At 37.8% G+C, this 144179-nt stretch overlaps 1 protein-coding gene across 2 annotated transcripts; it reads right to left on the reverse strand.

Annotated features, from left to right (window-relative positions):
* Positions 1–10014: 10014 nt before the first annotated feature.
* Positions 10015–104534, reverse strand: UBE3A (ubiquitin protein ligase E3A). 2 transcript variants are annotated; one of them, XM_068990894.1, is made up of 13 exons: positions 104482–104534; positions 73728–73791; positions 71253–71372; positions 67945–67989; positions 40654–40958; positions 32877–34123; positions 24872–25016; positions 22182–22387; positions 21437–21601; positions 19900–20055; positions 19731–19804; positions 12895–13038; positions 10015–11911 (listed from the first exon to the last, which is right to left on the reverse strand). In XM_068990894.1, the coding sequence occupies exons 3-13, from the start codon at positions 71270–71272 to the stop codon at positions 11791–11793; spliced, it is 2628 nt and encodes an 875-aa protein (XP_068846995.1). In that variant the 5' UTR covers positions 71273–71372; positions 73728–73791; positions 104482–104534; the 3' UTR covers positions 10015–11790. The 2 variants fall into 2 exon arrangements, with proteins under 2 accessions (XP_068846995.1, XP_068846996.1); XM_068990895.1 differs by lacking the exons at positions 71253–71372; positions 73728–73791; positions 104482–104534 and adding an exon at positions 69494–69575.
* Between the last annotated feature and the right edge of the window lie 39645 nt (positions 104535–144179).

Raw genomic sequence — 144179 nt, forward strand, 5'->3', positions numbered from 1 at the left:
GTCCTGCAGCCCTTCACGCGGAGACACCGAGACGCACGCAGAGCAAGGGCAAGGGGGCCGCGTCCAGGAGCAGTATCTAGGGGGCACATGCTGCTGGGAAACTTTCTGCCAGTAATGAGTGAAAGACAATGATTTGCGGAAAGTTAGCAAATCTGTTTCTTCGGTAGCTTGGGGAGGGAAAGGGAATAGGAACCTTGGTCTGGCTTTTGACCTTCTTCAATAAAATCAAACCAGTGTAAACTAGTCGACTTGAAAACTAGGAGAGATCTCTCTCTCTCTCACTCTTCCTTGGCGCCCCGTTCCCCAGGAGGCAGGCCCTACTGGGAGACTCCCTACATTTAGTGAACCAAAAAATGTTGAAACAAGAAAGAGGACTGAAGGTGTGATAAGAACACCAAGTGGGAGACAAGAGGTTCTGTTTTCTAGCTTCATGAATTCATATGAATGCAATGATCAGAGTAATCTTGGGCAAAATGCTTCACAGCTTGAGACCTTAGTTTCCTCATCTATAAAATGAGGGTTGGAGAAGATGATCTTTCAGGTCATATTTACCCCTATACCTCTACAATACAATTCTTTTAACTTGTCACAAAAGCAGATGTTGGATGGCTGCCCTTGAGCAAAACAAAACATCTTCAGTCTTTTGTCCTTCCAGTGGTCAGTCCAGTGGTTGGTTAACATTTCAAACTTCTCTGAGGTAATATAAGGAAGTTAAATTCTTCATTATCAATTAGATGGTCATGAGGCAAATGTATAGAGAAGTGGCACTTTTACATTTAAATGAATAATGGTAAATATTTTTAAAACATTTTTTCTCTGTATTTCATAGTTCATATTCTTTAAATATTTTCTCTGTATTTCATAAGTAGTTAAATCCCATTATGACAGCAACCTAAGTGGAATTCATGTTGTACAGCATATGGCTAAATAATTGCAGGCTTAATGTCTCTGAAATCAGATCTGCAGTGATCTGCACTGTCCCAAATGATTGCAACCACTTCATGTGGATTCAATATGAATTTTACTAATTTCCTCTATTGGTTACTGGCATAGAAATACTGAAAGCACATAGGTGGTTGTGGTGATGGGAAAAAAAAAAAGCCACCCTTATATGAATTATGAGATTATAAGTGTAATTTTAGAGTGGGGGCGGGGATGAGGTCCTACAGTGGAGAGAAAGAGGTTCTCTTAAAACTAAAGGTGCTTAGGAAAACGTGATTGTTTACTCACCACTTCTTAGGGATACATGGCAAACTGGTTTCCCTCAACTGTTTTCCAAAACTAGTTCCATTCATAAGAGCAGTATAAGGTGGTACTGTTGCTGAACAGTGGGAAGGTGTGAGGAGTATATGAATGTCAGAAAAGCTCTTCACATGCAGGAACAACTGTTATACTACTTTTACTGGTAGCTTCTGTGGAGATTTGGAAGTCCAATTGATAAATCAGGCTCTTTGGTTTTATAAGCATAATTTCATTCATACATTCATTTGAAAAATATGTTCTGAACACCAGGGTGAGTAAAACAGATATATTTCTACTCTCATGGAATAGAATTTAAGGAATGAGTTAGGCAATAATGAAGTAAGCAAAACAATACCCTGTGAAAAGCGTTTTGGAAGTATGATTATTCTGGAGACTACAGTTTAAATTCGAAAAATACTTCAATCCTATTAAAAATACATATTTAAGGCAAATGGTATTTTCTTTGGGTTTGGGTACAAGATGCAAGCACATAGGGACAATTCTGAAATGCATTTTTAGGTAATGGGCTAACTTCCACCTGACAGTCCCAAGAATACACTTGTAGTTATGATGAGCTGGGATTCTCCTGCTCAGTCTCAGCTGGAAGCATTTGAGGTTATTTCCTGCCCTTGGTGATTATTTCCAGGGCAAGGCTGCCTTTTCAGTTGTCTCAGGAAACAGATCTGATTGCACTTACTGTGAACTTCTTGATTCACTGGTAAGGGGACCAAACCCAGCAGTGCTAGGCAGATTTGCAAGTTAACACCTCAATAGTTTTGAAATACTTTCACTCAGCTGATATATCTTCCTGAGATGACAGTAAATAAACACACACACAATGTGGGCCTTTAAAAACTGTGGTAAGAATTAAGGTGGGGGAGGGTGTCAGCAAGGTGCAAAGGATAGCAGGGAAGAGGATGGGAAGGAGTTTCTGAGACACCGTGGCTTGTTGTGCAGCTTAATGAACTTTGTTCACATTCCGCTCTTGGTACTAGGGGCACAGCCATGAGTAAGACAAAGTTCCTGCCCTCATCAGGCTTGGTTTCTAGTGAAGCACAGATAAAAATGAGCAAATTAGGGAATTGCTTTTCATTCTTCTTTACTTAATGCTGAAATGCTAACGTTTTCCAGGGACTCTGTCCATGTTTTTTCTTCCTCCCTTTATTACCTTTCCCTGGTGACCACCTCCATCTATGCTGAAAAACCATACATTTAAATCTCCTTTGTAGGCTTTTCTTTAAATTTGTATTTTTTTAACTGCCTCTGTACAATTCCACTTGTATATTTCTTAGACACTTCAACTGAAACATGCCCAAAATCTGTTTCCCTGTAGATCCCACACCACCACACCACCAACCCAAGTCATGCAAGTCAGAAATGTGGGTTGACTCCTCTCTCTCCCTGGAATCAGTCACCCAGTCCCAGTCCCAAACATGTCTTAGAACGTCCCCTCCCTTCTATCCTCAGGCTTATATATCTGAGGATATTATAACTAGAATTATGGCAATCATCTCCTAACTGGGCTTCCCTGGTGGCTCAGACAGTAAAGAAGCCACCTCCAGTGTTCTTGCCTGGAGAATCTCATGGACAGAGGAGCCTGGTGGGCTACAGTTCATGGTGTCACAACGAGTCAGATATGACTGAATGACTTGGCAAAATCTCCTAAGTACAAAGATTGCATGACACTTATGTTTCTCCAATTCCATGTTATAAGATACCAAAAAAATGTAAAATGAATTATCTTTGTATTTCAATATGTGCAAAACAAAGTTCAAAGTTCTTGGTACGGTCTACAAGGCCTTTCATGCTCTGACCTGCCTTCCATTCCAATCCAATCTTGATCCCTTTGAATCTGACACTCAGGCATACTGAACACCGTCTTGTCTGCCTATCAACTAATCTTTCACCTCCTATTTGGACAATTTTTGGATCTGAATTCTCTGTCCAAATTGTATTTTTATGTACTTCTATAACCCTTAGTGGTTTCTATGTATATCTGGTCCACTAGATTCAGCCTCCCCATAAAAAGACTACTTGATTGAACAAAGTGGCTGTGAAACCAACCTGAAACCTCCAGCAAACCTGCAGCATGATTAGCATTCAATTGGTATGTTCAGTTCAGTTTAGTTGCTCAGTCATGTCCGACTCTTTGTGACCCCATGGACCACAGCACGCCAGGCCTCCCTGTCCATCACCAACTCCCGGAGTTTACCCAAACTCTCGTCCATCGAGTTGGTGATGCCATCCAACCATCTCATCCTCTCTCGTCCCCTTCTCCTCCTGCCCTCAATCTTCTGCAGCATCAGGGTCTTTTCCAATCAGTCAGTTCTTTGCATCATGTGGCCAAAGTATTGGAGTTTCAGCCTCAACATCAGTCCTTCCAATGAACACTCAGGACTGCTTAGCATTCAGTTTTCAATTGGTATTGAATTAGCATTCAATTTGTATTGAATTCTATTTACCTGGTAAATGTTAGTAAACAGAAAATCTTCACACTTCAGTTGGAATAGGACTAGAAGCAGGTTTGAGATCTCCCTTGGAGATCTTTCCATAGCACCATCCAAAGAGTACCTAAGTCCTTCCTACAGATCTACTAATTTAGTAATGAGATTTACTAAATAATAAGGCACGTGTGACAAGAAGGAAGCGAGTAAGGGTGATGGTGCAGCTGAACACAACTTTTTCTTTTTGCTGGTCTGCTCTGGCTCTGGATTTGTTTTTCCAGGAATGAAACCTCAGGTATGTAGTTTTTCTGGTCACTTTCAGGTAATAAGCAAAGCATCTATTTTCTGGGTATTAGTGAAACATCAAAAAGGCCACTCTCTCTCCTAACTGAAAATACAACTCTTGCTCAGAGCTGCTTCTGGGTGGGAGGCCTGAAGATAGGCTCTTCATCACGTTACCTTCTTTCTCAGCAAAAGCTGTTTCTGGCCCTTTTGGAAGGGAGGAAATCTAAAGAAAAACATCCTGCCTCATCCAGCTGGTGCAACTGTCATAAGATATTGAGCCTTCAGAGAGGTGGGAGTTAATGGCTTTCCTTCATGAAGTAAACTCCTCAGGGAACCCCAGATGAGAGCCTCTGGCTTGGCTGGTCCCTTCCAGTTTCTCCTCTTCTCACAGCTTCCGTCTGAGGGTATTCAGATATTGGGTGTCTGGCTCCAGAACAGGAAGCCCACTTGTGCAGGGTCAGATGGCCCATGACCTATCTCTTACAGTGACCACATGTGACCTACGGGAAATATACATTTCAGCCTCATCACTGGTAGATGCGCCCTTTATTCAGCAATATTCTAAACAATTCTAGCAAACCAAACTCAGTAGCATATTAAAAGGTTTGTGTACCATGAACCTGTAGAACCACCTCAGGAATGGAGGGTTGGTAGAGCATACCAAAATCCATCGATATAGCCCTACTAATAGAATAAAGGACAAAAACTCACAACCATCTCCATAGAAGCAGATTAAGATCCTACATTGCAGGTGAATTCTTTACCAGCTGAGTCACCAGGGAAGCCCAAGAATACTGGAGTGGGTAGCCTATCCCTTCTTCAGGGGATCTTCCTGACCTAGGAATTGGACCAGGGTCTCCTGCATTGAAGACGGATTCTTTACCAACTGAGCCCCAATAGAAGCAGAAGCATCTGACAAAATCCAATATCCTTTCCTGATAAAAACACTCAGACTAGGAATAGAAGGAAATTTTCCTCAACCTGAAGCATCTATGAAGAACTTACTGTTAGCATGACACTCAACGGTGAAAAATTAAATGCCTTCCTTATAAATCAGTACTAAGATAAAAATGTATGTTCTTGCCGCTTGTATTCAATATTGTGCTAGAGGTGCACTTAGGAAAGAAAAAAAGTATCCAGAACAAAAGGGAAAAAGTAAAACTTTCTATTTGCAGATGTGTGATCTTGTATATAGAAAATACAAAAGAATCAAAAGTTAAACACATTTAGTTAGGAAAAGCCACATAAGATCAATATAAAAAAACTTTTCATTGCATTTTTTTTCCATTGCATTTCTATATGCTAGCAATGAATGATCCAAAAATGAAATTAAGAAAACAATTATGTTTATAATAGCATCAAAAAAAGAATAAAATACTTGGGAAAATATTTAACCAAAGAAATCAAGACTTGTACACTGAAATCTAAAATAACAATAAAAAAATTAAAGTCCTGAATAAATCCAAAGACATCCACGTTCATCACTTGGAAAACTCTATATTGTCAAATTAGTGATATTCTCCAAATTGATTTATAGATTCAACACAATGCCTGTCAAAATTCTAGATGCCTATTTTGAAGAAAATGATAAGCTGACTCTAATATTCACACAGAACTGCAAGGGACCCTCAATAGCCAAAATGACCTTGAAAAAGAACAAAGTTGGAAGACTCAACATCCCTAATTCAAAAGTTGTATTTCAAAGGACACCATCTATAAAGTGAAAATACTATCCAAAGAATGGAATAAACTATTTGCAAATGACTTATCTGGTAACAGATTTGTATCAGAATAAGGAACTGAATAATAAGGACAAATAACTCAATCAAAATATAGGGAAAGTTTCTGGATAAATGTCTCTAAAGATGGCCAAATGGCCAAAAGCACATGAAAAGATATTCAACATCATTAGTCATTAGGAAAATGCAAATCAAAACCATGAGATACTACTTCACTCCCAATAGGAAGGCTAGACTCAAAATGTTGGCCAGGATGTGGAGAAATTAGAATTCACAAGATGCTTGCAAGAAAGTGCAACCACTTCAGAAAACAGTTGGCAGTTCCTTGAAAAGCCTGGGCATATGACCCAGGAATTCACTATGTACATTACCAAAAGAAATGAAAGCTTATGTACACATAAAAACTTGTACACAGTGTTCATGGTAGTAGTATTTATAATAGAAAATGAAAACAATACAACCATCTATCAAATGAATAAAAATATGGTAATTGATATACTGAAATATTATTCATAAAATGAAGTATTGATACATGCTACAACACAGATGCACCTTGTATGTGATTCTATTTATATGGATTGTCCAAAATAGGGAAATCTACAGACGAGTAAGGAGATTAGCGGTTAGGTCTTGGAAGGTGGGGAAAGATAATCACTTCTAATGGATACAAGCGTTTTTCTTTTTTTGCAGTTGTGAAGATGCCCTGGAATTATATAATGTGACACACAATTTTGTGGCTATTCTAAAAGCCACTAATTGTACACTTTAAAGGACTGAATTTCATTACATGAATTATCCTAATAAAAAAAAAATCAAAGAAAGCATCCCTCCAGCATTTTTAGATAGATGAGGGGCAAATCCTGCATAAGAAATCATTACAAACATCTTCAACCTCTCAATGAATTCCTTCTTCTGTCTTGCAACAGGTAGCACCTGTGTCTCAACTCCACTGAGTCTTGATAACCATCAGTGACATACACAGGCTTGGATATGCTAATCCAAGCCAAAGGATGGGCAGGGCCAGACAAAACTGAGACCATCACCCAACTCTGAAGGCTGTGCCCTGTCACCGTGCACTGCTCACTGACACATGCCCATTGCATTTTCTGTGGTTTTCTGAAGACTGAAAGATAGCCAGGATAATCACTCCTGTCCTATGGTCCTGTTCAGCTGAATCTAAGAATCCCAACTTAAGGGTTGATTTGTAGCAGTAATTACAAGGTTCTGGCAAACCAGGCATTCATCATGGTGAGTGCTTCATTCACTACAGAAAACACAGCATTCAGGAAAATCCCATGGACGGAGGAGCCTAGTAGGCAGCAGTCCATAGGGTCGCTAAGAGTCAGACATGACTAAGCGACTTCACTTTCACTTTTCACTTTCATGCATTGGAGAAGGAAATGGCAACCTACTCCAGTGTTCTTGCCTGGAGAATCCCAGGGACGGGGGAGCCTGGCGGGCTGCTGTCTCGGGTCACACAGTCGGACACGACTGAAGTGACTTTTAGCAGCAGCTCCTTGACACGTGAGGGTTTGGCATCAGCAGGATGACTTAAGACACCTGCTCCCGTCTCCAGGAGAGGAGTGTAGCCAGAGGCTGACCACGCAGAGGTTACAGATTGCCAGAGCACATCCCAAAAAGGACTGGGGAAGTCACACAGAAATCTTGCTTCCAAGGACTTGGTCCGTTTCATCCTTTCCCTTTTAGTAATTTTCTTTTCACAGGCTGAAATGACAGAACCAGTTACTCACTTCCTCCAGGAACAAGTTCTTTAGCCACTAAATACTCAAATATTTTAAAATAAACCGTTTTGGGGGTAGGATAAGGAGACAGGAGTACAGAGGCTATCTTTGGTGAAAACAGATGCTTCATTGAATGGCAAGCTGTCATTTTCAATCATTCAGCTGGTGACTGAGGTACTGGAAAAAATAGCGCTCGTCCTTTCAACAGTTATTATGCAACTACTATAGGGACAGGAACAAAGATAAACAATCTTCCCCATGAACCTGCCCACATGCCACGTAATGGTTATGGGAAAAAACCAAAAATCCCAGTGACTCCTCACTGCTCAATGTGCGTGTACTACCATGAAGTTGCTATTAGGTTACAGAGACATTTTGAAGGTTGATGAATTCATGGGTGAGGGGCTTTTTTTAAAGTTTTGGCCTTTAAGGTTACTTGAGAAATATGAAATGATTAAGCACAGCATGATGATGTGGGTCAGGATGCAGGGAAAGATGCCTGTAACTGATGGTAGAATTGGAAAAGTAGGTGGGACTGAGCCTACGGAGGGCTGCGGATACCATGCTTGCAGATTCCCTCAAAGGGGAACAAGCTTTGAAGCAAAGGATATTTAAATTAACAAAACTGTGTTCTAGAAGAATGAAAAAGATTGGCAAATACTGCCAAGGTGAGTTAGGGGATCAGAGGCCAAAAGGAAGTATGACAGAGAGGGGAAAACAATTGATACAAGCTGTGACAATTGAAAGGTGAGGGATTCTGAAGACTGGGTCGAAAGGGATGTTTTTAAGGAACAAACAATAAATGATAGGTAGAGACAAAAGCTCCATTTTGAAGTGTATTGATTTTAAGATATCAGAAGGATATTCTGGGGGTGGAGTCTGAGCAGAAGACACAGATTTGGAGAACCACCTTTTTGAGTGGTTGAGGTTTACCAGACAGAACTGGGCAAGTACAGGTCAGAATTTTAGAATTACAGTAGTATCCACCCTACCGAAAAAGGAACAGGGTAGCAGCTGAACCAAGTTCAGGGTGCTGCCAAGGTTAGAATTCTCACTGGCAACAGAGAAGGCTCTAAGAATCTTTCAGGAGAGCTATTTTAGTGGCATAGCAAAAGTTTTAAGCAGCATTTCTCACAGGCACATCTGCACCAAAATCATCCTGCAATTGGTTAACAAATGCCAACTATTGGATATGAACAGTAAAGAAGTAAAAGACTGAGACTCTGCACTTCTCTAGACTCCCCCAGAAAATTCTCCATACACTAACACTGTGGGTAAAAGAAGAAAAGAGAAAGTAGAAGTTGCATTTTGAATCCTCTATTGGCTCAGGGAAGAGGCAGGAGTTTAAGAGATGGTCCTTAGACGCTGGCGGAAGGTCAAAAAAAGATACCTGAGATAAACCGGTTAAGGGGATCATGACTACAGATGGAGTAGCCTTAGGAACACTGGCGTTTCCCCAGTGGCTCAGAGGTTAAAGCGTCTGCCTGGAATGGGGAGACCAGGGTTAGATCCCTGGGTCGGGAAGATCCCCTGGAGAAGGAAATGGCAACCAACTCCAGTACTCTTGCCTGGAGAATCCCATGGAGGGAGGAGCCTGGTAGGCTACTAGTCCATGGGGTCGCAAAGAGTCGGACACGACTGAGCGACTTCACTTTCACTTAGAAAGACTACCCTTCCTGAGTCTGCATGAAAGTCTTGAGAAAAGCCCTTGAAAGGGCCTGAAATCCCAGCACAGTCATGCTCTTACAGTGAGCGATGGTGCCAGGTTACACTCATCCTTCCTTTCTAGTAAGACGGATGTGTACCGACAGGGAAATGAATACCATCAGCAAGTTTCGTTTGAAGTTTGACTTCACGTATCTCCCTCCTTAGTTAGTATGTATCCCAAAGTAAAGCTACAGAAATTGTCGTTGGATTTTATCACACAATTAAGCAGAGCCCAGTAAAGTTGTATAGGGTAGGAAATCCAATTCACTGGCCAAAGCTACCAGGCTCCATAAAAGTTTGGTCACAGTCCCTGCCTTTACTGTATGCTTGAGATATTCTGTAACAATGATATGTAGGAGAAACTGTGTATTTCAACTGGAACACCAATTAGTTTTCAGTTTTTTATTTCCTCCAGAGTTTCCTGGTCATCTGGGAGAAAAGAGTACTTTATAACACGACATCTGGGATAGAGGGAGTAACCACTATAGTCAAAATTTCTATTTGTTCCCTCTTAAGATACTGTTCAGGGAACATTTTGTAGACAGTAGGGGAAAGGAGGCAATGAGAAAAGAAGTGGTAAAATGCCCAGGACAAACAGATACTGAGCAAGTGAGAGCAAGTAGTCTGGACAACCAATGAACTTTTCTCTTAGAATATTTTCAAGGGCAGGTTTATTTTTAACTGTTTGTTAGAAGTCTACTTGATCTGAATTCTATACCTGATGATCTGTACTCAATGACCATTCAAAAACTTCACACAGATGTGATTACAATTGGATAACTTCAATACTGTAGTGATAATAAAACTTGAGAACTGAAGAACACAAATTTCTTCACGAATTTATTATACAAAAAGCCCCCAGAGTATTTGATTTCTCGTATTCTCACTTTCATTATACACAAGAAGCACAGGAATGAGAGGCCTTCTAAGGTGACTGTAGTAGCATGAGGGTCCCTTGAATCAAGGTAGTGTACATATTTTTAACAGTGTTCTCAAGGCTGGCCCAGAAAAACCCCATGTTACCTTATCACAATATGGAAAGTAATGTTTTCTTTTCCCACTAAATTATGGTGAAAAATGTCACTGTTTTATTTAGCATTATGGTACATAACAGTTAAGTCTCAATTACTAAAAAAACTAAAATAATTCTGAAAGACATCCTCTTTCCCCTTCCAATGATTGAAAGCTGTATTTTTCCTGCCAATTTCAAACAAATCATCAAACTAATCTGTCATGGTCAGTTAAAACAATCGAGGTACAAGCTCAGCACATGAGCTGTAACTTGTAGTAAAATGATATATCAATATGTCTCTCCTCAGTTAAAAATACATAATCCTTTTATTTTATATCGCAATAAAAGAAATAAACATCACAGACACAGAAGACTAGAAAGGGGAAACTACTTACTTCTGAAGGTCTAGTAATTTAAATCTACCTGTACTTTTCCACAGTATGTGAAAGTAGTATTTAACACTTTTTGAAATAAACTTTAATCTTTGGGGACAGACGATGTAAATAGGACTTAAAAGACAGTTCCATTCATTTCCAAGTCTCTGCTTACTGTATGATTAAGTAAAACAAGGCACAATAGCCATTCTTTCCACTATGTTCCAACACTGATCATGTGCCTTGATAAAATGGCTGACTGGATAAGATGATGGCGACAAGAAGGGAAGACTTTGGATTGTCTAAAATGTGGTTAATAAGCAAAGAATAAAAAATTTAAGTGCACTTTCACATGCTTTACGCTTATAATAAACAACAAACTTATCTTTCTTGCAAAGGGTTTGACTATCATTTCTTTTGGCCAAATGCACTTTTCCCCAATAAACTTAAAACAACAACAACAACAAATCCCTGTCCTTCCATATACTAAGAAGGAGGATTAGCTACTGAAACAGTTCATTGCAAGACACATGAAGACAACATACTGTGGCATGAGTTGTTTTTAATTTGTTGTGCTGTTACTAAAGTAAAGTTCTGAGGGCTGCAGTTAAACATTCCAAGTTCTCCCTTCCATCTTTATTGATTTTAAGATTTTTTGCACAGAAGACTCTTTGGGGACTAGAACAGCAGCAATTGCATCACACTGTTTTCAAGACTTCCAAGTTTCAAAAGCAAATTGTTTAAAAAAAAAAAAAAATACAGCTCCTGATTTGAGTTAGATACAGGGACCAAAAAAAATAGCACATACTTGAAGGTTACATGGTCTACAAATGGTGGCAATATTTTCCTTGGGAGGGTAGTTTGTTGGTATATATTTTTAAATATGCAAAAAGGCTCAACCTCAAGCAGTAATAAACACAAGCAAAAGTGATTTAACCCTTAAAATAAATATTCAGAAAAACCTCTCTGTACATACAAGTGAAAGAATAAGTAACACTTTCACGCAAAAAAAAATAATAATAATAATAAAGGATTTGCTCATATAAGTAGCTGAAATCTGCTGTTCCAGCCCATATATCCCCAATAAAGAAGGGAGGCACAGACATCGGTGACTACTGTGGTTCACTATTTAACAGCCTTTTTGTACTGGGACACTATCACCACCAATTTTATCCCTCTTGTTATATTTATTAAAATTTTAAATTTCTTTTTCTTTTCTTTTTCTTTCCATTTTTTGTTTTTTTTTTACAGCATGCCAAATCCTTTGGCATAAGTGATGGCCTTCAACAATCTCTCTTTAAGTTTTTCTTTGCTTGAATATTCCGGAAGTAAAAGGACATTAAAGCAAGTATGAGATGTAGGTAACCTATATAGAGAGAAAGGGGAAAAATAGGAAAATAAGTCATGGGAAATACACTCAGTACTAAATGATCCTACTTTAGATGGTATATACATTGAGATGGTTTGCAAAGCACACTACACATTAATGCAAGGCATAAACTTTGATTTTGCCATACAGCTACCAAACAGCAGTTTGTCTTTACCTCATAAATTACTCAGTGCTAATAATGATGATGGTTGACGATAACATATTCCATCCACAAAGTTATTACCACATACCAGATACTGTTTTAATAGGTTCTTAATCCAGAGAGCTCATTTAACTAAACTTTCTCACAGTAAACCTACAGATGGTCAGTTTCCCCACTGTAGAGTTGAAATCACTAAGTAGTAACATTAAGTGGAGACAATATTCAAATCTCAGTTCTAAAATTTCAGTCTGGGCTCTTTAGTGCTTACTTGAAATATTCCTGGATGACTATGTAATTGATTTGATAATAAATAAATTTACATTAATATCAAATCATGTAGAACACTAAAAGAAATGTTTCTATACATTTAAATTATTAAATATACTACTGCTCATATATGGCCACTACACACCAAATGTTAACTCACACAACAGAGGAAACACGACTAATGTAAGGACACTGAAATTGGTGGTACTAGCATCATCTAGGGCTGAACAATCTTGTGAACTTCAACTTGACTGTTCTAAATACATGACTTAATATGGCTTTCAACTAAAAAATTCTCAACCGAAAACTTTAAGAATCATACCAATTTATAAAATTTCAAATCAAGTGAACTCTGTAATTTTTAACCTGCCCAGTGTGTAAAGATTTTCTTGAACATTAGCAGCAAAGCACTGGCTAAACTAACATTTTATGTGACTTGGAAATTTCTATTAAAAACTGCAAATGTGCTCAGAAGCTTCTGGATAGATCACACATGTGTAATAATATGGAAGCCAAGGTTTTCAGTATATAGTCACAATTTAATAATTACCTTTCTGTGTCTGGACCATTTTTGGCTATTATCATCTTCAATTTTCCTAGTCCGCCCACAGGTGCCCTGTCTGTGCCTGTTGTAAACTGCAAGAAGAGTCTTTTCTGCTCATCTGTAAATGAATGAACAATTTCCCAGAACTCCCTAATGAGAAAAGATAAAAATACCGATTTAGTTTGGCATTCATTATTGCTAGCACTAATTTAAATCTGTGATTTTCATTAAAACCATAATAGGAGATAACCTGGAGGTCAGTATCAAGAGCCTGAAGGTTCTTTTCTGGGGATCTAGGACTTCCACTCATGCAAATTTAAGAAAACTATTTTCAAAAATATAAAAGCTTTTGTTCATTGCTACATTATCCGCAACAGTAAAAACTGACAACAACAAAAGGAAACAATTACATAAACTGTAAATATAGTCAGTAACAAACAAAAGGCAAAACCAAAGTCCTGTGAACTGAAGATGACAGCTATGTCCCTGTCTACTCATGCCTTACGTAATAACTTCAAGGGGAGGTCAGACACAGAGTAGGGACAAAAGAAAACACAAATACCCTCATACCTAAAATACTAACACAGAAGGACACAGTGTTTATATAAACGAGGATACTTTTATCAATAGTATGTGTGCTGTGGAAGGGGAGTTGGGAGTTATTCTGATATATGTATCTATGCAATTATACTGAAAATAATTTAATCCCTGGCATTCCTAAAACCTATGTGATAGAAGTCATATTATAATGATGCTTGTTAAATTTACTCTAAAAACAAAATGCAAGTTCATTAAAAGCAATCTTGAAAAAGAGCAACTGAAATCTATACTTTCAATAATAAAGTATCCATAAATTTAACATATACAGTTTCAGGTGTACATATGCATATATCCATCTTTTCTCAGATTCTTTTCTCATGATACTATGAAATACTGAGTGGAGTTCTCTGTGTCATATGGTAGGTCCCTGTTGATTCTCTTTAATATACAGTTGGTGTATGTTAATCCCAAACTCCTAAATTATCCCTTCCCCACCTTTCCTCCCTGGTAACCATTAAGTTTGTTTCAGTTGGTATGTTTCTGTTTTGTAAATAAGTTCATTTGTATCATTTATTTTTTAGATTCCATATATAAATGATATATGATGTATCTTTCTCTGATTTGCTTCACTTGGTGTGATCATCTCCAGGTCCATCCATGTTGCTGCTAATGACATTATTTCATCCTTTCTATGGCTGAGTAATATTCTTTTGTATTGTATCTTCTTTATCCATTTCCTCTCTCAATGGACATAAAGGTTGCTTCTATTTCTTGGCTATTGTAAATACTGCTGCAAAGAACACTGTGGTGCACACATCCTTTTGAATTACGGTTATCTCTGGATATATGCCTAGGAGTGTGACTGCTGGATCATATGGTAGCTCTACTTTTAGTTTTTTAAGGAACCTCCATGCTGTCCTCCAAAGGGACTATAACTGTTTACATTCCTATTAATAGTGTAGGAGGGTTCCTTTTTCTCCACATACTCTCCTAGCATTTATCTTTTGTAGATTTTTTGATGACTGCCATTCTAATCTGTATGATGTGATACCTTATTGTAGTTCCGACTTGCACTTCTCTAATAATTAGTGATGTTGACCATTTGTCATGTGATTTTTGCCCATCTGTATGTCTTCTCTGGAAAAATGTCTATTCAGGTTCTGTCCATTTTCTGATTAGACTGTTTGCTTTTTTGGTATTGAGCTGCATGAGCTGTGTGGATATTCTGGAGATTAAACCTTTATTAGTCTTTTCTATTTGCAAATATTGTCTCCCATTATGTGGGGTGTATTTTTGTTTTGCTTATGGTTTCCTTTGCTGAGGAAAGGGTTTTTTTAGGTTTAATTAGGTCTCATTTGCTTCTTTTTGGCTTTATTTTCATTATCTCAAAAAGATACTGCTGAAAGTTATGTCAAAGAGTGTTCTGCTTATGGTTTCCTCTCAGATTTTTATAGTACATAGCTTAAGTCTTTAATCCACTTTGAGTTTATTTTTGTGTATAGTTAGAGAATATTTTAACTTCATTCTTTTACCTGTAGCCGTCCCATTCTCCCAGTACCACTTATTGAAGAGATCGTCTTTTCTGCATTACACTCCTGCCCCCTGACACAGATTAACCGCCTGCAGGCGTCTGTCTCTGGGCTTTCTGCTTCATTGACCTGTATTTCTGTTTCTGTCCCAATACCAACTGTTTTGATTACTAAAGCTTTAGAGTATAGTCTGAGATCAGGAAGCCTGATTCCTTCAGCTGCAGTTTTGTTTCTCAGGACTGCTTTGGCTATTCAGGGTCTCTGTGTTTCCATACAAAGTTAAAAATTTTTGTTCTAGTTCTGTGAAAAATGCCACTAGTAATCTGATAGGTAGGACTGCATTGAATCTGTAGATTACCTTGGGTAGTATAGTTATTTTGACAACACTGAATCTTTCAGTCTAAGAGTGTAGTATTCCTACCTGTTTGTGTCATCTTCAATTTCTTTCATCAGGATCTTACAGTTTTTAGAATACAGGTGCCTCCTTAGGTAGGTTTAGTACTAGGCATGTTACTCTTTCTGATGCAACAGTAAAAGCGATTATTTCATTAATCTGTCTTTCTTGTCTTTGTTTATATATAAAAATGAAAAAGATTTTTGTATATTAATTTTGTATCCTGCAACTCTACCAAATTCACTGATGAACTCTAGTAGTTTTTGGAGGAATGCATTTTAATATTTTTTAATAATTTGAAAGTGCTTTCCAGAATCTGACAGAAAATGTCACACTTCCTACACACAGTTACAATTCTAGTTTTTGATACCCTAGTATTCCAGTATACAATTTCTCTTACCAAAATGTTGGTATTTCTGTTGGTGCAATGCCATTATTTCTAACATAGATTAGCAGCTTTATTAGAACCCTTGGCTCTCTTCAAAGTCTTGCCATTTCTCTTCCCTGACATTCTAATATCCTCCCCATCCTTTAGTTCTTAAGAACCTCCCGCCCATCTAGAGAAAACAAAAAATACAACAGGAAACTGAACATGGATCATACAAGCACATCTTTCCGTCAGGAAGGAAACAAACCATACCACAGTTTTAGGCTATTCCTTTTTGGGTGGCTGGCAAGGAAACGCCAAGTATGCAGTAACCCAGAGCCCTCTGTCAGGGCAAAAAAATCTCCTCACTCCTCAGGAGTGTTCTAAAGCCTAAATGAATCAGCCACATCTGAAGAGGCAGACCAACAGGTGCCCTTAAATAGAGGAGGCAGATCCTAAAGGCAGTAGCAGACCAGCAGTGGTCGTCGAGACAAATTCAGCTGTTCCTTTGGTTCTTTCTAAAAAATTAGAACTTAAAACATTAGGGTTACTATCAGTTTTTATAATGAAAATACTGAGCAAAATTCTCTTCCTATTAAGTGTCATGTTCTACATTAAAACTGTTTATATACACCTGAGCCCACACCAGCAGAGTCCAGGAAGAGCTATGGGAAAAGTGGGGTATGCACAACATGGGCTGAGGGTCACCCCAAAAGGGCAGGTAAGAGCACTGGCAACAGGACAGCATCTTGGACCAAAAATGGCAATCTCACAAAGACTTCATGCCTGACGGGGGCAGGAGGCACCCTGGGAGACTGAAGTATCCCTTGAAATTAGCCTCTGGCTGTAAAGGGATGAAAGCGGCTGACAAAAAAATGGCCCGAGTTAAATATTCTGCTAAATATTGCCAAATTCTCCACAGAAATTGTGACATTTTCTATGTCACAATGCCATTTCTCAACTAACATGCAAACAGCTGAACTGAAGAACACACTGGGTTGGGAAAATTGTAGGACATGAGATATGCATGTATATTACTGGTGGGAGTGCAAAATGTCACAATTTCTGTGGAGAATTTGGCAATACTTGGCAAGATTACATACATATCTACCATTTAGTTCAACAATCCCACTTTTAGCAGCAATTCCCAATTTGATGATGTTTGATGTTATGTATGGAATACTCCGTTAGTGAAATCATCCACTGTGACTTCTAACAGCAAAGAGCTGGAAGTAACTACTGAGTCTATCTACACAACACGACAGTATTGACCCATACATTTTTTACTACTAAAGTAAAAGATGTAAATAGGACCCAGGGTCTCCTAATAAAACAGCCAAAATATCCAGCATACAATCCAAAACCACTTGTCAAGCCAAGAAGTATGAAAATTACATGAAAGAAATAAAATCAACCAATGTCAAACAATGGGATAAATAACATACTGCAACTGACAAGGATTTTAATGAGATCATAAAAATTATTCTGTAAGCAATTATAAGTTCTAGTGTTTCAAAACTGAAATATCAGAAACTAAGTCTTAGCAAAATATTTAAGTTACAATTTAAAAAAGAGCCAAATGCAAACTACAGAACTGAAAAACACAGTAAGAGAAAACTATTAGATGGATTCAATAGTAGAGTCAAGATGACCGAGGATCAAAACCTGAGCAAGTGAGAAAACAGACTGAACGGACTAAGAGCCTTAGGTACACACGGGACAGTGACAAATGACTGAACACTGGTGTCAGCAGAGGTGGAGAAAGAAAGGAAAAACAGAGTGTGACTGAGAAAGCATTTCAAGAAATAATGGCAAAGAACACTCCAAGAAAGACAGAAGCACACAGATTTAAGAAGATAAGAAACTTCAAACGGTATATACAAAACTGTTCAGAAATAACGTGGAAATCACCCTGACAAAGGAAAACGAAAAGAATTAGTCATTAGCAGATCTGCCTTTGAATACTAACTACAGGAAGTGATAAAAGATGGATTCTGAGGCAGACGGAACAGAAAAAGCAGAAACGAAGGGACATGCAACAGACTATGATTCTCCTCATGAATTTTATAAATCAGATTTGATGACTGATGCACAAATTACAACATCACTAATACTCAGGACAATTCTACTTAAATGTGGGGAAAGTAAGAGACTCAAATGGAAACAAGGTTTCCATACCTCACTGGAAGAAATGCTGATACAAATACAAACAGCAACCATGAAGAACACTATACTAAGCAACACACACAAAAGCAGAAAACCAAAATCAAGAAGAAATCCTTAAAAATGTTCAAGCAACTAAGTAACTCACAGAAGGCAAAAAGACAACAAGGAACCATGAGGAACAAAGAAACAGAAAACAAATAAAATAGAAGACTTGAGTCCTACCATATCAATAATTACCCTCAATACAAATGGTCTAAATACAACAATTAAAGGCAAAGACTGACAGAGTGAAAAAACATGACTCAGCTCTTTGTAGGAAACTCATTTCAAATTCAGAACATCGATAGGTTGAAAGAAAAAAGGAAAAGATGTATCATGCGAACAAAGAGCAAAGCAAAACAAATCAGGAATGGTATACAAGACATAAAGAGAGACCTTATATAATGGTGGAGGGATAGGGAAGGGGAGCCAAATTAGGAGCATGGGATTAACTACAAACAACTACATGTAAACTAGATAAGCAACAAGGATTTACTGTACTGCACAAGGAATTATACCCAATCTTATAACAACATATAATGAAATATAATCTGCAAAAAAACAACATGCTGTATACCTGAAACTAACACAGTATTGCAAATCAACTATAATTCAATTAAAAACATTTAAAAAACATTCACATATGATGTTAAGATAATATATCAAGTAGGAATTATGAATAACATAACACCTTAACTTAAAAAGCAATTTCTCCATAAAGAGCAGCACAAGATACCTTCAGCTATTCTCAGAGAAACATTAAGACACCACAAAGTCATAACTATCTGTGATCAATACTATCACTAACAGAGATAGTCCTGTGATAATACTCACAAGTGAGGCTACCCTTTGTTGTTGTTATCCATGCTATTTCAACTCTTTTATGGGTCACCTTTGAACTTCAAGTAAATAGCAGAACAGTAATTGCAAAAAGTAAATAACTTCACCACTGCCACTAGGAATGACCAAAGGTATGCCCAACAGAAGAAACATCAATAACCTCACACAAACCAAAGTGAAGAATAAAACAAAGGAAAATAATAGAAGATAAAATATTCATTTCTCGATACAAGCGATACTCTTTACAGACTTCCTATACTTGATTCTTAAGAGTGATAACCTTCAGAGACAACCTCCAGAAATGCTTCCCCACCGCACTCTACCAGTGACAGCCAAAGGGGCATTTGTCTCTTTTTACCCCATCTCAGCAGGAGAGGAAGAAGCCTGTGTCTCTCGGGACTGGACAGTAGCAAAGAGAAGCAGACGGTACATAGCAAGAGCAACTCCTTGAGAACAGTTAAGACTAGGAATCTCTCCTTGCTGTGAGAATTTGGAGCCAAAGTCTTCAAAATAAAATAAAAATTCTAGTATGTACCTTGCTATGTAATAAGGATTAAGTCAAAGAATATACCATTTCACACAAAAGGTGCCTCATATAGGGTAGGTAGGTAACATTCCCCAGAGTTCAAAAGAAAGGAGAAATATTCAGAAGAGGTAGTTCTATTTTCATCATCATCTAACTGGCACTAAGCACACTGTAACCAGAATTACTAGGAATATTAGATACTTTATACCCCCAGTGCAGAAGAAAACATGCCACTTACATAAAACATTATTCAGGAAATTAATCACAAGATTAACAATAGGAATTGGTGATTATATTACAAATATACTTTTAATTTTATACATTGAGAATTTGTGAGTTTGCTTATTTGGGAAATAAAACCTGGAGGCAAAAGTCTAAAGCATAAAACCTACACCCCTTCGGTGAATTTTAATTCTTCCTTTTAAGAATTAAGAACCTCACCTAATCACAACAGAGTCCCTGGTATAGCCACCGTCATATTCTGTAGTTTCTTCTAGTGCTTGGAAATCTAGATTCTGCAAATTCAAGAAAACACGTCTTAACATCTACACCACACCATTACAAACAAAAGATCAACAGAAGATTTTTCTGGAAACCCTTGCTTTCTTACCCGGCTTCCACATATAAGCAATTCAATTTCCTCTGGTCTGAATAAGTACTTTAAAGGAGATTCATTGGTCACCATATGAAAACCTCTCCGAAAAGCCTTGAACTGTTTTTCTACTGATTTATTGAGAATGTAGTCAGAATACAGATTGACAAATTCCTGCAGAAAACATTAACCACAAGAAGGTCTTATGATGCGTAATACAACAAAATACAAGCTACTGGACTGCATGATATTTTTATTTTCCCAAAGAAAACACAATCAAGAATATTTTAAAAAATATTTTACGCACACAAAGGAAAATACCTTTAACGATTTCACAGCTCTCTATGATAGACAAAGTGTTAGTTACTCAGTCATGTTCAATTCTGTGATCCCATGGACTGTATCTGGCCAGGCTCCTCTGTCCATGGGATTCTCCAGCAGGAATACTGAAGTGGGTCACCATTCCCTTCTCCAGGGGATCTTCCTGACCCAGAAACTGAACCTAGGTCTCCCGCAATGCAGGCAGACTCTTTACACTCTGAGCCACCAAAGAGGCCACATACATATAAGTTTCAACTTCGATATTAAACAAAACTGAATATAATAGCTGGGCCTTGATACAATTTTAAAGTTCTCTCAATTAGGTTATGCAAACGCAAAAACATTTAAACCATTTATACATCAATTTATAAAAGCTGACATTTTTAACAGAGTGCAATGTACTGGAAATGAGCAAATAAGGAAGTCTTTCATGTTTCCTATTCTAGAATATTTGGGAAGCTGCCTACCATTATCTGTTTCAACAAAAATATCAGTGTTTCACTTGGTAAGCAAGCTATTGTACCAAATACAAAAAGGAAGATAAACTCTGTATCCCAACTTAATTAATATATTTTATCAAAAATTGTATTAATATAAACATTGTTTTTAAAGATTTTATATATATAATTCCCATTTCCAGATGCATACTTTTCTAGTCAACAGAAAACACAAAACTGATTTCTTTTAAATATTTATTCTTTAGTACTTTTCAGATGTTTATTTAAGGCACATGAAGCAATTATTTACCATTTGGTTATAAGGACCTTCCTTGTTTCCTACCCCTCTACAGCTTAATATGAGAGACAGCCTTCTTCCTGCTTTACCCACAGCCACCCACATCCGTGCACTGTCGCCCACTCAGGGCCTCTCTCTCTAGGAGTTCAGTGCCCAACCACGTGCTCTCATACCAGCCTTTAGTCAAGGTTTAAAAAACTGTGGCTATTTCATTTAATGAAAAAGAACTTAGTTACTTGATTTCTTTGTAGAGCTGACATTAGAAACTTCCTTAAAAACTACAAGTGTACGTGCTTTCCCTGGAGGAGGGTATGGCAACCCACTCCACGATTCTTGCTTGGAGAATCCCATGGACAGAGGAGCCTGGTGGGCTGCAGTCCATAGGGTCTCACAGAGTGGGACACAACTGAAGCAGTGCACGCACAAATGCACACATATATGCTTTAAAATTCTGTTATTAAAGAGCCAAAGACAAGGAGGACATAAAAACATTTATTACCTTTCTGTTTTCATTGGTAATTGGAATTTTATCACCATTTTCCTTTAGATCATACATCATCGGATTACCAAAAAGATCTGTCTGAGATATCTGGAAAGTGATCATCATATCATCTTCCACATTCCCTTCATACTCCAGTAAGTCTTTTAAACTCTGATACAGAACCTACCAATCAGAAAAGGAAAAATTAAGGTTACCACAGAACTATAAAATACAACAATCTGCATCACTCTTCTTGGGAAAAGATTCAAAAAACAAACTGACAGTAAGAATTAAAGCACAAACAATACCCCTCTTCTAGTAGTTTCTATGCAGACATAAAGACAGACAGTCAGTCAGTGGTTAACGCCTCCCTCTGCTGAGAAACCCCACACCAGCTACTTAGCTATGGGTCTCACACTGTGCTCTACCGAGACCCTTAGAGGCATCTCAAGGGTAAGGGGGGCTAGCTGCAGCCACCAGAGCCCCTGACTCAACCCAGCAATCTCATGATTCCATTAAAAAAAAAAAAATTAGAAACACTTCTCTACACAATCAACCTTGTAAAGCTGACTTGCTTGTAACAAGTTCTCCTTCAAGTTTTTAAGTGTTTATGGCATTTCAGATAGATAATAAAACAAGTTTATCTTACTAGGTATAAATATTAACAAAGATTTCAAACCGAAGCTTTAAAAATTTTATATAAATTAAATTCTGTATTTGCTTTTAAATAAAATCTAAAAGAATAAAAAATGACAAAACTTACAGGATGAGAGTCTCCCAAGTCAAGAAAAGTTCCTTTTTTCCCCATTAGCTTCCTGTAGACAACCATGGGAAAATGTACATCCAGTATACAGTTATTGTAAATAGCCAAACCCAGTACTATGCCAATCAGAGTGAACTGACCCTCAGTTTCAAAAGAGGATGGATTAAACCAAAACAACTTTGTAGATTCATCATATGTGAACATACCTGTAAGAAATGATTTTTTAAAATGCATTACTTTCATATTTTATTAGACAGATGAACAAATAATTATACATATAAAATACAAAAATAAATATAAAATAATTACACATGTAAACTTGTTGGCATTAGGGCTTTTTTCTGTTATATCAGGACTTACGAAAACAAAGTTCCAGTACATATGAATGCTACAAATTGTATAGCATATATTTAAAGTAATAAGCCATTCTGGTGGCATTTTCTAAGTTAGGAAAACTGTTCATTAAATTCAAGTTCTCTAATCTTCTATTGACACAAATCAGAAGTTAACCTGCATTCATATTTTTACCACTGAATGGTTGAAAAATGCAAAAGAAAAAAAGAATCATATTTTGAAAATGTTTCACTTATTAAAACATATTTAATCCACATGTACTGCTTTACAAAACAATTTTGAATTTCATTAAGAAAAAGTCTTTTTCCTCCAAACTGCATAATGGTTCCATGAAGCTTTTCAAGCACCTTTTAAACAAAGATACCAAGTACTTAAACTCAGGCAAACTTGATAAACTTAAGATTATGTCCAAAACCAAAGCCATTTAATATACACATTAACTGTGAGCCAAAAAGTAGAACAAAACTAATTTGTAGTCTTCTTTTAATTTCACATGGTCTTCACTATTTATATCACTCATTTAAAAATAGTAATCTAAATAGCCATTACCATGGTAGACTTATCTCTTTCCTTGTAAAGAAATATCTAAGATAAATGTAAAATGATATTTTAATTGACTTAACAATTTCATTTTACTATAAAATGTTTTTCAGTTGCTACTGTGAAACTAAATGAAAATATTTCGAGAATTAGATCTAGGAAAGAGAGGGAAGTTCCAACAGAATAAACTTTAAAAATCAACATTTTTTAAAGAAATCAACCAGTTTTTAAGTTTTTTAAACAGTTTTAAAAATGTTTCATAATTTTCACATTTAGTTGAATTTAAATATAAAGGGAAATTTAAAGGGTCCCCTTGATCCTAAGAACATGAATTTAAGACATTTTTCTAATGCAACTTAATGTTCACAAAATAAAATTTTATAAATTACCTAATTTATACTTGAATCTCAGTTTATATCCAACTTTTTTTTACAGGCTGAAATTACAAATCTAGTGAAGTGCTAAAAACTTCATTTAATTATAAATATGGTATTAACTGGATCAGAACAGTTAAGAAAAGCTCCATAAATGGTGGCTCTTCTAAAATATTCCTTTTTGGTATTTCTATTGTCATCATTTTAACTGATTTACTATCAAGCAGAATTGTTTAATGTATGTTTTTTCTTAAAAGTATTTCTGTATACAATGTAAATATACTTTATAACTAATGTTTAACATTTTTAGATACATAAAGACCTAGAGCTAAAGTTCACCAAAGATAGAAAATTAATTTAAAAGCTTCATATCTCAAAAACACCATGGTTTTTAATGAAGCTTATAAATTAATTTTCTATCTCAAAAACAGCACAGATTTACACATCTAAGTTTACTTTGAGCAAATTATATATAAATGACATAGTCTTCAGATTATTAAAAAACATTAGCTAAAATACTAAGTCTTACCTTAGCTATGTTTATGTCATGAAGTCAAAATGTCTACTTCCATTTATAAGCAGACTAACAACAAATATAGAAAAGTCAATTCAGTGTACACACTGAGAATCAACAGGAAATGATGTGCATTATTCTATGCCACGTTCTTCACAATTATGATGGTACCTTTAGAGGACTTCTTTTCCTCTAATTGTCATGCATTCGATTTTAAAAGTAAGCAACCCCAGTAACCAAGGTTTATACTGTAGAAATTAAATCAGATCAGAATTATCCAAATTATTTTGTCTATCAGTGAAACCCAAATTCATTTTCAGACTGACATACTATAGATCAATCTCTCCCAAATCATGTTCAATGAAAACTCTTCTGGAAAGCAAAAGCTACTAGATGTGGGATGGAAAAAGGGTTCTGGAGTTCCGTGTGGGAAAATATTATAATATTAAACCCAAGAAATGCTGTAGGAAATAAACCAAATTAATCTGTCAATCAGTACACCCAAATTTTGAGCACGATACACTTGTGAGACATTCTAAGTCTTCAGACCATTATTCTATAAAACTCTTGTCTCAGAAATGCTATGGGTGATGAGTATTTTAGACTGCAAAAGAGCAAAACATTTCTTCAACTGTTCTAATGTATCATTCTAAAATGTCTTCAATTTCTTTAAGAGATAATTTCCTATATTAAAATATGTTACTAAGTAATCTAAATAAGAACTTGAATGAATGAGTGATGCAGGATCAATCCCAAAAGCCCACAAATTCAGTCATTATCTGTGATTCTAGTTACTTCATACCAAAATCTTCTGTTGCTCTTCATAACTGAGAATATTTGTAAACCTAGTAAATAAATTCTTAATTCAAAAAGATATGACACCATGATCACATCACTAAAATATTTACCAATATCTGGATTGAAGATTTCCTCCACAACCAGCTGAAAAAATTCTTTGGAAACACCTCCCTCATCAACTCCTTGTTCTCCTTCAAATTCCACATACAACTGTTTCTTCAAGTCTGCAGGATTTTCCATAGCGATCATCTCTAGCTAGTGAGTGGAAAAAGTGGAAAGAAGATGAAAGCCAGCATTAGGATGAAAACAAAATAAACTGTAGGGGCAGGAGCAAATAAAAGATAATGCTTTTGATATATTTTAAATGGAAACAGGAAGTAAACTGGTGAAAAGCCAGTAAGGCAAAGATTTAGTCTCACAGATAATGGAAAAATAGCATACAAAAGAAACTGGCATAGAATTCTAAAAGGGTTACTTTTTAACTAGTGATTTGATATGAAATTAGAATTAGATTTCCTGTTAATTATGTATATAACACACCTGGGTTGTAAGATTAGGAAATGGGGAAAGAAGTCAAGATAGCAAAAATGCCTCAAATTATTTCAGGAGAAACAAAGGCGTGTAGAAGTTGACTTCAAAACTGTTGACTTTTAATTCTTTATTAGAATAGAAACTCAAGAATTAAGTCTATCTATTAAATCATAAATAAAATAATTTCAATCAAGAAAAATACATTTAGGGAAGCAGTTTATGGTCTCTTAATAATACTTTAGTATAAATTACCATTTTAATGGGTTAGAAACATTTTATATTCACTTTTTTCAAAGCAGATGAGGCATATTTTTGCTGATATCCTTACTCTTAACTTCTTACTAACAGTTATCAAATCCTAGTTTCAACATTTCTTCAACTATAAATCTTTACCAAATGCCTTTTGTATCTATCAAATAATAGTGATTGCTCTCAGTTATTATGAAGTTAATCATAAAATCAACACCATATTCTAATGTGAAACATTTACACTGCAATTTGTCTTATGTATCTGTAATTTACTAACAGCATGCCTGACTCATCATCCATCTTATTTGCCAAAGTGATTTTAAATTTGTCAAAACAGAATAAGGGTATTCAGATTTTTGCAACTATTACAACAAGATTCTTTAAAATGGTTTTGAGCAATGCAAACATCATCAGAGTAAGTATACTATAGCCAGTCCTAAAGTAATTAGTTTAGATAACATCACTATTTGGGACATTCTAATGTATCTATAAAAAATAAAATCTCATAAATTCAAGATTCAGGTCAGTTGCCCTAGGTCAATGTTTTTCAAGCTGCCTACTGCAATTCATTAGTGGGTAGCTCAATCCATTCAATGCAAACCAAATAAGTGAAAAAAATCAGAATGCATTACACAGTACTGGCATCTACTATTCTGTGAAACTTCTGTTTCAATTATACATACAGGCAAATATGCACAGGAGTGAAACGTATCTTAGGGGTTGCAATCAAAAACATCTGATCAAAGGCCAAAACGATCTCCTGGAAATCTTCAACTGCAGGATTCTGATTCTGTGAACTCAGAATCTTTAAGGAATATCTATCCTGTACAACAGTGGTTTTTAACACTTGCAAAATCATTTTTATGCCAAGTTGCATTAAGATAATTTTTGAGACAGTGTTGTTGTGGAAAGATTAAGTTAAATACTCTGTATTCGTCCCAACTGTCACTTAATGTTAAGTTTTAACCTTTAAACTTTCGCAAAGAACTCAGCCAAGCTTGTTTCCTCATCTGCAAAGAAAAAAAATAACAGGCTAGTACTATTCCTACTGCAAAGCTGTGAAGGCTTAATAAGAAACAATGCATGAGAAAGAGTTCTAGAGTGGGTGATATTTTTAAGATAATGTACATGTTGTTAACTTTAAAAACAATTTTACTCTTTTAACAAAAGATTCTCAACTTCATTTTATAGCCGTAGTCTCAAATTTTGAAAATAACTTAGGGGAAAAAAATAGCTCCAGTTGGAAATCTGTTTCAAGTCACTGGCTATAAAGAATTCCAAGGACTAAGTTAGAATTATCATTTTAGCTTAAATGTGGATTACCCACCAGGCCAATATTCCATACTGCCATGAAATCCACTGCTCATCTCCACCTGCCTACGTTATAGAAATCTCTATCAACGTTTATGTACACCTTTAATACAAAGACAAACGGGCTTCTATCAATTATAAGGTATTTCAACGTGGAAAAATATAATTACCTGTTATTTAATTATGTGTCCTCTGTCTCTTCCTCACTAGCATTTGTGACTGAGAGGTCACTCCATAATCAATGTGATTGATACTTGAGGTCCCTATTTTCCAGTCTTAGCTCTACCCAAGACACTTCATATAGACAAGTGAAGCAAATTAAACTTCACTCTTAATAACATATTACACGTCTCTCCATTTCCACCAATCATCACTCTCCATCCCCCAACCTGAATGCCAAAAGAATTTAATGCAATATGTTGTATTATTATGGTAATTTTAAAGTAAGGTCACTTTATCTGTTTCAGTTTTATTTGTAAAAATAAGCATACAAATATACTAATATGTAAGTAAATGTATATGAAACACTTATATGAATTCCCTGTAAAATTATTACTTGTATTTTATTAGTTCTCAGATTTTTTTTCAGGCTTGGCTGAAAACTTAACAACTCAGCCATTAAAGAACAAAACTATTACGGCTTTAACAACAAAATGACATAGAGCACTTAATATGTCAGCACGCTTTACATGTATCAACTTAACTTAATTTTCACAAGAACCTTATCAGGTTGCTAATGTTATTAACCCCATTTTACAGGTGCATAACCAGAAAAAATCAGATTCATAAACTTGCTCGTTAGTCAGTAAGTGGTAGAACAGAGATTCTAGTTGAGGCAGCAAGCTCTTTACTGTGCTCTATTCCTCCTCAATGATTAGCAACAACCTTTTTAAAAATATTGAGTGATTTTCTCTCCCTTATGCACTTCTGTATTTCTCTTTAAGTATATATCACAATAAATACATATTATGAATTGATATATTCAAATGCAAATATTCCTAAAAAGAAGGATTTGAAAAATAGATGGCAACTGAATTTAGTGGGTGAAAATTTCCTATTATTATTTAGATTATCAGATATCTAACGTGGGCCTGTAAAATATGGTATCATTTATGACACGAAGTCTATCTTTTACAAAAACTATGTTTGATTGTGGTAACAAACACAAAGCATAAAATTCAGCAATAACTATTTTGACAAAGGTCATTATTAAGGGACTGCATTTATGTTTATTTCTCTTAAAATAAGCACTTCTAGTTCATTATTCAATTACAAAAGACTTAAGAACTAAATGGCAAAGGTAAATTACTTAATGTAGAAGACACATACCATTTAAAATTGAGTTTTTTAAATCAAATGCTATCTTGAAGTAGGATATCTGGAAATTGGAAGAATATGTCAATGAACATTCTGAGAAGGAGAATTTATATGCATCCTTCATTTATTTTTATATACAGGTGTTCTTGTTGTTGTCTAGTTACTAAGTTGTGTCCAACTCTTTTGCAACCCCATGAACTGTAGCCCACCTGGCTCCTCTGTCCATGGGATTTCCCAAGCAAGAATATTAGAGTGGGTAGCCATTTCCTTTTCTAGAAGATCTTCCTGACTCAGGGATCAAACCTGTGTCTCTTGTATTAGATTCTTTACCACATCAAATTATTGACTGGAGTAAGATTTTTAGATTATACAGACACATTTAGTTTTTTCATTTCTCTATAAATTATAGAGATGAAGTTGCTTTATCTTAACTATAAATGTTTGGGTAAGAGCCAAATATATAATCACATCTCCCTGAGACCAGGAATCGTTAGTTCTACTTATAATTCTGCCATTAATTTCTGTAAGTCAGAATCTGAGTCTCATTTTCCTCACGTGTAAACTCTAAGGAGTCTGATAAGTTTCACTGCTTTAAACTATTGTTTGGTGCTGAGAATCTACGTAGATCTACTTCATTCTCTTGTTCTACTTAAAGGACATAAACCAAGCATAAAGTTCTTCAACTAGAATCAATCTTAAGAAACTAGAATGGTCACTGCACTAAGCACAATACAGTGAATGTAGAAGATATACTCAAGCATACCAAAGGGCCACAGATTAATCTTACTCCTAAAGAACTACCTAAAAGTACATCAGTTGACAAGTAAAGAATCAAGTTTTGTTTCAATAACTAAGGGTTTCTAACAAGGAAAATGCTGGGGACTAGATTAGATAGTACCAGCAAAGTCAAAAGAAAAAAAAAACAAAAAAAATGGGTGAGTGATTTTTAGAAGAGATTGAGCATGATCTCTTGGCAGTCCAGTCATTTGTCCTCATCAACTTTCATCTTTTTTGGACTCTCCTATCCAATTCTATATCTCCTGTTCAGATGTGAGGCGCACAAAGAGGTAAATAACCTCATCACATTGGAAATGTTCTCATTCAGATTGAAAGCTGACTTCTGAGCCTATCTGTCACTGTACTGGGACTTCCCTGGTGGCCCAGTGGTAAAGAATCTGCCTGCAATGCAGGAGACGCTGAGTTCGATCATGGGTTAGGAAGATGCCCTGGAGAAGAAAATGATAACCCACTCCATTCTTGTCTGGGAAATCCCAGGGACTGTGAAGCCTGGCGGGGTACAGTCCATGGGGTCCCAGAAGAGTTAGACATGACTTGGCAACTAAGCAACATCAACACTGTACTCTTTCCTAAGGAACAAAAAACAGTGAAAGTAAGTTCCAGGAAGAAATATTCCACTAATTTAAGGGTGTAGGGGTAGCTCTTAAAGAATCCTGATATCTATTTGTGGAAAGACAACTGATACATTATATTTCATTGATTCTTAAAATCTGCTTTTCTGTTTTTACACTTTTATTTATCTGAAATCAGGATATAACATAAAACTGACAGCATCTCAAAACTAAACTGGCATTTCTTTTTAATGGTAATAACAAGTGTGCCCTACAACCAGTGAATGATATGTTAAGTTTGATAAAAATACTGTAAACACTAATAATACTCTTATTGTCATCGAAAACATTCCTCCAAAAACTCCAGTTAGGGAACAATCTGCTACTCTGCTTTGAATTACATAGCACATGAAACCACTGAATACTATTTTTCTTTTAAAATAAAAAGTCTGTAATCAGTAAGTGAAGTTACTAACTCTCCATTCAAGTTAGTCAGTCTTACAATTAATAAGATTCAACAGAAAACATACTCAAGAGTGCCATATATGTATAATTTCCAGGACTCATTTATAAACTAATGAGTAGACAGGTTTTAAGGCTTCTTTTAGCTCTTAAAAGACTAAGACTCTATAACCTTAATTATTTAATTACTAATATTGAACCCACCACAAAGTTTCTCATCTCTTCTTTCCCTGGCCGTACTCTGTAGTTCAAAATTAGCAGGTTGTAAGAAAGTGGTTGGGCTTCCAAGGTGGTAAAGTGTCTCCTACCAATGCAGGAGACATAAGAGACACAGGTTCAATTCCTGGGTCAGGAGGATCCCCTGTAGGGCATGGCAGCCCACTCCAGTATTCTAGCCTGGAGAGTCCCATGGACAGAGGAGCTTGGTGGGCTATAGTCCATAGGGTCACAAAGAGTCAGACACAACTGAAGCAACTTAGCATACATGCACACAAGACAGTGGTCAATAGGTTTATTTTGCTTATCAAATTGTGATATAAAAAGATGAGGCTTAAAAAAGGCAAAGTAGATCTTTGGGGAACGAGATGTTGAAAATCCATCAGTATTTTCTACAGTGTACCCTGAGAGGATCACCTTACGCTACTTGTTACATCACCTGCTATGAATGTTCCCTCAACATTTGCAGATTATCAACTTGACTTCCATGATCTATTTTGATGCTTTAAAAAAAAAAAAATCTTTTCACACTGTTACAAAAGATGGACAGAAGGGAGGGAGAGAAGTGAAGAGTGGAAGACAATAAGACTAAATCTGTTTAATGTGTGCCCCTAAGCTCCTCAGCAATCATGATTCATCTTTACATCTCTACTGCTTAGCAAAGTGCCTCACATAAAGGGTTTCTGAAGTGGTAATATTCAAGTACAGATGCTACCCAGTGAACACTAATTAGCTTTGATATAATAAGCCAAACATATGGGGGAAAAAAAATTTGCTAGCATAATTTAAAAGCTCACAGTTAACTTTACCCTAACACTTGCTCAAAGGAAGTCCTTATAAACCAAAACGGTTATTTGCTCAATATTCTGGAGGTTAATTTTTTAAATAGAATAAAATAATTATACAATAAGCATCTAAACTTTTGTAGGTTCTTCATCTTGCTTTACTGGCTTATCGAGGGAATGGGACAGGGGCAGAGGGAGAGAGTAAGGCTCTCAGAAATCTCAGAGGAGAAGGCAGTTAGCAAGGGAGAAAATTTTTTGAAACTCTGAATTGAGTCTTACAGAGTTAATTTCATTGCTTTTAAAGGTCAGGTATAGCTTTTGCTGGAAACAGATGAAAGGATCCCAAACTCCAAAAAGACAAAGGTAAAACATGTAGTTTCAGGATTTGCTCTTCTGTTCTAACAATGGAAATTCACAGAAAGACCTCAACATGCTTTCTATAAAACATCATCGCTTCCTTATACAATATCCTATCATTCTGCTAAACTATAGAAAATAAGTTACTAGTTGCCTGAAGATCAGCTATTAAGTGTAGCACATTATTAGTTATTCATGCAGCTCAAAACCACTAAAACAAAACGAAAAGGGCACCAGAAAGCAGCAATGGTAATCACTTCAAGCAGCCATGGCCCCTTCTTGTCTCTGGTGAAAAACTGCCTGAGTTTCTTAAATAATGTAGAATCTTCAACACTACAAATATATTTCGTATTAAAACACACACACACACAAACAGTAACAGAGAAGTACAGAATCCCACACCTTTTAAATTTCCAAGATGTCCAACAACTTTCCCCAATGATTTAGTTTTATAAATTCTCAGTTTTAGACAAATCTAATTCTAAAACTAAAGTACATTTTGAAATAAGTATCATTACTTTCTAGTTATCTGTTCCATGGGCTCTTTTCCTTTATAAGTATATAAGACTGACTATATCTTCATTTTAGTTGCCATTAAATTTTAGTTGAGGTTGATGAAATACAACTAGCAATACCAGGTTTACCTAATATTATAAATACAACACCACTCTGTGATCAAGAACCCTCTGACAAAAGTAAATGTTGGTACATGTGATTGGCAACTGGATTCTGTCTTCTAGTCAGGCTTATATTCTTAAATGAGGACAGTAAATTTTTACTTTCTGTGGAGGTAAAGAATGAACCAAAAGCAACGTTATCTGAAAGAGGGTACATGTATTCTCAGCATTCTCCTAGTTTAATCTCTCTAGACTGGAATGATTATACAGGTACCATTAATTATAAGATTCCTGGAATAGTTGTTTTCCCACAGGTTCCAACCGACTCTAAGGCCCTGCATAGTCTGTATGTATGCTGAAGTGGGAGGAAACCCACAGCCCAGCAGTGCTTTACAGAAACACTGAGGGTGACCCAGCGGGACGCTCACTAGCAGCGTGCTCCAGGCTGGGTCACTTCATCTACCTCACAAACTGTACATGATGGAGTTTTTAGACACCACTTCTATTTTATGGTGTGGTATTATCCTACCACTTCTCCCCATTAAGACTTAACATTCACACTTCTTATCGGCTATCTCCCAAGTCCCCTTGTTCTGTGCTCTAAAACATCCACTTCTCTTCTGAATGAAAAAACTTCGGGGGTTAGTTGTCAAATTTAGAAAATTTATTCTTTTCAAAGAGAGAGTTAACCATGATACAAGACAATCAATATTTTGTGGAACATTTATAAACTTGGACGGGGCAACAACGTAAGTATAGTACTTACAATAAAAAAGTCAATGCGTTCCTATATAGTATCATATACATTCACCCACCTCCCCAAAAAGTCACTTATAAAATGAATTCACTCAACTGTATTACAGCATGCCCATCATTAGGTACTGGATCTAGAACTAATTTTTAAACAGTAGCCCAACTTACCCGGACAAGTGCATCATCTATGATATGGTCACGTCTGACTTTGAGTCTCAAATATGGATTCAACTGCTGTCCTTGAACTAAGCTGTAGAGAACAGTAATTCTTCGTTCACTGTACATGCGAATTCTATTGTCATAATATAATCCCAAATTCTTTGTGACAGCATTCAGTATAAAGGGACATGTCATAAAAGAGAACTTGTTCTCGGTTTCTACTTTGAAAAAAGTATAATCTTTATCCATTTCTAGAACATCATTCAGTGGTTCATTAATAAACTCTTCAAAAGGGATAAGTGGTTTTCGACAATCCAGAGTTTTAACAGCAAGTTCAGTTTCCAGTGGGTCCACTCGAGGACCTTTCTTGTTCCTTCTTTCTTCTCCCAGTAACTCCTGCAGTGTCAATTCACTGGACTCAGGAAGGGGCTCTTCATCATCTTCTTCATTATGGTTTGTGTCTACCTCCCCTCCTACTACATTTGCATAGTAAACCATTTTCAAGCACTTGGAAGCAGCAACAATAGCATCATCGTCGTTCACTAGATTTCGATTGTTAAAGTCAGTGCTTATGACTTTGTATGTAATAAGCTGCTGAAATGTTTCCATCATTCTCCGAATCTGGTCTGCACTGTATTTAGACCACAGTCTGACCAGTTTTCCTTGGGCTGCAAGGGGTAGCTTACTCATTGCTTTGCAAAACAGAGGCAAAGCCATTTCCAGATATTCAGGACTGTGGAGATTTCTATTCTCCATGACAATAATGAATAAATTCAGATAATTAGGATCTCGGGAGTATACATTGTGATACGTCAAGTCACATTCCACATTAGGTGACAAATACACAAGTGCGTTGAGAAAAGCAGTTTCTATTTTTTCATTAGAGAGCAATCTGGTGTAGACCCTTCTAATAGCCTCAATATCCACAGACACATCATCAGGGCCTAACTTTTGTAAGTTGTTATCTCCTTGTGAGCTATCACTTATCCTTGAGGAAGATGCTTCTGAATCCTCCTCCATAGCTGCTGCAGAACATGCAGCCTTTTCCTTTTCATCTTCATCTTTATCTTCGTCCTTTCCTTGAAGAGATTTCAGTTCTTCCTTGGTATGTTGCTTGACTTTCCGAAAGCTTTGTACCAATGCTTCAGCACTAGAAAAAACTCTTCCAATAACACGAATTAAAGGGGAATAATCCTCTCTCTCTCTACATAATTCAAGAATTTCATACACCATCTCTTCGGTTAGGTAACTCACATCTAGAAAATCAGGAGAAGAGAGAACATTTATTTTCATAACATACACGCACATTTGCTTTAATAAATTCCAGTGAAAAACAAAATAGCCAAATATTTTACACTAAATACCACTTGTGATTTACAACTATTTTTAAAAAGTATCTTTGTTTCAACAAACAAAACATGCTTATCTTTTTTCCCCAATGTACTAGTAATAGCAGTACAACCTTACTCATTCTTTCATATTCTATATACATTCTTATACACAGCTTTTAATGAGCTCAAACTCTTTTCACAATGATGCACCATTAACTGTAAATATGAATCAAGGATATCATGTGCTGATTCATCACATTTCTCACTGTAGACCAGAAACAACAGCTATTTCTGAGAGGTTTCTCATTTCACTACTGTTTTCAAAAGACTAGGACTGAGGCAATGTTTTCAGAAAGGTTTCTTCAGAATCTTCTTTTGGAAACATCCCAGGCCTAAAACCAAACCAGTTCCTTTCTGAGTCTTCCTTTATAGTTGTTTTTTTTTTTTTTCAGGGTGATCATTCTGTGGGTGACGGAGAAGAATTAATATATCACTAACCATACACTCTGAAGTTGACAGATACTGCCATATGCAGCCAAGTAATAGGCTGGAATAAATCTTACACAGGAACAGGAAATAGTTACATAGTAATTAAAAAATAGAGTGGGAAGAAGACAACTTACAAACAGACAAGAGAAACACCACTGCTGCTGCTGCTAAGTTGCTTCAGCCGTGTCCGACTCTGTGCGACCCCATGGATAGCAAGCAGCCCACCAGGCTCCTCCATCCACAGGATTCTCTAGGCAAGAACACTGGAGTGGGTTGCCATTTCCTTCTCCAAAACATACCACTAGTAGTCACCAAAATTTACTTCCTCTCCTTTCTGGGTACAGAGTTGGACACATTCTCCTTCTTTCCCAGCTTTCTGAGATAAGTGCTACTTTCAAGCCAAGGTTTTTCTCCTTCTGGCTAATGGGATGACACTCCTAAGATGGTTCTGAAAATCATGTTGAGGATAACAGTTGCCAATAAAGCTCCATCTTTGAATGACTGCGTGAATTAGAACTCTCTGCCAATCCAGGATATTATGATTGGTGGACAAGCTAGAAATAAATTTCCACTGTTTGTAATAAGACAGCATTCTTTCTGGAGTCTACTTAATATTGCAGTCTAGCTGATCCTTACAAGCCACCTTTCATTTCCCCCACCTTGACTTCAGAGTCTTTAAAATACAAGTAATGATTATCTCCCCTAAACTGATGTTACCACTGTTTCTTCAGCTTGTAATATTTAAATGCATAGGAGTTCATTAAGATTTTCTATTATATCCATTCTTCCCTATCAAGAAATAATATCCTAAGGCAAAAATGACAGGAGGTCATGAATGGCCAGACTGAATTCAACTTACTACACATTTTCACAGTTACAATAATGCTAACAAGGTGAAATGCTAATGAAATCACAAAAGAAATAAAAAAGAAGAGAACACTTCAAGGATTTTTTGAGATAAAAATATCTGGAGCAATGGATTGTTACAGACATGAAAAAGTTTGTTGCAGTTTGCTGGAATTCATTTTACTTCCCTCTCATATCTGTCTTTAAATAATGTAGCTTAGGCCTACTTATCAGCTTTTGCTATCAGACTTTTTTGTTATCTGCCATTATCCTCTTTCAGAAAAAACAGACAACCCTATGACTCTCGTTATCTTTAATGACAAAATTTAAATCTGTATGTATATTCCCTTGAGAGGAACAGAGTCAATATGCAAGGTTATGGAATGCATGAGTACCTAAGAGGAGTGCCACTGCATGAGATACGTTAGAAAAAGAAAATCTCCATGTGTTCCTTCTCTCACACTTTTCTTACTCAAGAAAAAAATACAAGCCCACACACAAAAATGAATCTTAACACACTATTTTCTAAAACTCCGAGTTCTCATCTTACTCAAATGTTGGTTTATTTTGTGCAACTTAATCAGGGCTTTTATAGTGTTTGACCTTTTCAAAGAAGGTACTGAGTGACTGAAGTGGAAAACAATGTAAAACATTCAAACTCAAAAAGTAGCAAACCCCAATGCTTGGGAACATCATACAATAAGCAATGTGTTGACTTAACACCTCATAAAACTCCCATGAAATTCAACTAAGAAAAAAAAAAACAATTTTAAAATTAAAATTAACTATAATGCACTCATTCCATAATCGATTATCAACTAAGGAAAAAAAATGAGAAAAATCCATCCTATTATCTGAAATAAGCCTATATAATTACAAATTTTCACTACCAAAGCTGAGAAATATACCTCAGTAACAGCACGTTTTCTGTTATGACCTGCATGAATATCAAACAGTGTGTGCTCAGTCATGTCTGACTCTTTGTGATCCCATGGGCTGTAGGCCATCAGCCTCTGTCCATGAAATTTTCCAGGCAAGAAAACTGGAGTGGTTTGCTACTGCCTACTCCAGAAATTCTCCCTGACCCAGGGATTGAACCCACATCTCCTGCACTGGCAGGCAGATTCTTTACTACTGTGCCACTGGGAAAGCCCCAAGGTATAAAAGAAAATGTTTTAATAGTCAATAATTTACTGCATATTATAAGTACTTCAATAAAATAAAACTTAAATAAGAACAAATTATGGGGTACAATAATAAATGTATTTTAAACGAAAGTACAATAAGCAAAAATGTTTCAATGCTATAGTCAACTACATTAAATAAAAAGGAGTGAGTGAAAATAGCCTTTACAACAGTAGAAAACCAAATTTCACTTTACAAATCAATAGCAAAGAGAAGAATAAATACTCTGGGAAAAGATAATCAAAAAATCTGAAAGTTCCATGTATCTGTGTGTGTGTACTCTGATCCTTAATTATTATCAAACATGTCTGGCATTACTCAAAGTACTCAAATGTTTGACAGGTAAGATCAACCAATTACTAAAAGGATATGAAATATTTAATGACCAAACACAATATCTCATTCTAAACTAACAGAAGAAGGTCTATGTTTAATGCTGGCTAATACCCCAAGACTTTTGTGTCTTGAGACATATCAATTTAGTTTGCATGGCTATATTAACTTACATTTTCTACTGTAATTACCTCTTAACTCCAAAAGAAGGACTAAAATCACTTCATATCTGAAATGTGATCCTCTGAAGCTGCTCTCTTCCCTCCAGCTCTCTAATACATCCGGGCAGATACTTTATGTTGGCTAACTCCAAATTCATTCACCAATCTTTATCATGACATGGCATTATGAAAGAAACTGCAAAAACTAAACACTAGTATTCCAATCCTCACTTGCACTTGGGGGACCGATTTATGAAACACGTATGCAGACCTCAGTGGAAGTCTATCAGTAGACTTCTGAGGGTTTGCTTTCCTGATAAATGAAGCAAACATGACTAATTCATATTTTGAGTAGAAAAAAAATCATTTATTTTTTATTAGTAGATAAAATTAACTAGTATCACCATTTCAAATTATGAAAACAAAGATTATAGAGGTATCTGCACATCATAAAACTGTTCTTTAACAAATTGAAAAACCAATGTGCTGTGCTCAGTCGTGTCCAACTCTTTGGGACCCATGGACAGTAGCCCATCAGGCTCCTCCGTCCATGAAACGTTCCAGGCAAGAATACTGGAATAGATTGCCATTTCCTACTCCAGGGGATCTTCTGACCCAGGGATCCAACCTATGTCTCAAGTCTTCTGCATTGGCAGGCAGATACTCTACCATTGCACCACCTGGGAACATTTCAAGACCATTTTTCATATTGGCTAGTAAAAATTATCAAACTGTGGAAGAAATAAAAATGACGCACTCCAAATAGTTTTCGTAATTTTGAATAAATTATTCAGATATGTTTATAGGAAAGAGAACAAGTGATATATTTTGTCTATTAACTTTAAGAAGATATATTGGTAAAACAATGTTATTGACAAAAATCTTAATATATCCCTTTAATCAAAAGAATGACAGCTTTGTCATCAAACACACAGAGCATAATTTTAGTGATGTAATTATCGTCATTATAACAAATGGACCCTTGTACTGTCCAACAAATAAAATTTCTTAATATGATTCCTACCTCTACTTTTATATTTGCTTTAGAGTAAAAGACATTTTAAAATGCAAATAATTCGTGAATGAACAGCCTCCAAATGCTGAACCACCAAAATACAACATTTTATCACACCACAAATCTAATCTTCGGTCCTTGATATCAGACTGGCAACACAGTTCTTTTACGGCCACAATCCTTTAAGAAAAAATCCTTAGGTTTGTTCTATTAAAAACACATAGGCATCTTCTAAACTTCAGTAATCTCTTCCTGGAAAGTGCGAAACTGCTAACTGGAGTGTATTTCCCATTATTTTAATGGGAAAAAAATTACAACAGATTCTTTTAAGATAATGCAAAAAAATCCTAATTTCTTAATATGCAACCAATCCATGGTAAGTAGCTATTATAAATAACTACCCAGTGAAGACATAGGACACTGTGCTTCCTAATCATCAAATCATAAAGTTGTTAACACATGCCGTAAACATGGCTTATGTTATGGACAGCAACGTTCTATACCCACACACCCTTTTGGTAACATGTCATGCCCTTCAGAACATCTTCAAGTGTTTCTGACATTCTACTAATTCTACATAAAAAGTACCAATATTTTATCCACATAGCGTTTTGCTTAAAATGTTAAGCTGAATCTTTCAGACATAAGTATAAATTAGCTAAAAAGACACTGCATTTTGAGATATAAACATTCTAACATTTGGGTATCCATAAAATGAGGCATTCTACTGAGAAAACAATAATTGAGACATTTTTGTATGATATACCTATATATTTTATGATATATGTATATGTGAATAATACTCTTAACATATACCATTTTATACTTAAATTCTCATGCAAAATCAGAGTTTAGGGCAGACTATTCAATATCCAAAACTGAAACTAGAGCCAGCAAATATAATTAGCACTCAAAAGTACTAATGGCGTTGATACATTCATGATTCCTAGTGGAAACATACAACAGTGAATACAGATGCTACCAGAAAAAGGGGGCGGGAAGAAGAGTGTTGCAGACTGGAAGAACAAACTGCTAAATTATACAGATTTGAGCTTAAACAGTACACGAAGACTGGGAATAACCACTCAGTAAGTACCTCTAATCCAGAAAAAGCACACAGCCAGAAAGAAGACGGGTACATCCATCCTGTATTATAACCCCCAATGGCTTGCTGCATTCAACTGTGACAGCACACCCTACGTTCACAGTAACTGTTGTTCTCGTGATACACACTTACTGGGAAAATGCACATAATGTGCTGGTGGTTCAGTCGCTCAGTCGTGTCTGACTCTTGCAACCCCACAGACTGTAACCCGCCAGGCTGCTCTGTCCATGGGATTCTCCAGGCAAGAATACTGGAGTGGGTAGCCATTTCCTTCTCCAGGGGATCTTCCCCACCCAGGAATCAAATCCGGGTCTCCTGCATTGCAGGCAGATTCTTTACTGACTGAGCTATGTGGGAAGCCCTACTTTTACATTATACATATTAATAACATTCCCTTATTTATCTAGGGTGTGTGCTAATTCATAGAATTAGAAATATTCACACAATAAAGTTGTATAAAGTTATAAGAATTACTTTATTGTGGAAACAGAGGCTATAACACAACATTTCACTAATTAATTTAAACTTGATTCAAATGACGGACGGTACTAAAAATTTTATAAAGATTTAACTTATATAAATCTTAAACAAAAAGCTTTCTCTTTAAAACAGAATTACCTCTGGGCAGGGCTGTCATTCATTCAGAAATTCAATTAGCTTGTTTCTAATACTGATTTGCCTTCACTGGGAGAAAGAAAGCTTGGGTGATTAAAAGAAAAAAAAATTTGACAGTTTCGGAATACAGGATTATTTAGACAGCCAAGTAAGGCTTGGATAGAGTCTACCATTGTTAGGTAATGATTCTTGGCAGTATGAGTGTGCTAAATGCCTGGGAGAAGGTGAGCATGATATGGAAAGAATAGATCAGAAGGAAAACCAGTATTCTTCAGGTAACTGTTACAACATTTGCTGTGTCTTCAGAAATAGAAGCTCCTCTTTTGCTCTGTCTGCTATATAGTGCTCAGGTTCCAAAATAAATTCCAGATACTTAAGCCAGCTAGTCTAAGCTAACTGAGTTCATGGCCAGTCTGTGTGAGTAACTACTATGTAATACGTTTTTCCTAGTGGAAAACATTTAATATTTCGAATCAATCCATTAAGAAAGGAACTTTTGGAAATATAATCTGCTTCTAATTAGAGACCATAAGAATAGTGAAAGAGTTAAATCAATTATTATTTAGGTCTGCCCTTTTCCACATAAAAATCAATTCCACTATAAACATGTCCTAAGCAAATGACAACAGTTAACACCTCACACATTTTGAAAATCTCTAATTTGGTTTTCAGTCAAAAATTCTCAATTAAAAATAGAACAGCTTACCTTTAAAATCATCTCTTGCTCCTTGCCCGTCCTTCTTGTTCATTTTTATGTCAGAGCAGTTGTTAGAGGCACCTTTAGAGTTTTCAAGGTAAGCTGAGCTTGCTCCTTTCTTGGAGGGATGAGGATCACAGAGTTTTGCATTAATCTTATAAAGCTCGAGGGCTTTAATAGCTGCTGCATTGTTATCCATACGACGAAAAGTTGGACAGGAAGCACAAAACTCATTCGTGCAGGCCTCATTTCCACAGCCCTCAGTTAACTGGTGGTAGTAGCGTTCTATTAGATGTTTTGCAGCTGCTCGCTTCCTGTACCAGACATTCAAACAATGAGCACAGAGATTAGTACAGCTCTCAGGTACAAAGCTCAACAGATCGTCAGCAAGGCGAAAGTTAGTCAGGCACTGAAGTAATAACCTGCACATTAAGATGGAGTATAGAGAATGGAGATGCACTACTCACACAAAACCTTTATCCAGAGAAATATTTGATAGCTATTTCTTAAGACTTATGAATATCAATGCTTGTCAAAATACTGTTTTCATAGACTGTGCTTTCCTTTGGCTTGGTGAGTGGGGCTTGTTTGATGTGTTTTAATTGTTTAACACAACAGCTGAAAAGTTTTGTGGGTAAGAGTTTTAGTATGTTATCACTTTAAAATTAACACTAAGAAAATGAAGAGTCTAAAGTACCATTCCAGCTTTCTTTTATATAATCCCCATTTTGTTTCAACATCTGTAAATACTTGATTGATAGGTAACACAGAACTTCTATGTGGAACAAAAAAGACTCCCCCCTTTCACTATATGGAGAATTTAAAAAGATATTTATAAATAAAATATTCCAAGCTTGTTATTATATTGCAAGAAAGTGGCTCAAAACATACTACCCTGAACCCAAAAGGTGTCATTAAACCTTACCATAGTACCATTAATACCTCATTAATACCATGCCATGGGAATATCAAATATTTTAAATTCTCTTTAGAGCAAAATCTTATATCCCTCTTACGTTGTGAGCTTAATGTATGTGAATGAATGTTTCATTACTGCTGTTCCAGAAGACCTAGCAAGGTCAGTGAAAGTGAAAGTGTTAGTCCCTTAGTCATGTCTGACTCGTTGCAACTCATAGACTCGTTGCAGGCTGACTCACTGTAGACTGCAGAACCGACTCATTGGAAAAGACCCTGGTGCTTGGAAAGACTGAAGGCAGGAGAAGGGGATGACAGAGGATGAGATGGTTGGATGGCATCACCAACTTGACAGACGTGAGTTTGAGCAGCTCCGGGAACTGGTGATGGACAGGGAGGCCTGGCATGCTGCAGTCCATGGAGTCACCAAACATTGAACCCGACTGAGCAACTGAACTGAACTAACTGAACTGAGACTGTAGCCCACCAGACTCCTCTGTCCATGGAATTCTCCAGGCAAGAAAACTGGAATGGGTTGCCATTTCCTTCTCCAGGGGATATTTCCAATCTAGGGATTTAACCTGGGTCTCCTGTATTACAGGCAAACTTTACCATTTGAGCCACCCAGGGAAGCCCAGCAAGAATACTGAAGAAGGGGTTATTCGTCAAGTAAGAAGCTGGACTAGATTTCTATCTTTACAGTTTATTCAAATCTTAAGATCTATATACTTCTACTACTAGTGATGTGATAAGATGACCATAACTTTGAGTAGTCTACTGATTAAAAAAACCCATAATTTATAGCTATTCCTTTTGGTTCCAAATACACATGTAGGAATAAAAACATCAAATAATCATAACTAGAAAAAATAATTTACCTAATTTAATTCTTAAGATGTTCTTACAATTATCTCACAAACATGTAGGACTAAATGGCAAACAGTATTAAGAGTTTACATCTTGTTAATCGTGAGATACATCTTGTTAATCATGAGAAACGGAACAACTCACAAGAAGACAATTAAGGGACACATTAGTAAGTTCAATTTTGTCTCAAAAGTAGGACTTTGTCTCTAAACTATCAAGGTAAGTGACAAACAGTAATAAACACATTCAATTCATTCTGCCGCTCTGTTTTTCAGATGTTCCATGCAAATTTACCACTCACTACATGCAAATAGAGGAAAAAAGAAAAACCCACAAAATGCTCTTAAAAACTGCATGAACATGACTTGAGATATCTTATTATATGCAGTTATAAATAATTCCACTCCTGAAAATTAAAATATATTATTCCAAATATATCACTGTGCCAAGTATTAAAATGACAACATGTAAAGAGATATAAAGGATCTAAAAGATTTATGCCACACACTGCTGCTTCTTCAAAAATGCAATAGCTTTCCCTAGTGAGAAGATAAATAAATATGAATTGTATTTCTGGCGGAAAATTATTAACATGCATCAAAAGTCTTAAAAATGAATACGATGATCAACCATATGAACCAAAGATCCCATTTTTGGTGAAATAGGGCAGTTTTGCAAAATACGATGTTTCTATAAAGCCTGGGAAAAAACTGACATGCCATAAAAACAGGAGATTACTAAAAGGAACTGATAACCATCCACACAATGGAACAAATAAAAATTATCAAGATCTGAATTTAGCATAGACCATTAGTTGATCTTTTAATTGTAAAAGTCAGTTACAAAGTACTGTCATAATTAGCCTTTTTTATTTCAAAGTGTTAATAGCCATTTCTCTGAATGTGATTGGATGGGTTTTTAAAATTATTCTATCATATTGCTTGTAAGTTATTTTTTCTGTAACAGTACTTTATTAAAATTAATGAATATGAAAGAGGACATGTTAGTGGTTTTAAAACTTCATATATGTGATTTGAATGGCTTCCAGGTTTACTAAATTATCAATATGATTTTTAAAAGATTAGTTTCAAAGTTCAAAATACCAAAAATATTTTAGCTATTTTTAATATGAATGTTGGGTTTTGTTCTTTAAAAAAAAAAAGTCATATACATAATGCTTTTGAATGCAATGCATAAACAAGTGTGAACACCAAAAACAGAACAAGACTGAGAAATCAGAAAACTGGCTCTAAGTCTCAAAGTAACTGTACTATCGGGCCTCAGTTTCCAATCTTTAAGGCTCCTTTCAGTTCTAAATCTGTAACAGGGAGGTGAGCAAAGTACTAGCATTTATGGAATAGCTGGTAACATACTGGACATACTGCTAGGCACCATAACACAGGTTATCTCATCTGAGTTCCATGACTCTGAGGATTATTGTCAGTCTACAGCCAACAAGGGACACAGAGTCAAACCATGTATCCAAGGTCACACAAAGGTAACTGCAGAACAACTCGGATAAAAACAGGAGTCCAAGAGGCCTTCCAGCTTCAGAGTCTAAGTCGACTATGCTGTCTTACAGAAGGTGATACATTTCAATTCCAATTCTTACTAAAAAACTTTTATGGAAAAAAATATCCCATAAATAGTATGTAACTGAAAAAAGTAAAATGCATTCTGAAAAACCATAATTTGAATCTCATATTTATGGAATATCTGGCATCACACAAGAATACAAGCTTCTTGAGGAACAGGTAGCACTCTATTCAGCAAAGTAAACATATCTATTTTTTGAAGACCTAATAGGCATTTTACAGATACTCTCATGCCGGGAGCCAGTGTGAGGTATCCCGCCCGTGACAAGGTCATGAGGAAGGAAGCTGACATACGCAAGGCGTGCTCAGACTTCAGGGACCCCTCTGGAAATTCCTAAGCATGTACCCCAACAAAAATCTGCCGGCTTTTGTGCTCTGCTTTTCCACTTTTCTGATATTCTCTGGAAAAAAGTCAATTCAGGGTTTTAGTCTTCTGCATTTGAAAGGGATGTTTCAGTTAAACCCCTTTGATAGCTCTCTAGCCTGCCTAACAGGTTCCCCAGACCTCTTACAGCTTGTGAATTGCTTACAGCCCCCCAACCGCGGGAGGCACGAAGCTTAAAAGCATCTTAAAGATACAGAGCCTTTTCTAAAGAGTTAAAAATTATATTGGTGGAGGGTTTTCACTGTTGACTCAAGGATTGCTGCCAGACCTCCATATTCTTTATCTTTTAGGCACCTGGAAGGACTTTAATGTAAGCAGGATGTAGAAAAAGATACATAGTAGTTTTGATGTTAGCAACACTAGACTTTTGAGTTAATTGCTTCTCTTTTGCTGTAAATCACTGTACTCCCTCTACTTGTTATAAGTTGCTGTATCCTTGCTGTGTAAGAATGTAACTATTTAGTGCTTTCTGAGAGTGGCACCAGACCTTGGGAAGATCAACACAAATAAGTCTTGTGGTTGACAAACCCTTATCAGAAAAAAGGCTGTAAAATGTTAATTGGCCCTTTTGGCTGGAAGATGATGTAAATTACCTAAGACTTGTGTATACAATTAGGTATGCAGAGAGAAAAGCCTGGTTTTGATAAGAGTCTGGACTGCTAACGCTGCATAACTTTGTGTTACCCACTGATCTCCATGTTTTATCAAAAGTATAAAAGGCCTTCTGAACAATAAAGGATGGGACCAGTTTCTCGGACCAGCTTCTCGGACTAGTCTCGGCCTGGTTTCTTGGGAATCTGGCTCCCCCCGTGTCTCTCTCTCTCTCTTTTTCTCTCCCTTTCCCTCCCTCTGCTCTTTACTTTAATTCCAGGCTGAATTTCCATCTGGGGCTCGGAGGCTCGCCAGGTCTACTTATTTGCCCTGGTTGTTAAGACCCGCGCGAAAGGGAGCTTAAGGCGAGGCACCCTTAGATATTCAAGCGGGCGCCGGTGGCCCAACGTAGATGGTGCAAATTCCTTGTCTGGAATTTTATTGGTCTTCGGTCTGCGTAAACCAAGCTATTCAGCCCTCTTCCTCCACTTAATCTCCTTCCTGCACTATAGTTTCTTAATCTAATCTTATATTAATAAATAAACAAGTCTTTCCACGCCAACGCCGTCCACCCTTCGAATTCCCTGGATCCACCGGGGCTGGACCCCGGCACTCTCACTTTGGAAGATGGTAAACCCTGTAAGTTAAAAGCTCACACTCAGGCCAGAATGTCCAAGTTCACATGCTGGCTCTGCTACTTAGTAACTATGTGACCCTGAATACGTTTACTTAAATCTCCTGTGTCTCAGTTTCCTCATCTTAAAAACGATGGTATATAGGATTATTATGGCTGTGAGAGAACTAAATGAGTTACTATATATATAAAAAGTCCTTAGAACACTGCACAGCACACAGTTTAAGCACGTGTTAGCCACCGTTCTTGTTATAATTGTTACTACCATCCTAAAAGTCTACATTATGCTCAGAGGAGTTACATAACTAACCACACATCTTATAAGAGATCTGAACCCAGGTTTGACTCCAAACCTTGGGCCTTTAATACCATTAAGAATAGATTTAAGAGTAGACCCCTCTATTTGATTCACTTCTACCCCAAGACTTAGAAACAGCAGCTAGACTGATGAGACAAGACTGGAAGGCCAAGCCAGAATCTCCATGTTATCAGTCGGATCAACCATACCAAATATTTTTCTTCTTCCCTCACTTCACAGACACCTGGAATTACCTGTACACAATTCTGTATCCCCATCTAATTAAGAGCATATTAAAAGGTCTAGACATTGGGAAATGTGTATGTTAATAATGACATTTTGGTAAATAACCTGTACAAGATTAATCCCTGTACACTAAGAGTTACCAATTCAAAGATTATGGACCAATCTGTTACCTGTTTTTTTAAAAGCTTTGTAGGCTAAGAATTGTTCTTAAATTTTAAATGGTTGAGAAAGTCAGTTTAGAAAAGTAGTATATCTTGCGACATGTAAAAATTACATGAAATTCAAATTTTAGCATCCACAGTCTTACTTAGAACATAACCATGCTCATTCATTTACATGCTGCCTACTGCTGTTTTCACACTAAAGCAGCACAGTTGAGTAGTTTTCAGAGATTGTACAGTCTAGCCTGCAGAGCCTAAAATAAATACCACCAGGCCGTGACAGAAACAATTTCCCAACTCTTAATTTAGACACTGTGCCCTCCAGTGATGCTTCCATCCAATCACGTGGCCTCCTCACTCTTTTCAATCAGCAAATCAGTGCAATAAAATGTGTAACTCCCTCAAATGTGAAGAAAGAAGGGAAGGAGGAAAGGAAAGGTAAAGAAGGGACAAGGAGAGACAAAGAGGAGGAAGAAAATGAGAAAACAGGAAAGATATGAAGAAGGTCTTTTCCCTACTGGTTCCTTCAGTGACATATTATGGGTCATTCAAAACTATCCCAAGATGGGTTCTGGCTTACTTTCCATAATTTCCTTACATCTTACTTTTATTCTACGCGAAAAACAAACCAAGTACTTTATAACATACTGACTGTTTATAAAAGGTACTTTTTCTTATCAAATCCTGTGAAACCATCTAGTGAGAGTGCTCTCAATGATCGTGACTCTTGACATTACTTACACATTTAAAACGAACAGTACTTTCCACTGACTTATTTTATTTCCATGAATCATTAAGACATGGAGTAAATCATATGTTCTATGGAATAAATCATATGTGGAGGGCAAGTTACTCTAGAAAACTTGGCAGAAATCTTTTTAAGAATGGTTTCACCTTCAGGGAAAGGGATGTCAGTGACTTTGAAATGTATGGGGATAAAAAAGATGGATTGATGAATAAAAGAAGGGTAGATATGTGACAAAGCAATGTAAATAATAAAAGCAGAATCTAGATGACAAATGAGATGAAAAAATCTAGTAGAGGTGATGGAATTCCAGCTGAGTTACTGCAAATCCTAAAAGATGACGCTGTGAAAGTGCTGCACTCAACATGCCAGCAAATTTGAAAAACTCAGCAGTGGCCACGGGACTGGAAAAGGTCAGTTTCCATTCCAAATTGCAAAGAAAGGCAAAACCAAAGAATGTTCAAACTACCACACAACTGCACTCATCTCACATGCTAGCAAAGCAGTGCTCAAAATGCTCCAAGCAAGGCTTCAACAGTACATAAACCAAGAACTTGCAGATGTTCAAGCTGGATTTAGAAAAGGCAGAGGAACCAGAGATCCAATTGCCAGCATCTGTTGGATCACAGAAAAAGCAACAGAGTTTCAGAAAAACATCTACTTCTGCTTCACTGACTATGCTAAAGCCTTTGACTATGTGGATCACAGCAAACTGTGGAAAATTCTTCAAGAGATGGGAACAGCAGATCACCTTACCTGCCTCCTGAGAAACCTGTATGCACGTCAAGAACCAGACAGGGAACAACAGATTGGTTACAAACAGGCAAAGAAGTACATCAAGACTGTATATTGTTACCATGTTTAACTTATATGCAGAGTACATCATGTGAAATGCTGGGCTGGAGGAAGCACAAGCTGGAAGCAAGATTGCAGGAAGAAATATCAATAACCTCAGATAAGCAGATGACACCACCCTTATGGAAGAAAGCAAAGAGGAACTAAAGAGCCTCTTGATGAAAGTGAAAGAGGAGAGTGAAAAAGTTGGCTTAAAGTTCAACATTCCAAACACTAAGATCATGGCATCTGGTCCCATCACTTCATGGCAAATAGATGGGGAAACAGTGGAAACAGTGGCTTTATTTTTCTGGGCTCCAAAATCACTGTAGATGATGACTGCAGCCATGAAATTAAAAGACTCTTGCTCCTTGGAAGGAAAGCTATAACCAACCTAGACAGCATATTAAAAAGCAAAGATATTACTTTGCCAACAAAGGTCCATATGGTCAAAGCTATGGTTTTTCCAGTAGTCATGTATGGATGTGAGAGTTGGACTATAAAGAAACCTGAGCACCAAAGAATTGATGCTTTTGAACTGTGGTGTTGGAGAAAGGACTGCAAGGAGATCCAACCAGTCAATCCTAAAGGAAATCAGTCTTGAATATTCATTGCAAAGACTGATGCTGAAGCTCCAATACTTTGGCCACCTGATGTGAAGAACTGACTCACTGGAAAAGACCCTGATGCTGGGAAAGACTGAAGGCAGGAGGAGAAGGGGATGACACAGGATGAGATGGTTGGATGGCATCACTGACTCAATGGACATGAATTTTAACAACCTCTGGGAAATGGTAAAGGACAGGGAAACCTGGCGTGCTGCAGTTCATGGGGTTGCAAAGAGTCAGCCATGGCGGAGCAACAAAAAGATGATAGGCACATGGCATCAACTTATCTGCTTGTTTGTAAATTTTTAAAATAAATCATGTGGGGAAAATACTGTTGTCATATTGCAACTTTTTTAGAGAACAGATCAAGTAAATGGCAGAGGGAAGGAAAAGGAAAACCATCATCATCAATGACACAAATACCACATTTGCTGACTCAGTTTCTGCAACAGTCCAGTACTTATCAGAAACAAAAAAAACTCAAAAAAACCCTGTTATAATAAGAGTTATACTCTGATCACATTAGGTACCACAACTTAATTTGTCTATTAAGGAAACAAATACGAGAAAAGTATGCTAATGTTCCTGTACCAACAGCAAATCACTGAAGTCAGAACCACTGAAACAACTGTCAGCAATATAGCATGGAAGTTGAAAATGATCTTAAACTGAACTTAATAGGAAGCTGGAAAATAAACAATAAATACAAGAACAAAGAAGATGAAATAAACAGCAACTATCAGAGGACGTCCCTGAGTGGTTAAGACTCCACACTCCCAATGCAGGGGGCATGTATTTGATCCCTGGTTGTGGAACTAAGATTCAGCATGCTGCATGGTGTGACCGGAAAAAAAAAAAAAAAAAAAAGCAACTGTCAGAAAGTGAAGATGTATCAGTGAACAATGAGCAAACAAGACTGGAATTAAAATTAAAAAGAATGATAGAATTTAAAAGAATCAGAAACTGTGACTGCAATGTAAAAACTACTGGTGGACAAAGTATAGAATAATGAAAGGAGATAAAAAAGGCAAAGATCAAAAGAACATGTGAATGTTAAGTATAAGGACTTTAACTGAAAATAAAGTCAAATGATGATGTGAGGAATCAAGATGTCAGAGATAAAACACAAAGGGCCCAAGACTTGTATCATCAGTCTATAAAGCTAATAACCACTGTTTACTAGCCTCAGAGTAAGCAGAACACCTTTGTTTCTTTTAGGATGTTACCTCTGTAAATGTGCCATCCCCTTTCCCAAAGTTTTACTTAACATAAAAAAATTTTAAGAATTACCAATGTTATCCTAGATATTAGTAGGCCTTATAGAAACAGATCCAATGAAAAAACATCTTTGACACAGCTATGATCAGATTTAAGGTAGTGTCTGTTACAATGGACCAAAATGAATTATTAAATTATCTGAACTGTGAACTCATTATTACCATGATCCAAACAATGAACCATTAACTGCAGAATACGATATAGTTTCCACCAAAAAGTTTTTACTTAAATTGCTACATTTTACTTTAGAAATATGTTTAACAATAACTCCTGAGTATTCTTTTACTGAGGTTTATAATCTCACTGCCTAAACAGTTTCTTACACAGTATACACAGAAACTGTAGAAAAAACTTATATAAAATTACTCATCTTAAAAAACCTTTTGGTTTTTTAAACAGCGTGACATTTTAGAGTGAAGTATAATAAACAAACAATAAAATATATCCATCCATCTCCCTCCAATTAAGATCTGAAAGGGAAAAGAATACAAAGCACATGTTGGCATTACTGTAGAGCAACTACTAATTCTCTGTGATGATCATGAAATATGGTCTTTGATTTCTGTTTCTGATTCAAAGACAATCAAGACAAAACTTGTCCCATGACTAATTATACACTTGAATGTCTACCATGCATCAGGCAATATGCTGTAATTTCTGTGATAAAGATCTGGCTGGCTGACTATTTTGCAATTCTAGATAGCTGGATCACCTATAAAATAATCTTTTTGTTAGGGAGCTCAGAAAAACTTGGAGTTATTTAAAAACTTAATAGATTTAATATACACTGCTGAGAAAACACCTAAGAGTTCTTTCAGTTAGGGTGAAAAAATTAAGACAGATCTTTTAATTTATACTAAAGATTATTTAATATATATCAAAGTTAGTTTTGTATAGATGATAAATGAACCCACAGGTATATTCCTCCATTAACTGAACTGTACAATGACTAAATTATTTGAGAAAAGATAAAAAACTAACCAGCTAACCAGAACTGAGTCAGCAGGATAGAGAAAAAGGAAGCACCAGACAGATTAGTAGTTTGTCGCTCAGTCGTGTCCGACTTTTTGCCACCCCATGGGCCCACCAGGCTCCTCCCTTCATGGGATTCTCCAGGCAAGAGTACTGGAGTGGGTTGCCATTTCCTTCTCCAGACAGATTCTTCCACAGAAACTCTGACTTAAATGTGATGCCAAAACTTTTTTGAGAGCTCCAAAACCTGCAGAAAGCTGCAGGTACCCCCAGCAAACTCAAAGACTAAACCAGTCAGAAATGTGTAAGAAAAGTTATTCCATATCAACTGCCTCAACCTCTCCCCAAGTAGCACAGTTCACAATAGTGATGAAAAGCCTAATTTGCAGCATCACCCTTGATAAGGGGAAAAAAAAGAGACAGAGAGAAGAATTACGTCCAACATTCCAGTTTTTCAAGGGGCTGCACAAGGGACTAGTTTCTGTCTAGCCTAACTCAGAGAACAGGACCCAGAATACACTGGATGCCAAGGGAAGACAAAAGGCAGGTCTCTGGCTTGCTGTAGACCCAGAGAACTGTAAGTGAGACAGAAAGACACAAGAGAAGGCAAAAGACTATACACTCTTGAAAAAAACAACCAATAATAAACCCTTTCAATTGGGAAATTACAAGGACAAATCCAGAGAAGATGCACCCCCTGAAAGATTTTAGAGGTACCAAGATTCTCTAGCTACGCTGAACGATGTGATCCTCCCCTCTATAAAGCCAGTCCATGAAGAATGGAAGAGAAAGTGTTTTCCAAATGCAAAATCCACAACAAGAAGACACATAAAAAACAGAATCACAATCCAGTCAAATGAACAAAATAAAGTTCTAGAAAATGACCTTAAACAAATAAGGGTTCTACAAATTAAAATGACAAAAAAAAAAAAACCACCAGTATAATTGCCATAAGGAAACAAAGTACAACAGAACATAAATAAACAACTGGATGAAATCATGAGGCATGAACAAAATGAGAACATCAACAAAAAGAGACAAAAAAGGAACCAAACAAAAATTCTAGAGCTGAAGTATACAACAACTGAATTGAAAAATTCACAAGAGGGGATCAATGTCAGATTTGATCAAGCAGAAGTTAAAAAAAAAAAAAAAAAATCAATGAACTTGATGGGTGAGTCTTTGAAATTCTTGAGTCAGAATGGAAAAAAGCAAAAAAAAAAAAGAAGAAGAAGAAAAGTGAAGAAAGTCAAAGGGACTTCCAGGATGAAATATCATCAAGCTGACCAACATATGCACTGGGGAATACCAGCTAGAGAAGATAGAATGAAGCAAGCTAAATGAAAAATTAATAGCCAAATGTCTCCCAAATCTGAGGAAGAAAACGGACATCTAATTTTAAGAGGCTCAAAGGACTCCAATTAGGATGAAGAGTCAGACACAACTGAGCGATTTCACTTTCACGCACTGGAGAAGGAAATGGCAACCCACTCCAGTGTTCTTGCCTAGAGAATCCCAGGGACAGGGGAGCCTGGTGGGTGACCATCTATGCGGTCGCACAGAGTCGGGCACGACTGAAGCAACTTAGCGGCAGCAGCAAAGAGACACATAGTAAGATGCAAAAGAGAGAATCCTGAAAGCAGCCAAACAGAAACAACTGGTCACACACAAGGAAGCTATCATAAGACTATAAATAGACTTATCAGCAGAAATCTTGCAGGCCAGAAAAGAGTAGGATGACATTCACAGTGCTGGAAATAAGTAACTTCCAACCAAACGCAATATTATTTGGCAAAACTGACTTTAAATGCAAAGGAGATATAAAGACCTCCTAGCATTAAAAAAAAGCTGAGCTAGTTCATCACCATTAAACCTGCCTTACAAGAAATGCAAAAGGATACACAACAAAACAGCATCTGAAAATATAAAGCCTTCTGGTAAAGGTAAATTTATAGACAAACATAGAATCCTGTAATACTGCAATGGTGATGAGTATATCACTTTATATTCAGGTAGAGTTTCAACAGAGCAACATTTTAAAAAAACCAACTCAACTATAAGGACTTTTCTGGCGGTCCAATGGTTAGGAAACCACCTGACAAGACAGAGGACGCAGGTTCAACCCTGGTTAGGAAACTAAGATTCCAGCTGTTGCCAAGCAACTAAGTTCTTGTGCTGCAACTACTAAGCCCACGCATCACAACTAGAGAGTCCATGAACCACAAGAAAAGATCTGATACGATGCAACAAACATTCTGAGTGCTGCAGCTAGCACTTGACACAGTCAAATAAATTAAGTATTTTTTAAAAACTCTGCTATATGTTAATGGATATGAAACACAAAAAGGTGCAATTTATGTCATAACAAAAGGAGAAACCTGTAAAGTTTTTGTATGCAACTGAAATAATTATTTGTTTAAAATACATCACTAGTATTGTAAGATTTTATGTAATCACCATGGTGAACACCATGGTGAACACAATGGTAAACACCAGCTTCCCCAGTGACTCAGTTATAAAGAAGCTGCCTGTAATAGCAGCCACAGGAAACACAGGTTCAATCCCTGGGTTGGGAAGATCCCCTGGAGAAAGGAATGGCTACCCACTCCAGTATTCTTGCCTGGAGAATTCCATGCAGAGGAGCCTGGTGGGCTACAGTCCACAGGGTCACAAAGAGTCAGACACGACCAAAATGACTTAGCACATAAACACAAAGAAAATACTTATAAAAGATGCACAAAGAAAGGAATCAAAGCATGTCACTATAAGAAAAGAAAAAAAGAACACAAAGGAAGACATCTCACAGGAAAAAAGGGAAAAAAATAATTATAAGATATACAAAAAACAATTAGCAAGATGGCAATAGTAAATCCTTTCCCATCAGCACTTACTTTAAATATTAATGGATTAAACTCCTAATCAAAAGATACAGAATGGCTAAATGGGATAATGAATTTAAAAAAAAGAAAAACCCAACCATGGGGAAGAGAGTAAATGAGCCAAGACGGCATGTTCAGGCTCTCTTGCCCCAGGTTTTGTAAACAGTGAACATGTTCAGGCTCTCTTGCCCCAGGTTTTGTAAACAGTGAGCATGCAGCAGCTGAGATCACTGATCACACTATGCATGTGTGTCATGAGGCACTGCTTGGTCACTGGCTACTCTGTGCTGTTGGCACTTGTGAGCTCCACCCAGAAAGCGGCGGCATTACTGCTGCATCATGGCTGTGCCCGTGAGGCCAGCCATGAGGGGAGAGAGTACAGCAGTTCTGCTGCTATGGCTGCTGTGCCAGGCAGAAGAGAATAAAGAATAAATGGGTCTGCAATTCCCACGGCTCCTTGAGTTTTCTTCCCGCTTCCCCACTTGTGCCTTGTCTACCATGGGTTCAATGAGCAGTGTGCGGTGAGATACAGTGGGACAACTGGCGTCAAGAGCAGGATCAGCAAGACACTAACTAAATGCTGTATACAAAAGAGTTCCTTTACAGATACAAGGACATACATACACAAGTTGAAAGTGAAATAAAGAAAAAAACATACTATGCAAGTGATAACTGAAAGAAGGCAGATAATATATGAGAAAATAAAGACCTATAAAAAATGATCAATTCACCAGAAAGATACAACTAAAAATATATGTGCAGAGCACTGAAATAAATTAAGGAAACATTGACCGATGGAAGGAAGAAACAGACAGTAACAATTATGGTACAACATTTTAGTACCTCACTTCCCATAGTATATGTATCTACCTGACAAAATCATTTGGGAGACAAAGGACTTGAACACTATAATAGAACAAATGGACCTAACAATCGAATAAAAAACGTTGCACAAAACAACAGCAGAACCTACATTTCCTCAACTGCACATGAGACGTTTTCCAGGGAAGAGAACATGCCACGCCACAAAACAATCTTAGCAAAATTTCAGAAGATGGTGATCATACTGTGTCCTTCCCAACTGCAACAGAATGAAATAAAAAAATCACAATTAAAAGGAAAACTTGAAACTAGCCACTATGAAAATTAAAAAACATAGTCTGAACAACCAATGGGTCAAAGAAGAAATCAGGAAAAAAAAAAAAATTACAGAATTCCTTGAAAGACAACTATGAAATACAGCATACCACAATGTATGGGATGCAGAGGAAGCATGGGAAGTTCACAGAGGTAAACACCCACATTAAAAACGAGAAAAGACCTCAAATCAAAAACTTAATTTTAGACCTCAGGTAACCAAAAAAACAAACTAATTCAAAGTTAAAAGGAAGGAAACAATAAAGATTACAAAGATATGAAATAGAGCACAGACAAAGAGAAAAACTAACCAATGACAGTTGTTTGGGGGGGATTTCAAGAAAATCATCAAATCATTTGTTAAACCAAGAAAAAACTCAAATTTTCAAAATCAGAAATAAAAGAAGATAAATTATAATGATGCCACAAAAATAGAAAACATCATAAGAGACCACTAACAACAAGATACACCAATGAGCTGAATAACCTTAAAAAAATAAGTATATATTTCTACAAAAGTCCAGGACAAGAAAGTTTCACTGGAGAATTCTACCAAAGATTTAAAGAAGAATTAACACCAATCCTTCTCAAACTCGTCCCCAAAAATGGAGAGAAGGATACCCTTCCAAATTTACCTATGAGGCCAGCATAATCCTGATGCCAGAACGAGAGACATGTAAGACAAGAAAAATACACACCAATAACCCTGATGAATATGGATGCAAAAGTCAATAAATTACTAGGAAGTAAAATCTGACAACACTTTCAAGTTATACAACACCACCAAGTGGGATTTCTCGAATGTTAAGATGTTTCATCATATGAAAATCAGTCAATGTCATATACCAAACTGCCCAAATGAAGGACAACAATAACATGATCATCTCAACTGATACAGAAAAAGCATTTGACAAACACCCTATCATAACAAAAAGTCAAACTAGACACAAAAGGAATTACCTCAACATAATAAAGGCCATATTAAAAGTCCACAGTCAGTATCATGCCCAATGGTGAAAAACTGACAGCTTTCCCTCTAAGATCACGCACAAGGCAAAGACGCCTACGCTCATCATTTGTTTTCAACACAGGATTCCTGGCAATCCTAGTCAGTGCATTCAGGTAAGTAAAATCAGTGAAAGCATCCAAATAGGAAAGAAGAAACAAAATTATCTCTGCCCAAAGGAAACCATAAAGATCACACACACACACAGACACACAAACTGTTAGAATAAATGAATTTGGTAAAGTTGCAGGATGCAAAAATCAGTTTTGTTTCTATGAACTAACAATGATCAACTTGAAAAGGAAATTAAGAGAACATTCCCCTCCATATCAGCATCAAAAATAAAATTCTTATGGACAGACTTACTGAAGGAGGCAAAAGACTAGTACACTGAAAATGACAACACACTGCTGCAAGAAACTAGAGACACAAATATCCCGTGATCATCGGCCACAACACTGTGAGTGCTGTTCAAAGGTCCATACTACCTAAAGAAATCTAAAGATTCAGTTCAATTCCTATCAAAATATCAATGATAGTTTCTCAGAAATGGGAAAAAACAATCCTAAAATTCATATGGAAGCTCAAAGTAGGCCAAAGAGCAAAAATAATCTTGAGAAAGAAAACAATGCCAGAGGCTCCCAATTCCTGATTTCAAAACATCTTTACGAAGCTACAGCAACCACAACAGCATGGTTCTGGTATAAAGACAAGACATACAAACCAATGGAACCTAACAGAGAATCCAGAAATAAACCCTTAAAACGTAACAGTCAAATGATCTTCAACAAAGGTACCAAAGGTATGCACTGTGGAAAGAATAGTCTCTTCAAGTGGTGCTGGGAAAACTGAATATCCCCACACAAAGAATGAAGCTGGACCCTTAGTTTATACCATATAATATACAAGTTAACTCAAAATGGATTAACCTAAATATACAAGCTGAAACTACAAAACTCCTAAAAGAAAACATAAGGGAATAGTTAAAGGACATGAGATTTGGACCATGAATTCTTTGATATGACACCAAAGGTATAGGCAACAAAAGCAACAATAGCCAAATGGGGCTATATCAAACTTAAAATTGTGTATAAAATTTATGTAACCTTGCTAAGAAATGTAGGTCTTTTGGAATTTACTAACTATGGGCTTTCAGGACACTATTTCCTGACTTCCTTTCTCTCTGGCTGTTCTTCAGATACTTCCCTTCCTAATCTAGAAATGCTTCCCTGGTGGTACAGAGGTTAAAGCGTCTGCCTGCAATGTGGGAGACCTGGGTTCAATCCCTGGGTCAGGAAGATCCCCTGGAGAAGGAAACGGCAACCCACTCCAGTATTCTTGCCTGGAGAATCCCATGGACAGAGAAGCTTGGTGGGCTACAGTCCACGGGTCGCAAAGAGTCGGACACGACTGAGCGACTTCACTTTCACTATACTCCCCAGGGACAAGCCATTAGACATTTTCTCTTTTCTATTTCTCTTTGGAGACTTTCATCTTTCAAGGTTTTAGCAATACCTGATGACTTCGAAATGTCTTCTTCAGTATATTTCAAACTCTGCCTGAGAAAACAGAACTTCTATTTCAGGTCTTATGGCTATTTTTTATGAGCTCTTTCTTCAGGCAACTGTTTAAAGGGTAGGGGGTGGGGGGGAACCCAGGAGATTTTTAACATCACAGGGACTCAGGAGGTATGGCAATATAAAAAGAGGCAATTTAGCCAAGATGAATTGCAAAGGATGACTGTGGAACAGATGACAAAGAGGGTGGGAAGACTGTTTCAGATAAGAGAGAAATGAGTGAGTGAAGGCAGAAGAGCCTGAGAACATGGTCTTAAGACCACAGGATGCAGTTCAATAGCATAAAGTTCAAGGAAGGACTCAAGGACTAAGCAAAGGCAGGGAGAGGCCAGATTATGGGAGAATTTTTAAGATATGATAAGGAATTCAGATTTTAGCCAGCAGAGGAATAATCTGACAAAAGTCAGTAACTTTCCTCCCATAAAGATACATATATACTTCATCTGGCAAGAAGTTCCAAAATATTCACACACTTTTCATAAACCACTAGATAAGAACATCTGCAGCAGGAGTCATTAAAGGGCTTTAAGTAAGTCAATGACTAAGTCAAATCTGTCTTTATGATAATTCCATGTTTTAAACTGGGACCAAAATTGGCAAAATTGGAGGCAGGCAATCTAGTTGGGTAATGACTACTATTAGAGACCAGACAAAGAGTGAAGAAGTAGCAGAAAAGAAAAGGAAACTGATGCAAGAAACATTTAAAAGAGGTATACATAGAGATAATGAATAGAAAAAGCTGAATACCTAGGTTTTCTGGGATGGGTACCTGAGTAGAAGGTACTGTTACGAGCTGAAATAACAAAAACAATAAAAATTCATTAATATAGTGAGTGGTTTTGCATGTTATGGCCTTTAATCCTCACAAAGTATTCTAGGAGGACTGTAAACTATTCCCACTAACACTTCTTAAAATCTTTTAAGGACATGTACAATATAATAAATAAAACGCAAATTTGCACTGATGCTAAAAACTGCTTCGCTGGAGTACTTCAACAAAATAGCAGGGCTGTGCTCACTCTGCCTTCTGAGAAGACTCAGTCAGAGGCATTCATCCCTACCATGAACCAGAAGCATATCTCCTTCTATTTAAAGATTCAGCTTAGTATCATTTCAGGATCATGACTGCTGTTCCCACAGTAACCTGTACCTATTTTCAGTACACTTTATAATGTGCCTATTAATTACATGGTAAGCTCCCTGAGACACATGATCTGACCATTTATCTACAATTACGTTCTCAGAACCTAGCAAATTTCAGAACCTCAGTGAGGATTCTTCATTTTCTCTCCTGATACTGACTAGAAAGCAGTGTCAATTAACTATTTTTTTCTAGTACTTAACCATAAAGGGAAGCAGGTATCAGGATATCTCCCAGTTCCTTAGGCATATCAGACGCACACAAAGGTGCATATAAAGGCTCAATCTGGAGAGCAAGAACACGGTGTCAGAACCCAGGAGGGAATCCTGGAAACAGAAGAGCCACTTTTATTTTGTATCTTTTACTTCAGAATGTATTTTAAGACATTATTTAATCCAAAAATGTTTTTATACACATATATTTAATTTGGAGTTGTATATAAATATTTTCTTCCACTCCACTGACAAAAGAGCATCTAAGCTACATCTCAACTTCTGATTTCTGGTTCCACAAGCTAGAAAGTAATTACTTCAATCCAGTAACAAATAAAAAGATGAAGAGACAAAAGGACTCCATAACTCTTCCTGGATTCCTAAATGAGGGAAGAACATAGCACCAAGGCAAATATAGGGAGTCACAGTTTACTAAAGCAGAGGTCCACAAGCAGGAACCTGTGACAGGACAGGAAAACCTTAACTGTAACTGACAAATTCCTAGAGGCTCGGCCTTAAGAAAATCTGGAGTTAAAAACTCCGTAGAGGGAGGGGCCAGTCATAGGGGAGCCCCCAGAATTTTTATGAGAATTATCCCACGGAGCTTGAGCAGGTTCTCAGAGCCAGTACTGACAAAACTCCTCTCATGCTTCTAGCAGGTGGGCAGAGAAAGGAACCATTTTGAGATATACCAGTGGAGATCCAACCAGTCCATTCTAAACAAGATCGGTCCTGGGTGTTCTTTGGAAGGAATGATGCTAAAGCTGAAACTCCAGTACTTTGGCCACCTCATGCGAAGAGTTAACTCATTGGAAGACTCTGATGCTGGGAGGGATTGGGTGCAGGAGGAGAAGGGGACAACGGAGGATGAGATGGCTGGATGGTATCACTGACTCGATGGACAAGAGTTTGAGTGAACTCCGGGAGTTGGTGATAGACAGGGAGGCCTGGCGTGCTGCAATTCATGGGGTCACAAAGAGTCAGACACAGCTGAGCAACTGAACTGAACTGAACTGAATCAGCCTCTTTTCTTATCAAGGCCTGTCCTCAGGCAAAAATACTTTACCCTGATGGGATATTATCAAATGCTTCCTTTCCGCTTATATCTTACTATCACAATACTGACGGCCTATTACAGCAATTCCTTTTACTTGGGAAATCATGTCCAGCTATCAAGAAAAAATTACAAAGCGTACTAAAAGGCAAAAAACACTATTTGCAACCACAGAGCAAGCGTTAAGAATTAGAAATGGCAGAGATGTTGGAATTATCATACCAGGAATTTAAACCAACTAGTTAATATATAATTTACTAAGCTTTAATGAATAAAGCAGGGCTTCTCTGGTGTCTCAGACAGTAAAAAATCTGCCTGCAATGCAGAATACCCAGCTTCAAGCCCTGAGTGGGGAAGATCCCCTGGAGAAGGAACAGCAATCCACTCCAGTGTTCTTACCTGGAGAATTTCACAGACAGGAGCCTGGCAGGCTACAATTCATGGGAGTCACAAAGAATCTGACCCAACTGACTGAGTGACTAACACACAAATTGGATTATCACAGGACTGCTGGCTTGGTAATTCACCATATCAATAGACTAAAAAGGAAAAACCATATGATCTTTTCAATGAATAAGGTAGACACATGTAAATGTAAGCAGAGATGGATATCCTAAGAAATAACCAAAACAAACAAACCTAGAGATCAAAAACACTGTAACAGAATTTTTAAATGTCTTTTGAGGGCTTAATAGTAGACTGGAAACAACTAAGAAAAGAATCTCTGAACTTAGCACAGAATCTTCGAAAACTGAAAAGCAAGGAGAACAAAGACTAACTGTGGGACACTATAAAAAGTATAACACACACATAATGGGAATACTAGAAAAAGAAGAAAGGACCATCAGAAATATCTGAAACAATCACTAAGAAATGTCTCTAAATTAGTATCAGACACCAAGCTACAGATCCAGGAAGCTCAAAAAACACCAACCAGGAAAAATTCCCACTCTAAAACCCTACACTTAGGGATATCATTTTCAAACTACAGATAATCAAAGATAAAGAAAAAAAATCTGAAAGAAGACAGAGGAGGAAAAGTCCTTACCTACAAAATATCAAAAATAGGAATTACATCTGACTTCTCCTCAGAAACCATGAGAGTGAAATGAAATATATTAAGTACTAAGGGGGATGGGGGGAATGGAGAAAGAAAAAAATACCAACCTAGAATTCTATACCCTGTGAAATTCTTCTTCAGGAGTGAGGCAGAAATAAAGACTCGGACAAATAAAACTTGAGGGGATTTGTTGTCAGCACACTTGCCTTCCAAGAATGTTAGAAGAAATTCTCTTAAAGAGAAGGAAAATGATACAAACTGGAACCTCAAATTTACATAAAGGATGAGTACTGATAAAGAAATATGTGAAAAGTATACAGATTGTGACCTCAAATTTACATAAAGAAGGACAAGCACTGATAAATAAATAAGTGAAAATAAAAGAAAACCTTTTATTTTTCTTAATCTTAACTAATCTAAGACATACAAGTTGTTTAAAATAATATCAACTATGTACTTGGTTTATGAATACTTATGTATATGTACATATGTGTGTGTGTATCTACTCAGGTATGTGTATATGTTGTTGTTGTTTAGTCACGAAGTTGTATCTGACCCTTTTGCAACCCCATGGACTGAAGTCTGCCAGGATCCTCTGTCCATGGGATTTCCCAGGCAAGAATACTGGAAGGTGTTGCCACTTCCTTCTCTAGGGCATCTTCCTGACTAAGGGATCGAACCTATGTCTTCTGCACTGAAAGGTGGATTCTTCACCACTGACTGTCAGAGTGGATCAAAAAACAAGACCCAATTATACATTATCTGTACTTTATATATAAAGACACATATAAATTAAATCAGAAAAATATATATCATGCTATTAATAATCAAAAGAAAGCAGGAGTAGCTATATTAATTTCAGCCAGAGTAGACTCCAAAGAAAAGTTATCAGGGTCACACCTCCTTGAATAAATAATGATGGAAATGAAAACAAAAATAAACAAATGGAACCTAATTAAAAGTTTTGGCACAGCAAAGGAAACCACAAACAAGATGAAAAGACAACCTTCAGAACAGGAGAAAATAACTGCAAATGAAATAACTGACAAAGGATTAATCTCCAAAATATACAAGCAGTTCATGTAGCTCAACAGCAGAAAAACAAATAACCCAAATCAAAAAATGCACAGAAGATCTAAATAGACACTTTTCCAATGAAGGTGAACAGACGGCCAATAAACACATGAAAAAATGCTCAACATCACTCATTAGTTAAGAGTAATGCACCTCACAGCGGTCAGAATGGCCATCTTCAAACAATCAACGCTGGAGAGGCTGTGGAGAAAAGGGAACCCTCTTGCACAATTAGCAGGAATTTAAATTGATACAGCTACTATGAAGAATAGGATTTCTTAATAAACTAGGAATAAAACTACCATGATTCAGCAATCCCACTACTGCACATATACCCTGAGAAAATCATAATTAAAAAAGATACATGTACGCCAATGTTCATTCCAACAGTATTTATAATAGGTAGCACATGGAAGAAATCTAGATTTCCATCAACAGATGAATGGATAAAGAAGTTGTGGTACACATACAATAGATTACTACTCAAATATAAAAAGGAATGAATTTCCGTCAGTTATAGTGAAGTGGATGAACCTAGAACCTGTTATACAGAGTGAAGTCATTAAGAGAAAGTCAATTATATATTAGGTCATTAAGAGAAAAACAAATATGTATTAAAGCATATATATGAAAATCTAGAAACATGTTATTAATGAACCTATTTGCAGGGCAGGAATGGAGATGCAGATCTGTGGACACAGCAAGGGGGAGAGGGTAGGACAAACTGAGAGAGTGGCACTGAAACATATATATTGTCATATGCCCAAGGGAGCTAGTGGCAAGCTGCTGCCTAACACAGTGAGCTCAACTCCGAGCTGCTCTATGACAACTCAGCGAGGTGGGATGGGGTGGGGCTGGGGAGGTTCAAGAGGGAGGGGACTCATACATACTTAGGGCTGATTCACCTTGTATGGCAGAAACCAATACAATAATGTAAAGCAATTATCTTACAATTAAAAATAAAACAAAGTAAGTTATCAGGGCTAAAAGGGGGTATTACACAAGGAGTAATGGGTCAGTTTTCCAAGATAATATCGCAATCCTTGTGTATGCACCAAACAACAGAGCATCAAATAACTTCAGGCAAAAAGTAATAGAACTACAAAGAAAACTAGAGCAATCCACTACTACAGTCAGAGACTTCAATACCTCTCTATCAGGAATGGGCAGATGGAGCAGGCAGAAAATCATTAAGGGCACAGTTGAACTCAAGAGCACCATCAATCAACTGGATACAACTGACATCTCTTGACTATTTCATCCAACAACAACAGATTACACATTCTTCTCAAACTCACATGGAACAGACCACATTCTGGGCCAAAAAACACACCATAACACATTTAAAGAACATTAGACTTCCATGCTGGTATTAAATGAGCCAGACAACAAAGAAATCAGTCAAATGACATTAAATCCCATGAAGATAAATACAGCATGGGAGAAGGAATAGGGAAAACAGGACATGACCATTCTTTGAAGAAAGTTGGTCAAGGAAGGTCTCTCTGATAAGAATCATTAGAGAGCTCTAAAGCAAATGAGAAAGGAAGCCATGTGGTTATCAGAGAGAAGGATCATAGGAAACAGGCACACATCTTAAGAACACCAAATCATTAAGGGCAAGAGCATAAAGCAAGTGAAGATAAAATTGGGCAAAAGAAAATACAAAGATCACAAAAGTGAAAGGAAGCACATACAGCCTTGTAGATCCTTGGACTTTACTCTGAGAAAGAGACCTCTGAAAGGTTCTGAGCATAAGTAACAGGGTTTAATAACTTCAATCTCTGATCCAATAACAATTAGCTATTTCCATTTACATTGTGGTTGGTGTACTATGTGCTGAGTTGCTCAGTGGTGTCCGACTCTTTGTGACTCCACGGACTGTGGCCTGCCAGGCTCCTCCATCCATGGGGATTCTCCAGACAAGAATACTGGAGTGGGTTGTCATGCCCTCTTCCAGGGGATCCTCCCAACTCAGGTCTCCTGTATTACAGGCAGATTCTTTACTGTCTGAGCCACCAGGGAGGCCCAAGAATACTGGAGTGAGTAGCCAATCCCTTTTCCAGGGGAACTTCCTGACTCAGGAAATCAAACCAGGGTCTCCTGCATTGCAGGTGGATACTTTACCAGGTGAGCTACCAGGGAAGCTCTATGAAGTTCTTACCTATAGATAATAGATAATAATGGCCTGAGGACTAAGACCTTGGGCATGCCAACATTTAGAAAAAAAATAGCATTTCCAAATACTGAACCATAAATCACTTGATACACCTACCCTTGGTTCCCTTTACAGTCTTAATTATATGCCTAAAAACATAGCCGAAGTGTTAAGAGTTAAGGTTGCAGAGTAACTACCAAAGACAAGAAGTTACTAGAATTGCTTTGAAATCATTAAGATAATTAAAGAGTCTAAATTAGTATGTGAAAAAAGACTACTACATGGTATGCAGATTTTAAACAAAATCCAAGTATATTATATAATTGAATAAAAAGATCTGGGTTATTGTGTCAGTTCTATTTTGAGGCTAAACTATAAATTAGCATGCAGCTGTTAAAAACTATGTTTTTCTGTGCTCTAGAAAATGGGTGACAGGAATTTCTAAAAACAAGCATATTCTTTAATTTTATATAGTTATTTACAATGTACTCTAGGTGTTCCCTAAAGGATATCAAATGCAAATATATCTCAAAGTGGTAAAAAGAACCATGCTTTAATAAATATAAGATGTTGCCATTAATAAAACACACTAGTTAATTCTTAGATAAAAACAAGACTCCTTCATCACCTATTTTGTAAATCAAGACACATAAGCTTAAGGTAGAAGAAATCTTAGTAAACTACTGCCTAGTTATGGTTTCTACAGTTGTAGAAATTTGAGAAACTGGCAGACATGAAAACTTAGAGCTAAAGTCTCACAATTATGGCCAGAAGCTTAGAAATCTTTGGTAGATGTAATTTGTAGTTACTCCACCTTACAATGGGCAACAGCATGACACCTTGCTAAACTCAACCAGAACTTAACACCGGAGTCTCACCTGGAACCTCACGATAAACATCCTACCGCACCTCACATTCTTGCCATACTACAAAACACAAGCCTCATCTTTCCTTTTCATTCTTTACTCTTGATGCATCCATCCAACCTCTTCCATCAAGATTGCCAGAAACACATTCATGGTATCTTCACTTGCTTTACATGTTTTCTCAATCTCTTAGCTTTCACTGAAACCTAACTTGCCCCCAAATGCACTTCTTATAATTCTTTTAAGTGAGGTTTCCACAGACAACTCAAATCCCTAAATGTACCGTTATCCTTCTTATACACTGTATTAAAAATAATGCTCATCCCCCGTTTAAAAAAAAAAAACACACACAAACATAACTTATACTTAGAAACTTTCTGGTAAATCGCACCCATATACTAAAGCCTCTATTTTGCCCCAGTTATATCACTGGCATTGTGACCTCAATGCCTGTATGCATGATCTATCCCAACCCTTGAGCCCCCAAAATACTTGACTTTCTTAACTTGAGGGTCCCTCATCTCCTCTCAGTTTCACCCAATCACTACCTTAGGCTCTGATCATCATCATCTATGCTTGCAAGAGTTTCACTTAAACTGAAACTATCTTTTTGACCCATCATGCGTTTTGTAACCAACCCAACATCTTCATCTGGCACCACAACCTTTCAAACAGTGGCCATCACGATAACATGTAAATTCAACTACTCCAATGTTAACACTCTACATACATGCCACTCCCATCTGCTCTAATAGCCAATGGTGAAATACCATGCATCTTCTTCTGGATATTACAGAAAAGTCACCAAACTGCAAGTATGGATAAGTTAATCTTAGCTGGGTACTCTGTTAGCATGAGACTCTCAACATCTGGTCCACTTCACCCATTTTCCCCAAGAACTTTCCAAGTTTTCAGTCTTTTCAAACCCCCTAACCAAACTCCACAAAAACTACTTTAAAATGTTTCTTAAAAAGTTACATGGTTAAAAAACTATAAAGAGATATACCCATGCTCTCATTAGGATGGCTTACAGTGAAGGGAAAAAAAAAAGACAAGTAATTACAAATGTTGAGAATATATGGAATTATAACCTTTGTGCATTATGTGGTCAAAATGTTAACGTGATACAGCCACTCTAGAAAACAGTATGAATGTTCCTTGTGCAAAAAACTAAAAATAGGACTATCGTATGATCCAGCAATCTGACTTCTGGGCATATACCCAAAGAAATAAAAGCAGGGTCTCGAAGAGGTATTCATACATTGCAGCATTATTCACAGTAGCTAAAACAAAAGCAACCGGTGTCCATCAGCAGATAAATGGATAAATGAAATGTTACATACATACAACAGATTATTCAGTTCCTAGAAGGGAAGAAAATTCTGACATACTATAACATGGATGAACCTTGATATCATGCTATGTAAGTAAAATAAGCCAATCACAAAAAGACAAATACTGTGGGCACTCAAGAGTATATGAGGTATTGTTGTCCATACCAAAGAAAGTAGAATGGTGATTGCCAGGGTCTGGGGAGAAGAGTGAACGGGGAGTGATTTTTTTTAACTGACAACAGTTTCAGTTTTGCAAGATGAAAAGAGTTACAGAGATGATGGTAGCAATCACTGCACAACAATATAGGTGTAACTAATTACCACTAAATTGGACATTTTGTAATGTGTATTTTACTACACAAAAAAATTTTAAGTTACATGGACACATATGTTTGAAAAATACATTTTATAATTCCTTCTTGGAGATGCACAATGTATATCATTCTAAAGGATTTTTCACAATTTTCAGGAAAGAAATCTGCTGTTTAAGTCTGTATGTCCCAAGCTTAATCAACAATGAAACCACTTCTTCCAGAAGCACACAGTGGTGTAGCTGACCTAATTTACTAAGAAAATTGACAGTTTAGGTACAATGGCTTTGACTTCCTCATTCCTACCTACCAATACATTTAATATCACATATTCATCCTTAACCTCCCTCTTCTAGATTCATAAGGGTCTTTGCTCTTATTCAAGAGAAATCCCTATACCTATATTTTTTCATTCCAACCATTACTACCTTAAAGCCCTGCTTCAATAATCACCATCTCTAGTTATTTTAAACTTATATTCTCACAACTAATCACTGAAGTCTTACCTACTTCATTTTTCTAAATACTTTTCTTTAAACCAGAAAACTTTATCTTTAATTCCTAATATACTACTGCCCTTATTTAGGTTTTCATTGACTAAAACTTGGTCATCCTACCATATGATTTCTCTTCAATCCTGTTTCCTTGCCAGCAAAGTTACTAAAAATATATATATTTAACAAGGTCACCCTACTTAGCAAATTCTTTACTAACTCCCAAATACCTATGAGAGACAGGTCAAGGCGGTTCACACAGCATGCAAGCACCTAGTCCTTTTTATCCAGTCTCATCTCCTTTAATTTCCCACCTTTCAGTTAGTCTATAATCTAAAACTCCTCAACTGCCTACCGTTTCCTATGTTTACTATGCGGCTTTGTTAAGTGCTCATGCTTCTGCCTAGAATGTGCTGGCTAACTCCCAGTCTCACTTCAAGACTTAACTTAGCCTTCCCTGATCACCCCTGTTTTCTGCCATGTGGATTAGGTCCCTATTGCATCAAGGTTCCTGAGTACACTGGTACTTCTTTATGTTCATGTTCTATCCTGGGATCCTTCTACCACCATGAATGAAATGATGTGCTTCTAGGTCTTTCACACTGAACAGACTAAAACTTCTAGGGGAGCAAAAATATGTAAGAATCCAGGGGTATGCAATTATCTGTCTAGAAGTAGAAATCAATATGTTACCAAGATTTAGAGGTATTTATTTGGTAGGGAAAATGAGACATGTGTATTCCTATCTTCCAATTTACTTTCTAAAGTATTACTCTCTTTAACTGGAAATTGTTTTCAAAAAATGTGATACCATTTAAAGCAATCTAGAGCAACTCAGACACCACAACCTCAACCAAGTTACACTTACATTCGGCTAGCTTCAATGTCGTCAGATTGAGGTTCTCCTGATGATCTGTAAAATGCAATTGAGAAAAGTTAAGCAAAATATTCCATATTTCTAAAAAAGGAGCAAACATTTTATTTTGGAAGACAAATTTGAAACCAAGATTTAATGGGTTAACAATTTTAAAAGTTCAACATGAGAAAAAAGTGGTCAGATCAGATTGCCATACAACACATTTATCGTAAGGGCTAGACTAATAAAAACTCAGTTCATTTTTTTAAGGAAAGGAAATTAAACACTATTTAGGTACCAATATACAAACCAATGTAACAAATCATAATTATTTACAAAGTCAAATATTTATAATAAAAACATACAACTCTGAAACCGTCTATAGCCAAGTATCAGTTATTCACAATACCAAAGGTATTCACTGGTATTCGTGGTCCCAAACTTTAGATAAAGTATCAGCAAACTACTGCCTGGGATGACAAACTAAGGCCTGGGTCAGCCGCCTATTTTTGTGAACTTGCTCTGGCACAGAGGCATGCTCATTTATTTACATACTGTCTATGGCTGCTTTTATACTACAAGAGCAGAGCTGAGAAACAGAGACACGTGGCCCACAAAGCCTAAAATACTTATTACCTGGCCCTTAAAAAAAAAAAAGTGTGCCAATCTCTGCTGTAGATAATACAAACTTAAACCTAACAGCCTCATGAATTTTAAAAACTAAAGTCTGATTTACCATTCTGATCATGATTACTTTATTTCAATGAAAGTAGCTTTCCCTGAAAATACACTAGCAGCATGTGTACCTGTCAACTGTATTCCAGGGCATTAAAAATCTTGCTGTGGATAACTATGAATGACTTCAGCTATAAACAGTTGCCAGTTTTTTTCTACTTTTTCCAATATACTGCTGCTATTTTAAGTAGAAATATTCAAAATTCTAAGACAGTAAGAAATATTTTATTTTCATTCTGGGGCATGAACCAATTCTGCCTACCATTCCCAACATGTTAAAAAAAATAAATTCCTATTACTCTATTCACTTTTATAACCATCAACATATATTAAGGTGAATCAGCATAATACTGATTTCAACACTTTCAATTCACAGAATAGGTAAAATTTTTTTTAGAGGTCAAAAGCTAAATTTTCAAACTGATATTACAAGGACTTGATTTGTAAATTTATCACTGACTTGAGGCTTCAAATTCCAAACAACTTTTAACAAAAGAATCTTAAACTCAGAGCCACCAGAAAAGAAATAATCTGTTTCCCATATTTCTTAGTTTTAAAAAACTCACATCTTTATCACTTTCAGAATTATTCCTCATTGCAGTGGTCCAAGGGAAAGAATGCAAAAAAAATGTAAGAGTCCAGCAGCTCAAATATTTATTTTAGATCTTCTTTGCAGTATATTCACATTTTCAATTATGCACAAAATGATATTAGAACTAAAACCTGGGGCATGCTGGAGGTGGCAGTGACTTGGCAGTGACACAAATGCAAAAATTTCACTCCACCCTCTCCCCCAGGGAGCAAACAAATCACCTTTGTGACACACCTGGTTTCCACCAGCCTTGTGGGTAAGTACCCCAAGATTGCTTCCAAACTTGTATCTCTCAGACAGAAGAGCTAAAAAGTGATGATAACCCCATGTACCAGCTGACTCATTTTTGAAAGTGCGACCGACCCTCCAGCATCAGATGTCATACTGTAAGGAGGCAGAGCAGGCTTGCAAAACAAAAAACAAAACCTGCTGGCTCTAAGGGAAGAGAGGCAGATTAGAAGCTTTTAAACACGTAGGCGGCAAAATTTTCAAAATTAACAGGGAAAGAGAGGGGGGGAAAAACTGAGGACACATTGACAGGGAAATTAAACTACTACTACAAAAAGGTAAGATGTAAGCAAGAGGAAACACAAATCCAAGTCTCAGAAGCACAATTTGTAATTATTGTAAAATTTTGAGATTCTGAAATGGAATAGAGATTAAATACATCAAATGGTATCTACACTGTAATTTCCAAAGTCTGCTCCCTAAACAAGAGAATATGTAAATATTAGCATCATTTAATATTAACATATATTAATGTAACTACCAAACCACTTAAAGTCAAACCAAGTAATTTAAACCAATTCAAGAAGAAAAAAATAATATAAATTGAAGATTACCTTAAAACAATCTACCCTAAGACTCTTAAACATAGTGCATTTGTTTTTCACTCAAAACGGAAATTGTTTGTTAATCAAGAAAAAGGTTAAGAATAAACACTGAACTAAAAGAAGCACTTTTTTTTTTAATGAGTAATAAGTAATAGTACCTGCCTGTATAAATTTCTAGTCATTCTGCTTATTGTATTCTGTCTGTAATATTCTAAATGATTTACCAAAGAGTATCCTAAAGTTAGGATCCAAACACTCAAAATTATACAGTACATAAGATCTGGGTGGAGAACAGATATATGTCTATGTATGGCTAAGCCCTTTTGATGTTCACCTGAAACTCCCACCACACTGTTAATTGGCTACACCCAAATACAAAAGAAGTTTAAAGTTTGGGGGAAAAAAAAATCCAAAACTCCAATAAATAAATAAAATACCTAAGATCTAACAATAGTTTCCAAGCTTTAATTTAGCCCCTGAAGAGTCTTTATTCTTTACTGTCAAATGATGGGAAGTAAGGATCTGGTTGTTCAGCTGCTCAGTCGTGTCCAACTCTTTGCAACCCCATGGACTGCATGCAGCACACCAGGCTTCCCTTCCATCATCTTCTGGCGCTTGCTCAAGCTCATATCCATTGAGTCAGCTGTAATTTTACCAAATTGAGGACACAAATCAAATGAAAAAAACCCCAGAAGTACTGACTTAGGTTAACCTAAAGTTGGTCAGAAAAACAAATCAGAAGAGAGATTTTTAGGAGGTGCAGCTTCTGGGGACTGCAAGCCCCTCCTTTAACTTCCACTGTAACTCTCTGGGACAGAACAGTATACCAGTGTTATTAAAACTCTCACCACGTGAAAAGCATACCTTAAAATGTATATTAAGACTTTTTTCATAGTTTTTTAAAAAATCTTCATAATAAAATCTTTATTTAAAAACTTGGAAATTTTTAGAAATACTTTCCTATTTATTCATACAGATAAGTCTGGGGAAAAGGCAGAAAGTATTTTAGGAAGATTAAATGGAGAAGCTGGTCAACTCATAGGTTCACTATTCTTAGCAGTCAGTATCCCTGTCAACTATACATTTTCTTCCTTTTTTTTAACAGCATGTATTTTACAATGGCAGCCTTTTAAAGGCTGTAAAATAACATTCAAAATTACCTTTTACAAGCTGTGGCCATTCGGTGACATCAGGGTGATCACAGCTTTGAGTCACTGATTAAAAACAGGTTGTCACACCAGTCTAGCTGCTAACTTGATCTGAGCGTAGGTTTAATAACTCTAATAAATTAAACAAATCTTTAGTTAGAACACTTTATAAACTCAATTCATTGTTCAAAAAAAAAAAAAATCTTCACAGGTTCAAATTAGGTGCCAATGTAACATTCATCAGAAGAATAATTATAGAAATGCTTTCAAGGACTATTTTCCAGCATTTTTCCCTTAAATTATTTCTTCACTTGAGAAAACAATGACAATAATCTTGTACTTTTATGAAGTGACACAGTTTACAAAAGCACTTTGGTCAACATCTTAAATCTCAAAACAACTCTGGCTCTAACCTATTATGAGTAGGCAGGATAGAAAGAATTTTAAAAAACAGAAAAACAAAGCAGCCTTAGAGTGATTAATTGACTTGCCCAAGATTTTAGTATTAGTGTTGAAGCCAGGCCTAGGACTAAAACCTAGCTATATTGACTTCCTAACCAGAATTAGTATTTTGTGATTTTGTTTAGTTTTGCTCTAGAGTCTCAAGATGTAAATATATGTAAGCAAGCAAAGATTTAAAATATAAATTGAGAATCCACAATTACAATAGTTTAAATGGGACTAATAGTAATAGAGTTTTCCAGGTAGTCAAATGCCTAATGAAATAGTTATACACAAACATACACACACACATACACACATACACATCAAGTCTATTCCTACTTATTCCATAGGATAATCTAACAGTAGCAAAAACTCCTTGGGTATTTCACGAATATTATATTCTCCTTATCAGTCATAAATCCACTAACATTCAATTTCATGTCCTGCAAGTAGTTTTTCCTCCGGATGATTTCCCTACCAAACTATATATCCAGGCCAAATCTGAAAAGTGATCTAAGGAAAGATGAGAAAATTAGGAGACAGAAACAAAAGACCCTTGACATTTATAAAATAGGAAGCTATCTGAGAACACTAAGGGATGAAACATCAATGCTTGAACCCATAACTCTGCAGCCTATGAACTTGGGCTTCAAATTCAGATAAGGGTTAAGAGTTGGCCAAAGAATACATAAGTAACTTTCGCGGACTCCAATACAGACATACTTCATCTTATTGCACTTTACAAATAATGTGCGTCGTCTTTGACAAACTGAAGGTTTGTGGCAGCCTGCCTCTAGCAAGTGTACAGGTGCCATCTTTCCAACAGCATTTGCTCACTTCATGTCTCTGTGTCACATTTTGGTTAATTCTTGCAATATTTCATATTTTTTCCTCATTATTATATTTGCCATGGTGATTTATTATCAGTAATTTTTGATATTACTATAACAACTTGCTGAAGGCTCAGATGATGTTTAGCACTTTTTTTAATCAAAGTATTTTTTAATTAAGGTATGTATACTATTTTTTAGACATAATGTTATAGCACACTTAATAGACTGTAGTAAGCATCTGTCAATGTAACTTTCACAGGCACCAGAAAGCCAGAAACTTCACTCATTGATTAGCTTTATTTGCCTTACTGCATAGTCTAGAAGTAAACCTGAAATACCTCTGGGGTATGCCAAAATAGGTGGGATCTATAATCCCTGGAAGATATCAAATTTCCTAGATTTTCCTGTCATGTTACATGCTTCCTAATAACAACCTAGAAGATTCTTGAGGTCATTTGGAAAAGAGGTAATGCGCCCCCTGAAACAAACAGTATTTCCTCTGGAGTCTTCATAAGACTAATAGTGTATGTGGATTTAAAAGATCCAAGTCTAACTTTCCAACCTGTAAAACATAAAAATGAAAAAGTCAAAATACCTTTTAATTGATTAACTGAGATGAATTAATTCATTACAGAGCTACATGTTCTATGAAAAATATTGAGGCAACTTTTCTCTTCTAGACTTCCTTTTTCATAGTCCAGTGCTCAACAGAGCAAACAGCTCCCAGAGTCAGTCTGGATACAAGGCCTTGTTTGGTCCCTTACTCAATGGAAAATCTTGGGCAAGTTTCTTAACCTCTCCAAGCCCGTTTCCCAATATACAGAACTAAGGTAACAGTAGTACCTATTTCAGAAGTCCGTCATGAGGATGAACAAACATGTATTTTGTTCAAAACACTGTCTGGCACATAGAAAAAGCCCAATAAATGGAGGCTATTATTAACTCATAGCCTAACAGCCAAACTCGCCCCCTCAATCTTCTTATACAATTATTTTACCCCTGATAGCACACTAACCTCTTCTAAATTTCTTTCTGAATCCCACTTGGAGCCCTCACACAGTCTACCTGGCAGCATAGTGATTTAGCACCTAGCAGAATAATCCTTTAAAAAATAGCAGTCATCCAAATCTGCTGAATACATCACTATTCTAATCATGACATTAAGATATTCATGCAATTTTGACTTTCAAAAAATAAAGCAGAAACATACCATATTTCGCCAAACTTCTGAGGAGCTGGTGAATTCTAAAATCAGGCTCTTACAGATTTTTAACCTAAAACATAAAACACCTCACTCAATTCTTTTTACATAGACAACTGAATAGACAACTTTCAAAGAAAAACAATTGCTCAAAAATTACAGAAGCAAACTCATTTGTAATATCTGTGAATATTCAAAACATATCAAGAGATAAATGCCCCTAAGTGCTGCTGCCAGGATGTATGGACGGGTCGTGAGGCAGGCCCTGTGGCCTGAGTGCTTCCAGCGGGCAGAACCGTGATGCCCATTTTCAGTCACAGAGTTTACTGCTCTCCATTTCCTTACTCCTATCTCTCTCCAACACGGCTGAAAATACATGACAACTGTTTAAGTATGTGTCTCGCGTTTAAGTACGTGTCTTGAATTCCTTCAGATACCTATACAGTTAAGCTTTAACTAAATTCTATATGCTGAGCATCTGCTATGTTAGGTACATACAGGAGCATCTGCCCAGCCACCTCCCAGAGTAGCAGCTTGGGAGTGTCCTGTAAGTCTCAGGTGTCAGATTGTTGTATTAGCGAAAATATTTTTTAAGTATGTAAGACAATGTTGTCGGGAGCATAATAGGGCCTCAACGTATGGTAGCAATTATTATTTTTTAAATCAAACATTTAATCTATCAAAACTTCTCTCATCAAAAAAAAAATTTTGAAGCCTTTAAGTTTCAGCATGGATCCAAATAATCACTGTAAATTCTTATCTCATTTGTACACCATCAGAGCACATCTCAGTTGAACAGAACTAAAGTTTTTTTTTTAATACATTTCCTTTTACTACATATGAAGAAACCAAGTTCCCCACCAAGTCAGGAAACCCACCCAGCATCCTAAAGGTTGTTGTCAGAAAATGAATATACTGCATATAATTGGAGAAGGAAATGGCAACCCACTCCAGTGTCCTTGCCTGGAGAATCCCAGGGACAGAGAAGCCTGGTGGGCTACAGTCCATGGAGTCACACAGAGTCAGATACCACTGAAGTGACTTAGCAGCAGCAGCAGCAGCAGCAGCATATAATTACTGTTTTTAAAATTAATCAAATGTTAAGATCTTAACAGACTAAGTCTCAAAACTCTCTTCTATAATACAATCACCTAAAGAATCTGTAAAAAAAAAAGTGCAGATACTTACTTGATCTCAACCTCCAGAGACTGTGATTCAGTATATAAAATGGGGATATGGGGATCTGTATTTTAAACACACATTTCATGTGATATGCATACCCCAATTTGAGATACTTTGCCTTAGAGGATTAGGAACACATAATCATCAAAGAAATATACCAAATCTATGAAGATACAGGATAAGTAACAGAAACTGTAAGCACCAAAAATGCTAGTTGCACTCTGTACATTTAACCATTAGCACTCTTACACCATACCTAGTGCCTTTATTTTCTTTATATTCAACAGAGGGCTCAGTATTAATCAAAGAATAAGAAATGCATGTAAAAATAAGAAACGTCAATATGAATCTATATCCACCTGTCCTGCTATCATTTTCATCTATCAAAACAGTCCATCTGCCTATTCTCACTTCTGTCATGTCTTTTATCTCCTCTCCAATAGCCTATTTCCCTCACCTCCATGTAACCCTGGGACAAACTAAATTTCCAGACTACTTTTTCTATCACTTTTTCATTATGTCCACTTAGCAATCCTGTTCTCATTTATGCCATGTTTGCAGTGTCTTAAATTTATGGGAAAGCTACTTGTTGACAAACTCATTCAGCTTTGTACATTTTAAATTTCTCAACAAAAGCGTGTTCCCAATAATTTTCTTGCATAAATCTTCCTGCCTTTAGGTTCTCCTCATTCTAGTTCACTCTGCAGTTAAGCTAAAATTTTTAAATATTACTTTCTTATAGTACTTCCATCACAATTCCCTCAACTCCATTAACACTTTACAGTATCATTACCTTCCTTTAACCACCAGAAAGACCATTACCTCAGATGCTAACATACAAAACTTCACATACTGAAAGTTTTCTTATAAAAGTCATCATCATTCTCATATGTCCTACATCTTATGACCTCTTAATCCTACTTTTTCTCTGCAGAGTTTCACAATGCGAGCCATTTCTCAACCCTCCTGGCTTCTGTAACGCTGTACCTGTCAGTGCTCTACCTCTGACTGGAGCTAAGTCTCCTGCTAGTTCATTTTCCTACTCCCCAACCACAGCCTCTAAGTTTCCATCAGTAGCCCTTTTCCTAACGTAAGAAAAGGCACTATTTAATCTAGGTTACATTAATTTCTTGGACAAGGTCAGCACCTGTTCCTCCATCACCTCTCTATATATTTAGGATCCCTAATATCTTTTAGAGAGAAGGCAATGGTAATCCACTACAGTACTCTTGCCTGCCAAATCCCATGGACGGAGGAGCCTGTAGGCTGCAGTCCATGGGGTCGCTCAGGACTGAGTGACTTCACTTTCGCTTTTTACTTTCATGCATTGGAGAAGGAAATGGCAATCCACTCCAGTATTCTTGCGTGGAGAATCCCAGGGACGGCGGAGCCTGGTGGGCTGCTGTCTATGGGGTCGCAGAGAGTCAGATACAACTGAAGCGACTTAGCAGCAGCTGCAACATCTTTTAAGATCCCTTACATCTTAAGAGCCCTTACACCTTTTAAGCCTTGATCTCTTGAGTCATAAGCCTGCTACTCTCAGTTACCAATGGTACACATGCACTTGGGATGTTTCATTAGCATATAAAATCAAACTCAATTATTTAAAAAAAACCTCACTCCATCTTGATATGCCTACTCTTCCTACTCTTGTTGTCCTACTAATTACAGATAAGAAAAATGGTTAAAAAAAAAAAAAGGTGAAAAACGAGAAAAAATGGTGCCATTATTTCCCTCCTCATTTTTATTTAGCCCAACCACTGTACAGTTTGATACTAAAGATTACTCAAAGAATGTCTACTACCTAAAGCTAATACAATGTTATATGTCAATTATAGCCTGAATTTTAAAATATGTTTGAAGGTCTACAAGTGGATGAAGACATACTGGTAAGGAAACTAGACATGCTCTTACACAGATATAAAGAACAGACTTTTGGACTCTGTGGGAGAAGGCAAGGGTGGGACGGTTTTGAGAAAAGCACTGAAACATGTATATTACCAAATGTGAAATAGACTGCCAGTCCAAGTTCAATGCATGAAGTGGGGCACTCAAAGCCGGTGCACTAGGACAACCCTGAGGGATGATACGGGGAGGGAGGTGTGTGTGTGGGGGGGGGTTCACGATGGGGACACGTACACCCAGGGCTGATTCCTGTCAATGTATGGCAAAAACCACTATGAATATTGTAATTAGCCTCCAATTAAAATTAAGTAATTTTAAAAATTAAAATAAATTCAAAATTCAGTCTATAAATAAAGTTTTAGTGACCCTCTCCCCAGAATTGGAAACTAGACTTGCTCTTATTCCCACGTAATGGGGGAAATGGGCACAAACAATAAAAACCACAATAAAGTAGGTAACTGCAACGCACAGTTAAGTGTTGTGAAGAAACCACAACATTAAGTGCGCAGATAAGTATTGTGACTTAAGTCTGGGAAAAAACGTAAAGATGTTCTTTATAAAGTAACATATAAACTGAGCACTGAGGCATGAAATAAACTGAGCACTGAGGCATGAATAATGTTTATCCCAGACATATTAAGAAAAACCAGGGGAAGTAATGATACCACTACCACTCCAGTCATCCGAATTAGAAAACTGAGTCATATTCTAAAGAGAAGCCCTTTCCAGTACAACAAAGTCACCCACTGCTATCAATTCTATCTCAGAAATTCCCCCACACTCCAACACTTCCCCCAATTATTCTGTTGTTGGTTTTGTTCCAGAGTAGCATTTCAGATGAAACTGTACACGATTCGGAAAAAATCTGCCAGTCCAGCCTCTTCTCTCAGACTAGACCACACTTTTAGAGAACACACATATAATTTGTTTTTATACTTCCACTGCTTGAAAATGTTCACAAAATATACTTCTCAGGATAAACATCTTACAAAAGAGGAATATTTCCTTTTAGGTGACTTGCTTTAGGTCACTTAACTAGTAAGTATAATGTTCAGATCAAGTTGTCTGATTCTAAAGAACATGTTTTTTTCTTCCATTGTTGTTCAGTCACTAAGTTGTGTCCAACTCTTTGTGCCCCACCCACACGAGGCTTCCCTGTCCCTCATATCTCCTGGAGCTTGCTCAAGCTCATGTCCATTGAGTAAGTGATGCCATCCAACCACCTCATTCTCTGTTGCCCCCTTGCCCTCAATCTTTCCCAGCATCAGGGTCCTCGCCAATGATTCGGCTCTTCTCATCAGGTGGCCAAAGTACTGCAGCTTTAGCTTCAGCACCAATAAATATTCGCGATTGATTTCCTTCAGGATTGACTGTTCTGATGTCTTTGCAGTCCAAGGGACTCTTAAGAGTCTTCTCCAACACCACAGTTCAAAAGCATCAATTCTTCAGAGCTCAGCTTTCTTTATGGTCCAATTCTCACATCCATACATGACCACAGGAAAAACCATAGCCTTTGTTGGCAAAGTAATGGATGGATCTTTGTTGGCAAAGTAATGTCTCTGCTTTTGAATATGCTGTCTAGGTTGGTCATAACTTTTCTTCCAAGGAGTAAGCGTCTTTTAATTTCATGGCTGTAATCACCATCTGCAGTGATTTTGGAGCCCCAAAAATAAAGTCTGACACTGTTTCCTCTGTTTCCCCATCTATTTTCCATGAAGTGATGGGACCAGATGCCATGATCTTCGTTTTCTGAATGTTGAGCTTTAAGCCAACTTTTTCACTCTCCTCTTTCACTTTCATCAAGAGGCTCTTTGGTTCCTCTTCACTTTCTGCCGTAAGGGTGGTGTCATCTGCATATCTGAGGTTATTGATATTTCTCCCGGCAATCTTGATTCCAGCTTGTGTTTCTTCCAGTCCAGCGTTTCTCATGATGTACTCTGCATATAAGTTAAATAAGCAGGGTGACAATATACAGCCCTGACGTACTCCTTTTCCTATTTGGAACCAGTCTGTTGTTCCATGTCCAGTTCTAACTGTTGCTTACTAGTTATCTATATTTCTGACTTCAATGCTTTTGTTTCTCACAACACTTTACCCCGAAATACTTCTCTTTTACCAAAACCTCTATCTCCCACCCACCTATTATGCCCTGTTAAAAAATACTCATTTTAAATACTGTACCACACAATTCTCTAATCTCTTCTGTAATCATTTACTATATATTCCTAATACTATATTAATTTCTATCTTCTTTATTATTTTATATATTATAGCTAACTGTATACATTTCACAGTGCTTCTAATTATAAGCTGGCTGAGGGGAAGGCGCATATCCTTCATGTTTACTTTCATCATACTGGGGACTGTTTTCTTGCCTCCACACCTCCTGTGTACAAGGGGGGAAAAAAAGAGTAAAGCTCATGGCCTGACAAAGGATTCTGAACTAGTTCTGAATGCAATTCACGGACGAATAAGCAAGAGTATCCCTTAATTCCAAAAGAACACAAATTTACCCCAAGTCAATTTAACGAAAGTATATTCTGAAGCTCAAAGATGTAAGAATCACCAAGAAAATTTCATTTTCTAAAAGAAACGTCTCTCTTTCCAAAGAACTTGTTCTACCAGGGACTAAAGCATAGGATATTAAATAGTATAATTAAAATTGATACAACCCCTTCAAAAAAATGACAGTTATCTACTAAAACTAAATGTATACATATCCTATAACTTAAAAATTCCACTAGGTACATCAAACAGAAATGAGAACACACGTTCACCAGAAGACATTTAGTGGAAAATTAAGAGTAACAAGTCTTAGTCACCCTAAACCAAAAATGACTAAAATGTCCATCAGCAGCAGAATGAAAAACAAAATACAGCTGATCCTTGAACAACCCAAGTTTGAACTATGCAGGTCCACTTAGATGTGGATTTTTCTTCAGAAAATACACTAACATAGTAACACTATTTACAGGTGGTTGAAGTCACTGAAGTGTCAAGTTTGCAAGGCCTACTGTAAGGCCATACATGCAGCTTTCTGACTGTGCAGGGGATGGGCACCCCGAGCCCTAAACCTTCTTAAGGGTCAACTGTACCATACAGACATGATGAGCAACCAGCGACAACCAACAGTGTGGATGAACCACACAAATATGATGTGTGAGTTAAGTCAGATACAACTACATGTGACTGTTTCTAGTTACATAAAATATAAAAACAGGAAAATCTCATCTATGCCAGTAGAAGTCAGGATACTGGTTACTCTTGAGGAAAGAGAATTAATGACAAAGAGAGCACAAGGGGCTTCAGAGGAACTGATCTTATTCCTTGATCTGAATGCAGGCTACGTCTGTGCGCTCAGTGTGTGAAAGTTCAACAACCTATGTGCATACTCATATCCTTTTGTATGTGTATCATACTTGAATCATTAAAATTTATTTTAAAAAGCACAGTATGCTATAAATACTGTGCACTTGATAAATAAATGTAGATGAAACAGAAAGTAAGTCCAGAGAAAGATCCAAAAAGTATGTAACAGTTACTTCTTATCAGAAACAAGAAAACTGGACAACATACACGAAAAAATGTTTTCAGACCCTGGGTACCAGGCAGTGTGAGACTGTGATCCATAAGAATAAACAGAGTTAAGGTGAACCCTTTGAATGCTTGAATTTCTGCCCAAAGGCAACTTTCTGCTAGAGTCAATGGAGGGAAACCCAGACAGAAGACAGTAGTTTCACTGGGGTGTGAAGCAAGAGGTCAGAGTTGAGTAGGCTAAAATGGCTAGAATATGTAGTAAGACTGAGTGCCAGAGAGGGGAGCTAAGCACAGAAAAGTTTCCATAAGCCTGCCACTCGAGGGTCCTTTCAAGTCTGTCACTATATACTAAACTGGGCATGAATAAAGTGAAAGACTCCATGAAGCTGAAGAAAGAGGAGCTGTGAGCTGAAATATTCCCAATGTTCATACAAGACTGGGAGATCCCTAAGTTCCTCCCAATCAGAGTGATGAGAACATGTTGACACTTAAAATATTTCATAGACATTTACGGGACATTTAGCAGGAAACTAAGAAAGGCCATGCCATTCTAGTAGCTACCAGCCCAAAAGTAAAGCCTTTTCTAGATACACTCTAACAGAGCCTTGAAGGAATCAAGCTGAGCAACAAGTTAATTCGATGGCTGCCAAAACAAAATTTAACATTTGAAAAGACAACAAAATCCAGCCACTCAACAACAGAATACTACAATATTCAGTATCCAGTAGTAAACTACTAAATTTATAAACAGGAAAACAAGACCAATAACCAACAGAAAAACCAGTCAAAAGACCCTGAAGTGAATCAGTAGATGAGAACTTTTAAAATAGATATTATAAATATGATCAAGGATTCAAAAGGATATATGAAAATGAAACTTTTAGAAATACAAAATAATGTATATAAATATATAATATTTACTTAAATATATAAATCATCTCAAAGTATTTGACACTGCAGGGGGAAAAAAACAAGACAAAGTAAGTGGAAGCAGAGAGAGACAAAAAAAGAACTAAAAATGTTAATGATCAAACATTATACATGTAACCAGAGTCCCTGGAAAACAATGCAGAAGGAAGAGAAGTGACTTCAAAAAAATACTCGTGAAGAAATAATGACTGACACTTTTCCAAATTTGATGAAAGCATAAGCACACAGACCAAAACAAACAAACAAACAAAAAACACACATATACCCAAAGTCAATAAATCTTAAGCAAGATAAACACAAAGAAAATCAGGGATAAAGAGAAAATCTTAAAAGAGACGCCAGAGGGGGTGGAAAAGACTTTATGAACAGGGGAAGAAACTTAAGTCTAACCACAGACTTCTCATCAGAAACAAATGCGGAAAAAAAAATGTCAACCTAGAGTTATGTATCAAGTGATAAATATTCTTCAAAATGTTAAGATAAACCATTATATATAGACTAGAATGGCTACATCAAAAAGACTGAGAGTCCCAAATGCTGATAAGAATGTAGAGCAACTGGAAATGTGTAATTGTTGGTAAGAGTGTAAAACAAAACAACCAATTTGGGGAAGCCAAGACAAGCTATCCTGGCCAATCTCTGCCCAAAGTACAGCTTCATAAGCAAAATAAATAACTGCAGATGTTTGAAGTACACTAAGTTTGGGGTGATCTGTTACGTACCAACAGATAACCAGAAAAATATACTAAATTTAGTTAAGTGCAATACACTAAATCAATAATTATACATTTCATAAGTTCTAATTAACTGTATATTATGAAATTAAGGATGAGATATTCTAAACAACTTATTGAGTTAGCAAAAAAGTTCATTTGGAGTTTTCTATAAAATGTTATGGAAAATCCCTTTTTGGCCAAAACAAAACTTTGAAAAGCATCCACACAAAAAAATAAAAAGAAATAAAACAAGTTAACAGATAGATATGAGACATTAAATAAAGTAAAATATTAAGTACAGAACTACATTCTACAATTATTTCATACCTGTATAAGTTTGAAAATTTCCCTAATAAAATTTTTACAAGTGAAATAAAAACATTTTCATACAAATAGAAGCTGAAAGGTTTTTTCTGGCCAACAGACTTAGTGCTCTAGAAATTTTTTTATTTTTTCAAGTAGAAGGAAAATAATATGATAGAAATTTGGGTTCATGAAAAAAATCTACGCAAATGAAATGAAATGAAAACATGAACAAAACGTCAAAGAATATTGCTCCTGGTTTTTAAACTTCTTTATGTATCAGCTGACTATTTAAAGAAATAATCAGAAATTCTACTGTGGAAATTTATAGCTTACATAAAAGCAAAACAGAAGATTAAAATGGCAAAAAAGGATGAAGAAAGGCAAACGAATTTATAATGTTCTCGAATTCCTGTACTCTAAGAGGTCTTATTTTAATGGCAGACTGAGATAAACTAAGGTGCATACTGTAAATAGTAGTGCAACCAACTGGGGAAAAAACAGATACAAGCTAATAGTGGAGATAAAACAGACTTCTAAATAATGCTTAATCCAAAAGAAAGCAGGAAGTGGGGGAGGGAAGTAGTATAAATAACACAATTAAAAAACAAACAGTAACCTGATACTTTTAAACTCAACCACATTGACAATTACAATAAATATAAATGGATCAAAAACTCAAAAAGCAGAGATTGTAAACAATCAAAAAGGATGTAACTGCAAACTATAAAAGACATATTAAATATAATGGCATATAAATTGAAAGTAAAGAAACAGAAACATGTAAACATGAATCATAAGAAAGGAGGAGTAGCTATATTAACACCAGACAAAGCAGACTTCAGGCCAAGGAACATTACCAAGAGAAGAGACATGTCTTAGTGATAAAGAATCAATCCGTCAAGGAGAGGTAACAGTCCTCAATGTGAATGCACCGAACAACAGAACTTGAAAACAGATGGAACAAAAAGGAACAGAACTGGAAGAAAACATAGCAGGTTCACAATTACAGTTAAACATTTCAACACTACTCTCTTCTTAATTAGGGCTTCCCTGAGAGCTCAGTTGGTAAAGAATCTGCCTGCAATGCAGGAGACCTGGGTTAAACCCCTGGATTGGGAAGATCCCCTGGATAAGGGAACGGCTACCCGCTCCAGCATTCTGGCCTGGAGAATTCCACGGACTACAGTCCACGGGGTCACAAAGACTGGGACACGACTGAGCGACTTCATTTTCACTAATTTAATAAAATAAGTACCCTGCCCCCAAATCAGTAATGATATAGAACACATGCCTGTCTAAAAAAGAACTTGTAGCCTGAAAAGAAAAAGAATGAAAATAGTTGGATATTCACAAAAAGACATACACATGGCCAATAAATATATGAAAACTTCAATATCATTAATCAGGGAAATGCAAATTAAAATAACAATGACACTTCACACCCATTATATGACAATTACTTTTTAAAAATAACATTAGCAAGGTATTAGCAAAGATGTGAAGAAGTTGGAATCCTTGTGGGAAGGTAAACAGTACAACCGCTATGGAAAATGGTATATAGGTTTTCAAAATAATTAAACATAGAATTACCATATGACGCAGCAATTCCATTCCTAGCTATATAACCAAAAGAAACAAAAGCAGGGACTTTGAAGAGATTTTTACACCCCATGTTTATATTAGCACTATTCACAATAGCCAAAGGAAGGAAGGAACTCAAGTCTCAATGAATGAATGATTAAACAAAATGTGGTATATAGACACAATGGATATTATTCAGCTTTGAAACAGAAATTCTGATATATGATGTAACATGGGTCAACCTTGAGAACGTCATGCTAACTGGAATAAACCAAAAGCAAAAAAAAGAACATCGTATGATTCCACTTACACGAGTACCTACAACAGCCAAATTCAGTCTGAAAGTAGAAGAGAGGCTGGAGGGAGGGGAAGAAATTAGCTGGTTACTGTTTAAAGGGGACAGAGTTTCAGTTTGGAATGACAAACAAGTTTCAAAAATGGGTTAAGAGTGATGGTCGCCCAATGTGAGTGTACTTTATGCCACTGAACTGCACAATTAAAATGGTTAAAATGATAAATTTTATGTTATGTGTATTTTATTACAGTTAAAGAGAAATTGCAATGGGATACCACTACACACCCATCAGTGTCTGCAATTTGAGAATATCAAATGTTGACAAGGATTTGGAAGAAACGGAACTCTAGTATGCTGCTGGTGAGGATGCATAATGGTATAACCATCTGGAAAGGTTCATCAGTTCTTTATAAATTTAAACATAAAACTAACATGTGCATACTAAGTTGCTTCAGTCATGTCCAACTCTTTGCGATCTTATGGATTGTAGCCTACCAGGCTCCTCTGTCCATGCGATTCCCCAGGCAAGAATACTTGAGTGGATTGCCATACCTCCTCCAGGGGATCTTCCCAACCCAGCTATCGAACCCATATCTCTTATGTCTCCTGCACTGGCAGGCAGGTTACCACCAGCACCACCTAGGAAGCACATGACCCAGTAATTCCAGTTTAAGGCCTTTAAATCTGAGGAATGAAAACATGTTCACGTACCAAAAGACACACATGTGCAAAGAGGACCTTTATTCACAACAGCCTAAAACTGGAAAATATGCAAATATTCACTAGATAAATAAATAAATACACTTTGTACAGCCATATTGTATTTAACAAAAAAAAAATCAATGATAAAATACAAAGTAGAGAAATCTCAATTATCTGTAGTTATGTGGGTATGTGATAGCATACACAGATTTGCTGCAATAATTAAAAAGTACTGTTCAACTCCATTCTGTCAGTTGTTCTAGCCAAAACCTCAGTGTCACCTTTTACTTCTCCCTTTATTCCACACTTAAATCTGACTCATCACCAAATCCTACAGACTAGAGCTTCATCAGTGATTCAACCTCTTCTCACCAACCTCATCAGCCTCACCCTGTCCAAGCCCCCATCATCACCTCTTAACGTGTATTCCTGTAGTAGCCTATCAACTGGCCTCCTGATTCTGCCCTTCTCTTTCAATCTACACTAACCATGGCAGCCAGAGGGATCTTCTGACATAAGTCAGAACTTTCCACTCTACTCAAAAACTTTCAAGGGCTTCCCATCTCACTCAAAAGTAAACTTCAAACCCCTTATTATGACCAAATGCTATGCGCCCTACATTCCCCTTTCTGACTTGATCGCCATCATTTACCTTTCTACAGCCACACCGGCCACCTTGCAGTTTCTCAAACCAGGCACTCTCCCACCTCACTGTTCCCTTATGCACTACCCTCTGTGTCTGAAATGCTCTTCCCTCAGTTATCCATATGGCTAGCTTTCTCATCCCCTTCAGTTCTTTACTCAAATCACCATCTCACTGAGATTTTCTCCGGTCATACTGAAGTTTGCATTGCCCCCTGCATGCTCAAATATTTCATCTCCCACTCCTTTTTCTCCTCAGAAGTACAATATACTGCAACTGCATACAAACTGCAACATACAATATATTCTACATATCTTGTTTTTGCTGTTTCCCTACTAAGCAAAAGTCCATCAAAACAGGAGCTTTGGTGGGTTTTGTACACTGCTGTCTCTACTAGCATCTAGAAAAATGCCCATGACACAATAGGTGCTTAAAACATATTTGCTAAATGAATGAGATAGAGATGCACATGTAACCATTCACAGGGAAAAGATTTCTATAATAAATTGCTAAGAAGCAGGGGAGGAACCAAGTTGTACAGAAAACAAATACACAAGCAATAAACAATTTGAAAATAAAATTTTAGAACTTTCATTAGTAATTCAATATCAAAAAGAATCAATGTTAGAAATATAAACAAAATACATTTCTTTCTGAACAGAAGTGTCAAATGGGTACAACGAAAACTACACAACACAAAAAATTAAAGACCTAAATAAACAGAAAGACATTCCATGTTCATGAATTGAAAAATACTAATGCAAGAAAACTCCTTAAAGACATCAAGAGATTCAACACAAATTTTATCAAAATCCTGGCTCCCCTTTTAGCAGAAATTGACAACCTAACTCTAAAATTCACACAGAAATTTAGAGAATGCAGATAGCCAAGAGAGGAGCCAAGTGTGAATATTCACATTTTTCAACTTTAAAATTTACTACAAATCTACAGCAATCAAGAATGTGTGTGAATGGCTTAAGAACAGACATAATGGATGGAAGACAATTCAGAGTCTAGAAATACACTCTTACGTTTATGGCCAACTGACTTCCAACAAGGGTGCCAAGACAATTCAATGGGAAAGAACAGGTTTTTCAACAAATGGTTTTGGGACAACAGGATATCTACATGGAAAAAAATATAGTTGGACCCTTACTTCATATAACATCATACACAAAAATTAACTCAAAACAGATGATAAACAAAAATGTAAGAACTAAGACTACAAAACTCTCAGAAGCAAACAGGTATAAATCTGCATGGCCTTGGTTAGGCAATGGTTTCTTAAATAACACCAAAGACATCAAAAGAAAAACAGTAAACTGGACTTAACTTGTATGCCTTAGAGGAAAAAAAACCCATGAAACTGAAAACACAACTTTTGGGGGGGGGGGTGGAAATACTTAGAAATCATGTATCTGATAAGGGACATGCATGCAGAACAATAAAAAGAAAAATGACCCAGTTTTAAAATAGCAAAGGATCTAAATAGATCTCCAGAGATGGATGATCAGTACAAATGTTAGTTATCTGAGCGTGCACGCGTGCTAAGTCACTTCAGTCGGGTCCAACTCTTTGTGATCCTATGGACCATATCCCACCAGGCTCCTCTGACATGGGATTTCCCAGGCAAGAATACTGGAGTGGGTTGCCATGCCCTGCTCCAGGTGGCGTTCCGATCCAGGGATTGAACCTGTGTCTCGTACATCTCTTACACTGGCAGGCAGATTCCTTACTACTAGTGTCACTTGGTAGGCTCTGTTAGTCATTTAGCAAATGCAAATCAAAATCACAGATACCTTCACATCCACAAGACAACTGGTTTGGCAGGGAAGTAATTAGAAATGAACTCTCATGCATTACTAATTCAACTGTAAAATAGTGCAGCCACTTTGGAAAAAGAGTTTGGCAGTTCCTTGAAATGTTAAACACAGTTAAGACCAAAGAGTTTCACTCCTAGTTATGTACTCAAGAAAATGAATATGTATGTCCACATAAAAGCTTATATGTGAATATTCATAACATGATTCATAATAAAAAAATGGAAACAATCCAAAATTATAGATGACTGAATAACCATGACTATGTGTATACTCATACAATGCAGTATAATGAACCTTCAGAATATCATTTAAGTAAAGGAAGCCATACACAAACATATGCATACTTTACAATTCCATTTATATGAAATATCCAGAAAAGGGAACCCACAAAGAAAGAAAGACAACTCGTGGCTGCCAGGGGCTGGTGGAAAGAATGGCGAATGACAGCTATAGGGCTTCTCTTGGGGACGATTAGAATGTTTAAAACTTATAGATGACGGTGACGGCTGCCAATTGAATATTCTAAAACCCACTATAAAGGGTAGATTTTATGGCACATGAATTATATCTCAAAAGTTGGAAATTACATAAGGTATATGGAATTATTTTTATAAACCACTACAAATACCTGTACTTACAGTTACATTTGTTTGGTATTCACCAGGTGTTGTGGTGCTTTTCTACACTTAAATTTAACAACTGTTCAGTTTTGGAATTGGCTAATAAGAAGAAAGGAAGAGGAAACTAACTGTTTTATACTTTAAAAAATACATATTACTTTTTGTATTTCCTTATTCTCAAAAATAATTCTATATACCAATATTTGACGGGATGCACAACCAACCATGAAATATTAAAGAGCTCTCTAGAAATGTTAAAGTGCTAGAAGTTCTGATTTTATTATTTACAGGAATAACCTACTATTTAGAATTGAGGCCATGCTGGCAAATCTAAGTTTTATAGAGTGACATTTATATATACAGGAGTAGAATTTCAGATCAAAATCACAGAACTGGAAGAGAACTGAACTCTCTAATGTGACCCCTGACCCTCCCCACCATATGGGTTATGTGAACATTTCCAAAAGTAAATAAACTATGCTTATTTACCTAGCTGAATAACTATAAAAGGTGAACAAAACTCATGATCTGCCAACATTAAAATGGCATCTCACCAATGTTTCATTTCAGTTCAGGTGCTCAGACACGTCTGACTCTGCGACCCCATGAATTGCAGCACGCCAGGCCTCCCTGTCCATCACCAACTCCATCACCATGGAGTTCGCTCAAACTCATGTCCATCGAGTTGGTGATGCCATCCAGCCATCTCATCCTCTGTCGTCCCTTTCTCCTCCTGCCCCCAATCCCTCCCAGCATCAGTCTTTTCCCGAAGTGTTTATTATGTGACTTATTAGCAGTGAGAGAATCTTATCTTAGTGTAGATCTCAAATGTCATTTACAGAGACCCTTAAGAAATTACCAAAATTATTTCAATTTCCTAGCTTTTAATGATAAATCACTTATTCCAGTCAAAAATTCCATATTCTGAAAACAGAAGCAAATGTGCCACACATAGTGCAAATGACTTATTATTTTGAAATTTTCATCTGCACAACTGAGTTCAATGTTATGTAGAACGTAATCTAAAATAAAACCAAAAATCACATTAGTATTCAGCACAGACAAAAAATATTCATAATGCAATATACCAGAAGAACTAAACGTAGGTGGGTTTTCCCTGAAATTATCATGAACACATATTTTCAGTTTATTACATTTCTCCTATCAAATGTAGCAACTCCTAAAATCTAAATTAAGAATAACAAAAGACCATTAGCTTCTAATTTAACTTCAAAACGCTTTCAAAATTTCACGAAATATAATTTTAAGTGAATTAGACTGTATCTATTTAAAAAACAGAAAATTGTATTTCTAAAGACCATCTCTACTTGAAGGATGTAAGATTAAACACTGAGCACATTTAATCATCTATTAATGTAGGGTAAAATACTTGACTGTAGCCTAATTACAAATTTTCTTTTGAGCAGTTATTGTAATATTTCTCTAATTGGAGGGGGAAAAATGCAATTTTGATCAATCAGTATATGAACATTCATTCATCCAACACTCACAAATGCCTGAATTTGCAATTTAAAAAAAAACTGATTTTTCTCATTGAATCTTCAATTCAAAAGAATTATTCAGTATCAGATGAGTTAAGTACTTACTGAGGAAAAGCAGAATTCAATCACCGTACCATACAAGAAAGCCCTATACTAGTAAATACAACAAGATTCTCAAGGAAGGTTCCCTGAGTAATATTTAAGCTGAGCACAAATGGATGGATAAAAATCGCTGCTGCTCTGCTGCTAAGTTGCTTCAGTTTTGTACGACTCTGTGTGACCCCATAGATGGCAGCCCACCAGGCTCCCCCGGCCCTGGGATTTTCAAGGCAAAAACACTGGAGTGGGTTGCCATTTCCTTCTCCAATGCAGGAAAGTGAAAAGTGAAAGTGAAGTCACTCAGTGGCATCCGACTCTTAGCAACCCCATGGACTGCAGCCTACCAGGCTCCTCCATCCATTGGATTTTCCAGGTAAGAGTACTGGAGTGGGGTGCCATTGCCTAGCTAACTGTATACTCAGTTCATTCAGTCGCTCAGTCATGTGCGACTCTTTGTAACCCCATGTACTGCAACACGCCAGGCTTCCCTGTCCAGCACCAACTCCCAGAGCTTGTTCAAACTCACATCCATCGAGTCAATGATGCCATGCAACCATCTCATCCTCTATCGTCCCTTTCTCCTGCTGCCTTCAGTCTTTCCCAGCATCAAGATCTTTGCCAATGAGTCAGTTCTTTGCATCAGGTGGACAAAATATTGAAGCTTCAATTTCAGCATCAGACTTTCCAATGAATATTCAGGACTGATTTCCTATAGGATGGGCTGGTTTGATCTTCTTGCTGTGCAAGGGACTCTCAAGAGTCTTCTCCAACACTATGGTTCAAAGCATCAATTCTTCAGCGCTCAGGTATCTTCATGGTCCAACTCTCACATCCACACATGACTACTGGAAAAACCACAGCTTATATGAACCTTTGTCGGTAAAGTAATGTCTGCTTTTTAATATGCTGTCTAGGTTGGTCATAGCTTTTCTTCCAAAGAGCAAGCATCTTTTAATTTTACGGCTGCAGTCACCATCTGCAGTGATTCTAGAGCCCAAGAAAATAAAGTCTGTAATTGTTTCCCTTCTTTCCCCATCTATGAGCTATGAAATGATGGGACCAGATGCCATGATCTTCATTTTTGAATGCTGAGTTTTAAACCAGCTTTTTCACGCTCCTATTCTTTCAAGAGGCTCTTTAGTTCTTCTTCACTTTCTGCCATAAGGGTGGTGTCATCTGCATATCTGAGTTTATTAATATTTCTCCCTGCAATCTTGATTCCAGCTTGTGCTTCATCCACACCAGCATTCCACACGATGTACTCTGCATATAAGTTAAATAAGCAGGGCGACAATATACAGCCTTGACGTACTCCTTTTCCTATTTGGAACCAGGCTGTTGTTCCATGTCCAGTTCTAACTGTTGCTTCTTGACCTGCATACAGGTTTCTCAGGAAGCAAGTAAGATGGTGAGGTACCCCATCTCTTGAAGAATTTTCCACAGTTTGCTGTGATCCAAAGAGTCAAAGGCTTTATCATAGTAAATGAAGCAGAAGTGGATGTTTTTCTGAAACTCTCTTGCTTTTTCAATGATCTAACTGATATTGGCAATTGGATCTGGTTCCTCTGCCTTTTCTAAATCCAGCTTGAACATCTGGAAGTTCTCAGTTCATGTACTGTTGAAGCCTGGCTTGGAGAATTTTGAGCATTACTTTGCTATCATGTGAGATGAGTGCAACTATGCAGTAGTTTGAACATTCTTTGGCATTGCCTTTCTTTGGGATTGGAATGAAAACTGACCTTTTCCAGTTTTGTGGCCACTGCTGAGTTTTCCAAATTTGCTGGCATACTGAGTGCAGAGCTTTCACAGCATTATCTTTGAGGATTTGAAATAGCTCAGCTAGTATTTCATCACCTCCACTACCTTTGTTCGTAGTGATGCTTCCTAAGGCCAACTTTATTTTGCATTCCACGATGTGTGGCTCTAGGTGAGATCAGAACATTGTCATTATCTGGGTCATGAAGATCTTTTTTGTACAGTTCTTCTGTGTATTCTTGCCACCTCTTCTTAATATCTTCTGCTTCTGTTAGATTCACAGCATTTCTGTCCTTTATTGTGCCCATCTTTGCATGAAATGTTCCCTTGGAATGTCTAATTTTCTTGAAGAGATCTCTAGTCTTTCCCATTCTATTGTTTTCCTCTATTTCTTCGCACTGATCACTGAGGAAGGCTCTCTCATCTCTCCTTGCTATTCTTTGGAAATTTGCATTCAGATTGGTATATCTTTCTTTTTCTCCTTTGCCTTTCCCTTCTCTTTTCTCAGCTATTTGTAAGGCCTCCTTGGACAACCATTTCGCCTTTTAGCATTTCTTCTCGGGAATGATTTTGATCACCACCTCCGGTACAAATCACTAACCTTCGTCCACAATTCTTCAGGCACTTTATCTATCAGATATAATAGCTTGAATCTATTTGTCAATTCTGCTGTATAATCATAAGGGATCTGATTTAGGTCATATCTGAATGGTCTAGTGGTCTTCCCTACTTTTTTCAATTGAAATCTGAATTTTCCAATAAGGAATTCATGATCTGAGCCACAGTCAGCTCCTCGTCTTGTTTTGGTGACTGTATAGCGCTTCTCCATCTTCGGCAGCAAAAAATATAATCAATCTGATTCAGTGTTGTCCATCTGTTGATGTCCATATGTTGAGCTTCTCTTGTGTTGTTTGAAGAGAGTGTTTGCTATAACCAATGCGTTCTCTTGGCAAAACTGTTAGCCTTTGCCCTGCTTCATTTTGTACTCCAAGGCCAAGCTTGCTTGTTACTCCAGGTGTCTTTTGACATCTTAATTTTTCATTCCAGTTAGTTCTAGAAGGTCTTGTAGGTTTTCATAGAACCATTCAACTTTAGCTTCTTTGGCATTAGTGGTTGGGGCAGAGAGTTGGATTACTATGAAACTGAATTATTTGCCTTGGAAATGAACAGAGATCATTCTGTCGTTTTTGAGACTGCACCTAAGTACTGCATTTCACACTCTTTTTGTTGACTATGAGAGCTACTCTACTTCTTCTAAGGGATTCTTGCCCACAGTCTAAGCAGACTGAAATGCACTGGGCAAAAGGTTTGCAACAAGGAGATTGGATAGCTCAAAAAACTGTATACAGGCCAATACTGTTAGACTGTTCTAAAAAAGGAGAATGTGAGTCAAACCTGAGGAAGCAGAGAGAATTCAGATCTCATGGGACCTTGTAGATCAATTAAGGATTCCCACTTTATTCTAAAAGCAGCAGAAAGTCACAAAATAATTTTAAACAGTAACAAAATAAGACTTGTATTTTTAAAAGATCACTGGAGAAAGAATCAGTTGCTTACAATAATCTAAAAGGGTTACAAACTATTAGTAGTGATGAGAGGTCCCCCAAGTTAATGGCTACAAAATCAACACCACCAATGATCAAATGTAATAAAAGAAAAAAATCCTAAATATGCATAGACCAAATGTCTAGGAATAAATTCAATAAAGTATAAAAAGAATTTATAAAGAAAACCGTAAAACTCACAACAAATAAATGGCAATGTATACTATGTCAATTCTCAAGTTAATACTCAATGCATTTCCCAATAATATCCCCAAAGAAACTTGATACACTGGTTTTAAATACTTATGAAATATTTTATTCCATATATATTTCATATATATTATTCCATATATATATTTCATATATATTCCATATGTATTTCATATATATTATTCCATATATATTTCATATATATTATATGTTATGGATTATGAAAGAATGAAAGTCTAAGAAAAATAATTCTGAAAATAAAAGAGTAAGTTCTGACTCACAGATTTCAAAGCTTAATATAAAGTTATTTGAAACAAAGTAATACAGTAACAGTGCTTAAAGAAAATAAAATAAAGAAATTAAAACCAAACCCAAACATCTGGTAGCTGATACAGGTGATACTAAAGAAAATAATGAGGAAAGGATCCAATGCTTAATGCTGATGCTAGTTTTTCATACAAAAAAAAAAAAACCCCAATTCCTAACTTCCCCCCAGACTGACCTAAATGCAAAAAGATAAATAACAAAAACCTCTCAATGATTAGCAGACATTAAAATTAAAATTTTAAATTAAATTTAAAAATTAAAATCCAATAAAAACAGAAATCATAAAAGACTCATGAGCTTCAATTGAAAAACTGAAATATTATATCCCAGAAGAGAATATCACAATGGATACCATTTTCTATGTTATTATTACTCTAATGACTAACCTTAACTCTCTTGGCTGCATTATAAATTAAGAATGCTGGATGAGATGATCTCCAAGATCCTTTATAACTTAAGTGTTGTATAACAGTATCTTTTTTTCCTTTTAAAACATTAATTCAGGAAACATTTAAAACACATATTAATAAACTTCATATCCATATGTCCAGCACCCAGAATTAATAACTCAGGCAAATGAAAATTAAAATGAGATATCATTTCACACCCTTCAAATCTGCAAAAATGTTAAAATCTGACAATTTCAAGTATATGCTAGGACATCAGAAAAAGTAATGTCCATATACTGCTGATAAGCATATACTGACATTTTATAGAATTTAGTGACATCTAGTAAAGTTAAAGATATTCACAATCTATTTCCCAGCAGTTTCACTTCCACGAGTCTTTCTATAAAGAAATACATGCAAAGAAATGTGTACAAATGATCACTGCAGCATTGCAACAGAAAAGGAAACAACTCAAATATCCATTAACAGTGAGACACACGTATTTGATATATTGTACAATGGAGTACTATACAGCAGTTAAACTAAACTGGAGCTACATGTATCAACATACATATGCCAAAAAATAGTAAAAAAAAAAAAAAAAACTGAAAGATACACACAATATCACTTCACAAAAATTTTAAAACACAAAATCCAATACCACATATATCATTCACAGATACAAGTACATATATAGAGTAAAAGTATAAACAAGGGTATGAAATTCAAGAACCCCAGAATCATTATTACCTTAGGTAAAGAGAGAATTAATACGACTTGGGCATGAGGTGGCTACAAGTGAATATGTAAGACTGCATTTGTTTCTCAAAGGATCAAAATTTGCATAATTTACAGTTCTGAGTGGTGACTAAATGAGTATTTGCTATATTATTTACTGTGTTTTAAATGTTTTTAATTAAAATATACATACATATTTTAAAAAGAAGAAAGTGAACATATAATATCCAAGCTGAAAATTACCTGGGAGATCACCTAATCCAACCTGTTTCCTTTATAAAAAAGAACTAAGGAAAGATGTCAGAGTAAGAAAACAAAATGAATACTATTGTAAATTATTGCCACTTTAAAAACAAGCACATACAGGAATTAGATCTTAATTGTTTGAAAGAAAACCTTAGTAGGCTAAAGAGTGATCAGCTCCAATTTCTCAAAATCTGGTGCACGCGCACACACACCCCTTCCTAAAAATGCCTTGTCAATTCAGGGCACGCATAGGCAGTGAAGTGGGTCTCTGGCCCAAGCCCAGGCGGTACTTCTAGCTCATCTTTACTTAAAAGTATTAAAAGTTCTGAAGCCTAGAGTTCATTAGTCCGAAGAGCTATCTAAAAGTAGTCCTGAACTAACTATAAGGCAGTTCATTTATCCAATACTTACAAATATCTAAAAGATTACATGAAGAAAAAAGAGACAGCAAGTATTTACTGTTCATGTCAAATTTTAAATCCATAAGTAAATAAATCATTTAATTTTAGCTGAGATATGTGACCTACCTATTTTCCAACTGAGAACCATCTATTTCTAAATTCACCCCTCCCTACCTTTCATCTATCCAAAAGATCAAAGAGGAATTTTGAGAGGGAGGGAGTAGACTGACTCTTCATTGAGTTAAGTGAAACCTAAGATTTCGCTTTTTCATTTTGAAGATAATTTGAAATATACTACGCTGGGTAATAGTTAAATTTAAAGACAAAGAAGACTTTAAATGCAGAAATCTAGTTTTATGTATATAGAAGTCTAACATCAGTTCAGCTTTTCTATTACACTTAAGTGTTCTCAATTTCAACATTATATCAACTTTTAAGAAGCAGTTCCATTTTAACAAGCACACTATACCCCTATGTTAGCTACCAATTTTATCCATTTAATTTTCTATTTTCCTTTTCTATCCTTTAAACATGTTTAATATGCCCTAGTCCATTTCGGCTGCTTATTTAACAAAATATCATAGACTGGATGGTATATAAACAACAGAAATTTATTTCTCACAGTTCTGGAGCCAGGAAGTCCAAGTTAAAGCACCAACAGATTTGATATCTGGCGAGAATCAGCTTCTTGCTTCACAGATGATGGTCTTCTGGCTATATCCTCACATGACAGAAAAAGGGAAGGAGCTCTCTGGAGTTTTTCAAAGGGCACTAATTCCATCAGAAGGGCTCCATTCTGAAAACCTTATCACCTCCCAAAGGCCTCCACCACTTAATGCCATCACAATGGCAGCAGGTTAGGAGGGGTGTTAGGATTTCCATATATGAATGGGGGGTGGGGGGTGCTACAGAAACTCTCTCATAACCACAGCAAAATGTATGAAAAATTTAATATGAATTAGGCAGCTTCACTAATTAGGAAAGCATCTCATTTCTAAAGAGCATTACATTTGGATTATCTTTAACAGCACAGTTTTCCATCATCAACACAGAATACAACTCACCTCAGAAAACTAGGAAAGAAAAATTTTATCTAATTATTCTTTGAATGAAATAGGGTTTATCAATCAGTATACATGTCAAATATAACAGCTGCTCAAAAGACACCTTTTGTTTTTAATTCTCAAAACAAAAACTTATTAGCAAAGGTAAATATTTAGTATCCTTATTCATGGCACACCAAAAGGTTATCAATATTGACAAATACACACAAGGCACAATAAACAGAATTCCTAAAAAAAAAAAAAAATAATAAGGTAATAAGCTGGAAATTAACCTGTATTTCTCCCTGTGACCTATTAGCTCTATATCAAAAACAATGCTGAGCGTCTCATCCTTTCCCTTCTGAAGAACAGAACTATGCTTTACATATAAGAGATTAAGAAAGTATTTTTTGGAAAGTATGAAGAAATTCCTGTAGTGGTATCTGCAGTACTAGAGCAATCATCTTAGAGGAAAATAACATCACTTTTACAAAGGGTGCTAGAGAGTACCAAGAAGTGACAAAATGTGACACTTATCCATACAGAGTGGTACACACATAGTCATTATTATTCTCTGTACTGTCTGTATGTTTAATTTGGAAGGAAAATTCAGGATTTACTCTGCATCACAAAGAATATAAAATAAATGAGTTAGCATAACGGCTAGATCTCACAAGGGCAATTTTTTTTTAACTGAAAAAGTTGCTTTACAGTATTGCATTGGTTTCTATCAAACATCAACATGAATCAGCCATAGGTTGACCCATGCCCCTTTTACTTGAATGTTTTAAAACAGGGTAAAAACTCATCTGCATGGGATAAATACATATACCTCCCCATTCCAGCCCTGTAGGTTGTTACAGAGCTCCTTTAGAGTTCCCTGAGTAACACAGCAAATTCCCATTGACTATGTACAATAACGTTTCCACCTTACTCTCTCAGCCACACCTCCCACCCTTTCCTTCCCCACCCTATCCTCAAGCCCCGTGGGTAAGTCTGTTCTCAACATCTGTGTTTCCATTGCTGCTCTGCAACCAGGGTCATCAGTACCATCTTTCTAGATTTCAAATACATGCTTTAGTATACAATAACTGTTTTTCCTCTTTCTGACTTACTTTACTCTGTATAATAGGCTCTAGGTTCATCTACCTCATTAGGACTGACTCAAATGTGTGCCTTTTTATGGCTGAGTAATGCAGGTCAGGAAGCAACAGTTAGAACTGGACATGGAACAACAGACTGGTTTCAAACAGGAAAACGAGTACGTCAGGGCTGTATATTGTCACCCTGCTTATTTAACTTATATGCAGGGTACATCATGAGAAACACTGGACTGGAAGAAACACAGGTGGAATCAAGATTGCTGGGAGAAATATCAAGAACCTCAGATATGCATATGACACCACCCTTATGGCAGAAAGTGAAGAGGAACTAAAAAGCCTCTTGATGAAAGTGAAAGAGGAGAGTGAAAAAGTTGGCTTAAAGCTCAGCATTCAGAAAACGAAGATCATGGCACCCAATCCCATCACTTCATGGGAAATAGATGGGGAAACAGTGAAAACAATGTCAGACTTTATTTTTGGGGCTCCAAAATCACTGCAGATGGTGATTACAGCCATGAAATTAAAAGATGCTTACTCCTTGGAAGAAAAGTTATGAACAACCTAGACAGCATATTCAAAAGAAGAGACATTACTTTGCCAACAAAGGTCCATCTAGTCAAGGCTATGGTATTTTCCTGTGGTCATGTATAGATGTGAGAGTTGGACCGTGAAGAAAGCTGAGCTCTGAAGAACTGATGCTTTTGAACTGTGGTGTTGAAGAGGACTCTTGAGAGTCCCTTCGACTGCATGGAGATCCAACCAGTCCATTCTGAAGGAGGTCAGCCCTGGGATTTCTTTGGAAGGAATGATGCTAAAGCTGAAACTCCAGTACTTTGGCCACCTCATGCGAAGAGTTGACTCATTGGAAAAGACTGATGCTGGGAGGGATTGGGGGCAGGAGGAGAAGAGGACGACAGACGATGAGATGGCTGGATGGCATCACTGACTCGATGGACGTGAGTCTGAGTGAACTCCGGGAGTTGGTGATGGACAGGGAGGCCTGGCGTGCTGCGATTCATGGGGTCGCAAAGAGTCGGACACGACTGAGCAACTGAACTGAACTGAATGTTCCATTGTATATATGCACCACAGCTTCTTTATCCATTTATCTGTTGATGGCCATCCAGGTTGCTTCCACGTCCTAGCTACTGTAAACAGGGCTGCAATGAACACTGGGTCACATGTGTCTTTTTTCAATTTTAGTTTCCTCAGCGTATATACCTAGTAGTGGGATTGCTGGGTCATATGGTTTTATTTCTAGTTTTTTAAGGAATCTCCACACTGTTCCCCTTAGTGGCTGTATCAATTCGCATTCCCACCAACAGTGCAAGTTTTCTCCATACCCACTGTAGCATTTACTGTTTGTAGATTTCTTGATGAGAGCCATTCTGACAGGTCACAGGGGCAATTCTAAGAGTACCTTCTCATGTTCAAGAGGGAGGCTGCTGTCCATGTGCCACAACTACTGAGCCTGCACACTCCAGAGCCCACACATTGTAACGAGAGAAGCCACACAGCAAAGAAGACCCAACACAATCAAACCAGAAACAAAAAAAGAGGGAAGCTGCTGAGGTCGAAGTCTATTAGAAACTTGAAATGGATAACTTGTTCCTTTTGATACAAAGAGACAAAAGTTATCAAATGAAAAATTATGGGTAAAGTACTGGCAGCATCTTCATTCAGCCTCTAGCTACATAATTCATGTGCAGCACTACTTTTCTTAAATGTGAAATTCTGAATTACTGAAATTATGTAAAAAGGCACCACCTATTAAGAACTAAAAAAGAGCTACAAGCCTACACACCACAAAGAGGTCAAAAAAAGTTTCATGTTTTATTTCTGTAACATAAAGGGATCTGTGCTTGACTAACCTCAACTGATAGCAAAGGGTACCGAAGATCAACTTCTGGAACACTATGAGAGAAAAGTCACCACAGTATCCTCCACATTGGCTAGCCAAGAGTTTCACTGAAAGAAGAGTTTTATGCTACTTGTGTAAGTGTTTAGAGCTCCTATACCGCCACCTTCGTGCTTTATTTGCGGCACAGATGCTGACTTTAATTAATGAAGTCTTACATAGGATTATCTTCTACAATCCACATATGACAGAAGATTCTAGCAGATTTTCTAAAACTGAACTTCAAGAATAATCTTATCTAGTAAGATTCTAGGAAGATTGGAATAGGAAATGGCAACCCACTCCAGGATTCTTGCCTGGAAAATTCCATGGACAGAGGAACCTTGCAGGCTTCAGTCCAAAGGGTCGCTGAGAGGAAGGAGGACAGAACCATTGAGCAAAGCACAGTAAGAGTCTGTCTCCAAAACTTTTTCTTTCAGGTCAACCTTATAATTCACTTGCTATTGTCACATCAACAAGAGAGGTCAAAAATAAAGCAAATTACAGAAGTGATTTAACAATACTATTAAGATCTGCTGTTTATTTCTAATGTATTACCAAATATAAAATAAATTCACATACTAAGTACTTCCCCAAATAATATTTCTATGGAAAAGTTAAAAATTTAAGTAGAGAAAACATGAAAATATACCAAGGTTCCAATAACCTGTCCATTACTAATCATCTTGTTTTCTCGGGCAAAAGACTAACTCAGTTATAAGGTCAGTTTGTAGTTATGAATCTACTTTTTCGAGAATGATCTCATTTGAAAATCATAACCCTCAGAGACAAAGAAAGTAACACCTTTACTTGACAGGAGAGCCAAGGCTTTGAATGCTAAATGGCTTGTTCATACCCACTAGGAAATTAGAGAAGAATGAACCACGATCTTCTGACACCAAACTTAGTGTTTCTTCCTCCACATCAATGGTTCTCCACAGCTTCTGTTCACTGAACCTGTGGAGACTCTGAAGCACTTAGAATTTCATATATAATTTTACGATGTTCACAGTCACAAGACTTAGAATCAAGCAGTAATAACTGTCAGCTAAATTTCATGTGCAAAATGTAGTGGTCAAAAAAGAAAATACTAGCCTTATTTCTTTTTCAAATAGACCTATACTTAATGATCTTCTTTTAACTTCCTATCCATAATGCTATTTACATGTTAAAGATAAGAGATAACGTAGATCAAAGCACTTTAAATGACATTTCTGAGATTAAATGAAAAGTTAGCAAAGAAATTTATCATGTATTTATTAATAAGTCATCTCATTAAAAATCTGTTTAAATAGAATCTTTAAGTATTTCAAACATCACACATTTTGAACATAGGATATAGGCTTGTATATTAACACTACTTCCACTTACTATAATTTTTCTTTATTTCCTATATTAGAAGAAAAAGTCCCATTTCCTCCAGTAACTGCTATGGTCAGAAAAGGCATCTTGTTAAAGGTTGTTTTCTACTAATATCATGTGTGTGTGCTGTCATATTGTCAACCCCATGGACTGTAGACAGCCAGCCTCCTCTGTCCATGGAATTTTCCAAGCAAGAATACTGGAGTGGGTTGCCATTTCCTATTCCAGGGCATCTTCCCAACCCGTTTCTTGGGTCTCCTGCACTGGCAGGCAGATTCTTTACCACTATGCCACTTGGGCAGTGATATTCTACTAATGGTATGATATTCTACTAATATTATAGAAAGCATGTAATTGCAAAAAGGTGGGTGAGTATTCTCAAAGCAAAGTTTAACACTCCTCCCAACAGATAGGACAAAACAGTACCATTGTGTGCAGAGTCCTAACTAGGGTCCAGAGGCTCAAAATGTGCCCTGGCTCTGCCACCTGGTGACTTTAAGAAAATCATTTTAAAGGTCTGCAATTCAATTTCCTCACGTATGAAGCAAGAATAGCCCCACTAAGGCCTACAATGGGCTTCCCTGATAGCTCAGTTGGTAAAGAATCCGCCTGCAATGCAGGAGACCCCGGTTCGATTCCTTGGTCGGGAAGATCCCCTAGAGAAAGGAAAGGCTACTCACTCCAGTATTCTGGCCTGGAGAACTCCATGGACTGTATAGTCCATGGGGTCGCAAAAAGTCGGATACAACTTAGTGACTTTCACTTTCAGGCCTACAACTCCTATGAATTTATAACCAGATGACAGAATGACAATCATCTCAGAAAAATACCAGAGTATATACAGGCCAAAGTAAGTTTATTTTCTTTATACATACATATACACACACACTCACACACTATGTGCCAGATTGGAGTGGAGGATTGCCACTGAAATATGAAGAATCTAACATGTGACAGACAGTATATAAAGGGAGGAGTGCAGCAATATTCTTTAGAATAAGAGCTGGGAGTAGGAGGCGTTGAGTCCACAGACCTGCCAAAGGATTAGAAAGGCACCCAGGAGAATGTAGGTCCATTGTGTGACAAACTTTCACAAAACATGGTGTTATGTGGAGGATGTCACTAGGACTGCGCACTTTCAAAAAAACAGAGACATAAGTCTTGTCTTTGTAGTCCTTACACCTAGCTCAGCTCAGAGTAGCCACAGTAGATGCCTAATAAATGTTAGCTAACTATTACTGATAACTAAGTCACCCACACTCTGGTAACACACTCTGGTAAACAACAGGAGTCCTTGCCCTTAAAGACTGAGTTCAAAACCAGTGAGCAAGAAAAACAATGTAGAGGATAATATGCTAGAGTCCACTGTAGATAAGGTGATTTAAAAACATTTAGAAAAACTGAGTAGGAAGACATCAAAGGATAATATTTCAATGTGCCTATGTGATGGGCATTTCACATACTTTAATCCTCACAACTCTAAATTTCACCACCCCATTTTACAGATGACAAAACTTGCAGCTCAAAATTAAGTCACTTGTCAAGTGTCAGACAACTAGGGAAAGCCAGAATCAGAAGTAGGATCTAATTCCAAAGCTATTTTCACTATCCACACCATAAGGTCTTTGGTTTTAATACTTTACATTTGTAGTGGGGAGAGAGCACGGACTGCCAAAATCACCAAAGCTTTGTTGTTCTGAATCATCATGAAAAGAGCATCTAAGACTTTACCCAGGCATTTTAACTGAAAAAAATCACTTCTGAAAATTTGTCTTCATAAAAATGAGAAAATTAATTTTTTAATAGCTGCATATGTACTTAATATCATGTTTCTACATTTTGACCTATGCAAGTACAGGTCTAAACAAAAGGGCAAAACATGACTGAAGAACATTACAAGTAATCATTTAGGAAAACAGAAACTTACTTGTAAGTACCATTTCAAGTACTCAGGTTGAAAAAAATTTAGGTTTTGATCCAAAGTTTTGGATTATTCCACTGACTGCATATTGAGAGAAACAATAAATTATTCCAAATATTTAAGGGGAAAGAGGACTGTTTTTGGAGGGGAGAGTAGAGGAGTCATTTAGAAACGATCTATAGTGTGGGGAATAAAACTGATTAAATGTTACATGTCAGAGACACCAGTTAGGTACCCAACAAACCCTGTTAAATGGACTGTGCAAGTGGGATAACAAAATATCTTCCTTTCACTTCTGACTAACTACATAAGTTATTTTTTAAAACATGGGGGAAAAAACCCTGCAAACATAACAAATATGAAAGAAAAGCAGCTCATAAAACTTGTGAAAAAGAATTACAATATTGTAATTTGTATCTCTGTGTAAAGCTAAAACTCCTCAGTAACCCAGCAATGTCAGAGGATGGTGTACATACTACTGACCACATTAATGCTAGTTAGCAAATACTGACACAGTAAGACTTTCATAGTTTACATTGTAATTTTATAAACAGACATCATTATTTCTTGAAGCCACCTCTTGTTTCTGTTCTGTCATGATTACCAGCTTAACGGGGTTCTGGTCATTCTTAGGGCTTTATCAGCACCATCATTAATATTCATTTCATTAAAAATGTGATAAGTAGCTCAGACTTACAAGCAGGATCTAATTCTAAAGTTATTTCCACTTCTTTTTATCTTCCTAAACTCTAAACTTTTTCACGTGGTTTACAAAACAATCTCTTAGGTAAGGGTACTTACTAGTCTAGAGTTGTGAGATAAAAACACTTCTCATCTTTCTTGTCCAATTCATTTGACATGATTTACTGGGTACTTCAAGTGCATTTCACCGGTAACTTTTTAAAAGATGCACTTCTGAAGTTTAGGTCATTTCCATTTCAACCTCCCTTCCGCGGCAACCGCCCCGGCAAAAATCTGGAGTAATTTCCTTTTTTCAATACTGCAGACAGTGGAATGATCCGAAATTATGGGTCATACCCGAATTCCCTTCTGATTGATGGAAGGTAACTTTGGACTATAAATCCCGTATGACATTAGTTTACGTTTTCAGCAGCACCCTAACCACTTAATAAACATAATACCAAACAGGCTTTGTAATTATTTTTTAACATGTTCACAGGATTTAAAAAAAAATTCGGACTAAATTATCTTTCAAGGATCCTAAAACTAACCAAACAGCGTCCATATTAAAATTACTTTTAACAATTTTATGGACTAAAACTAAAGCGTCTGTCGCGTTAACAGCAAAACCCTCCAACACCATTACGAGTCCCTTTTATTTTCACAACTGGAAAAAAAAGCGGGGGGGTGGTGGTGGGGGTACTTGCAGGTTTGCATTTAATGTCTCCAGCAAACCCAGTAGCTCAGGTTTAATTTCAGAATCGGATGAGTTCTGTGGACACAATTCTTGGGCTTGATTTACCACTTCATTGGCCCTCCCTCCCCAAGAGTCCACCCCCCAAAAACACCCAACCCGCCAAAGCACACGTCTAAACATTTCTTCACCCGTAAGGCCCAAACCCCGAAAACGGCGAGAATTAGAGCTCCCCTAGGGCGGAGGTGGCCGCCGACCCTTAGCCCGGGGACCCGGCCAGCGGGGCGAGCCCGCTCGGAGGAGGGCCACCTACCGACTGCCCGTACGCCCCGCCCCGGGCCCGCTCGCGTCCTCTCGGGCGACGAAACCCTCCCTCCGGCGGCGCCTAGCCAGGACTGACAGTCACGGCGGCCGCCGCGGCGGACAGAGGCCTAGTCCTGGCACCGGCCTCTCCAGACCGCGCGCCCCGCGCACCCGCCCCGGAGGCGGCGGGCGTCCCTGCCCTCGCCGGGGCCGGCCCCGCAGGGCACTCGGGCGGCCGCGGGGACAAAGGGGGCGCCGCCGGCCCGGGCCCGTCCTCCCCGGCGCAGGCCGTCCTCGGCCGCACTGACCTGTCGTCGCCCCCGCGCCTGAGCCGCGGCCCCAGCAGCAGCGGCCGCCTCTCTGGTCGTCGTCGCCCTCGCCCGCCGCCTCCGCCCGCCACCGCCTCGTTCCCTGTCGCTGCCGCCACCGCCGGCGCTCATGCGGGACCCGCGCTTCGTTCTCCGAAGTCCGAGACCGGGAAAGGGGGCGCAGCGGCCGCAGGAAGCCCCGCGCCCGTCGCCCGCCGCCGCTCCGCCGCTGTCCGTCCGCACCGGGGGTCACAGGGCCCGCCTGCGGGGCTCGGAGGAGCCGAGGGAGGCGCCGCCGCCCGCGGGTTCAGCGCCCGTCGGGAGAAGCGAAGCGCAAGTCGGCGCGGCGGCTGATGGCGAGCGCCCGAGCCGGCGGAGGGCTACGCAGAGGCGGGGTGCGCGAGCGAGCGGAGGGCGCTGTGTCGATGCTCCCGAGAAGGCGAGTCGGGCTCTAACGTCTCCTGCAGTCACCCCGAGCCGAGCGCCACCATCTTGGAAAAAACGCGGATCTCGCGGCCGCGGCGCAAGCCGGGAGGACTGGCTGGGCGGGCCGAGTATCCCGGCAGGCAGCGCGCACCGCCTGGCCCGGCGAGGGCTCCCTGCCTGGACGCAGGGGCGCGGGGCGTGGCCGGGGCGCGCGCGGGAGGGCACGGCGCTCTGCTCCGCCCAAATCGTCGGCTCCGCCCCCCTCCTGCTTGCCGTCCTCGCAGCGCAAAGGCGGCTGGGAAAGGGAAGTGGCTCTCTGGCTGCTTCTCGCAGTCCTACCGGGGTCGGTCGCCATCTTTGCAGCGAGGAGAGGGGCCAGGTCCTCTTTTAAGCCCCTGCGGTCTGTTCCCTGACAGAAAGCAGGCGGTACACTTGGGACATCCCCTGGAGCCCTCTGGAGTGTTGAAGAGCCCTGTGGGCTATCTAACCAGGGAACGTGCCCGAAGTTGGACGTTCCCGATTTTGTTGGGAATTCGCTTCCGAAATTTCGCCAAGCCGTTTTGGTAGCTGCCAAGCTCGCAGTGGGACAGAGCCCTTCATATTCTAGGTCGCCGACCCCGAGCCCTTTGTGCTCTGAGCTGCTTTTGTAAACATTGCAGTAATAGGCCGAGAGTGCGGACCAGCTTTCTTTCAAGGGACCAAGGTCATCTGCTTAGGACTTTTGCCTGCAAACGGTGTGTCACTAGCTTACGGGAAGGTAAAAGCCTGTCTCTTGCAATTTTGACATTTCGTAGGTTGTTGATAAAGAGAAAGTGGCCCCTTGATTGACCCTAGCTGGATACAGGCTAATTCTGATGTATTTGACTGAATCCATGTAAAGCCGTGCGTCTTGATTTAGGGCTCTGAAACACTAGCAAAGCTATAATGGGGTCACTAACAATTCAGTCTTAAGGTTTGCAGCTTTTGCTGCTAAGTCCATAAAACACTATGACATCCATTTTATCTAGTATTCAAACTTTGTATATCAACAGCCATACATAGTAGTGAATTTAACTGTCATTCTTAGACCATGTGTTTTATATAGTCATATGTACACACACAGACACACACACACATACCGCTTCCCAACAAAAATAGAAAAATAATCTGGTGGAGTTTTACATTATTAAGGGATAATTCACCAGGGAAGCCCATTCTGAAACAACTAATGATAAATGACAGTGTTAAGTCATGTCCAATTTTAACGTCATTCCTTATTTTTTCATTTCTTTCCATTACAGATTCGCATTTGGGAACTTTCAGTTATGTTTTATGGGTGAGACTAGTTAAAATTAGTGTCAAAGATTTATCTTTGCATGTTACCAAAATAGGCAAATGAAAAATTTTAAAGATGTTATTAAATGTTACTACAATATCTAGCATGTGAAGATTCTTTCAGCAATTCTATTTCCTGTTAAGTAAAAATTAAATAGGTGAAATGTAAGTAAAAAATAATATCAAACATGGCAGAAAACCCTGAGTTCCAAGAAAACTAAAGAGAAACCTGCTCTTAGTTAAATGTCTTAAATGCTGATTTTTTACTAAGATCAAAAAGGATCCCAATTCCTCCTTGGAATCTGGAGAAATATAGCCCTTTTATCTTGTTAATATTAAATAGGCATTCTTACCTGTATCAGACTTATTTCAAAAACCCACTGTGCTCTTTGCCTTGTTCATTTTCAGATTTCAAAAATTTTGCTGGTAGAAATTAGCAACATGAACTTTGTCAGGAATCCTTAGAATCCTAATAGTGTTCCATCTCCATATATATCAGTTTTTATGAATAATTTTTTTCCCAAGTAAGACCCATATTTTCCTTCAGGTATGTTTTCCCAGGAAAATAAGTTATTACCTACTAAGTTAAGTAATAAATTTGTTTGACTATTCTATGCAAAATGAGACCCAGTAGTTTCTAAGTTTCCCATTTCAGTGTAAAGTTAAAGGAGCAGTTTAATTTTTTTTCACATAGCTCATTAATTCCTTTAACAAACTTTGAACTTCTACTGTTTACCAAGCTCTGTGCCAGGCTTTTGAAAACAATAAAAGATCAACAATCCCTATCCTTGCCCTCAAGAACTGTGAGTGAGTACTCACAGTCCAAGAGGAAATCACACCAGTAAAATGACATACTTTTCAAAATAACCCGACAGTTTTTATGAAACAGTTTGCTCTAGATTGCTGATGAAGTTTTTTTGTTTTTGTTTTTAAATGGCTGTTTTGGTGCTCAGAATTTCTTTTTGATGTGAGTCACAACAGATGAATCAAAATGCATAGACAATTTTTATTTCCTAGCATGCCTTTGGGATCAGGAGAAAGCTGAAAGAATGGAACAAAAAATGGTCAGATACAGTGGGATGAAAGTTACTGTTGGTATATTTAGGTTACATCAAAATATTACACACACAACTGTAGAAAAAGACTAGGCTTTTGGTGTATGAGTAGCTCTCCATATTTAAGAAACACTGTTGTAGCAAAATTCTGTGAAGACCGTTGCCTGACAGGACAAGTGCTCAGCAAATTGTAGTGCTTAGTACTAGCAGTAGTGATCGTTTATCATTACAGACTCCAGGCATAAACTCCTTCACTCCTTCACCTTTGTTCCTACAGATTACCCAAATTTGCACTCCCCTTGATCTTCTGTCTTAAAGTATGAGCCATTCTTCTTCCTTTCTAGAGCTAATGTATATGGGAGTTAGGTGCATCTCAGGACTTAATCCCTCTCCTATTAATTCCTTCTCCTATTCATTAATTCTCCTCTTAACTTTGTTCATTTTGGAAGACCTATCAGATTATCGTTTGCTTCCAAGTCCCTCTTCAACTACTGAAATGTAGTATTTGCTCCCATTTTACTATATATATTGCTTGTATTTATGTCAGTATGGCATAATAACCAAATTTAAAAGTAGCTTTTCAATTTTCATGGTATCTGACCTCTTCGCAGCCTTCCACACTGCTAATCTACTGGAAACTGCTCCCTTGATTCCATCATCCTGAGACCTCCATCCTCTTCTCCTGTGTCTTAGATCACTCCTCAAATCTTTACAGAATGCTAGTCTTCTCTGCTTTTGATTCTCTTGACCCAACATTTTTACACAGTTGCTCACAAACTTGTATATTCTGTGTGCGAGCATGAGTGCTTGCTCAGTTGTGTCCAACTCTGTGCAACCCCATGGATTGTAGCCCACCAGACTCCTCTGTCCATGGAATTCTCCAGGCAAGAATACTGGAGTGGGTTGCCATTCCTTTCTCCAGGGATCTTACTGACCCAGGGATCGAACCCAGGTCTTCTGCATCGCAGGCAGATTCTTGACTGAATGAGCCACCAGGGATCACTTGTGTCAGTCAGAAATCCGAGTCTGAATCTTGGACACTGACCTCACTCAGAAACTTCAGATATGTATCTTCAACTGCTTATTGGAAATTTGTACTGAATATCCTACATTCACCTCAAATTCATTCACATCTGAAATCAAACTGCTGACTCTGCCCTATTTTCCGTCATTCACTGAGATGTGGATAATTGTGTAGGAAAGAGGGTTTTGGAAGAATAAGCAGGAATTGGTTTTTTAAAATGTTAAATTTGAGATGCCTATATGTCTGTAGTACAGAGTGATTGCTAGTCGGCCTCTAAAGTGCATTCTCTTCTTCATCCATGATAGTAGAACACCTGGCCAGATCCATGGTTTCCTATAATAAACTCTCTAGGTGTAGCCATGTCACTCTTCTGGCTAATGGGATGTGAGCAGAAATGATGTGAGCCACTTCAAGATCATACTGTGAAAGAAATGAGATGCTCCTTTCTCTCTGTCCATTTCTGATGGAGTGTGGTAGGGTTGTGAGCTCAAGCAATAGGATGGGCCCCAAGGATTTTCTGAGTCACAGCTTGTATACCAGTGTGAACTTTGGTGTGAGACAGTTCCTCACCCTGTAATAAGACATAGTTACTCTAGATACCTTTCACTGCAGCTGACTTTGTATCCTTATATCCAAATGAAGAAATCAAGGAAGCAACTGAATATAGGCATCTGTAGTTAGTGTTGAATGAAACCAAATCATCCTACATTCCCTGACTTGACTGGTGACTCCAACATCTGTGGTAGTCCCCAATCATAATATTAGTAATCTTAGACTTCCTCTTCCTCACTCTGCAGGCAATTAGCAGGCAAAGTTATATGTGCCTTAACGCATTGGTTTTAGAATTAGCATAGCAAAGTGGTTAAGAGCATAGGCTCACAATTTATTAATAACCACAAAATAGCTGACAACAATCATAAAACCCTCTCTGATTTGGGCCTCTCATCTATAAGATGGGGTTGTAATGATGATTAAATGTTAATGTTAAATGTTAAGTAAGTTCAGTTCAGTCGCTCAGTCAGTTCTGACTCTTTGCCACCCCATGAATCCCAGCACGCCAGGCCTCCCTGTCCATCACCAACTCCCGGAGTTCACTCAGACTCACATCCATCAAGTCAGTGATGCCATCCAGCCATCTCATCCTCTGTCGTCCTCTTCTCCTCCTCCCCCCAATCCCTCCCAGCATCAGAGTCTTCTCCAATGAGTCAACTCTTCACATGAGGTGGCCAAAGTGCTGGAGTTTCAGCTTTAGCATCATTCCTTCCAAAGAAATCCCAGGGCTGATCTCCTTCAGAATGGACTGGTTGGATCTCCTTGCAGTCTAAGGGACTCTCAAGAGTCTTCTCCAACACCACAGTTCAAAAGTGTCAATTCTTCGGCGCTCAGCCTTCATCACAGTCCAACTCTCACATCCATACATGACCACTGGATTACCACAGTAGGAGAGTAGTATTCAAGTAAGGGAGATTTGTAGGGCAGGACTTGGGCACGCCTGGGTTCCTAAGAGAAATACTCTGAGAAAGCACCATAATATTCTTCTTCACCACAATGCTGGGCTGAGAAGATATGTGCAGAGGGACAGGCATTTGGAGACAAGTACTGGCTTCCCTGGTGGCTCAGATGGTAAAGAATTCACCTGCAACATGGGAGACCTGGGTTCTATCACTGGATTGGGAAGATCCCCTAGAGGTGGGCATGGCAACCCACTCCAGTTTTCTTGCCTGGAGAATCCCCATGGACAGAAGAGCTTGGTGGGCTATAGTCCATGGGGTCACAAAGTGTCAATAGAATTGAGCAACTAAGCACAGCACAGCACCAGGAGGAGAATTTGAGGCTGCAAGCGTCATCAGCAGTACTTAATTAGGGTTAGGTTAGTAAGAAAGAACCCACTCCAGTGTTCTTGCCTGGAAAATCCCAGGGACGAGGGAGCCTGTTGGGCTGCCATCTATGGGGTCGCACAGAGTCAGACACGACTGAAACGACTTAGCAGTAGCAGCAGCAGCAGTAAGAAAGAATCTTCATTTTGACTATAGAGTGAGACTGTATTAATACCTCAATGGCTCAGGTCCTCAGCCTAGAACTATCTTTATCTGGATATATATATCCATATCTATATACATATATATCCATATATTACATACATATATGTATATCATGTATATTTTATATATATATATATATATATGAAACACTCCATTTCTTTTCCATATATATCAATTCAGTTCAGTCACTCAGTTGTGTCTGACTCTTTGCGACCCAATGGACTGCAGCACACCAGGCCTCCCTATCCATGACCAACTCCTGGAGTTTACCCAACTCATGTCCATTGAGTTGGTGACGCCATCCAGCCATATCATCCTCTGTTGTGCCCTCTCCTCCTGCCTTCAGTCTTTCCCAGCATCAGGGTCTTTTCCAACGAGTCAGTTCTTCACATCAGGTGGCCAAAATGCTAGAGTTTCAGCTTCAGCATCAGTCCTTCCAATGAATATTCAGCATTGATTTCCTTTAGAATGGACTAGTTGGATCTCCTTGCAGTCCAAGGGACTCTCAAGAGTCATCTCCAACACCACAGTTCAAAAGCATCAATTCTTCAGTGGTCAGCTTTTTTTATAGTCCAACCCTAACATCCATACATGACTACTGGAAAAACCATAGCCTTGACTATATGGACCTTTGTTGGTAAAGTAATGTCTCTGCTTTTTAATATGCTGTCTGGTTTGGTCCTAGCTTTTCTTCCAAGGAGCAAGCGTCTTTTAATTTCATGGCTGCAGTCACCATCTGCAGTGATTTTGGAGCCCCCCAAAATAAAGTGTTACTGTTTCCACTGTTTCCCCATCTATTTGGCATGAAGTGATGGTACCAGACTCCATGATCTTCGTTTTCTGAATGTTGAGCTTTAAGCCAACGTTTTCACTCTTCTCTTTCACTTTCATCAAGAGGTTATTTAGTTCTTCACTTTCTGCCATAAAGGTTGTGTCATCTGCATATCTGAGGTTCTTGATATTTCTCCCAGCAATCTTGATTCCAGCTTGTGCTTCATACAGCAGGGTGACAATATACAGCCTTGACGTACTCCTTTTCTGATTTGGAAGCAGTCTGTTGTTCCATGTCCAGTTCTAACTGTTGCTTCCTGACCTGCATACAGATTTCTCAAGAGGCAGGTCAGGTGGTCTGGTATTCCCATCTCTTTCAGAATTTTCCACAGTTTATTGTGATCCACACAGTCAAAGGCTTTGGCATAGTCAATAAAGTAGAAAGAGATGTTTTTCTGGAACTCTCTTGCTTTTTCCATGATCCAGCGGATGTTGGCAATTTGATCTCTGGGTCCTATGCCTTTTTAATACCAGCTTAAACATCTGGAAATTCATGGTTCACGTATTGCTGAAGCCTGGCTTGAAGAATTTTGAGCATTACTTTACGAGTATGTGAGATGAGTGTAATTGTGCGGTAGTTTGAGCATTCTTTGGCATTGCCTTTCTTTGGGACTGGAATGAAAACTGACGTTTTCCAGTCATGTGGCCACTGCTGAATTTTCCATATTTGCTGGCATATTGAATGCAACACTTTAACAGCATCATCTTTTAAGACTTGAAATAGCTCAGTTGGAATTCCATCACCTCCACTAGCTTTGTTCGTAGTGATGCTTCCTAAGGCCCACTTGACTTCACATTCCAGGATGTCTGGCTCTAGGTGAGTGATCACACCATCATGATTATCGGGGTCGTGAAGATCTTTTTGTACAATTCTTCTGTGTATTCTTGCCACCTCTTCTTAATACTTTCTCCTTCTGTTAGGTCCATACCATTTCTGTTCCTTTATTGAGCCCATCTTTGCATGAAATATTCCCTTGGTATCTCTAATTTTCTTGAAGAGATCTCTAGTCTTTCCCATTCTATTGTTTTCCTCTATTTCTTTGCACTGATCACTGAGGAAAGCTTTCTTATCTCTCTTTGCTATTCTTTGGAACTCTGCACTCAAATGGGTATATCTTTCCTTTTCTTTTCCATATACATGTGTATATATATATATATATATATATATATATATATATATACACACCTTTTTACACCAGTCAGCTGCTTAGGTTGCTATTTGTTTTACATGTAGCTGTCCAGTGTCCCCCAGCACCACTCCCTGAAGACACTGTCTTTTCTCCATTGTATATTCTGACCTCCTTTGTTATAGATTAGCTGGCAATAGGTGCATGAGTTTATTTCTGCGCTCTCTACTCTGTTCCCTTGTGTGTGTGTGTGTGTGTGTGTGTGTGTGTGTGTGTGTGTGAATGCCATACTGTTTTGATTACTGTAACTTTTAGTATAGTCTGAAGTCTGGGAGAGTTTTTTTTTCCCCCTCAAGATTGCAATGGCAGGCAGCGCCACCTCACCTGCTTGCTTGTATCCCTTACTGCTGCTGCTGCTGCTAAGTCTCTTCAGTTGTTTCCAACTCTGTGTGGCCCTATAGATGGCAGCCCACCAGGTTTGCCCATTCCTGGTATTCTCCAGGCAAGAATTCTGGCAAGAGTGGATTGCCATTTCCTTCTCCAGTATCACTTACTAGTATCCTGTGTTAATAAATCTACTTCTTGCCTATCACTTTACCTCTCATTGAATTTCTTCTTTGCAAAAATAGTTGCTTTGGCAATTCAAGGTCTTTTGTGGTTTCAAATAAATTTTAGAATTATTTGTTCTAGATTTGTGAAAACTGTCACTTTAATAGGGATTGTATTAAATCTGTAGATCACCTTGGGTAGCATGTTCATTTTAACAATATTAATTTTTCCAGTCTTAGAGCACCATATATCTCCATTTCTATTAGACCTTTTGAAATTGCCCTTCATCTCTTTGAAACTCTGTCCTTTTTTTTTTTTTTCCAATTTAGTCCATCTCTCTTCTTCATATTAGATGATTTCTACTGATTTATCTTCAGGTTCACTGATTCTTTACTCTGTTATCTCCATTCTGCTATTAAACCCATGTAGTTAATTTACTTCAGATACTTTTCAATTCTAAAGTTTTCTTTTTAAAGAAAAATTAATTAAAAATTTTTTTCATTCAATGCAAGTGTATTTTCCTTTGCTTCACTGAGCAAAGGTACGATAGCTGTTTTAAATTCTTGACTGATAACATCTGAGTCATTTCTGCTTGACATCCATCAACTTCTTTTCCCCTGAGGCCAAATCATATTTTCCTGGTACTTTATGTATCAAATTGTTTTATATTATATCCTGGTCATTAGGAAGACATGTTGTGGAGACTCTGGCTTATGTAATACTGTTCTGAACTATGCAGACATTTAACTCGGGTTGACTCAACCTCAAAACTGCCATAACTGATGTGGGGAGCATGTGCACAATGTTTTCAGTTTGCTTCATCCATGTATGTTTAAGTGATCAGCAAGAAAGTTTGGCTGAGTTTAAAAATGGAATTTGGGATTCATCTTCTCTGATTCTATTATTCATGAGGATCCCCCTTATTCTCTGATGACCCTGATTAGTTTGGTCTCCTTTCATTGGTTCCTCTCCCCAGAAGATAGCAAGCTTTCTATCAAATCTTACCTGCCTCACATTGCCATCTCCCTAACTGTGGCTGATCTCAGGGCAAAGTTGCAAAACATGGGAACTCTCCCTTCAGGTCCCTTGTTCCCAATTTCAGCTTTTTCCTCAAATCTACATGTGTTTGTTCAGTTTCCAGAGCCTTTAGGCATTTCAATGTTGTTGTTATTGTTTAGACTTCATAGCTATTATCTGCAGGAAGATTAATTTGTCAGGCTTCTGATTTTATGTAAACTGTTTCCTTTTTCTGATGGAGTGCAGCTGGGCATGGGCAACTTTATGACTTGATAGATCAAATAGTAGTCCACCATGGAAGTTTCAGTTCATGAAGTCACTTGAAGTCCCCTTATCAGGCGTTTAGTCTTTTTCAGAGCCAAGTAGTTAAGATAATTGGAAAATTTCAGACTAGGATAAATATTATTTGCTGTTTACTCAAGAGTCACCATGGCTTACAGTTTTTAACTGAGAACATGCATCTTCCTCCCTACATGATAAATGTTAGGAAAGGTCTTCCTTTTCAAATGAAATCTCATTTATCTACTCTATTATCTCTATGGGCTTCCCTGGTGGCTCAGAGGGTAAAGCATCTGCTTGCAATGCGGGAGCCTTCCCTAGGCATCTTTGGTATCCGCCACTCCCAGGTTTCCAGTCTCTCTCAGTAAAATGTCATCAATGTAGCAGACAAGAATGATTTCCTGTAGAATGCTAAGATAAGCAAATACTTTGCAGATTGTTCTGGCAGAGTGGTAGAGGTTGTGTAGCCCTGAGGTAAGGGAATACAGAGTCTCACTGTTCTTGCCAGACACGGTGAATTCATTCAGATGTTTTCTGGTCATTGAGACAGAAAAATTATCATCTTCCAGATTCATCATTTTGTACCAGTAACCAAGAACTATATTTATTTTCTCTGGTTAAGAAAATATACCTGGGGCAGCAACTGTGATTGTAATCATTATTTGATTGCATTTATAGTAATATGATATCATTCTTTAAGACCTATATGATCTCTGGAGATATGATATGAATCACCGACTACTATATATTTCAAGCTTTTGAATGTGGTAAAATCTTTGAAATTTCACAGGGCTGTGTTTTTCTGTTTTGTTAAAGAGGTAGCTCCATAGTTTCCATTGGTCTTTCATCCAATAATATGTTTTGCTCCATTGACTAGGGAGCCAATTGAAGGTTCTGACAATTGCTAAGGATGGTTAGTCCAATCATATGCTCAAGACAGAGGAGAATAACTTTAGCTTGTGTTTGTGAACCACTGACATAGGCTCAAAATCTTTTTTTATTTTTTACCCTTTGTGTTTCCTCCCTGTTTAGTGAACCACAGAATTAGTTCTAAGTGTCCACAGAAGATCTGGGTTTTTCTCATTCTCCAGCACACAATTGGACTTCTAACTGGATATAACTCAGACTGGGAAATGTTAGGAAGAATAAAATCACTATTAGTACTCATGATATTATCAGAAACTGCTTCCTCAAGGTTCTCCATTTCATTCAGGGGGCTCTGGGTCTGTGAACTAACTACAACTTGGGACTGGGTACAGGATTTTGAATCTTTCTGGTATTTGTTCCCCAGCTAAGAATTCCTTTTTCAATACAGATTAAGTGAAGTTGCTTCATAGGACTTCTGTGGTTGTATAGTGGATAAGAATCTGCCTGCCAATGCAGAGGACACAGGTTTGATCCCTGGTCTGGGAAGATTCCACATGCCACAGAGCAACTAAAACCTATGTGTTACAACTACTGAGCCCAATGTTGTAACTACTGCAGTCCCTGTGCCTAGAGCTTATGCTCCACAGCAAGAGAAGCCACCACAATGAGAAGCCTGTGCACTACAACAAAGAGAAGCTCGCATGCACCACAACTAGATAAAGTTCATGAGCGCCAACAGAGACCCAGTGCAACCAAAAGAAAATAAATTAAACAGATTAAAAAAAAATAAAAAAAACTGCTTCATGGATTGCTCCTATATTTTTCTTTTATGTACCTTGTGATCTATTGGCCAACACCAAAATCCCCCTGGAAGGCAAGCCTTAATAATTATCATTCTGGCCTTGTTCCGTACTGTAGCCCCACACCCAGCTTGTCTCTGGCAGTAAGTTGCTGCTGCTCTGCCTCTGCTTAATCATTTTGCTCTAATAAGTATGTGAAAGAAAGCAGAGAATTTATGAAGTCAGAAATTCAAGCACTGTAGTACTAAACTAACAAAGGGAGCTTACTGAAATATTTGGGAATGCGGGAGCTTTAACATCATAGATTATGATTCAGCAGGTCTTAGTGGAGTAGTGGTAAAAAATTTCCCTGCCAATGCAGGAGATACAGGGAATGTGGTTTTGATCCCTGATCTGAGAAGATCCCCTGGAGGAGGAAGTGGCAACTCCCTCCGGAATTCTTGCCTGGGAAATCCCACGGACAGAGGAGCCTGGAAGCTACAGTCTATGGGGTTGCATAGAGTCAGACCTGACTTAGCAATGAAACATGCAAGTCGGTCTTAGATAATCTCAGGAATCTGAATTTTTACCAAATGCTTTAGGTGATTTCAATGGTATTTATCCAGACACACCCTCACCCTTGTCCCTTGTGTTCCCCTGCAACCACAACCCACTTCAAAGAATATCTACTATTAATTATTAATGGCTGCCCCCAGTTCTTTTGAATATCCTGCCATCACTTTTGATAGCTTCTCACATTCTGAATTCTACTTCCCCAAAGTGAAATTGAAACAGTCTTACATCTCTCAGGCTTTTGTCTTTCTGTGCAAGGGGACTTAGGCTCTATCTGTTCTATAGTAGTAACTTTCTATTTGTAATAAAAACAGTCTTGTATGGGACAGCAGGACAGTTCTATGATATGGTTCTGAGAAATGTTCACAGAAACAAAACCTAAATAGAGGCTGGCCTTTCATCCCTTCTGATTTCACTGTGATCTTTGCAATATTTCTTTATAAACCTTTAATTACAGCATATTAAAAGGCAGAGACATTGCCAACAAAGGTCTGTCTAGTCAAAGCTATGGTTTTCCCATAGTCATGTATGGATGTGAGAGTTGGACTATACAGAAAGCTGAGTGCTGAAGAACCGATGCTTTTGAACTATGGTATTGGAGAAGACTCTTGAGAGTCCCTTGGACTGCAAGGAGATCCAACCCATCCATCCTAAAGGAGATCAGTCCTGAATATTCATTGAAATAACTGATGCTGAAGCTGAAACTCCAATACTTTGGCCACCTGATGCGAAGAACTGACTCATTTGATAAGACCCTGATGCTGGGAAAGATTGAGGGCAGGAGGAGAAAGGGACAATAGAGGATGAGATGGTTGGATGGCATCACCTACTCAATGGACATGAGTTGAGTAAACTCCAGGAATTGGCGATTGACAGGGAGGCCTGGCATGCTACAGTCCACGGGGTTTCAAAGAGTTGGACACAACTGAGCGACTGAACTGAACTGAATTGCTGGCCAGGAATGGGTTCCCTCAACAGACCTGGGTTGTTCAAATCCTGCACATTCTAAAAAAAGACTGTCTTCAAGACTAGCCCTTTAGTGGAGCCCTGGGAAATAATCTCTGAGCCTTTGTAACACTCTGCCTTATAAGGCATTACATGTCTACATGCTGCTGCTGCTGCTAAGTCACTTCAGTCGTGTCTGACTCTGTGCAACCCCATAGACAGCAGTCCACCAGGTTCCGCAGTCCCTGGGATTCTCCAGGCAAAAACACTGGAGTGGGTTGCCATTTCCTTCTCCAATGCATGAAAGTGAAATTTGAAAGCTCAGTCGTGTCCAGCTCTTAGCGACCCCATGAGCTGCAGCCTACCAGGCTCCTCTGTCCATAGGGTTTTCCAGACAAGAGTACTGGAGTGGGTTGCCATTGCCTTCTCCGACATGTCTATATTATGACCCCAAGTAAAAACTCTGAACGCCAACATTTGGATGAGTTTCTCTGGTTGGCAATATTTCACATGTGTTGTCACACGTCATTGCTGGGAGACTTTAGCAAACCGCCATGTGAATGCACTGGAGAAGACATCTGGGAGTTTGTGTCTTGTTTCTCCTGGACTTTGTCCTATCTCTTTTTTTTCTTTGTTAATTATAATCTGTATTCTGTTGCTATCATAAACTGTAGCTATGAGTATAACCATAGGTTTTCTGAAGTCCTGTGAGTCCGTTAGCAAATCATTGAGCCTGAGGGGAGTGGAGGGAAACTCTGACACATCTGCCTAAACTGGTTACAGTGTATTCTGTTGTCTCCAATTGAGAACTATTACTGACACAGAATTGATCCTAAAAGATCCTCAAAGAGACAGAAATCTGGGACTAGTGTCTAAAGTGATTGGTTTGAAGGCAGTTAGAATCTAGGTAGTGTTAGAAAATGGAACAGAAGTCAATGGCAGTTAGTGACCAAATAGTTACTTAAATGATGTCTTAGAGTCAACTGGACATAAGTGGTTATTGAAAGAAAGACTGTGATGAAATGAGAGATTCTTTGTTCATATCATTAAGAAGTCTCCTAGATGACATTTACAAAGTCTAACTTAAAAGAGCTAGAGTAGAAATCTGAATGGTTTGGTCTACATAGACATTTAGACACTTAACAGAGGTTAATTAGAAAGAAGATTCCCTTGGAGGAGGGCATGGCAACCCACTCTAGTATTCTTGCCTGGAGAATACCATGGACAGAGCCTGGCAGGCTACAGTCCATAGGGTGGCACAGAGTCAGACATGGCTGAAGTGACTTAGCACACACATGATTAGAAAGTACAAGGACTGAGATAGGTGTGTAGTCCACTATGCTGTTTTTGATCAGTACAACTTTAGCTCTGGTTAAACAAGGCTTGACTGATAGCCTCTCAGTAGAGACAACATACTTTCCAGAAAGACACCATGATGCCTCAATCAGATGGGGGACTTGTGAGCACCAGCTGCATCATTTCTCAGTAGGTCCAGTAGGCCCACAAACCCTCTTGTGATTAATTTTCCAGATTTTGAATGGCACTTGTAATAGGCATGCTTGTCATCTGGCAGGATCCTCACATCAGCTCTCTGATCCATGAAGTGGGGTTCTATTAAGCTATGCACCTACCCTGTATTAAAAAAAAACAACAAATTAATACCATTCTACAGTGGGAATGTTGGTGATTAGCGCTACCACCAAAAACCTGAAAGATACAGAAGTGTTGATTTCTATCACATCTCCCATTTAACTTGCCTGTTTGCCCTGTGCAAAAATCAGATGGATATTAGAGAGTGACATTGTGATTATCATAGGTCTAGTCAGATGGTGATTTCAACTGCAACTTCTGTTCCTAGAATGGTTATCTGCCTCACCTCCTTTTCTCTTTCCTACCTCATTTTCCCCTCCATTGCTTCTCTTGCTTTTTAAAATTTGTATTTGCAGAATATGTCATACCTCCAGAGAAATATGTAACACCTATAAGCACTGTTTCATCACTGATAATAAAGTGTACCCTCATGTAAGCTCTACACAAGGTAATATATGAACTAGTGCTAGACCCTTAGAAGTTTCACACATGCCCTTCTCAAATGGTAAACCTTCCCTCTACCCTAGAATGAATCACTGCGCTGACTTTTCCCAGCTGGTGCTAGTGGCAAAGAACCTGTCTGTCAATGCAGGAGACATAGGAGCCATGGGTACAATCCCTGGGTCAGGAAGATCCCCTGGAGGAGGGCATGGCAACCAACTGCAGTATTCTGGGCTGGAGAATCCCTTGGACAGAGGAGCCTGGCAGATTACAGTCCATGTGGTTGCAGAGTCAGACACGACTGATGCAACTTAGCACTAGTATGCAAATGACAATAATGCCTTTACTTTTCTTTATAGGTTTGTTTCCATAGAGGGCTTCCAGGGAATATACATGGTATTTTGACCACTACATAAATAAAATCATACTGTATATTTTGCTTTATGATTCCTCTCTTCACTTTAAAGTATTAGTGTTCTATTGTATTGTAACTAATTGTATTGTAATTGTATTATAACAAACAATGGCTTAAAAACACACATTTCTTATTACATAGTTTCCATGGGTCAGACCACCTGCATTAATTGAGTCATCTGCTCAGGGTTTCACCAGGGTGGCATGTGGGTGTCAACCAGGGATGCAGCCTCATCTGAAACTCAGAATCCTCTTTCACTCTCACTGGTTATTAGCGGAATCTAACTCCTTATAGTTATAGGACTGAGGTTCTCTCTCTCTCTTTTTTTTTTTTAATGAGCTGCCAACTGGAGACAACTCTCAGTTTTTATATCATTGCTGTATGTGTCACTCCATTCACAACATGGCAGCTCATTTCTTCAAGGTGAGCAGAATCTCTCACCAGTCTGCTGCAGTGGAGTCACGTTACACACCATAATCAAGGGAGTGACTATCCCATCATATTCATAAGTCCCTTCAACACTCAAGTGGTGGGGATTATTGTGTGTATACCAGGGGTTTTGAATCTTGGGGCCATCTTAGAATTCTGCCTACTGCACTAAACATGATATCTATACTTCATTTATTTTAATTGTGTTATTCCATTGAACCTGTATTATTTACTTACCATTCTACTGTTGATTTACAATTGTGTTATTGTCTATTTTTATTATAACAAACAAGCTACCATGAACATTTTTATACATATATCTTGTTATAAACTTTAAAAAAATTATTTTGGCTGCACTGGGTCATTGTTGCAGTATGCAGGTGAATCTTATTGCATGGGCCCTAGAGCATTGCCCAGCATCATGTAGAATCTCAGTTACTGGAGCAGGGATTGAACATGTGACCCCTACATTGGAAGGCAAATATTTTACCATTGGGTGGCAAATATTTTACCATTGGGCCACCAGGGAAGCCCCTTGTTACAAACTTCTTGTGCAAGAGTTTCTCTATGATATGTAACCAGGAGTAGAACTGCTTATTCATAGGTTGTGTTATGTGTCCAACGTCACTAGATGATGTACAGTTTTCAAAGTAATTTATCAATTTATATTCCCCACAGCATAGTATGAAAATACGCACTTGTCTACAGCTTTACCAATTTTTGTTTTTTATACTTAAATTGTTTTGCCAAGTTGGCAGGGTAGTAGTTATATATCATTATAACTTTGCATTCCTATGATTGCTAATGAGAATGAACATTTTTTCATATGTTTATTGACTAACTACTTTTTCTGAAAATGGTCTCCTAACTGGAAGGGCTAAGATGAAAGAGTGGTTGTTGGGCTTCTTTGGGTTTTAGAGGCAGCATATGCGACATTTGGGCTGTTTCAAACTATTTACTGGGGTGTCTATTAGACTGCCAACTCTTAGTAATCTTGAGCAAGAAAAGGCTCTCCAGCTGAAGCAAGCTTCAAGAAAGCATCTCTGCCATCTAGTCTATAAGAGCTAATGGGTCCAGTCAAACTTGAAGTGCCTGTAACTGACTAGATACTACAGGAGACACTGGCTCAATTCCCGGGTCAGGAAGATCCACTGAAGAAGGGAAAGGCTACCCACTCCAGTATTCTGGCCTGGAGAATTCCATGGACTGCATGGGGTTGAAAAGAGTTGGACATGACTGAGAGACTTTCACTTCACTTACTACATGAAGTAAGTCACAATTAGAAAATCATGGTAAAGACCCCAGGGTTTTAAAATAAAGCTAGGTCCTCTTTCGCAAATATTTCACTTACTACATGAAGTAAGTCACAATTAGAAAATTATGGTAAAGACCCCAGGGTTTTAAAATAAAGCTAGGTCCTCTTTGGCAAACATTTCCCTTTCAGGAAGAGTTCTTCTCTTGTAATTGAGCTTAGATAGATATGACATCAAATGTCCATCCATTTTGAGTAGCCTTCCTCTACTAGGTGTTATCTGGACCACTGAACAATAAAGTTCCACCAAGTGGATGGTATCTCAGATGGTAAAAGGGTCTGCCTGCAATAGAGGAGACCTGTGTTTGATCCCTGGGTCGGGAAGATCCCCTGGAGAAGGAAATGGCAACCTACTCCAGTATTCTTGCCTGGAAAATCCCATGAGCAGAGGAGCCTGAGGGGCTACAGTCCATAGGGTCACAAAGAATCAGACACGATTGAGCAACTTCACTACTATTATGTGGGTGGTCTACAGGACAAACAGTTCAAGTAGGCCATGAAGGTTTGTTAAGTTGCTTAATTAGCTGCCTCACACTCCCAGGAGGCCAATTCTTGACGCACTGCCATCTCTTATTCAAATTTCACCTGTGGGCTTATGGAGATTTTATCATTACCAGTTGATTTGAGCCTCATACACAGCTGGGGCTTTCCAGGTGTCTCAGAGTTAAAGAATTCAACTGCAATGCATGAGATGCAGATTTGATTCCTGGGTCAGAAAGATTTCCTGGAGAAGGAAATGGCAACCCACTTCCCTGGTAATGGATAAAATCTCCACTCCAGGATTCTTGCCCAGGAAATCACATGGGCAGAAAGAGCCTGGTTCATGAGGTCACAAAAGAGTTAGGCGCAACTTAGCAGCTAAACAACAAATATACGCAGTTGGTCTGCATGAGATACTCTCACCACCTAGAAATGATTGATCATTACAGTGTTTTATCTCTACTTCAGCGAGGCTTTAAAGACTAAGTGGGGAATAAATCTTTCAGGGGAAAAGAAACTTGAATGGTTCATTGAGTTGTTCCTCTACTTAGATTGTCGATCACAGTGGCTAAGGGACAGCTAGATGACTGGGGACTTATAAGGAACAACATGGATACATCAGTAACAAGATGGTTTGGTATGAGGGTAGAACTCTCACAATGTGCCTACATTGCAAGCATATCAGGGTCCCAGGTCAATGCCACCAGAGACTTCTGATACAGTATGTCAGTCAGTGTCCAATCAAGGGAAAATCTGTTCAATAATTGGAACACAGAAAGTTTAAAGAACAATTAACTATATAGAGGACTGATGTAATGAGAGATTGGCTAATTGGAGGTAAAAAGAAGACTATAGAATACAAGGATAGTGGGTACAGAGAAGATCTCCTTAACCTGGGCTGAGGAATGGTCTGGGGGCTGAGATTCAGACTTTGTCAGAGACGGCATGGCCATGGTTCCTGGGAGAGCACAGAAGCTGTTATGGTGCTGTGATGATGGAAACTTCTGCTCTTCAGGAAAGGTGTCTCACCAGAGGCACAGCCTAATGGAGAGCGATGCTGATGTTAGTTGCTAGGCTGCCAACCACAAAGGACTGGAGAGACTGGAGAGTGCAGAAGCTGCCTGCAGGGCAGGAGCTGGCCAAGTCAGCACACGGGGCCCCTGTCCTCCCAAAACATCTCTTCAGTACCCTCTCCTTTATTGACAAAGCTTAACATGCACCAGAAGGCAAAAAATTAAAAAATAAAAATAAAAAACAACTTTCTTAATTTAAAAAATATAAAAGGAAGAGAAAGAAAGAAAATCTAAAGGGTCCAGATCCATTGTCATAGAGCATGCAAAAAAGAGTAAATCTGGAGCTGAGAGGTAGTAAACCGATAACTAGCACAGGAGAATCTGTCAACAATGGGGGAGCACAGCAACCCTTTCTGCAGAAGTCAGTCTTCCTTTTTCCTCAGCCGCCCCAGTGCTTCCTCAGTGGACTCATGGACAGTCAGCCAGCATGACAAGGGTGGTGGGTATGGACCCAACAACATGAAATTATCCTCACCAGAGCTCTCTGCTGTAATTAGTAACGAGTGCCTAAACTGTCAACAGCAAAGAACAACTGAACAACTTTGAGCCCTGCAAAAAGGCAAAAGTTACCCCATGGCAATACAATATATTTGTCCTTTTCCATCATGGAGAGGAAAATGAATACTGGATTAGACACCTACTCTTGAAAGGAAATCAGAAATGCTTTATCCAAGGTTCAGTTTGAAAAATCACAGAAAAATATCTCTGATTATCCTAATTCAGGTCACAAATCCATATCCTAGTTTAACTCTTGGGGACTATAAAATACCATGATTGGCTTTCATCATGTCTTGTGTCTGAGATGAACAGAATAGGATCTTTATGAAAATGAAAGGTGTCATTCAAACCACATGGATAGAATCACAGAAGATGTGTCTATTTGCTCTGGCTGCCATAACAAAGTACAGCAGAATGGCTGGCTTAAACAATAGAAATTTATTGTCTCATAGTTTTGGAGCCATGCCATGAAATTAAAAGATGCTTATTCCTTGGAAGGAAAGTTATGACCAGCCTAGACAGCATATTAAAAAGCAGAGACATTACTTTGCCAACAAAAGTACGTCTAGTCAGGGCTATGGTTTTTCCAGTGGTCATGTATGGATGTGAGAGTTGGACTATAAAGAAAGCTGATGAAGATTTGATGCTTTTGAACTGTGGTGTTGGAGAAGACTCTTGAGAATCCCTTGGATTGCAAGGAGATACAACCAGTCCATTCTAAAGGAGATCAGTCTTGGTTGGTTGTTCATTGGAGGGACTGATGTTGAAGCTGAAACTCCAATACTTTGGCCACCTGATGTGAAGAGCTGACTCTTTGGAAAAGACCCTGATGCTGGGAAAGACTGAAGGCAGGAGGAAAAGGGGACAACAGAGGATGATATGGCTGGATGATATCACCGACTCAATGAACATGGGTTTGCATGGACTCCAAGAGTTGGTGATGGACAGGGAGGCCTGGCGTGCTGTGATTCACGGGGTTGCAAAGCGTCGGACACGACTGAGCAACTGAACTGAACTGAACTGAAGACTTGTTTCTGTGCTTTGCAGATAGTCATTCTCTTACTGTGTTCTCACAAGGTCTTTCCTCCATGCATGTGCATTCTTAGCGTCTCTCTGTCTGAATTTCCTCTTCTTATGATAACAGCAGTCAAAATGGAATAGCGCCTCATTTTAACTTAAACACCTCTTTGAAAAGTCTCTATCATATGCATGTCTGCTCAGTTGTATATGAAGGCATGTACAACTGACTCTTTGCAACCATTTGAATTGTAGCCTGTTCGGCTCCTCTGTCCATGGGATTTTCCAGGCAAGAATATTGGAGTGGATTGCCATTTCCTCCTCCAAGGGATCTTCCTGACCCAGAGTTCGAATCTGTGTCTCCTGCATTACAGGTGGATTCTTTGCCACTGAGGCAGCAGGGAAGCCCTAATTAAAAGGCCCTATCACTTAAGAAAATTTACATTTTGAGGTTCTAGGTGTTAGGGCTTCAACATATGAATGGTGGGTGTGGAGGGGGATGCAATTCAGCCCTTCAGCCCATAACAGAAAAGGAATGATTTCCCAAAGAGGGAAGATTGTTATAAATTATTTGTAACCACTTGAACAATTATCTTGAACCAAGGTGGTAAGGGCACAACTTAGAAGCAAGGACAAGCAGAAGCTGAAATTCAAATGCCACTGGAGTCTGTCTCTTACCTACTTCTTTTGGTAGGCTGACTCCAAAATTTTCTACTATTACTTACTTCATGTAGGTGTTACACTTAAAAGGTAGGCAACTTTACTTTTATTTTTATCTCTCTCCTTGCATTTTTATTAATTTATTTATTTTAATTTACTTTATTTTAATTGGAGGCCAATTACTTTACAATATTGTAGTGGTTTTTGCCATATGTTGACATGAATCAGCCATGGGTGTACATGTATCCCCCATCCTGAACCCCCTTCCCACCTCTCTCCCCATCCCATCCCTCTGAGTCATCCCAGTGCACTGACTCTGAGTGCCCTGTTTCACACATCGAACTTGGTTTGGTGATCTATTTCATATATGATATATATCTATTTCATATATATAATATATAATAAATATCTATTTCATATATATATCATATATCATATATGATAATATACATGTTTCCATGATATTGTCTAAAATCATCCCACCCTTTTCTTCTCCCACAGAGTCCAAAAGTCTGTCTTTACATCTGTGTCTCCTTTGCTGTCTCACATATAGGGTCATCATTACGATCTTTCTAAATTCCATATATATGTGTTAATATACTGTATTGGTGTTTTTCTTTGACTTACTTCACCCTGTATAATAAGTTCCAGTTTCATCCACCTCATTAGAACTGATTCAAATGTGTTCTTTTTAATAGCTGAGTCATGGAATTAAAAGACGCTTACTTCTTGGAAGGAAAGTTATAACCAACCTAGATAGCATATTGAAAAGCAGAGACATTACTTTGCCAACAAAGGTCCGTCTAGTCAAGGCTATGGTTTTTCCAGTGGTCATGTATGGATGTGAGAGTTGGACTGTGAAGAAAGCTGAGCACCGAAGAATTGATGTTTTTGAACTGTGGTGTTGGAGAAGACTCTTGAGAGTCCCTTGGACTGCAAGGAGATCCAACCAGTCCATTCTAAAGGAGATCAGTCATGGGTGTTCTTTGGAAGCAATGATGCTAAAGCTGAAACCAGTACTTTGGCCACCTCATGCAAGGAGTTGACTCATTGGAAAAGACCCTGATGCTGGGAAGGATTGAAGACAGGAGGAGAAGGGAACGACAGAGGATGAGATGGCTGGATGGCATCACTGACTCAATGGACGTGAGTCTGAGTGAACTCCGGGAGTTGGTGATGGACAGGGAGGCCTGGCGTACTGCAGTTTATGGGGTCACAAAGAGTCAGACATGACAGAGAGACTGAACTGATTGACTAACTGAATCTTCCACTGTGTATATGTACCACAGCTTACTTATCCATTCGCCTGCTGATGGACATCTAGGTTGCTTCCATGTCCTGGCTATTGTAAACAGTGCTGAGATGAACACAGGGGTACACGTGTCTCTTTCAATTCTGATTTCCCCGGTGTGTATGCCCAGCAGTGGGATTGCTGGGTCATATGGTAGTTCTATTTCCAGGTTTTAAGGAATCTCCGCACTATTCTCCGTAGTGGCTATACTAATTTGCACTCCCATCAACAGTGTAAAAGAGTTCCCTTTTCTCCACATCCTCTCCAGCATTTATTATTTGTAGACTTTTTGATAGCAGCCATTCTGACTTGGCTGAGATGGTACCTCATTGTGGTTTTGATTTGCATAAGTCTGATAATGAGTGATGTTGAACATCTTTTCATGTGTTTGTTAGCCATCTGTATGTCTTCTTGAGAGAAATGTCTGTTTAGTTCTTTGGCCCATTTTTTGATTGGTTCGTTAATTTTTCTGGCATTGAGCTCCATGGAGAAGGCAATGGCACCTCACTCCAGTACTCTTGCCTGGAAAATCCCATGGACGGAGGAGCCTGGAAGGCTGCAGTCCATGGGGTCTCTGAGGGTTGGACACGACTGAGTGACTTCACTTTCACTTTTCAGTTTCATGCACTGGAGAAGGAAATGGCAACCCACTCCAGTGTTCTGACCAGGAGAATCCCAGGGACGGGGGAGCATGGTGGGCTGCCGTCTATGCAGTTGCACAGAGTCGGACATGACTGAATCAATTTAGCAGCAGCAGCAGCAGCAGCATTGAGCTCCATGAGCTGCTTGTATGTTTTTGAGATTAATTCTTTGTCCGTTGCTTTGTTTGCTAGTATTTTCTCCCATTCTGAAGACTGTCTTTTCACCTTGCTTATCATTTCCTTCATTGTGCAAAAGGTTTTAAGTTTAATTAGGTCCCATTTGTTTATTTTTGCTTTTATTTCCATTACTCTGGACGGTGGGTCATAGAGGATCTTCTGTGATTTATGTCAGAGAGTGTTTTGCCTATGTTTTCCTCTAGTTTTATAGTTTCTGGTCTTACATTTAGATCTTTAATCCATTTTGAGTTTATTTTTGTATAAAGTCCTAGAAAATGTTTTTCTTTCATTCTTTTACACATGGTTGACCAGTTTTCCAAGCACCACTTGTTGAAGAGATTTTCTTTTCTCAACTGTATCCTTTGTCAAAGATAAGGTGTCCATAGGTGTGTGGATTTATCTCTGGGCTTTCTACTTTGTTCCATTGATCTATATTTCTGTCTTTGTGCCAGTACCGTACTATCTTGATGACTGTAGCTTTGTAGCATAGTCTGAAGTCAGGCATGTTGATTCCTCCAGCTCCATTCTTCTTTCTCAAGCTTGCTTTGGCTACTTGAGGTGTTTTGTATTTCCATACAAATCGTGAAATTATTTGTTCTAGTTCTCTGAAAAATATCTTTGGTAGCTTGATAGGGATTGCATTGAATCTATGGTTTGCTTTGGGTAGTGTACTCATTTTCAGTATATAGATTCTTCCGATTCATGAACATGGTATATTTCTCTATTTATTTTGTCAACTTTGATTTTTTTCATCAGTGTTTTCTAGTTTTCTATATATAGGTCTTTTGTTTCTTTAGGTAGATTTATTCCTAAATATTTTATTCTTTTTGTCTCAATGGTGAATGGGATTGTTTCCTTAATTTCTCTTTCTGTTTTCTCATTGTTAGTGTATAGGAATGCAAGGGATTTCTGCGTGTTGATTTTATATCCTGCAACTTTACTATATTCATTGATTAGCTCTAGTAATTTTCTGGTGGGGTCTTTAGGATTTTCGGTGTAGAGGATCATGTCATCTGCAAACAATGAGAGTATTACTTCTTCTTTTCAAATCTGGATTCCTTTTATTTCTTTTTCTGTTCTGATTGCTTTGGCTAAAACTTCCAAAACTATGCTGAATAGTAGTTGTGAGAGTGGGCACCCTTGTCTTGTTCCTGATTTTAGGGGAAATGCTTTCAGTTTTTCATCATTGAGGATAATGTTTGCTGTGGGTTTATCATATATGGCTTTTATTATGTTGAGGTATGTTCCTTCTATTCCTGCTTTCTGGAGGGTTTTTTTTTTTATCATAAATGGATGTTGAATTTTGTCAAAGCCTTTCTCTTCATCTGTTGAGATAATCACATGGTTTTTATCTTTCAATTTGTTAATGTGGTGCATCACATTGTTTAATTTGTGAATATTGAAGAATTCTTTCATCCCTGTGATAAAGCCCACTTGCTCATGATGTATGATCTCTTTAATATGTTTTTGGATTCTGTTTGCTAGAATTTTGTTGAGGATTTCTGCATCTATGTTCATCAGTGATATTGGCCTGTAGCTTTCTTTTTTTGAGGCATCTTTCTCTGGTTTTGGTATTAGGGTGATGGTGGCCTCATAGAATGAGTTTGGAAGTTTACCTTTCTCTGCAATTTTCCGGAAGAGTCTGAGCAGGATAGATGTTAGATGTAGAGTTGTTTCTTTCCTTGTCCCTGGGTGAAATTTATGGAAGATTCAATGACTTCTTTGGGGCCTTCTTAGATAAGAAGATATTCCTTGATCACTTTAGTTCCTCCAAAGCCTCAGTTTAAAGCTTAAAATGTCTGATTCAAGGTAGTAATCAGAAATGCCAAACTTTATCATTGTGGCATAATCTCCTCTTCTTCCTCCAGCTTAGGTTTATTGTAGTGTAACCAACTGTATTGGAAAAGGGGGTGTGGTTTCCATCTTCTGTCTTCATCACCTTGAATTTCTACTGATCCTCCTTCTACGGTTCCTCATTCCCTCTTGCAAATATCAGTTTTCACTTCACTCAAAAAAGATGAGCAGGGAATTCTTACTTGACCATTTATGAGATGACATGAGTGCTTCCTGAGAGATGTTGATTTTTTAAAAGAGATATCTCAGGGGTGTTTTACTGGATTGCCTTGAGACAACATCCACATCACCGAGTGTCTTGCCCCTGTTGTTCCCTTGATACAGGCAAATACATATTTTGTGCTTGATTTTATTTTAGGTTCTAAGATTTTGCTCTGCTTTTGAGTTCCTACATATTGGTGGCTCTCTTGGGCAGGATCTAAGGTAGCGCCATCCCTGTTCTTTCTCAGGTGTGACTTGTCTCTCAGTTCAGTTCAGTTCAGTTCAGGCACTCAGTCCTGTCCGACTCTTTGCAATCCCATGAATTGCAGCATGCCAGGCCTCCCTGTCCATCATCAACTCCCGGAGTTCACTCAGACTCACATCCATGAGTCAGTGATGCCATCCAGCCACCTCATCCTCTGTCGTCCCCTTCTCCTCCTGCCCCCAATATATCCCAGTATCAGAGTCTTCCCATGAGTCAACTCTTTGCATGAGGTGGCCAAATTACTGGAGTTTCAGCTTCAGCATCATCTGGTAAATGTTTATCCATTCTCTTCCCTGAGAAATATGGGTCGAAGGTCATCCAATCCAGTCACACTTTTTTTTTTTTTTTTTTTTGCCACACAGAGTGGCTAGCCAACTAGTTTCCCTTTAAAATTTTTTAGGTATGAACTGGTATATTAGCTTCTTAGGGTCACTATGAGAAAGTACCATAAGCTGAGTGGCTTAGAATAAAATAAATATTTTCTCACAGTTCTGAAGGTTAAAAGTCTAAAATCAAGATGGTGACTGGTCTACTCTTTCTGAAGCCTCTTGAAGAAGACAGCTCCTTGAGTCTTTGGACTTCTGGTGGCCCCAGGTGATCTTTGGCTGGTGACAGCATAATTCAGTCTCCGCCTCTATCTTCACATGACCTCTTTCTTTGTGTCTCTGTCTTCAGTTGGTTTTCTTCCTATAAGGACAATGGTCATACTGGATCAAAGGACCACTCTACTCCAGTATCATGTCATCTTAACAATCACATCTCAAATGATCCTATTTTTAAATAAGGTCACACATCAAGGTATTGGACTTAGGACTTCAACATTTCTTTTAGTGGGAACATAACTCAATGTATTTCAATCAGCTACCAGGTCACTCCTCAGAGACTCTTGTCTCTTGACTTATGGTGAAGTGGGAAGCAACAGTCTGCAGCCCACCAGAAGCTCTCTCCCTAGCTTCCCCTGATAATCTCCAACTACTTTTTTTTTAATCTCCCCAAATTCTTTTCCAGTGGAGGAGTGCATTCTTGAAGGCATCAGAGAGTTGAGAAGTGTCTGGGAAAAACAGAAATCTAGAGAGGTAAAATTAGCATTTGGAACTTCTTATCAGGAAGTCTTTTATACCAGAAGAAGTGACTGAAAATAAGCATCATTTATTTTAAAGACTTGTGAGCCAGGAGACAAAAATTAGAAGCTGGGGCCTATCATGGATGAAGTCACCACACTTTGAGATGAAACCTTGAAGGTGGAACTTTACACATAAAGGCAAAAATAAGTAAATCAAGACATTTCATAAAATTTTAAGCCTGAAATTTAGTTACAATGACTAGAGTCCTTAGGAAGGATTTATTTATTTATTTTTAAATATAAATTTATTTATTTTAAATGGAAGTTAATTAATTTAAAATATTGTATTTGTTTTGCCACACATCAACATGAATCTGCCACAGGTATGCACGTGTTCCCCATCCTGAACTCCCCTCCCTCAACCCTCCCTGTACCATCCCTCTGGGTCATCCCAATGCACCAGCCCCAAGCATCCAGTATCATGCATCAAACCTAGACTGGCAATTATATATGATATTATACATGTTTCAATGCCATTCTCCCAAGTCATCCCACCCTCTCCCTCTCCCACAGAGTCCAAAAGACAGTTCTATACATCTGTGTCTTTTTTGCTGTCTCTCATACAGAGTTATCATTGGAGGAGGCAATGGCCCCCCACTCCAGTACTCTTGCCTGGAAAATCCCATGCATGGAGGAGCCTGCAGAAGGCTGCAGTCCATGAGGTCGCTAAGACTCAGACACTACTGAGCAACTTCACATTTACTTTTCACTTTCATGGATTGCAGAAGGAAATGGCAATCCACTCCAGTGTTCTTGCCTGGAGAATCCCAGGGACAGAGGAGCCTCATAGGAGGCCGTCTATGGGGTTGCACAGAGTTGGACACGACTGAAGTGACTTAGCAGCAGCATATAGGGTTATCGTTACCATCTTTCTAAATTCCATATATATGCATTAGTATACTGTATTGGTGTTTTTCTTTCTGGCTTACTTCACTCTGTATAACAGGCTCCAGTTTCATCCACCTCGTTAGAACTGATTCAAATGTATTCTTTTTAATGGCTGAGTAATACTCCATTGTGTATATGTACCATAGCTTTCTTATCCATTCATGTGCTGATGGACATCTAGGTTGCTTCCATGTCCTGGCTATTATAAACGGTGCTGTGATGAACATTGGGGTACACGTGTCTCTTTCAATTCTGGTTTCCTTGGTGTGTATGCCCAGCAGTGGGATTGCTGGGTCACAAGGCAGTTCTATTTCCAGTTTCCAGTTTTTAAGGAATCTCCACACTGTTCTCCATAGTGGCTGTACTAGTTTGCATTCCCACCAACAGTGTAAGAGGGTTCCCTTTTCTCCATACCCTCTCCAGCATTTATTACTTGTAGACTTTTTGATAGCAGCCATTCTGACTGGCGTGAAATGGTACCTCATTGTGGTTTTGATTTGCATTTCTCTGATAATGAGTGATGTTGATTTTCATGTGTTTGTTATCCATCCATATGTCTTCTTTGGAGAAATGTCTAGTTCTTTAGCCCATTTTTTGATTGGGTCGTTAATTTTTCTGGAATTGAGCTGCAGGAGTTGCTTGTATATTTTTGAGATTAGTTGTTTGTAAGTTGCTTCATTTGCTATTATTATTATTGTTGTGCAGAAGCTTTTAAGTTTAATTAGGTCCGTTTGTTTATTTTTGCTTTTATTCCCAATATTCTGGGAGGTGGGTCATAGAGGATCCTGTCGTGATTTATGTTGGAGAGTGTTTTGCCTATGTTCTCCTCTAGGAGTTTTATAGTTTCTGGTCTTATGTTTAGATCTTTAATCCATTTTGAGTTTATTTTTGTTTATGGTGTTAGAAAGTGATCTAGTTTCATTCTTTTACAAGTGGTTGATCAGTTTTCCCAGCACCACTTGTTAAAGAGATTGTCTTTTCTCCATTGTATATTCTTGCCTCCTTTGTCAAAGATAAGGTGTCTATAGGTGTGTGGATTTATCTCTGGGCTTTCTATTTTGTTCCATTGATCTAGATTTCAGTCTTTGTGCCAGTACCATACTGTCTTGATGACTGTGGCTTTTGTAGTAGAGAAAGAAGTCAGGCAGGTTGATTCTTCCAATTCCATTCTTCTTTCTCAAGATTGCTTTGGCTATTCGAGGTTTTTTGTATTTCCATACAAATTGTGAAGTTATTTGTTCTAGTGCTGTGAAAAATACCATTGGTAGCTTGATAGGGTTTGCATTAAATCTATAGATTGCTTTGGTAGTATACTCATCTTCACTATATTGATTCTTCTGATCCATGAACATGGTATATTTCTCCATCTATTAGTGTCCTCTTTGATTTTTTTCATCAGTGTTTTATAGTTTTCTCTATATAGGTCTTTAGTTTCATTAGGTAGATATATTCCTAAGTATTTTATTCTTTTCGTTGCAATGGTGAATGGAATTGTTTCCTTAATTTCTTTCTATTTTCTCATTATTAGTGTATAGGAATGCAGGGGATTTCTGTGTGTTGATTGTATATCCTGCAACTTTACTATATTCATTGATTAGCTCTAGTAATTTACTTGTGGAGTCTTTAGGGTTTTCTATGTAGAGGATCATGTCATCTGCAAACAGTGAGAGCTTTACTTCTTCTTTTCCAATTTGGATTCCTTTTATTTCTTTTTCTGCTCTGATTGCTGTGGCCGAAACTTTCAAAACTATGTTGAATAGTAGTGGTGCAAGTGGGCACCTTGTCTTGTTCCTGACTTTAGGGGAAATGCTTTCAATTTTTCACCATTGAGGATAATGTTTGCTGTGGGTTTGTCATATATAGCTTTTATTATGTTGAGGTATGTTCCTTCTATTCCTGCTTTCTGGAGAGTTTTTATCATAAATGGATGTTGAGTTTTGTCAAAGGCCTTCTCTGCATCTATTGAGATAATCATATGGCTTTTATTTTTCAATTTGTTAATGTGGTGCATTACATTGATTGATTTGAGGATATTGAAGAATCCTTGCATCCCTGGGATTAAGCCCACTTGGTCATGATGTATGATCTTTTTAATGTGTTGTTGGATTCTGATTCCTAGAACTTTGTTAAGGATTTTTGCGTCTGTGTTCATCAGTGATATTGGCCTGTAGTTTTCTTTTTTTGGAGCATCTTTGTCAGGTTTTGGTATTAGGGTGATGGTGGCCTCATAGAATGACTTTGGAAGTTTACCATCCTCTGCAATTTTCTGGAAGAGTTTGAGTAGGATAGGTTGCTGGGGTCCAGCCCCGGTGGATCCAGGGAATTCGAAGCAGGGACAGCGTTGGCGAGGAAAGACTTATTTATTTTTTAATATAACATTAGATTAGGAAGAAATAGTGTAGTAGGAAAATTTAGTGGAGAAAAGAAGGCTGAATAACTTGGCTTACAGGGAAAACCAACAAAATTCCAGACAAGGAATTTGCACCATCTACGTTAGGCCGCCGGCACCCGTTTGAATATCAGAGAGTGCCCCACCTTGGGCTCTCTCTCTTATGGATCTCAAAAGCCGGGACAAGTAAGCAAACATAGTGAGCCTCCATGTTCCAAGGGATCAGCCTGGAAAGGAGTAAAGAGGAGACATGGGGGAAACCAGTCCTTCCAATGACTGGCCCCACCTCTATTGTTTAGAAAGGCCTTTTATACATTTTTGATTGTACATAGAGATCAATGGGTAATACAAAATTATGTAGCGTTAGCAGCCCAGACTCTTTCTGTATATCTTTTTGGATACAAAAGGTCTCAGGTGATTTACATTATCTTCTGGCCAAGAGCTTGCTAACACTTTTTGGCTCTCTTCCTTAATGAATGTTAATTTCGTTACCCCTGAAGTGTTTTTCTTTAATCTGCATCTCCTTAAAGCACTAAAGTTACATATCTATAGAACAAAGGCGCAGTAGATTATAACAAAGAAGGTACTTAACTCAAAGATCTAATGTTGCTACTTGTTTTTTCTATATATCAACTATATCAACAAGTAAAAGATATGAAAATTTGGCAGCAAGTATTGGCTCAACTAATGAAACCTTTTAATCAGTCCTATTCTGATGATTTTGACTCCTTGGAAGCCCCTACATTCCTAGGATGTTTTAAGCTTCCTGTGCCTCCTGCAGTCAGGAGGCCTCAAACAATCACATGCGCAGCTGTACGAGTTCTGCAGGCAGGCTAAAAAGCCATCAGAGGGATTTTTGGATGGAAACACCCTTTCAAATGCAGAAGACTAAAGCCTGGAGATGACTTTTTCCAGGCAGGCATATTCTTATTTTTTGGGGTACACGCTCAGGAAATACCAGGGGGAAAACCTGAGATCTGACTCAACCTTGCACATCAGATCTCTGCCTCATGACCTTGTCACGGGTGGGATTCCTCACGCTGGCTGCCGGCAATAGGTGTTAGCTCTTCTCTAAATTTTTGGTAGAATTCAGCTGTGGAGCCATCTGGACCTGGGCTTTTGTTTGCTGGAAGATTTCTGATTACAGTTTCAATTTCTGTGCTCGTGATGGGTCTGTTAAGATTTTCTATTTCTTCCTGGTTCAGTTTTGGAAAGTTGTACTTTTCTAAGAATTTGTCCATTTCTTCCATGTTGTCCATTTTATTGGCATATAATTGCTGATAGTTGTCTCTTATGATCCTTTGTATTTCTGTGTTGTCTGTTGTGATCTCTCCATTTTCATTTCTAATTTTATGGATTTAATTTTTCTTCCCTTGTTTCTTGATGAGTCTGGCTAATGATCTGTCAATTTTATTTATCCTTTCAAAGAACCAGCTTTTGGCTTTGTTGATTTTTGCTATGGTCTCTTTTGTTTGTTTTGCATTTATTTCTGCCCTAATTTTTAAGATTTCTTTCCCTCTACTAACTCTGGGGTGCTTCATTTCTTCCTTTTCTAGTTTCTTTAGGTGTAGCGTTAGGTTATTTATTTGACTTTTTCCTTGTTTCTTGAGGTATGCCTGTATTGCTATGAACTTTCCCCTTAGCACTGCTTTTACAGTGTCCCACAGGTTTTGGGTGTTGTGTTTTCATTTTCATTCATTTCTATGCATATTTTGATTTCTTTTTTGATTTCTTCTGTGATTTGTTGGTTATTCAGCAGCGTGTTGTTCCGCCTCCATATGTTGGAATTTTAAATAGTTTTTCTCCTGTAATTGATATCTAATCTTACTGCATTGTGTTCAGAAAAGATGCTTGCAATGATTTTAATTTTTTTGAATTTACCAAGGCTAGATTTATGGCCCAGGATGTGATCTATCCTGGGGAAGTTTTCCTGAGCACTTGAGAAAAAGGTGAAATTCATTGTTTGGGGGTGAAATGTCCTATACATATCAATTAGGTATAACTGGTCTATTCTATCGTTTAAAGTTTGTGTTTCCTTACCAATTTTCTGTTTAGTTGATCTATCCATAAATGTGAGTGGGTATTAAAGTCTCCCACTATTATTGTGTTATTGTTAATTTCCCCTTTCATACTTGTTAGCATTTGTCTTACATATTGTGGTGCTTCTATGTTGGGAGCATATATATTTTTAATTGTTATATCTTCTTCTTGGATTGATCCTTTGATCATTATGTAGTGTCCTTCTTTGTCTCTTTTCACAGCCTTTGTTCTAAAGTCTATTTTATCTGATATGAGTATTGCTACTCCTGCTTTCTTTTGGTCTCTGTTTTCATGGAATATCTTTTTCCATCCCTTCACTTTCAGTCTGTATATGTCTCGTGTTTTGAGGTGGGTCTCTTGTAGACAACATATATAAGGGTCTTGTTTTTGTATCCATTCAGCCAGTCTTTGTCTTTTGGTTGGGGCATTCAACACATTGACGTTTAAGGTAAAGTATTGATAAGTATGATCCTGTTGCCATTTACTTTATTGTTTTGGGTTCGAGTTTATACACCCTTTTTGTGTTTCCTACCTAGAGAATATCCTTTAGCGTTTGTTGGAGAGCTGGTTTGGTGGTGCCGAATTCTCTCAGCCTTTGCTTGTCTGTAAAGCTTTAGATTTCTCCCTCATATTTGAATGAGATCCTTGCTGGGTATAGGTAATCTGGGCTGTAGGTTATTTTCTTTCATCACTTTAAGTATGTCTTGCCTTTGCCTCCTGGCCTAAAGAGTTTCTATTGAAAGATCAGCTGTTATCCTTATGGAAATCCCCTTGTGTGTTATTTGTTGTTTTTCCCTTTCTGCTTTTAATATTTGTTCTTTGTCTTTGATCTTTGTTAATTTGATTAATATGTGTCTTAGGGTGTTTTGCCTTGGGTTTATCCTGTTTGGGACTCTCTGGGTTTCTTGGACTTTGGTGATTATTTCCTTCCCCATTTTAGGGAAGTTTTCAACTATTATCTCCTCAAGTATTTTCTCATGGCCTTTCTTTTTGTCTTCTTCTTCTGAGACTCCTATGTTTCGAATGTTGGGGCGTTTAACACTGTCCTGGAGGTCTCTGAGAATGTCCTCATTTATTTTAATTTGTTTTTCTTTTTTCCTCTCTGATTCATTTATTTCTACCATTCTATATTCTAATTCACTAATCCTATCTTCTGCCCCTGTTATTCTACTATTTGTTGCCTCCAAAGTGTTTTTGATCTAATTTATTGCATTATTCATTATATATTGACTCTTTATTTCTTCTAGGTCCTTGTTAAACCTTTCTTGCATCTTCTCAATCCTTGTCTCCAGGTTATTTATCTGTGATCCCATTTTGATTTCAAGATTTTGGATCTTTTTCACTATCGTTATTTGGAATTCTTTATTAGATAGATTCCCTATCTCTTCCTCTTTTGTTTGGTTTGGTGGGCATTTATCCTGTTCCTTTACATGCTGGGTATTCCTCTGTTTCTTCATCTTGTTTATATTGCTGCACTTATGGTGGCTTTTTTGTATTCTGGCAGTTTGTGGAGTTCTCTCTATTGTGGAGTTTCCTCACTGTGGGTGGGGTTGTACAGGTGGCTTGTCAAACTTTCTTGGTTAGGGAAGCTTGTGTCGGTGTTCTGGTGGGTGGAGCTGGATTTCTTCTCTGGAGTGCAATGCAGTGTCCAGTAATGAGTTATGAGATGTAATGGTTTTCGAGTAACTTTGGGCAGCCTGTATATTGGAGCTCAGGGCTGTGTTCCTGCGTTGCTGGAGAATTTGCATGGTATGTCTTGCTCTGGAACTTGTTGGCCCTTGGGTGGTGCTTGGTTTCAGTGTAGGTATGGAGGCGTTTGATGAGCTCCTGTCAATTAATGTTCCCTGGAGTCAGGAGTTCTCTGGTGTTCTCAGGGTTTGGACTTAAGCCTCCTGCTTCTGGTTTTCAGTCTTATTTTTACAGTAGTCTCAAGTCTTCTCCTTCTATACAGCACCTTTGATAAAATATCTAGGTTAAAGATGAAAAGTTTCTCCACAGTGAGGGACATCCAGAGAGGTTCACAGAGTTACACGGAGAAGAGAAGAGGGAGGAGGGAGTTAGAGGTGACCCGAATGAAATGAGGTGGAATCAATAGAAGAGAGAGCAAGCTAGCCAGTAATCACTTCCTTATGTGCACTCCACAACTGGACCGCTCAGAGATGTTCGTGGAGTTACACAGAGAAGAAAAGAGGGAGGAAGGAGACAGAGGTGGCCAGGAGGATAAAAGGGGGAAATCAAAAGGAGAGAGACAGATCCAGCCAGTAATCAGTACCCTAAGTGTTCTCCACCATCTGGAACACACAGAGGTTCACAGAGTTGGGTAGAGAAGAGGGGGTAGGGAGGAGACAGAGGCGACCTGGTGGAGAAAAAGGAGAGTCCAAAGGGGGAGAGAGCAGCCAAGCCAGTATTCTCGCTCCCAAGTAAAAATGGGTACTGAAGATTAGGTTCTTAAAGGTACAAAATTGATAACAAATACCAAAAAGCAAGGATTTAAAATCTCCTTTTGAAGACAATGGGCTGGTTTTCTGGGTGCGTGATGCCCTCTGTTGGCATTCAGAAGTTGTTTTGTGGAATTTACTCAGCGTTTAAATGTTCTTTTGATGAATTTGTGGGGGAGAAAGTGGTCTCCCCATCCTATTCCTCCACCATCTTAGGACCACCCTCAGGAAGGATTTAATTATAATGCAAGTGGAAAATCTAAATGGATGATGAATTAATAAATAAATAATAAAATCTAGTAGGTTTAAAAATCTGTATAGAAATAGAATACATAACAACAATTTCTATAGGTTTGAAGAAGGTTGATGGAGTTAAAGAATTCTACAATTCCTGTGGATCCCAGAAAAATGACAGAAACAAAAAAATAAGTTATAAGGCAAGGATGCAGAATTATTTCCATCATGACTACTTATAGAACAGTAGAAAAAAGCTTTAAAATTTAGAATAAAACATGAAATATGAAACTAATCAATATAACACAAGCAAAAGAGAAAACAGAAGCGGAAAAGATAGAAAAATAAAAGATGGGCAAACAAAAATAATTTCATTGGTGAATACATGAATGAAAATAGACCAAATGTTTCAGAGAAGGGAAAAAATGGTCACACTGAGTAAAATGAAACCTAACTATAAGCTAGTATCTTAAAGATAAAGTTACCAAAAAAAAAAAATGTAGAAGAAAGTTAAAGGATGGAAAAATCATACACACTAATGAAAAGAGAGCTCATATCACCATACACCAGAGAAGATAAATGTTAAGGCAAAATCCCAAATAGAGATAAAGAGGGATACCTCATGATGATAAAATTTCAAGTTGCCCAGAAAGCAGAGATGATCTAAATAGTTCTGTATCTAATGATAGAGCTTCAAAATATATAAAGCAAAAACAAAGGTAAAAAATAAGTGGACAAATCCACAATAAGAGTGGAATATGCTAATATACTTCTCTTGGTAAGATTAAATAAGAAAACCAAAAATTGATGAGCATATGTAAGATTTGAATAACACAATTAGCGAATCCAACCTAATTGATACATATATCGGTTTTCCTCACAGGACAGTTACTGATTTATGAGGCAAGGTATGTGGCTGGAAACTTGAGCCTGAAAGGCAGAACAGAATCTCCCAATCTACCATGGTCTCTTGGTTTTATATTCCATTAGAGAGACCATCAATAAACAGATGACTGGATTAGATTTCAAGCCTTATGACATTGGCCAGATTCTGTATCTGCACAGGGTAAAATAATAGATAAGTTCAAAACCTACAAAAGGAAAAATTTCTAGGTTTCAGAAGATGTAAAAATTTTATAATCTTTGAAGAGGCTGGGAAGATAATCTATGATCAATATACTTTTTTTAAAGTAAGAGATGAAAAGACCAACATTCATGAAAATTGAAGATATTCAACAGAGAATTGAAACTATAGAAGGAATAATTTCAAGAGACCTGAAACTCAAATATGTGTGTGTGTGTATCTGTGTGTGTGTGTGTGCTCAGTTGTGTCACTCTTTGTGATACCAAGGATGGTAGCCCACCAGATTCTCTGTCCAAAGAATTTTCCAGGCAAGAATTCTGGAGTGGCTTGCCATTTCCTACTCCAGGGGATCTTCCCAACTCAGGGACTGAACCCACATCCCTTGTGCCTCCAGCATTGGCAGGCAGATTCTTTACCACTTTAACACCTGTATGTGTATATATATATATATATATATATATATATATATATATATTATATAACACCTGTATATATATGTGTGTGTGTGTGTGTGTGTGTATGTATATGTATATTTGGAAATATGTATTCTATAAATGAAAAATACCATATCTAAAATTAAGAACTCATTGGATGGATTTAAGAGAAGATCAAACATAGCAGAGACAGGAACAATACAGTTGAAAATAGGTCAATAAATATATCCAAACTAAAGTGCAGAGAGAAAAAGAAATAAAGAAGAGAGCATAAAATAAATGTGAAATAAGTAATCAAATAATTTAAATGATCAACTAATTACTTTATGTTTAATGGGAATTCCAGCCAAAGAGAAAAAATGAAGCATAACAAAATTTGAAGATAGAATAGCAATAATTTCTTGAAGTTGTTGAAAGCTATCAACCCACAAATTGAAAAAGATTGGTGAACCTCATGCAGAATAAATAAAAATAAAGATATATGACAACAATAGCACTATAAGTGAGAATATTAAATGGATTAAAAATGTTGCAGAATTTTTACACTGTTCAGAAGGTGGTAAAAATAACTCCCTTAAGTTAAACTGAAGTAAAAGAGGGATTCATATTGAATCTCTGGTAACTACTGAAATATTCAAGAATAGCAAATAGAGATGAATAATGTAATAATAAATGTTTAATGAAAAAGAAGTCTGCTGAAAAGAAATATGAAACAGAACAGGTAGTATTAATAGAAATAAATAGCAATACTGGAGACTTAGATCCATTTATTTTATTAGTTACATCATGTATGAATTACTAAACATTTTAATTAAAGACCAAGATTGTCACACTGGATACAAAACCAAGACTTGAATGTGTGCTATTTATAAGAGAAGAAGTTTAAATATAAGGACACAGTTAAGTGGGACACAGTTCAGTTCAATCGCTCAGTTTGTCTGACGCTTTGCGACCCCATAAATCGCAGCACGCTAGGCCTCCCTGTCCATCACCAACTCCCGGAGTTCACTCAGACTCACATCCATCGAGTCAGTGATGCCATCCAGCCATCTTATCCTCTGTCGACCCCTTCTCCTCCTTCCCTCAGTCCCTCCCAGCATCAGAGTCTTTTCCAATGAGTCAACTCTTCGCATGAGGTGGCCAAAGTACTGGAGTTTCAGCTTTAGCATGATTCCTTCCAAAGAAATCCCAGGGCTGATATTTAGAATGGATTGGTTGGATCTGCTTGCAGTCCAAGGGACTCTCAAGAGTCTTCTCCAACACCACAGTTCAAAAGCTTCAATTCTTCCATGCTCAGCCTTCTTCACAGTCCAACTCTCACATCCATACATGACCACAGGAAAAACCATAGCCTTGGCTAGACGGACCTTAGTCAGCAAGTAATGTCTCTGCTTTTGAATATGCTATCTAGGTTGGTCACAACCTTTCTTCCAAGGAGTAAGCATCTTTTAATTTCATGGCTGCAGTCACCATCTGCAGTGATTTTGGAGCCCCCCCCCCCAAAAATAAAGTCTGACACTTTCCCACTGTTTCCCCATCTATTTCCCATGAAGTGATGGGACTGGTTGCCATGATCTTCGTTTTCTGAATGTTGAGCTTTAAGCCAACTTTTTCACTCTCCTCTTTCACTTTTATCGAGGCTTTTTAGTTCCTCTTCACTTTCTGCCATAAGGGTGGTGTCATCTGCATATTTGAGGTTCTTGATATGTCTCCTGGCAATCTTGATCCCAGCTTGTGCTTCTTCCAGTCCAGCATTTCTCATGATGTAGTCTGAATATAAGTTAGATAAACTGGGTGACAATATACAGCCTTGACGTACTCCTTTTCCTATTTGGAACCAGTCTGTTGTTCCATGTCCAGTTCGAACTGTTGCTTCCTGACCTGCATAGAGGTTTCTCAAGAGGTAGGTCAGGTGTTCTGGTATTCCCATCTCTTTCAGAGTTTTCCACAGTTTATTGTGATCCACACAGTCAAAGGCTTTGGCATAGTCAATAAAGCCAAAAGAGATGTTTTTCTGGAACTCTCTTGCTTTTTTGATGATCCAGCGAATGTTGGCAGTTTGATCTCTGGTTCCTCTGCCTTTTCTAAAACCAGCTTGAACATCAGGAATTTACGGTTCACATATTGCTGAAGTCTGGCTTAGAGAATTTTGAGCATTACTTTACTAGCGTGTGAGATGAGTGCAATTGTGCGGTAGTTTGAGCACTCTTTGGCATTGCTTTTCTTTGGGACTGGAATGAAAACTGACCTTTTCCAGTCCTGTGGCCACTATTATGTCATATAAACTGTAGCCAAGAGAAAGCTGATAATTTGTATGTAATATCAGATTAATGGACTTTAAGACAAAAATTCATGCAAAGAAAGAAGCAAACAAAAACATTTTATAATAATAAAAGCATCAACTAAACAGGTAGCCATCCTAAAATTTTCTGCACTTAATGTTTCACCTATGTGTACCTAATAACTAAAGAATATATAATGCAAAATTTAGCACAACTAGGAGAAGAAACTGATCTAAAATCATATAATAGCAGTTGGAGATTTCAACACTTGTCTCTTAGTAAGTATTACAACAGCAAAAATCACCAGGGATATAAAACATTTGATAAATATAATTAATCAAATTAATTCAATTTATCTATGTAAAATACTGTACTTGACAACTGCATATCAGTGTTTCTTTTTATGTGCACATGGAACAGTTACCAAGTATACTATGTGAAAGAAAGAAAAAAAAAAAGCAGACTATATGCTTGTCTCTAAATTAAATCTCAAAAAAAAAATTCAAATAAATGAAAAAACAAAGTGTGCTCTCTGACAACTTTGAATTTAAGCTGGAAATAAAGAACAGAAAGATAGATAGACAAATCCTTAATAGTTTAGCAGTTAAGCAACTCATGTCTAAATAAATGAGCTAAAGGATACATTATGGTGGTTTAGTCACTAAGTCATGTCCTACTCTTGTGACCCCATGCCCTGTAGCCTGCCAGGCTTTCTGTCCATGGGGCTCTCCAGGCAAGAACACTGGAGTGCATTGCCATTTCCATCTTCAAAAGGATACATTTTAGTGAATATTTAAAAAAATAGTTTGAAATGAGTGGTAACATGTGGGTCATATCAAAGCCAGTTAAATGCAACTAAAGTAATGCTAAAAGGGTATTTAATTGCCGGGGTCCAGCCCCGGTGGATCCAGGGAATTTGAAGGGTGGATGGAGTCAGTGAGGAAAAACTTACTCATTTAGAAATATAAAGAGAGATTAGGAAAGAATAGTATAGTAGGAAAATTAGTGGAGAAAGGAAGCTGAATAACTTGATTTACGTGGAAAGCTAATAAAACCTCGAGACAAGAGGTTTGCACCATCTATGTAGGCCGCTGGTGCCTGCTTGAATAGCAGAGGGTGCCCCGCCTTGGGCTCCCTCTCACGTGGGTCTTAAAAGCCAGGGCAAGTAAGTAGACGTGGTGAGCCTCCAAGCTCCAGATGGGAATTCAGCCTGAAAAGGAGAGGGAGGGAGAGGGAGAAAGAGAGAGAGAGAGAGTCGACACAGGGGGAGCCAGATTTCCAAGAAACTAGTTCGAGAAACTAGTCTGAGAAACTGGTCCATCCTTTATTGTCTGGGAAAGCGAGACCAGGCTTTCTCTCTGCATACCTAGCTGTATACACAAGTTTTAGGTGATTTACATAATCTTCTGGCCAGGAGGCCAATTAACATTTTATGGCCCTTTTCTGATAAGGGTCTGTCAACCAGAAAACTTATTTGCCTTTAAAAGTGTTGTTCTTCCCAAAGTCTGGTGCCACTCTCAGAAAGCACTAATTAAGGTTACATTCTTACATAGCAAGGACACAATAATTTATAACAAAGAAAGAGGAGTACTGTGATTTATAACAAAGAGAAAG

The sequence above is a fragment of the Capricornis sumatraensis genome, chromosome 19, assembly GCF_032405125.1.
Source record: "Capricornis sumatraensis isolate serow.1 chromosome 19, serow.2, whole genome shotgun sequence".
Classification (NCBI taxonomy): Eukaryota; Metazoa; Chordata; class Mammalia; order Artiodactyla; family Bovidae; genus Capricornis; species Capricornis sumatraensis.

Bases quoted from the DNA above. Each gene is read 5' to 3' on its own strand.
- UBE3A (XM_068990894.1), bottom strand. From the start codon at position 71,272: ATGGCCACAGCTTGTAAAAG. The intron at 40,959-67,944 runs GTAAGTGTAACT...TGTCTGGTACAG, and splicing joins GACATTGAAGCTAGCCGAAT to GAAGCGAGCAGCTGCAAAAC. The intron at 11,912-12,894 runs GTAATTATTAAA...CTCTCTATATAG, and splicing joins AATGGTCCAGACACAGAAAG to GTTACCTACATCTCATACTT.